The sequence below is a fragment of the Argiope bruennichi genome, chromosome 1, assembly GCF_947563725.1.
Source record: "Argiope bruennichi chromosome 1, qqArgBrue1.1, whole genome shotgun sequence".
NCBI lineage: Eukaryota > Metazoa > Arthropoda > Arachnida > Araneae > Araneidae > Argiope > Argiope bruennichi.
This window is the reverse complement of record NC_079151.1, coordinates 72,686,596-72,821,232: the sequence shown is the minus strand read 5'-3', so window position 1 is coordinate 72,821,232 and position 134,637 is coordinate 72,686,596. Positions and strand designations below refer to the sequence as shown.

At 27.6% G+C, this 134,637-nt stretch overlaps 4 protein-coding genes across 4 annotated transcripts; 1 reads left to right on the top strand and 3 right to left on the bottom strand.

Moving 5' to 3' along the window:
- Positions 1 to 15,525: 15,525 nt before the first annotated feature.
- On the top strand, positions 15,526 to 32,558 carry LOC129965024 (cleavage stimulation factor subunit 2-like). The gene is made up of 11 exons (XM_056079150.1): positions 15,526 to 15,754; positions 15,874 to 15,952; positions 17,582 to 17,739; positions 18,428 to 18,462; positions 18,806 to 18,910; positions 21,443 to 21,562; positions 24,030 to 24,104; positions 24,324 to 24,363; positions 25,560 to 26,230; positions 30,488 to 30,601; positions 31,549 to 32,558. Exons 1-11 carry the CDS (start codon positions 15,703 to 15,705, stop codon positions 31,669 to 31,671), a joined length of 1,572 nt encoding a protein of 523 aa, XP_055935125.1. The 5' UTR covers positions 15,526 to 15,702; the 3' UTR covers positions 31,672 to 32,558.
- A 1,249-nt stretch (positions 32,559 to 33,807) lies between these two features.
- Positions 33,808 to 49,189, bottom strand: LOC129967785 (inhibin alpha chain-like). The gene is made up of 3 exons (XM_056081911.1): positions 48,784 to 49,189; positions 38,155 to 38,451; positions 33,808 to 34,983 (listed from the first exon to the last, which is right to left on the bottom strand). Exons 1-3 carry the CDS (start codon positions 49,112 to 49,114, stop codon positions 34,544 to 34,546), a joined length of 1,068 nt encoding a protein of 355 aa, XP_055937886.1. The 5' UTR covers positions 49,115 to 49,189; the 3' UTR covers positions 33,808 to 34,543.
- Positions 49,190 to 73,914: 24,725 nt separating this feature from the next.
- On the bottom strand, positions 73,915 to 98,110 carry LOC129981549 (inhibin beta E chain-like). Its single transcript, XM_056092427.1, has 3 exons — positions 97,730 to 98,110; positions 85,200 to 85,493; positions 73,915 to 74,824 (listed from the first exon to the last, which is right to left on the bottom strand). Exons 1-3 carry the CDS (start codon positions 98,052 to 98,054, stop codon positions 74,370 to 74,372), a joined length of 1,074 nt encoding a protein of 357 aa, XP_055948402.1. The 5' UTR covers positions 98,055 to 98,110; the 3' UTR covers positions 73,915 to 74,369.
- Positions 98,111 to 105,510: 7,400 nt separating this feature from the next.
- Positions 105,511 to 116,795, bottom strand: LOC129972957 (uncharacterized). The gene is made up of 2 exons (XM_056087288.1): positions 116,662 to 116,795; positions 105,511 to 106,213 (listed from the first exon to the last, which is right to left on the bottom strand). Exons 1-2 carry the CDS (start codon positions 116,793 to 116,795, stop codon positions 105,511 to 105,513), a joined length of 837 nt encoding a protein of 278 aa, XP_055943263.1.
- Between the last annotated feature and the right edge of the window lie 17,842 nt (positions 116,796 to 134,637).

Here is a 134,637-nt window from a genome sequence, read left to right as displayed (position 1 = left end):
AATTATTTGTAACCTTATTTTGAGCTAAAATAAAAAAAAATTGTAAAAACTGTGGTAGTATATTATGATTCATGAGTAGCATCAATATAAAATACTTGCAAAGTGTATTCTTAAAAATATTCAATTAAATAACAATACTTAGAACAATCTAAAATCTTATTTGTTTGAGTATATATTCGGAACAAATAATTATACAAATAAAAAGTATATTCTAAACGAAATAAGCAACAACTATTAATTAAAAAATAATAACTAATAAGAATAAGATTAAATAGCTTATCTTTATAGTGATGTGTTAATGATATACTATCCAGCTTTAGTTATTCACCAATAAATTGCAACATGGAATTTAATAGTAACAACAAAAGAATTTTCTAATAAAAAAGGACATAATTGCTCTTATCTATACTTATACAAGCAGACCCGGCCACTCGTTGCTGTGGCTAAGGTTTTTGTTATATTACATAGTAGTAAACTATTCAAGGGAAACAGTAGGAGAACACGGTCATGGGAACCACCACGCTTTTTTACACAGATGCCATTTGTAAAAAAACATGGGGACCTACATGATTGATTTTCTACTACCGTTGATATTGAGCAAAAATCAATACAAAAAAAAAATCTAAATTTCTTTATTTTTTGTATTCAAGTTTGTAACAAATGAGTACATTACAAAGTTGTTAGTAAAAAACACGTACACTTAAACTTATAAATGAGGTAGGTAGGGCAGATAGTTTTAAATCTTTGACAATAATGTTTATTATTTTGAATTATAAATACTTTTAATTTCAATTTAATTTAGCACTAATCGATGCACAATATTTTTGGTTAACCTGTCTTTAGCTAACACAAATAGATTTGACGGTTTTCCTACACGTGAACATGCAACATATAGTTGCCCATGAGAAAAACATGGATTTTCCAAATCTAAATCACAAATGGACATTGTTTGGCCTTGAGACTTATTTATAGACATGGCAAAAGCTAAACGAATTGGAAACTGTAACCTTTTGAAGGGTATCGTAGATTCTGATGGTATCATCGGAATACGTGACAACAGGACCACTTCTCCTTTAAACTTTCCAGTTAAAATGGTAGCTTCAAGTATATTTCCGGTGATCTTTTTGATGACCAAACGCGTACCGTTGCATAATCGTGGTGGATTCAAATTACGCAGGAGAATAATAGGTGAACCAATCTTTAATCGAAGATTATGTGGTGGCATATCTAGTGAATTTAAAAATTCATTTGGAAAATTTACACTATTATTTTCATCAAAAACAGTATCGATTGATTTAAAAGACATCAGATGGCCTGGTAACAACTGTTGTATTTGGAAGTTCATTTCGTCAACATCAACATTTTTGGCTGCCAAAATAGCCCGATCACTGAATCAGTTATGATTGTATATCCGGAAAAATACTCTGAATCAATTCATTTTTTCCCTGAAGAACAGTGCAGAAATTGTCTGGCAGTTTAATGCATTGCGTATTTGGTTGCAGTTCTATTTTACCGTTCCCAATATCTAGTAATTGTTCAGAAAATATTTGTGCTGATGGATCATTTTGCAATTGTACGCGCATGTTTATGGCCAATCGAAGTGTTTCAACACTTCGCCATAAGAATGATTGTTTTAAGCATGCATTTTAATTAAAGCATGCATTTTAATTGTTGAACAATGAAGCACTAATAATTAAAAAGCAAGAAGAATTCCACTGTATTACTTTTACTATAATATGAATTCAATTTATACTTTAGTCTAAATAACACGTGGTCGGCTATGCTAATAACAAAAATTGAAAAAGTAAGAACAATTGAATTTCATTGTATTGCATTTACTACGAAATAAATTTAACTTATACTTTAGCCTCAGCAACACTTGGTAGTTATGCCATTAAATTGTAGCTTATGTGAAACGTTGGTACTTTTAACACAGCGCCATCTGTTAGAATACTTACTCAATCCAGTCAACAGATATCGCCATCTGTTAGAATCGCTTGGAGTTAACAGATAATTGTGACTGTCAAATAATGAACAAATAATTTGTTCCTTCTTAATACCTTCCTTCTTAGTTTTAACCCTTTATGATGTATAATAAATCCTCTAACTTCAGTGATACAGATTCTGGCTTCCTCAGCTTAAAGGAAAGAATTTTTTTTTAAAAAAAGTTCTATATTCCACACATGAAGTTGCCATGAGATTTATTCCGTCATTGATACATTTGTCTGTTGCAATAATTCAAAATTCATTTACAAAATGAAATCAGTTTCAGAAATATTTATTAAATAATGATAAGCATTGTAGCTGAAGTGAATGATAGCTGAGTTGATGATAGCTGACATAACTTGATACGTACATGCAGTTTATTAGTAAAGAAATGAAAAACTGAAACGATTATTGTAAACATTTTTTATTATCATATCTTCAATAATTTATATAAAAAAAGATTAAATTTCATTTGGCATACAAATGAGTTAATATTTTTTTATTATCCGATTAGAGGAACTTATTATTGGCTCGTTCACTTACCTTTTTTACGATATCCTTAACAAAAGAAATAAAATCATTTAATTGAAAATTCAATGAAGGTAACAAATGTTATTGCCGTGCAACATTTTTCTTAGTAAACAGTCAGATAAAGAATCGGAATTCATACAAAACGAAAAGTAATAATTATCCGTGTGCACCTCCAAGTATTTTTCCAAACTTCTTTATAATTAAAAAAAAGCAGAATTCTAGTATGTTATATTAATCAGTGATCCGTTAAAACGTTTGTAATTAATCATTTTCAAATAAAATATCTTATTTCTGAGAATTGCCACCTTGCACAGTAATACAAAATTCAAACATAAGATCGCGATACTTTATCCTTTGCAACGTATCAAATTTATTGTATGCATTAAAAAATAATTGTGGAAAATGATATCTTATTCCTGAGAAACGTTCTCAGATAGGATCATAAATAATTCGAACATTCGGATTCCAAACGTAACGCAAACGCGTGAGTTTTTCTACGCCAGTTGGGGTAACGCTATGTAGATTAGAAATTTTTAATTTCCTTTATTCTGTTTTATTTTAATTCAAAAGTACTTAAGAATGAATCTGAAAGATCGATTAATTAACAATGTTTAATTTTAAATGCATCAAACATTAAGAAAATAAATAGAATCGTCTCAAATAATCAGCCGAAAAATCTTAAGTCTAGCCTCATGATTGTTGGGGAAAAAAATGAAGCCGTACTCATTTGGCGATGGGAAAAATGAAAAGATTTTTTTGGCGGGAAAGTTAGTTTTTAATTAATAATTAAAATTCTAATTAAAAATTCAAAAAAATGGCTATCCTATCTTTTAAGTTAGATCAAACTGCACACGGTGTGCAAATTTGATTAAAATCGGTTAAGTAGTTTAGGAGTCCATTGCGGACAACCAACGTGACACGTAATTTATATATATTAAGATAAAGCTCAATGTGTGTGCGTGTGTGTGTATGTGTGTGTATTGGCACTCTACAGGCCAGACCGTTCGACCTACAGCTACCAAATTTGGCACATGCATACCTTGGAGGTCGGGAATGTGCACCTGGAGTCCCTTTTTTGAATTTTTAATTAGAATTTTAATTATTAATTAAAAACTAACTTTCACGCCAAAAAAATCTTCATTTCCCCACCGCCAAATGAGTAAGGCTTCAGTAGTTTTTTTTCCCACGCTAAAGAGGATAGGCTTAAGAAATTTTCGGCAGATTATTTCAAAGGATTCTGTTTATTTTCTTAATGTTTTATGCATTTAAAATTAAACATTGTTAATTAATCTATCTTTCAGATTCATTCTGAAGTACTTTTGAATTAAAATAAAACAGAATAAAGGAAATTAAAAATTTCTAATCTCCATAGCGTTACCCCAACTGGAGTAGAAAATTCACGCATTTGCATTACCATAATTGGCGTTGAAAATTCACGCATGCGCATTGTGTTCTGATTGTTGACAACGGATACGGACTTGGTTTTGAAGGTTTAATATGTTTTCGACAGACTATTTCAAACGATTCTGTTTATTTTTTTAGTGTTTGATGCATTTAAAATTAAACATTGTTAATTAATCGATCTGTTCATGACGAATCTCAGAAAATTTTGTTGAAAACTTCTTGAGATATTATATAAATTAAAAAAAAAAAAATCTTTAGTGCCCATAAGGTTTAAATACTCAGCGACTCTGTTTTCAGTACTCATATTTTTAAAAAAATGCTTTGTTTCAGTAAAAAAAATATTATATTTATTGCAGTTTAATCCTTTCCACTTTAATTTAAAGCATAACTTCTACGGGAGCTAACAGAGAATTAGAGAGATACATATTACGTTATGGCTGAAGGCCTTTATAATTTTATGAGTGAATTATATGACTATTAAAATTTGAAGTTTTAAAATATTTTAATGAAGAAGCAATTAAAACGGGAGTTCCATAAAATATTTAATTATTAAAATTTTAGCGTGCATTAAGATTGGCGAACCGGCTGGTCGCCAAAGGCGGCTAGTATTATATAAAAACATTTTAATTGAACAAAGACAAAATATTTTCGGTCAATGTACAAGCAGTGTGAATAATATTTACAAAATAGTGCGTTGTTCTATAATAGAATTTGAAACAATTTGTTGATTATATCTGCAATGGTTAATTGAACAATGTTTTGGGCAATTTGAAATGCGTGAAATATAAATATAGCATTAGTTATTGCCACACCTTTAACAGTTGATAAGAAATTCCGAGGCACATTATACAACTTCCACTTAGTGGACTGCATATTTGCTACAGAGGCTCTCACAGTTCTGCACATATTTTTGCACCCGTCGATCTAAAGTAATCTGACGATCAATGAAGTATAAAATATTTTAAACTAATTTACCAACAATGTGCTCAATACTTGCAAAACCAGTATTTTTGTTTGTGATAGAACTTGAAATCTTTTATTGACCAGATATTTTTTTGCATTTGCTGTCTTGGCCAACTCGATACAATTGAAATATGACTATTACATAAATTACTGTCACACCAATGACGGTTGGTACGAAATTCCGAGACCCACTGAAGAACTTCCAGGCAGTGAAGTGCACATTTGTTGCGTAGGCTGTCAGTGTTGCGATTTCACTTTGAAGAAAAGATTTGATATCTTTGCATCCACCAACCTGGGGTAATCTAGTTATCAAAGGGTCGAACTTCTTGGCTTCTTCGGTTATAAGAGAAGCTTGTACAGCTACAGATCCAAATGCTAAAAAATCGAAAAATATTTGACCAATTATGCAGATACCGACATACGGATCTAGATTTTTCCATTCGCTGCTAATATATATGTAAATATAAGTGCAAGTGCGAGCAAAACTTATGGTTAGGATAGTCAATACTTGTAACTAAAAAATGTCATCGATATCTTGTACTAAGGCTGAAACGTCCATGAAAAGCCAGGTAAGGTTTGAATTTTTCGACCAGCAATATGATCATCTTTATGTTTTGTAAAATCAATTTGTTTATTTCAGTTTGTGGTTCAGAATTTAAAAACTTTAATTGATCCTCACATGCCAACGAAAATATTCCTGTGGGTTTAAAAATTATTTGCTTTAAGTGATTATTTATCGATGCTTCATTATCTTGGCTACCAAGTACCTTGGAATTTTTCTGCGATTCGTTAGAACGGAGCTCCGAACTAATTAAAAACACCGAAAGATTCTTTTCTAATATTGATTTAAAGAGACGGAGTTGATGTTTCTTTCGTTTTCGAAATTTCTTTTTCTAAGTTAACAAATCATCATATTCTTTATCTTTCTTCTGCTTCATTTCTAAACTTTTCTGTATTTTTATTACTTTTTTGTTAATGGAAGAAAACATTAATTTCAAGGGCTTGCAAAAGTTACAATAGAACATAGCATGACTTGCTGTTGTCATCCAGTTGAATAAAGATATAGAAATTATATAAATAACAAATATTGTGGGTGATATAAGTATATAAAAATCTTCTAAATTTTCATGCACAAAAGTACTGAGTACAATTATTAATAATAGAAACCCTAGGCTAACAGCAAAGACAATTCCAAGCATAAATAACTTCCGGTCTTCCGAAGGTTTCGTTTTGTAACATTTCTTTTTGTAGCTTGTCGTAATTTTCTGTTGCAATTTAATCAACTTGTTTTGCTTACCTATCAAAGAATTGACAACAAATGCGCCAACTGCAACATCGATAAAGCAAAAGTGCTCCATTTCTAACTTGCCACATGTTATGCGATATGGATGGAAAGCCAAGCAAGCGTTGCATTTCATGATAATGGTTATTCTCCACAAGTACCAAATATTGAAAACGATCATACTTTGATTTGCATTGTATACAGGTAAACCACATAGCTTGTATATAAATTGCGATAGTCTGGTGAACATTTCTTCTTTTAATGCAATAATATCAGCTTCTTAGATTAACACAAAAGCTTTGCACCCCCCCAAGATATAGCTAATTATTCAATTTCATAATCCAAAGGCACATTATTCGAGTAACATTTTAAGCTAGCATTTAGTCTTGTTTTAAAATAGCTTCATTCTAAAGAAAATTTCTGATGTTCAAAGTCAAGCGGCATATATAACTTTTCTTTCCCCAGCTTATTTTCACGTCTTTTATTAAAAAAGCAGAAACATCCACACATTAAAAAAAAATTATATTATATCTTACTCAAAACTGACATTATTTATTTTACCCAGATAGTCCTTAATTGCACAAAATAATAACTATCTCAAATATTTAAGTTGAGTACTCATTGATGCTTAGAAAAATAACGTGGAAGTTTTTAGCGAAGCTAATAAATTTCTTAATTAATATGTACATCATTTTTTATGTACTGAATACCTTGGGATTAATTTCAAATATAATGTTAATTTTCAGTCTTACCCTTCTCGAGCGAAATGCACATCATCGTTATTTCATTGTTTAACAGGTTTATAAATAGCTGAAACTGAGAAAAAAATATTTGCAATTACCATTTTAAAATGTGACTGAAAATTTTCTTTTTAATACTGAGATTGCATCCTATTAGGTAATAGCAGTCTTAGATTAGATGAAATAGAATGAACGTACTTAACAAGAATTACTGAAAACAAAGCTTTTTTACTTTCTCGTATACGCGGTATAGAAGAAGTATAGTAATAGTCGAAAAATTCGTATTCGAGATTTTGACGAATCTCCCCGTTTTAGACTTCCTTGAATTCGAAAAATATATTTTTTATAAAATGTCCTTCTATCTGTCTGTGACAAATAAACCTCAAAAATGCTTTGAGCTAGATGGTTGAAATCTGGTATACGGTCTTTACATCCTATTTGCAGATTTCTGTCAAATTTGGTGCAAAATCTATGCGGAGGAAGCTCGTCTGTCAGCCTGTTCGAATATAAGTTTACACGATAATTACAAAACAAAGAGAGCTAGATAAATAAAATTCGATGCGCAGAATAACATCTATAGTGTAGACACCTGTCAAACCTTGAGCCAAATACAACTATAGGTTGATTGTCTGTTAGTCTGCACTTTCAGAAACATTCAAAGACAATTCAAAAACGTAATCACTTAAATTTATCTAATTAGGTGCGCGATTTTTTGACTACATAAATGACTACCATAAATTTGATTGGTTAAACATGTCTAAAACACAAATTCGATTTTCGGGTACTATTAACGGTATATAAGGATTAGTCGCCAAAAAACTCGCTAAGGATGACACGATAGATTCAGACAAAAAGGCTAAATTCACGCCAAAGATTAAAATTTCGTAATTATTGTACCCCAATGTCATTTGATGCGTTATCTGGCATGGTACCTTTATTAGATACTAGCCGCCTTTGGCGACCAGCCGGTTCGCCAATCTTAATGTTCGTTTAAATTTTAATAATTAAATAGCTTGAACCGGAGTTTAACCCCTTTCTTCACCAAGTTGCGATAACGCGCCAAAGCTGGCGATCTTTATTATGCACTATGATTAAACATCTGCTCCTTTGCTTTTGAACATTTCGCAAGGAGAACTTTTGCTTTTTGCTTTTGAACATTTAATTGTTGGCGATTTTTAAAAGCAGGGGGTTAAACTCCGGTCGTACCATTACATATTTTACGCAATTCCAACTTTAATAGATTCTTCAGCAAAATATTTTAAAACTTCAAATTTTGATAGTCATATAATTCACTCATAATATTATAAAGGCCTTCAGTCATAACGTGATATGTATCTCTCTAATTTTCTGTTACCCCTCGTAGAATTTATGCTTTAAATTAAAGTGAAAATGATTAATCTGCAATTAATATAATAATATTTTTTACTGAAACAAAGCATTTTTTTTTAATAATATGATTACTGATAATAGAGTCACTGAGCGTTTAAACTTTATGGGCACTAAAGAATATCTTTCTTAATTTATGTAATATCTCAAGAATTTGTCAACAAAATTTTCTCAGATTCATCATGAACAGATCTATTAATTAACAATGTTTAATTTTAAATGCATCAAGCACTAAGAAAATAAAATGAATCGTTTAAAATAATCGGTCGAAAACAGGTTTAAAAAAACTACTTAAAAAACGATGTACTTAAAACTATAAGCATATACAAAAAATATATAACTAACATAAATACAATTTACTTACAAAAGCATGCAACTAAATTAAAAATAATTTAAATCGTCCGTTGATAATGGTTGTCATGGCAACAATCAGAACACAAAGCGCATGCGTGAATTTTCTTCGCCACTTACGGTAACGCAAATGCGTGAATTTTTCTACTCCAGTTGGGGTAACGCTATGCAGATTAGACATTTTTAATTTCCTTTATTCTGTGTTATTTTAATTCAAAAGTACTTCAGAATGAATCTGAAACATGGATAAATTAACAATGTTTAATTTTAAATGCATAAAACATTAAGAAAATAAACAGAATCGTTTGAAATAATCCGCCGAAAAATGTTAACCCAAGCCTCATTACTGTTGGGAGAAAGAAACAAAATTGAAGCCTTACTCATTTGGTGGTGGGGAAAATGGAAGATTTTTTTTGGCGGAAATGTTGGCGGAGGGGAAAATGGAAGATTTTTTTGGCGGGAAAGTTAGTTTTTAATTAATAATTAAAATTCTAATTAAAATTTCAAAAAAAGGGACCCCAGGTGAACATTCCCGACCTCTAAGGTATACATGTACCAATTTGATAGCTGTATGTCAAATGACTTGGCCTGTAGAGCGCCAACACACACACACACACACACACACACACACACACACACACACACACACACACACACACACACACACACACACACACACACACACACACACACACACACACACGTTGAGCTTTATTATAAGTATAGATATAGATTACACGAGAAATTTTTCGGGAGAACTCACCCGCAGGTTTAAAAAGAAATCAATACCAATTATAGGATTCATAACTGTGGGGACTAAGAGTTGTGGGAACAAAGAATATCGGGACCAGCATTTCTCAACTTGTGGTACGCGTATCCCCAAAGATATATGGGGTAAAAAGAAATCAGGGGTCATGCCAAAAATAAGATGTAAAAATGGACACTGATTTAAGGATTAAACATCAGAAAAATGATTAAAAGCTGTTATTGTAATTATCACTATGTATCATTGCATATTTGATTAAAGTAAAAATAATCCTGTATAGTAATTTTATAATTGTAACAGCATATAAATGCTAACAACTTACATTATGTGGTGAATTGGGGTACATAAAGCAATGATGATAGGTCAAAATATATGAAAGTAAAAAAACGAAAAGAAAAAAGATAGAAGCGTCGATTAAAATCACTACAAAACAGACAGCCTTGCGACAAAAACCTTTCGTTTAGCCAAGCCTAATATTGGAAATCTGTGGAGCTGGCCCAAAAATTTTTTTTTAAAAATTCTTGGTATGAATAATAAACATAGATTCAGCATGAATGAAAACATGACATCATCATTCGCTACGGATGAATTATTTCTATCCAAAAAGGATTTTTTCAGCATATTTTGTATTTTAATTTTTTTAATTTTTCGGCTTATATCTGTGATTTTTTTTAAAAAAAAAATACAGATGGAAGGGATTAATTACGAACCTTATCAGGTCGGTTCTCTCCAGGTGGATTATTTCTTCTACTAATAAAGATAAATGTGTCTTGACAGACCAAACCGTTTGATCTACGACTACAAAATTTGGTATTTAGAAGGTGGAAATGTGTTCTTCGGAGCTATTATTTAAAAATTTAATTAATTGAAAATTAAGCTGAATTTCAGAGATTTCCCGTGATGACTTTAGAAAGTATAAAAGAAATGTATTGTTCACTGTTTCAAAATTTTTAAAAAAAATGCCTTTTTAATAACACTTGTTTAATAGTCGTGTTTGTGTTGGTGCTATACATACCAGACCATTTTGACCAACAGCTACCAAATTTGACACATGATATCTTGGAAGCTGAAAATTTGCATATCGGAGTGATTTTTTTAAAAAAAATATAATTAATTTCCCATTAAGCTAAATTTTGACGTTTTTGTGTAATAACTTTTGAAAATATTATAGCATAAAAATTAATTTTATCCATATCAGAATTTTTAAAAAAAATGTTTTTTTAATGATATTATTTTAATAGTCGTACAAAATTTTGCTAAACTTTGACCTTTAAAAAAAAAAATTTTTTTTGTTTAATTTACAACAATAGGTTACATTGTTGTCCATAAATTAAAACTGTTTTCATTATTTCTTCAAATTTTTAATCACGTGATTTTCTTCCATTCTTGAAAGCTAGAGAAGAATGATTCATTTAATATCTGTTTAGTTTACAGTACAAATAAAAAAAAAAGTGTGTTTAAAATACAGTGAAAGTTGGAAGAGAGATAAAATCAATATTTAAGTTTTAATAGCTCTATAATATTATCGCCATGAAAAAGGTTCATGTACACAATGAACAGAACATATGGAATTAAAATAAAATGGCCTTAACGCTCTGAATGAGTAATTTTTTTTGAACCACTATTTAGTTGCGATATTTGTAAATAAGTTCAAACATTTTTCAAACAAAGTGAACTGTTACTATATGTTACACAATAATAATATGATATAATAAAAATCTGTAAACGTAAAAATAAACATTCTAAACAGCGAAAAACGCGGGATGCAATAGAAAATGGACTGATTGCAACCCGTGAAAATCGCGGGAGAAGCAGCTAGAGAGTTAATGTTTGACAATTTCACGGAATCATGGATGTAAACTTATATCATAACGATTTAGCTGAAAAGTAAATATAACCATTGTCCCTAGAGTATCAGCTAGTTGCCAAAAGCGATTATTAGTTTATAATAATTTGATTTACAATATATTTTAATGCATTAAACATAAAAATTAGAGGGAAAAGCATCTATTTGAAACATGACGAATACATGGGAAGAACATCTATTTCGAAAGAAAGAGAAATTTTGCGGTTTCTCAAATCTTCAAGTCATTACAAATCATGGACTCAAATGTTCTTTTTTTTTTTTTTTTTTTTTTTAAGTTTTCACATTTTTATAGTTATTCTGGCTCAAATTTCAAACCTGACGGTGTGAACTAAGCAAATGCTTATTTTTTCGCAACACACCTACGCTGCGCGCGCGAGTTTCAATTCAAATTGAATTATTTTATATATTCATATAGTTTTGAGTTTGATATTGTTTAAGGAAAAGTCGTTAATATGGCTTTGCACTGCGTCTTTTAACCTTATCGGACAAAAAGTATAAAAAAAGACAATATTACAATTCAATATTACAATTATTCTGGCTCAAATTTCAAACCTGACGGTGTGAACTAAGCAAATGCTTATTTTTTCGCAACACACCTACGCTGCGCGCGCGAGTTTCAATTCAAATTGAATTATTTTATATACTCATATAGTTTTGAGTTTGATATTGTTTAAGGAAAAGTCGTTAATATGGCTTTGCACTGCGTCTTTTAACCTTATCGGACAAAAAGTATAAAAAAAGACAATATTACAACTGTTGAATAAATTCGATCTTGAGATTCTGATGAAATTTTCTCGCTCTAGACGTTCTAGAGTCCGAAAAAAATCTTTTTTTGGAATTAAGTCTGTCTACTCGCTAGTGTGCATGTTTATATATATATATATATATATATATATATATATATATATATATATATATATATATATATATATATATTTGTATCTATGTAGTTTGCAATCAAATAAAAATAGGATGTTACAATATCGTGAAATTTGTAAGATAGATAAACCAGATATTTATTTTTTTAATAGCCTTATGATGCTATAGGACTATCTCTAAAGTTCATGTACAAAATAAATATAATTAACGAAAAACAGAATTAAAATAACACGACTTTAATAGAGGAACTTCCCGGAGTTTTTGTTAATTTGGCTGTCTTCTAATTTGATGTCAGTCACATTATTTAAGAGTTTACTGTATTAAAAAATGTCAACTGCTATGACTTTAACACAAATATTTGAGAAGAAAAACACCTAAGGATATATTCCCGGTTATTTAAATTAGTAGTTATAATTGAACCATTCAAATGTGTAACAGATAATATCTTAATTTCAATTTAATTAAGAAAAAATAGTCTATATCCTTTCCACTGTAATTGAAAAAAAATCCAATAAATGCTTAATTTATATAATAAAATGTTGTTCTCCGCATTTGATTGAAAGAAAAAGATGATAATAAAATAAATTTTATTTATTTATTTATTATTATTATTATTATTTTAATTTACCATAATAATAAGTAGTAGTAAAGACCATATACTATATACTACATGGTATAGTAAAGACCATATAACATAATAATAAAAATGAAAATGTATATGTGTTGGTGTCTCACAAACCCGGCCGTTTGATTTACCAAATTTAGCACATACATACTTTAAGGGTGGAAAGCAGATGAATTTTTTAAAATTTTAATTAATTAAAAATTAAGTGAAATTTTAGTATTTTCCCGGTATAACTTCTGAAAATATTATTGTACAAAAAGGAATTTTACATCATTTCAAGATTTAAAAAGTGTCTTTCTGACTATGCCAATTTAAAAGTCTATCGATTTTTTTTTTATTTGGTAATTTTTAAATTACATTTTTTTCCTTGCTTTCCAACGAAAGGTTATCGTGTTGCTCTGAAAATTCAACCCTTTTTCATTGTTTGCTTAATTATTTAACTGAGTGATTTTCTTCCATTGTTGAAAGCTTAAGAAGAACGATTCTGTTTAATAATTGTGTAGTTTAGAAGATAAGTAGAAAAATAAAATTATAATATAACGAAATTTAGAAGACAGATGAATCGAATATATACATATCTAAAAGCACTATGATATTATGAAATTTTCTTTATTAGAGAAATTCATATACACAATAAATAAATCTTTATCTCTCTGTAGGTATTGATTTCAGACAATCTGCCAGAATCATAAACATGAAGTTACATCCAAACGATTTTTCTAAAATAAAATATAGCTAATATTCCTGTTGAACCAACTGACCTTTTGAAGCGAATAGTAATTAAATAAAAGTCAATTTAAAATAACGAATCTAAAAGGAAATCAGCATAGGCTATCCAATGTCACCATACACCCTTAATTTTTAATTGGATTTCAATTATATTCAATGGTGTATTTTCTGTTGTACCGTTTTTCTAAGTTGGTGACTTGCAACTGACTGGTACATTAGTTTTGAAGATCTTTATAGAGAAAAAAAAATCATAAATATTTTTGGAATGGAGATCATAAATATTTTTGGAAGAGAATAAGATTGGTGTATAATTCGTATTATGTATTCTAAATTCAAGTTAATATAAGAGCAAAAATGTGGAAATTTTAAAAGTTATTTTTCATCTGATGAAATATTTTCTATTATTATTTATCTAAATTTAACCATAAACATGTCTATAATGTCCTAAAAGGATTTGTAGTTTCAAAGCAAAGAATTAAACAAATATATAGTACTTAAAATAATCAGAATCGCGTAATTAAATAATTTTTCGGTTTTCAGCCTATTTCACGACGAAACGTCTATTTCTGAGTTCGAATGCTTTACTTATATACATACACACACACACACACATATATATATATATATATATATATACAATACAATATATATATATCACATACAATAATATATATATATATATATATATATATATATATTATTGTGTGTGAGAAAATATTATAACTTGAGATTGGATTTTATAACTCTGTATTGTATTCGAACTCAAAATTTTAACGAATCTCTTTTTAGAGCTCCGTGAGTGCGAAAAACAAATTTTTGGAAAATGTCTGTCTGCCTGTCTGCCTATGAGAGAAATAACTAAAAAGGCTTTGAACTAGACAAATGAAATTTAGAATAGGGTTTTCACGCTAAATTTGTAAATTTTTATAAAATTTTGTGCAAAATCTATTCAGAGGAAGTCTGTTTATGCGACTGTTCAAATATAAATTTACACGATAATTACAAAAAGAGGAGAACTAGATGAATAAAATATAGTACACCGATTTAATATCTACTGACGATGCCTGTCAAATTTTGAGCCAAATCCAGCAGTTTACCAGTCTGTATACCTTCAGAAGTATATAAATACGATAACTCAAATACTCTGTGACTTAAATATATAAAATTTGGTATGTTGTTATGTAATAAATTTTTGTTTGAATCAATTGGGAAAAATGTGCCTAGAGCACAAATTCGATTTTCGGATATTAACCTCATGCCAATTAACCACTGAAAAACTTGCCATGGATCACACGAATGATTCAATAAAAATGCCAACTTCATGCTAAAGGTTAATATTTCATAATATTATTAAAGGTTAATATTTCATAATATTATTAAAGGTTAATATTTCATAATATTTTTACAGAATATGAGAGAGTGTTTTGGGAGACCACTCCCACTAGTTTTAAATCACTTCTTAAAAAGAAATTTCAAATAAAAATTAAAATTTTGGTTCTATTGAAAAAATTTAGTTTTGAAACTGAAAATGTTCGTTCACGAGATGGTAAAAAAATAGTTTTTATCATTAAAACATTTTTTAAAGAATTTCTGTCAGCAAAGAAACTGATTACATATCAATCCACCTTAAAAATTAAAAAAAAAATATTGAAAATGATATTAAAACATAAAATGTAATAAATATGCAATTGAAATGTTATCTTATCAAATTTTTGTGTTAAAGAATATACGTCTTTTAAACGAGATGCATGCATTCGAAAGACATTCATTAACGCCTTCCATTTGAAATCCTCTTTGGAATGCATATTTATAGAAAATAATAAATGGCTTTCGAATTCTGAAAGATATTTTTTTTTTTTTTGCTAATTCCAAATGAAAAACATTACGTTATTTATTTATTTTTACCGAGCTAAAAGAATGACGCAAGTGTGTTACGATTATTCACTTTTCTCCACCTCTAATTTTCTATAATTAAGAGTTTCTACAGTTTCAGTTCTTTGTAATGAATCTTTTTCGAATGAGCAAAATATTTTGGTGCTCAATTTCCATTATCAGCTATGAATAGGCCTTTTGAAAATCAGCAAACGTTGTTCAGCTCAACTGTATTTTTAACTGAGAAGGAATGTAAACATCAACAAATGCCCGCATTTGAAAGGAATTTTCCATCTCCTTTAAATTATAGTTTGTGAAATAATGAATTCTGTAAACGATTCTGTTCAAGATCGGTCTCTGCGATCTATACTAAGTAATTAATCTGATTTTGTCATTTGAAATAGATTTGCTTCATGTTGCTTATTTATTTTACATAAAGAATAGTGTTAGAAGATTGCTAATTTTTATTTATTTTTTTATTTATAAATTTAGTTGGAAATGTACCGTCTGATGTCAGTGAAGATATAGTAAAGGAGTTATTAACTGAATATGGCGTCATTTTGAACTTTAGGTAAGAAAATTTTCATCTGTTAGATATTTAGAAATTTGTTTCTCGTAAATGCTCTGTAAACTCATAAATGTTCTGCTTCGTCTCTCAAAGAAGATGGGAGATTTCAAAATTTTATTTGTCAAGATTCAAAATGCTAAAGGCGTAGAATATTTAGCCTGTTAAATTAAAAAAATTATCAAGTACATTATTTTTGAATGATAAGGAAGTTTAAGTTTCCTTTTTAATTCATTTGTTTTAAATATTTGAAGGTATTAGTGGCATTTTTTTTAAAGAAATGTTTTCTTTTTATTTTGTGCTGCACATTTTGTTGAATTATTTAAAAGCAAACATTTCTTCTTTATATTTTACTAACATAGATACTATGTTCTTGTCATTAGCAGAGACCTGGAAATGTATAATTTTTCATGTAGTTATGAGAAAATATGACAGATTTTTCCTAAATTTAACTTTAATGCTCTAATTATTGTGAGATTATTAAAATGCAAATATCATCATTTAAATTCATTTGTAAATCTCAGAGAAAATATTTTTTGACCTGTTATTGTAAAAGAAAAATAGATCAATGTTTTTGCTAAATAGAATATTTCTCATCTGTTCTAAAAGAGAAACTTTCAAGTTACTAATTTGAAATAAATTTTTATTAATCATATATCATTTATAGTGAATTTGATTCTTCGCTGAGAGAATCAGTGGGGGAAAATTTAAACAGATTCAAACCTCCAGTCTAAAAAATTATAATATGGAATAAATAAAATTATAATATTTTAGAATTTATCTGTGTGTCTTCTTTATTTTACTTTTAAAATTTACTCTGAATTATATACACAAAAAATTTAATACATCATGTTAAATGTAGTAACTAAAAGAGTATGATTGTATTGAAAATATTTTTAAAATTCTATTGTGATAAGAAAAAAAATTGTAAGAAAATAAAATTTATATCATTGGAAGGCATGTTTTATAAATTTGAAAGTAGTGTAAAAATGGTTTTTGTGCAATAATATGCTCTGCAGGTATTGAGGAAGAATGCTAACATTTGGATTTAAAAAAAAAAAAAAACTCTTAAAAAAAACTTAAACTCTTAAAATTTAAACTGTTTATAAAATTTTTTCTTACTAAGCATCTACTATCTGTGAAGTAACAATGAGCTAAATTGCGGGTTCTGTGGTTTTCTTCCTAAATTCGCTTCTAAAATTCTGTGGAATATTTTCTTAAATTTGATACAAGCATAGTATTACTTGTGTGGTGGGCATTGAAAATGTAAAAATAGAAGAAACCAGGATAGTTTCATAATTTACACCCACAACAATTATTTTACTATGAATAATGTTTATAGTTTCATGTAACCTTTTATAAGAATAAATGGTTGAGAAAGCAATCTGGAATTAACACACCACTGAACTATGTATAAAACAATGGTCTACCTGGTACATCATTTTGAACTATTTTTTTATTTTCATCATACATGTCTCTTGTATACAATTTATAGACAACAATTACAATAGGCAACAATTACAATTTATAGACAACAATTACAATTTATAGACATTATGCCAATCTATAAATATGAACACATTCAAATCATATTAATGAATATAATTTTGTACAATAATATAATGCATTTTGTAGATGGTTTCGAGATATACCTCCTGGATATGCGTTTTGTGAATATGGAGAACCTGAAATGGCTATACAGGCAGTTCAGAATTTGAATGATTTTGAATTCAAAGGGAGAGTTTTGAAGGCTGATATTGCTGCAAGTGAGAAGAGTAAAGAGCAATTAGCCCGTAAGTATACATATCTATGCATAAAAAGAAATAGATATGCTCTATTATAATTAAACTGCATGATGATAAAAATTGGCTCATTACAAATTATATATATGGCATAATTTTGCCAGATGCATGATTGAAATTAAGAGACTTTTAAAATTTAACTTTGATTTATTTTTCCATGGAATTCATGATTTATACACAGGAACAAAAATGGAACATGTTTCTTTGTATCAGAAAACAAGAGCAAAAGTACCAGAAATGTTTCAAATTAATGATTTTACTATGAAATTCCTATAGGGATTTCGTTGACACATGTCGATTTAGGAAAGGGAATCTTAGGTATCTTTCAAAGGTAATGCACAGGTGTTAGGGATTTTTATCCCTTCATTAGTGGTATGGGAAACAAAAGAGTAAACAGTTTTGTAGAGTGTGTGATAAAAATAATAAAATAAAAAGTAGGATTTGGATCAGGGAATAAAAGAAAATTTTAGAATACTGTAGCATGGGCTAATTTAAGATGCTAATGTGGAAATGAATTATTATGAAATGAAGAATTAAGATCATTTTCATTGTATTACTTGCCTTACATTTATCTGCTTTTTAATATTTAATTTTAAAATGTGCAGTTTTCATTTAAAAGCAATTGCTTTATTTTTTGAAATACTTTTACAATTGTAATATTTTTTTATTTCTGTATAAGGTTTGCAAGAATTTAGCAATGGAGTTCATAGTGATGTAAGTATTTTTTAATTTTTGTGAATTGAATTTCTTCTTTAGAAAATGTGCAAATTTATTTTACACTCTTACCATATATTTAAAATTGTTATAAATTAACCTAATATATGGCTAAATGTATTGCAGAGTTAAGATTTAGTATAAAATAAAACTTTGAAAAATAATTTAATAATGAATAAGTGTCAATTCTGATCAGCATTTATTTCTCTATAATTTTAGAAGAAATGAATTTAAACTGCACCCTTTTAAGCATTTTTTAAAATAAATAAATATCCTAAAAATTAGGGAAAAGAATTGAAAAATGATATATTGATATCAATAATTATTATATGAACTATTATAGATTTTGCAAGCTGCTGATTCTTCTGAAAAAGCACCTGAAGAAATTTCTAAAGCAGTTGCCAGTCTTCCAGCTGAACAGATGTTTGAACTAATGAAGCAAATGAAAGTAAATGGAATTGTTACTTAATTAATGAATTTGTATTTTTTTGTTGTTTTTCTTTATATGTTGCCTCTTTATTTTCCTTTAATATAATATATTGCATAATATATTTTTTGCAAAAATTACTGTTATAGCTATGAATTTACAGATGGAATACTTTAGATAGTATCATTTATAAACTTAGGAACATATATATATAGAGAGAGATCAGAAACAAAATTTGTATTAACAGATAATGTTTAGCAATAGCATTGCTTCTGCAGTTAATAAATAAACTATGATCTTATTAATATTTATATTAGTTTGTGGTTTCTTGGTTATAATTAGATGGGATCTCCTCTTCCACCTTGACTTAGTATCCAAAGTGATCTGAATGATCATTTTTATGATACCAGGGGTGAGAACTGAAGTGAGAGTCTTGAAGTGAAGGTTCACAACTGAAATATCTATATTCGTTGAAATATCTATTAGTCTGGAATGGTAGATATTTCTGATAGAAATATCTACCATTCTTCTTCTTTTATAGATATTTCTGAAATATCTATAGAGTCTGGAATGGTCTCACTTTTTTCCATTCAGTTATTTTTATTTAAGGGATTCTTTGAGAAACCCTTTTTATCTGCTAATAAACTTATTTCATATTCATTATATATTATGTCACTTGAATCTATTGTTTCCTTTTCAAAATAGAATAAATATTGAAAGTATGTATCCGTGGAACAGTGCTATATATCTTTTTTTCACCGAAAATGTAAATATTTTATCTCAAATTTGAACACAAGTTTTGAAATACAGTATTAAAGACACTATATAATTTCTCTGTTTTAAAAATTTGTATTGCACAGCATTGATCAAACACTGCTGCTTTTATCTTAAATTTGTTTTCAATATTTTTTTCATATGAAGGATGGTTGAGGACTGATATTAAACAATGATTGAATGATCCTAAAAAATCCTATAATTGATGATTTTCACTTATATTTTTAGTAATGATATAAATGAACACCTCTCAGTAAAAAGCAAATTTTTGTAACTAATAAAGGCAGTTACCATTTTTTTTTATTTGTATTTGGGCATATTATACTATAAGGTTTTTCTATTTAACTTGTGTACTTTAAATAGGCTTTGTAAATTTTAAAATTATGATATATTTTCAAATGGCAAAATGTTCTTTCTTTTTCATTACTTCTTTTTTTTACTCTTCCATTGATATATCTGTAATATTAAAGCATTTTAAAATGATATCTTATTAGATACACTATTTGTTATATTAGTAGTTCGTTATCTTTTCATTAGTTAAATATTAGTCAAGATAAGAATTTTACATGAGGAAATTTGTAATCATTCTCAAAGTCTATTTAGGTTTAATAACCCAATTTCAGAATTAAGAATCCTTTCTAAAAGGGAAGTTTTTCGATAATTAGTTTTTTCTTTTAATTTTGATACATGCTTCTATATGTATGGCTCTTCCATGCTTTTATCATCTGGTGAACCAGTATCTATCAAAAAGTGCAAAGGATTTAATATTTTGCTGATATTATCTCTAATGTCTCAAATTTACATATTTGCATCTTTAATTTATCATTAGGAGCATATGGAAATAAAGTTTGCACCATTATTTGCTTGAGTTAAAGCAAATTCACAAGTATATATTTCAGTTACAAGTTTACCTTTAAAGAAAATAAGATTTCAGTATCTCAACAGTTTAATATTAACTCTCACCTGATGACAGAAAAGTTTTGACCAAATCTCTACTTGGGGATCCACTTTCTGTGAATTGAAGTAGAACTGGGACATTTCTTCATAATTCATTCTATCAATTTTAATGAAGGAATCTTTTGAATTTGAAAGTTTGAAATTGAATTTTTGAATTTGATAAATCAAGCTATTTATATGTTTTCAAAAAAAAAAAAAAAAAAAAAAAAAGCAGAACCAGTTTTGATTTTAGAAAGGCAAAAATTAGGTTTGTTTAAATTTATTATATTTTAAACAACTCGATTTCAATATCTATATTTAAAACTTGATCTGCTCTCATTTTTAGAGCACTAACTGATATTGATAATTTTTCGTTATCAACCGAACTATTTTAAATTTTGATCATTCTAATCACATGATTCTTTTTTTCCCCAAGCTCAATTCTTTCTTTCTTTCTTTTTTCTCACTAAGATCTTTGATTACCAGAATCCAATCATACTTATTTACCTGTACTGTCATAATTTTCATTTCTAATTATAATACAGATTTGGAAATAAATAATTGAAAATTTCTATAATCATGTTATTGAAGCTGACTACAAGCTCATATTAAAACTAGATAATTACTTTGCATTTTTTTGATAGAATATCTTCATAACTCTTATATTTATCGAAATTTTTAAACTGTCATTATTTATTGAAATAGAAATCTGAATTAATTAAAAGGATTGTTTTATTGTATTGCTTCTGCAGTCAATGAATAAAAATCTGTTATTGTTGATCTGTACAATTTTGTTTAAAAAAATTATGATTCATAAATATATATATATATGCTTCTTTATAGATGTGCATTGAAAATAATCCCCAAGAAGCTCGAAATTTACTACTTCAAAACCCACAACTTGCTTATGCGCTGTTACAAGCTCAAGTAATCATGCGTATTGTTGATCCAGAAGTTGCTGTGGTAAAAATTGCTAATTTTTCTATTAAGCTTTCAAAATATTATTGATTTAAATATAAGTTTTTGTGATAAAATTTTTACACTGTAAAACTTTGTTATAATTATTAGTTTTATTTTAAACTATTGAAGAATTGCATTTGTGTAGCTTTAAACTTCTTTTATGCTGATATATTATAATTAATACTTTCCTGATCTTGGTATTTACTATTTGTGAAACGTTTTATGTTCATTGTTTTCCTCTTGTTCAGATTACTTATAAAATTTTATATAATATTCTGTAGCAGTAATGCTAAAAACTTATTATACTTTGATTCTTTTTAGTACATTTGTAGTTTTAAAAGTCATTACAATGTTATCTGTGAAAATTTATTAAAATTTCTGCACCTAAATTATTTGTAATATAGGTTTTAAACTTTTGCCTTTAAATCTTTGTATTTTTTTTTCTCTTCAAAACTAATTCCTGAATTACTTTTAATTGTATAAAATGTTTGTTAAATAAATTCTTAATTATCAATGTGGCATGAAATTGCTCACAATCTACATTTTTCATTACTATTATGTTCTTGCTTCTAAGCAAAAATTAATAATGAAACAATAATAATGAAATGAAATAATTAATGAAACAGAGCAACTGCATGTGTTAAATGCATTACAATTCTTCAGTTTAAATAATATTTCCAAATGTAGGATAATATGTAGATTAAATTGTTTTTATTTAAGATTCAATGAATTTGTTACTTTTGTAAACTACATATGTAGTTTGTACTTCATTAATTTTTAGTAATATTACATATAGATACAGAACAATTAGAAGAATATTCATGTATCAATTAAATGAAAAAAAAATATATAAATTTTATTATGGAAATATGAAGAATGATCTCATAAAATTCTACTGTTATTTAAAAAAAAATTATCAGATATTTTTAATTTTTGAGGAATATTAGACTATGTGTTTCAGTAATTTTGCTCTGATATCTAAATGAAGCAACTTATTACTATAAGTATTATTTCAAATATACTTTCAAATATATTTAGAATCTCTTTTTCTCTCTATATATACTATATATATAATGCTAATGAAATCTAGCTGCAGAATGCTAGTGCACTGTTATTATTCTTATTGTCAATTATAAAATTGCAATAATTGCAATTGCAAGGCTAATTTATGGAGTTGCAAAATATTATTAGAAATGTTCTAGAGATGGTTCATCATGTTACTAAAAGTACATTCAATCAGAGGAAAGATCACATAAAAGAAAACAAGAAATATGCTTCACACAGAAAGTTTAATTAAGCACAAAATAGATTTAACTATTACCAGGTTTGTAATTGTTATGACTTGCCCATGGAAATTGATGTTCACATTGTCCAAAACAATTATCTTACAAAAAAAAGTCTCTGGATTATTTTAAGACACAGTTTTTATTTTTAATGCTATCAATTTCATTTCCATATAATTTTCCCCTTAATTTTAATAATATTTTTAATTCAATTTAATACACTAAGTGTAATGATTTTTTTTAAATGCTGTGATGGAATTCAGACTGATCCATCAAAAAATTCAATCACATGTTCTTGTTGGTCATTAACTCCATAGCAGGATTGTCACTTCAAGCCTTAATTTTGTAATATATACATATTTTAATTTTCTGTAAGCTGATTCAAAAGGATATATGTTTTTCAATCATATCAAATAACAAGGTAAAATATGCTTTAAAAAATGCATCCCATGAACAATTTAACAGCATAAAAAGTCAATATTCTGGGTGAACAAACTGGTCACCAAAGGAGACTAGTTATAAGTATTACAGAAGTATTGTATCTTTCCTGAAAGCAAATTCTTGAAGAATTTTCTTTTTAATTATGTAAATTTAAAATGAAATAAAATAATGATATTTTTTGCATGTTTTTGTATTAAATAAGCAATTTACAATAGTAATAAAATAATTGAAAATTGTTTGATTTATTTATTGCATTCATTGTTTATTATTAAGAGTAATGCTTGAATATCAGTTTACTGTTTACTTTGAGCTTTAAAACTTAATGATGTTTTTGTATGGAATTCATATGAATCTGTATTTATTTATTTTTTCTTATTCAAAATGTCTTAATATTCAAGTTAATCGTAAAATAATAAATGTTTAGAAGAATATTTAAATTTTGTAAGCCAATTTACCTCTAATAGATTTTAAAAAATGCCCATCTCTTTTCAGTGAGTAATATAAAAATGTATTTGAGAATTATCAGTACTATTTAAAACAGATAATAATGCAATGAATGAAGTTTATTAAATTATTTTAAACAAATATAATGACGGAAAGAAAAAAAAAAAGACGGAAAGAAACTACCAAATAAAAATTTAATTTCACTTTTAAAATTTGAATTAATTTTTTCATTAGTTTTTTTTGTTTGGTAGTTTCTTGAAATTTTGTTGTTTGGAAGTTATATTTGTGATCCATTCTTTCAGAAAATTCTCAATCGTCCTACTATTCCATTAGCAAGTGTAGAACCAGAAGTTGAAAGCATGGAGACTGTCGAACAGGTAATGCTAATTTTTTGTTATTCATTTTAGGTTTTTTTTTTTTTTTCATTCATAGTGCTTATTACTTAAAAAGATGTCTTACGAATCGATGTATATAAATGTTTTTTGGCAAAATCTTGAATTGAATACATGTTATATTTAATTATATTTAATATTCAATCATAATTTTTTTATTCCATATATATATATATATATAATAGTTAATGTTTTACTCCTTAGACTTTACCACCAGTTAATAATCCCATAGAAATATCCACTGGTAAGTTGATTTATTTTTTTATACAAAGGTGTGTTTTATTTTGTAATTATTCATAGTTAATATCATTGTGTTTTAAAAAATTACATATTATTCAAAATTTTGAAATATGTCACAGTTGGTTTATTTTATCAATGAACCACAGAGGAAAAAGCCTTCTTAATAAAAATTGATATGTAAAATGAATTTTTAAAAAAAGGAGAAGAAATTTTAATGTAATCCAGTGAACCTTACTCAACTGAATTCAACAAATTGCAAATTATTATGGTCAATCAATGTCCTTAGCAAATTATCAAATCAAGGGTAAACTGTAAATTGTCTTTTATTTTTAAAATTTTTTCTTTCATTCCCACGTTAAAATTTTCAGTGTTTTAATAGTATCTAATGAATAGGTTTTTAATACCTAGGCGATTTGACCTATTCTTGCTGGATTCAAGAATGCTCCCTTAATTCAAGAATTTACTTATTTTTCTCACTGTAACACTTCTTTTCCTAATATATATTTATAGTACTAGAATGAAGAAAATGTTTATATAATATGTTGTGAATAGGAAAATACACATATATTAAAGTCAGATGATTAAATAATATTTCTCAATGTGATTTTGGAATTGGTTACTTAATCCTGCTTAGAATTAGAATTGGCTGCTAATTCTGCTTAATTCTATTGGTTCTTAATTTTCAGTAACATAGATTTTTCTTATTTATATATATTTTTGATTATTTTAAATTTTGAATTACACAAACTCTAAATTTAATTACAGTTGCAATTTAATAGAATAACATAATTTTTTTTGAGATTGAAATTTTTCCGAAAACATTACAATGCAATGAAATTAAAATTACAGCTGATACAACATTACTGAAATTCTGGGATGAAATAAAACAAAAATTAAATGTTTAATTTCATTGAATTATTAAAATCTCGGTAAAGGAACATCAACGAATATAAGATAAACAAACAAACAAAATAGCTAGATTTTTTAAATGATTACTTAATTTGTACTTTCTCTGTAGTTCAATAGGTTAGATACCCATGTTAAATTCTAATTAGTGTATTGTTTGTAATGAACAACTATGGAATCAAAAAAATATATTTTTGATTTTTTTAAAAAAAATTCTTGTGCATGTATTTCAAGCATATATTTATATATACAGATGACTTATTTCTACAAAACTAATTTCCTTTATTTGTAAAGCTGGTGACCAAGATTTACGACAGCTTCCTCCATTGGACAGTGACATGAGAACTTTAAGTCTAGGTGCTACTGATAAAGATATGAGGCAAATGACTGGTGATACTGATTGGAGAACTTTAGGTGCTCCCTTAGGCTTACCAGACCCGAGGTTTCGCACAGTTAATCCCAGAGTTTCTCAATCCTGTGATCCTAGAGGAATTCAAGGACCTGATCCAAGACACGTACAAGGTCCTCTTGACCCTAGGAGTGTAATGATGCAAGGACCTGATCCAAGATTAATACAAAACTCAGACCCTAGAATGCTGCAGGGTACTGATCCACGGTCAGTACATAGTGATCCTAGATCAGTACCTGCAGGTGATCCAAGAGTGATGCAAGGAGGTGATTCTAGGGTGATGTCAGTAGATCCTAGAGTACCAGTTGCAGATCCACGAAGTGTTGATCCTAGAGTAGCATCCAATCTAAGAGGAATGCCTAGTGCTGATCCAAGAGCAATGCGTGGAGCAGATTCCAGGACTGCACCTGTCTCAGATTCTAGAATTATTACAGGTCCTGGATTTGGACCCAGACCTGGTATAAATGATCCTAGAAATGTTCCCGTTGCATCTCGTGTTGAGGATCCCAGAAAATTTCCCACTTCAGGTGTTCCAGTATCTGCCCAGATGTCTGCAGTAAGTATTTCCTTTTATGGAATTATTTCATATGTCATTTAGAATCTACATAAATTACACTTCCTTATATCAGAAATCTCTCTACATCTGCTTTCAAGTATCTTCGATTTTCAATCATAGGAAAGTTTCAAATAAAATTTTTCATATATCAAGATGGAAAGGAATATAAACAAAGGAAAAAAAACTATCTTACTGATTTTTATTGTCACAGAAATTTTTAGATAACTGGAATGTTATTTATGAAAAATTAATGCTCTTGATGCTTATATATTAATTCCTGTTTGAGAAACTCTTTTCTTAATTTGAATTAAGATTTTTATTTTAAATTTTTGTAAGTTATATGATTTCTAATCAGAAATATTTAAATATAATAGAGAAGTTTGCTTTAACCTTTAGCTTACGGGCGGTACAACAGTTGTACCAGATTTCTTTTTTACCTTTCCTTATGGATCGGTACAACTGCTATACCAGCAACGAATTTGGATTTCATTAACCCATTTAAACTATCCAGCTGAACCCTAATTGCCTCATAAAAAAAGTAACATTCCTACGAGATATGGAATGAATTTGCATAATTTCATTTGTGAGTAGAACTTGATTGAAAACTTCCTTTTTTTCCCCTCATTCCTTAATTTTTTAACTTTATGTATTCATTAATTTTTTAACTTAATAAAATGTTCTAATTTTATAATAATATGCATTTATAGTTGGGCCCATCAATTCGAATAATAAATATTTGAAATATATAATAAAAATTTGAACGTAATGAATGTAAGCGGCATCGTAGACAAATTGTAACTTTTTCACTCCCATTTGTTACAAATGATGTAGAAAAACTAAATGGAACCTGGAATTTTTTTTTTTTTTTGTCCTGTCATTATATTTTATATTCAAAAGTGACAAAACACTCTGTTTTGCCTCTTTTGCCCCCCCCCCCCTGACTAGAGCGTCTGGTATATATACTTCCAGTCACTAATGTATTAGTCTAATACAGTATTAAAGAATCAACGACTTGCAATTTTTTTCAGCTTTAAATTTTAATACTTAAACTGGATATATTCCCGCTAAAAATATATTTTGGTTTTGATTTTAAATATATTAATATTAAAACACTCAGAGATATTTTAATCTGCAAAATAGCAGAGGATTGTTTTCTGTGTTATACACAAAGAAATAGGAATATTATTAAAAAGAAAATATAACCAACTAGGATCTTTATGAATTACGTATAAATTGTTACATTTTATCAAAATTGATTAGTCAGAAGAATAACAAAATAAAATTAGCAATGATGTCTTCGAGCTTTATAAGAATTAAATTTACAGCTTCAGTAATGCTTGAGAAGATTATTTAATTACAAATATGATTGAATAAGTGACAACATTTTGTTTAATGTGCTAGATTAATATGGAGAAGTTATCCTATTTGCAATTTATTTAATATCATAACATTTAATTCAATATTTTCTCCTACAGAATTAGTAAACTAATATTTCAGAACAAAAACTAAAATAAAACTGTGTTAGATGTGGTAAAACCGCAAAAAAGCAACTTAGTTACAACGGAGAGGACAGATGACCAATTACCACTACGGGTGGTCAAAATCGAAGAGGTTACTTTCAACAATTGCCTTTAAACGAAGGGGAAAGCATCTTCTAGCTTTTCTCACTGAATGCCCGCATTCAAAGTAACTTTTTTGAGTTTGGGTTCCTGAAGCTTAAAGGTTAATATGAGATTTAGAAAGCTTGAAAAAAAATTTATAAAGAAATTATTATAAATATGACATAATATTATTTCTATATTTTTAAAATAATTTTCATTGATTTTTAAATATTTTGGGTCTACATTTGCTCTAAAAAAATTATGTATAATTGGTTTTAATAAAAAAAAGTGCTGAAAATGCAATATAAATTTCTTATTGTTGAAATTTCTTTATATCAAATGTTTTTACAGGGACCCTTAAAATCAATATATTGAAGTTCAACTTTTATTTTAAAGATGACTGAATTGTATTTAAATGATTTTTTTTTTAGATTTCTGAACGAAAATAAATTAAAATAAAGGAGATATATTTTAAGCAATTTTAAATACACAATAAGAAATCTATTCTTAAAAAATTACTATTCATGATTTAATAACTTATTTTTATACATTAGGATTAATTTAAGATTATTATTAAAATTATAAAGAAATGTTCTCCTTAAAATTGCTGCCCTATTAATCTAATTATATGTTTCTTCTTTTTAACATTCTCAGTATGGATATATTTTTAAAGCTATATAAAGAATAAAAGTATTAAAAATCTGTAACTGTGTTTTCAGTGTGAGTGTTATTTAGTAAATTTAATTGAAGAAGCAGGATGTATGTTTAATGATAAACATTCACAAAGTGCAATACAAAATGAATAAAAGAACAACAAAAAAAGCATTAAAGAAAATGCAGCTTTTATCTTTCTTGCACTTTTTATTTCTATAATTTGTGTTTTAATTTTTGTATTTTTGTTTTATATAATATAGAAATAGAGAGTGAAAAAGTCTTTCAAGGACTCTTGAGTGAGAGATTGCATACATATTGAAATGATATCAAAGACTTATATGCTTTTAATATTATTCTGTAGAGATTGTTTTATTCATAATCAAAAAAATTATTTTCTTTTTTTATATATAAAATTGTTTTAATTTTGTATTTAAATTGAAAAAAATCCACTGATTGGTTGAAATGAAATGAAAGATAGATAGAGAGAGAGAGAGAGAGAGAGAAAGAGAGGAGGGGAAAAAAACCAGTTTATTAGTGAATCGAGTAAAGAATAATTTTTTGATAGAGCTAAAAAAATTCTTCTTATTTTTATTCTTAAAATTCGTAATAATAATTATTGTTAAAAATTTGGAATGAAAATAAATTTATTGTAATATTAATATGAAGAAAAAAGCAAATTGTGTCTCTAATTTTTCACATCCTTGTTACTTTTACTTTCTTTTTTTACAAATTTTTAAATCACAAATAGAATATCTGAAATAGCTTATAAAATGCTTCCTTGTTGTATACATGATGACAGACAGGAACATTATTTTCCTGACCTGATATCAAGAAATATTTTAACTATGTATTTACTGGATGTCTCTACATTTCCAATACTTTCGAATTTAAGAAAATACAAAACAATGTGTAATATATCCAACTTACCTCAAGAATATATAATTGTTCATTTATAAATGATTGTTTAAATAAAATTTCGTCATTAGGTAAAATATTATCTTTAACTTAAAGTTATCATGCATATTAAGTCTAAGCTCTTTTACCATGCATATTACTTTTTTTTAATATTAAATTTTTTGTAGAGTATTTCAAAAATAGATCTTAAAGCTAGCCTGAAAAGATATCTCAGAACTCAAAAAATAATGTTTCTTACTAAAAAATAATATAGCAATTCTATTAGCTCATAATAAATTTTAAAGTGTCATGTTATTGTTTTAAAGAAAGGAGAAATTTTAGCCAATATGAATAAAATAAAGTTTCTTTTTTCTAGATTATAGGTTAAGTCAAAAGTATCAAATGAAGTGCTAATATGATTCATTTTCTAATAATGCTGCATAATAAAAGCATTATTATAAAATTCCTGTTAATGTAATCAATAAGAAAAATAATATGCAGTTGACTTCAGTAATGATTGTAATTTTTAATTATGTACTGAAAGTTGATATCAGCTTAAGAACATGTCCATTAATATGTTAGCATTTAATAGATAAAACAAGCTAGTGGATTCAGTATCACTTTTGAACATAAAGAATCAATGAATTATGGTTTTAATTCATCTGAAAAAAATCTATATAACTCAATAAAAGCTTCAGAAAAGAATAATAAATTAAATGACAAGCATACAGTGATAATCAAAAGATGTTATCTTGAACTAGAAGGAATCATAATTTTTTAAAAATCTGTTACTATGTATATTATTATTTTTTTTCAATATTAAAATTTGTGCAAAATATTTCAAAAATAGTTCTTTAAATTAGCCTGAAGAGATCTCTTAAAATTTAAAAAAAATTACAATGTTTCTTATTAAAAAATAATGTAGGAACTCTTAATTCTTAATAAATTTAAAAATGTCATAAAGTTATTTTTCTGTGATTTCAAAGAAAGCGGGAAAAGAAGGTTGAAGATATAAAGCTTATTTTTGTTGAATTCTATCAAATTTCTTTTAATTAAAATTCTATTTATTTTGAACAATTGGTTGATATTGTTAACATGTATTTTACAGAATACTAGGACACCTACTGTCAGCTCAGCACCTACTGGACTTATTCCAACCCCTCGGTTACCTGTTCCACCTGCAGCTGCAACTACTTCTAAAGTTCCAGAAGATCAAGAAAAAGTAAGATTTTTAAAACTATATAAAATAATTTTGTTAAAAAGTATTTCTACTGTATGTGAAATATTTCTACTATTTAATAAAATTTATGCGTTTGGTGTCAGTGATAGACATTCTTCAAATATTATTTTTCTCTTTATTTCTATTTCAAACTTATATTTTGTTTGTTTGTTTATTTTGCTCTAAGATAAATTTGCTAAGGCTTTTTGTTTTATGGTAAAATTTAAAATGTGCATACAACCTGCACAAAAGATATCATTTTTTAAATTATGGTTGTAATCTGTTTAATCAGTAAACAAAAGTTTTTAATTTGAGGTTACACAAATGAAATATTAGATTTAAAGTTGGAAACTGGCTAAAATAAGGAAATTTGTGAAAAGTATTTGTTTTGATGAAACAGCTTTTCTCTGCTTTTGAATTAGAAATTTCCTAGGCTTTGGTACTGATTATTTTTAGCAGATTAATTTACATATATGACTTGTTTGAAAGATATAAAGGATAAGTCAATAAAAGTACTAAGTTATGTAAAGTACAAGAAGGTTAAAAATTTTTTTAATTGTATCGCTGAATATTCTATTTGAAATTTTAAAGAAAATGTGTAAGATATTGAAGAATACTTGGATCTTGATGTCACATTTACACACTCTTTTTTACAGAAGGATTTTGAAATTAGTGAAACTGCATAAGTTTATGAAATCAGAAAATACTGAAATGATTTTGCAATAGAATATTTTCAATATTGAATTTTTTTTAAAAATATATGATATTTTAAAAGACTTTGAAAATTTTAATGCTCAGATCAGTATCCTATTAAAAGAAATTGAGTTTTATTTTATTTTTCCTATTTGATTCAGTTTAATCTTTTATAGTTTAACAACCTAATAAATTATTTTATTTTTCAGATATATTTTTAATTCATGCTAAACAAAAGTATTTCTTTGTTATTTTAGGCTGCATTAATTATGCAAGTATTACAATTGTCTGATGAACAAATTGCTATGTTGCCTCCAGAACAAAGACAAAGTATCATTGTACTCAAAGAACAGCTTGCTCGAAGTCAGCTAGCATTGTAATATTTGTCATACATTATCCTAATGGAAAAGTTTACAAAATATTACTAACAAAACATTTTTATTGTGACAAGGATTCAACTTTTTCTTTCAGACATTATTCATTGAATAGGTTTTTATAGTAATTATTTATTTTTTTATCCCTATGAAATATTTAGAGTATAAAATTAGTCTATTTGCTATGTGAACCGTAGCAATTATTCAAATTTGTTCAGATTCTATTCTTTTGGTTTCTGAACTTTTAACTGTCACACTCAAAAATAAAAGTTTTGATACCAAAAGAAATGATATCATATACATAGATTGTCCCAAAACAAAGACAAAGTATATTTTTATGTAATAAAGTCTTGTAATCTGATTAAGATGCATGCATATGATTCGGCTTATTAACTAACAATACACATAAATGATATAAAGATGACAAGCTTTTGAAAAAAGTGTAGAAACTTAACTAAATAAATTTATTTTCTGTATAAATTTGCAACATTGTTTCTTTATTGCTATTCAATATCATTACTTATGCTTTTTCTCAAATTACTGGTTTAAACTTGAGAAATACAGTTAACCATGCTTACTAAAAGACAAAAAGGTTTCTTAAATTCATTTGAAAGTATGCTTTTGAAGAAATATCTGGATGTGAGCATATTTTGGAAATTGATACAAATTTTTTTTTTAAATAACTGGAGTCATTGGAAATTTGGAATTTTATTACATAGAATTTTAAAAGAAAAAAAAAAGTGTAGTGTAAAAAGCAATATATGTTATATGCTGATCTTAGAATAGTGAATGAAATGCATTTTGTGCATTTCTTGTTTGCACAAGTTGATGTAAATGCTTACATTGTTGTTAATTCACTTAGTGATATTGTTCAGAAATTGAAGCAATTTTTCTGAGCATTTCTCTTTGCAATATGACAAAATTCTTTTCTTCATTTAATAAATATTTGAAAATGTCCAATTTGCTTGTAATTTGATAGAAAAGTCTTTGTTATATTTTTTAGTTAATTTATATCTGATATTCTTTGTATTATTATTTTGTTAAAATGCAATAGAATGTAATAGAAAGTAAGCATTATCACAATATGGTCTTAAATACTAAATTGTTTATATCTTTTTCTCATTATCATTTCCAATAGATATCAGAAAATATATATACTTTAGTTTCTTATTTTATAAATGTGAGTTATAATAAACATCATCACTGCAGAAATTAGCAGTGTTGTAAAAAAAAAAAAAAAAAAGTGTTTGTTAAGTGAAAAAAGATGAAGTACGTTTTAAATTAAACAATTCTATCTGTAAATGATCATAATTTTTAATTAGTTTTTTTCTTCTAAATTTTATTTCAGAAAATTTTCTTTAATTTTTAGAAAGCTTCTAAGAAACACATCTACAATAAACCAAATGTGTTTCTTTTGGAGCAACTGGAAAGTGAAACCAAAACCAAAAATTTGGAATGGAAAAAAGCAAAATCATGGGAGCAAAGTCACGACTTGAATAAAAAAGTGGGAGAGTATCAGTTGGCCAAATGCTAAACCAGATTTGCATAAATTTCAGCTCAATCCTTGCAAATCTCAAAAGGAGAAACTGTCACTTTTTGTCTTCAGCCATGCTTGGTACTTCCTAGAACTATTCATGCGTCATAGATTTCTCCTACTTGTTGATTCATTTTCTATCTTCTTTTTGATTATTATTCTCATTTTATGCTGTTATTAAACCATCATTGTGGTGCGGTAGGGATGACCAAATAGGATTAAAAAAACAACAAAAATACAAGTTTTTAAAATAAGATCAAGAAGTGCTATAGCCTTAATGGGAAAGCCAATGCTGATTAAATGTTCACAATTTTGGAGAAAAAAAAATGAGGATTGTCTATTAATTATTAAGATTTGAAGTTCTAACATTTTGAACCCAATTTTTTTTACATATGAATCAAAATTAAGATTTTTTTAAAATGTGCAGACTTTTTTTTTTCTCAATATTTTATAGTGCCAATAAAAAATTTTCAAAGTTGATAAATGATGACAGTGTTTCATAAACAATATAGCTCTTAATTGTATAGTTATAAAATTAAAAGCTTTGAATCCTTGATGGTAATAATACTTTATTTCTTTCTAAGAAGAGAACAATAAACCTTTTTTTTTTAATAAAGTACAAGGTTAAAACCGTAATACAGGTATAAATAAGACAAAATAAATAAGGAAAAACATAGGATTTTAGTTAAAAATTAAAACATTCTAAATCAAGGCTTCTTAAGCTTGTAGTCAGCTACAATTGGAATTGTCTGAAATAATATTAATTATAGAAATGTTTATAACTTTTTTTTTCTTTTGTGTTATTAAATATTAGAAACAATAATTGATAAAATCTCATCACATAAAAAAACTATTTCAATAAAATTTGCTTTCGAATTCTTTTTTTTTTTTTTTTTTCAAATTATTTTGACGGACATGGTAAATTTTTGTATATGAAAGTTTTATTACGAAAAAGGTTAGCCCAATATACAAATAGCTTAAGAAGCCCTATTCAAAATGAAATAATTTTAAAAATAGCACTGTTACACGTATAATACAAATCGTTGGTATCAGTGGATGAATTTTAAAATGCAGATTTCAGTATTATTATTTTAGAAATTTAAATGTGTAATTTTGCATAAAATAAATTGCAGTAATTCATATTTGCAAGTTTAATAATTTTTTTTGTTACATTTTATTTCAGATACTTTTTTTTCTAGTTGTTTAAATAGTAGTGTAAATGTAATATATGCAATAATTTCATAATGTTTATACTTATTGTTACTTAGATAACTTTTGTTTTATCATTTTGGATCACTATCAATAGTTATGAAATCTGCATTTCAACTTTAGTTATATATTTATTTACATGCATTTACAAGTTTTTATTATCATATCATTGATGTCTGCATTGTAGAGTGTTCCATCATTTCCTTGATAGATCATGGCTAGAGAAGAATATGTCTCAGCTTTACAACGAGGTCCCCAAAAATTACAAGTTGGTTTTGGAATTGTCTTGTTTATTTTGTAAAATGAATTAATAACTCTTGAGTAATTAATTGTAAAATAGTTTAAATTTTCAGTACATTGACCTCTGCACACCCTTATATTGAAGCTTTTGGGATAATGAACCCAATTACTCCATCCAATATCATCTAGAGTGATGTGGTAATTATCTGCACAGCAAGTGCAATTTTCGCTTAAAGAATCATCTTCAACTTCTCTCCTAGTTCGGTCCTTGACTTCAGTATGCTTTGTGATTACCAGAAAAGGACTTTCTTCTTCATTAACAGAAATGTCAGAACCTATTAATAAAAAAATTGCATTAAAAACTTTAATTAATACAATATGCTGCATTGAATGCAATGTTATTACACTTTTCACTTACAACAATTATTTTTTTTTTGTCTCATGAAATTTTCTAGTGTTTGTAATGTATTTAAATCCACAATTGTACATTTTGAAATCCCCTCCCCCCTGCTGTTTACCTCTTTCCAGATGGTTCGAGGAGGGGGGTAAGAAGAAGTAAATTGATGTATAATCCCCCATAATCATTTTCAATTATCATCTGTATATTTGGTGAAAGGATTCCAATAGTTATTATGAACTTGAAAGACACTTATAGGGCATAAAGAATGTGGGAGGCGAACAGAAATTTATTCTAGGGTACATATTTTTATGGGAAGCATTAATTATTTCAAACAAATGTTTGTTAATGCTATACAATATCTGCTATTAAAGTTTAAATGTTATATTGTAAAAAGAAACATTTATTATATGTATGAAAGATAATCAAATTACAACTACATAATACACAATATTTTAACTACACTTCTCATTGCCAATGAATAGGCAGAGAAGCATCAACAATTAATTTATAATGAGTGCTTATTTGAGATAAGGAATAAAAAAAACTTTATATTAATAATATGTATTTGTGAAACATTTTTTTTTTTTCCTGAGTAGGTTTATCAATTTAAGTAGTTCTCCTACTTTTTACACATTACGTATCTTGTCCTTAAGCTGGATAATATTATATTTCATTTTATTTATTCGGCTGAGATTGACCTGACTTTCGTCATATAACAGATTATATTTATAGTACTGTAATCAGTAAACTTGAGCACAATTTTTCCACATTGCCTTTTATTATTTTGTTAAAATTAATTGTACAAAATGGCAAAGACTGTTTATTGATGTGAAAATATTAATAATACCTCTTTGTATACAATATGTGATACCAAAATATCTTTGAACCGTTTATTCCCATATTTATTGATAGTTACTCCAAAAATAACATAAAATTTTCCTTTTATTGAAATACTAGCCGCCTTTGGCGACCAGCCGGTTCGCCAATCTTAATGTTCGTTAAAATTTTAATAATTAAATATTTTATGCAATTTCTACTTTAATAGCTTCTTCATCAAAATATTTTAAAACTTCAAATTTTGATTATCATATAATTCATTCATAATATTATAAAGGCCTTCAGTCATAACGTAATATGTATCTCTCTCATTTTCTGTTAGCACCCGTAGAATTTATGCTTTAAATTAAAGTGGAAAGAATTTATCTTCAATTAATATAATAATATTTTTTACTGAAACAAAGCATTTTTTTATAATCTGATTACTGAAAATAGAGTCACTCAGCGTTTAAACTTTATGGGCACTAAAGAATATCTTTTTAAATTTATGAAATATCTCAAGAGTTGGTCAACAAAATTTTCTTAGATTCATTATGAGCAGATAGATTAATTAACAATGTTTAAATTTAAATGCATCAAACACTAAGAAAATAAAACGAATCGTTTAAAATAAACGGTTGAAAACGGTAGAATTTATGCTTTAAATTAAAGTGGAAAGAATTTATCTTCAATTAATATAATAATATTTTTTACTGAAACAAAGCATTTTTTTATAATCTGATTACTGAAAATAGAGTCACTCAGCGTTTAAACTTTATGGGCACTAAAGAATATCTTTTTTAATTTATGTAATATCTCAAGAGTTGGTCAACAAAATTTTCTTAGATTCATTATGAGCAGATCGATTAATTAACAATGTTTAAATTTAAATGCATCAAACACTAAGAAAATAAAACGAATCGTTTAAAATGAACGGTTGAAAACAGGTTTTAAAAAAACTACTTAAAAAACGATGTACTTAAAACTATAAGCATATACAAAAAATATATAACTAACATAAATACAATTTACTTACAAAAGCATGCAACTAACCCAAAAATAATTTAAATCATGCATTGATAACGTTGTCATGGCAACAATCAGAACAGAATGCGCATGCGTGAATTTTCTTCGCCGGTTACGTAATGCAAATACGTGATTTTTTCTACGCCAGTTGGAGTAACGCTATGCAGATTAGAAATTTTTAATTTCCTTTATTCTGTTTCATTTTAATTCAAAAGTACTTCAGAATGAATCTGAAAGATTGATTCATTAACAATGTTTAATTTTAAATGCATCAAACATTAAGAAAATAAACAGAACCGATTGAAATAATCCGCCGAAAAATTTTAACCCTAGCCTCATTACTGTTGGGAGAAAAAAAAAACTGAAGCCTTTCTCGTTTGGCGCTGGGGATAATGGAAGATTTTTTTGGCGGTGGGGAAAATGGAAGATTTTTTTGGCGGGAAAGTTAGTTTTTAATTAATAATTAAAATTCTAATTAAAAATTCGAAAAAAGAAACCCCAGGTGCACATTCCCAACCTCCAAGGTATACATGTACCAAATTTGGTAGCTGTATGTCAAACGGTCTGGCCTGTAGAGCGCCAACACACACACACACACACATTGAGCTTTATTATAAGTATAGATGTTAAGCAAATTGTGGGTTATAGAACGTTTCATTTGAGTTTCCAGCATGTTACATCTGAGCTAGGTACATATGGCCAAAGTGGGGTTACATTATATGTAAAAAAAAAAAAAAAAAAGTATGATATAGTTACATATCAACGATATTACTATACCCAAGGTTTTTTTAATTTACATATAAAACAAGTGACATATTTTAATAAAAACGGAATGTGACATAGTATAAATCGGCTGAAGATCTTATCTATAGACACTTTATACCTCACTATAAGCTTTGTATCTGTTGGAAAAAAAGAGACATTGACAACATATATAAAATGTAACATTTATTTATTTTTATGAAAACAATTATCACTACAAATATGTATTCGGAGATTACTTTCCAGTTCAACTGCATTAATTTCCGAATTTTAATTTTAGCTTGATCTTTATAATTAAGGATACATTGAAGAAATAAATGCCATTGAAAATATCCAATTATTTATAGGGTAAAATGGCAAGAATTGCTATCTTTAAATTATTGTAATTTTCTTTTTTTAAGTAACATTTATGCGTCATTTAAAATGCAAATTAATTTCATTGATTATGATTTCATTTTTTTTATTTGCAAGCAACTGTTATAAAAAAAACTTTGTTACTTACCTTCAATTTCAACTGAGCATATTAGATGATTGTCTTCAGCTTCGAGTGCCAATTTCTTTGGCAGTTCGAAAGAGATCCATTCGGGATTTGTTTTGGCTCTTGCAGGATCTTCCCTAAGCTTGACCAGAGGATCATCTTCAAGAGAATCTGGATCATAAACCGACAGAGTAAGTCTTTCGTTTAATTGCATCTTGTGGAAATAAGCGTGAAGCGAGATTATCGATTCTAGATCCGAAGTTATGTTGAAGTCGAATTTTCGACAAAATGTTCCATTTCCTCTCTGACACGAAAAATCATCTGAAAAAAAAATGATTTAGCTGAAAAATTAAATTAAGAACTATTAAGTATAATTATAGCTGTTTTTTATTTTAAAAGAAAATGAAATGATTCAACTGAGATATTATATAATTGAAATATCACAAGCGATCTGCAACTCGGAGCTCTCAAAGCTAAGATATTAATTATTTTGCTAATTTTTTCTAAGTGTATTTCAATTTAGAAATAAGATTAATAACGCCGAGTGTATTGCCTAATTATCGGAAATGCTAACATCCGGATTGCTTTGAAGAGAAGAAAGAAATCCCTTGACAAAATCTCCTCGTTTGAAAACAGATCACGAAGCTATCGATTCTCACTGATAAATTCAAGAAGTTTAATACAGTATTTAAACTTGCAAAATATAAAGTTTTTAGTTATTATTAAATTAATATACTGTAAGCAAATCATTTTCTACCCCTCTCGAAGGAAAATATTCCTTTCAACAATATTTTGATCAGGTCTTGCCCAATTAATCTGATTAATTAGAATTCTTGTTATGAACATTATGATCATATTATTTCCAATTACTTAATTGGATGCAGTTTTCCAAAACATTGAAAATAAAATTTATAATGTTGCATTTTATTGCATTATTAGTAATCTAATGGCGCCAAGTTGTATAGCAAACTCTGACATTTTGATACAAATTGCAACATTAAATTTGACTTTCATGAAGTAATGGTTGATATCCAATTATACAAATGTGTTCAATTAGCTAATAATTATCTATAATTATCTTACACAGTTTTTATCATACTCCCGCACAAATCAAAACAACTAACTGTCACCATGACTCAATTTACAGAGCATCTCATTTCTGATTGGTTGGTCCATGGTTCGAATCCCAACCTCGATGTTTTATCCAAAGACTGAAATTCTTTTATATAAAATTTAATCTGCTGTTTATCTAAGATCTGGAAGGTTCTGGATCTTTCTAAATTTTCAAATTGGATTGTTCTATGCATAAAAGCTGAGCCCCATGAGTGATGAGTAAGCTCTCAGTCTTCGTTCTAATAAATCCAATTGTTTGTTTAAACGGCATAGTTCTTTATATCTTCGATAACAATATTAATAATGCATTTTTTCCTCTACGAGGTTTTAAATTTCTAAAAACATTTTTTTTTCCTGAAGGTATTTTTAAAAAATCGAAAAAGTAAAAGGGGGAAAAAACTTATCATTTATTTTGTTGAAGAATTTATGGAATTTTGTATTGGACGATAAGTGAAAAATTTATTCACTCATTCTTCAAAATATTTATTAAATATAGAAATCTGATTTTACATTTTCAGTTTTTATCGAAATGGTAATGCATTTGTAAAGGATAAAAGTGACGATCATATATTCCATGCCTTCAATTTCTTTATATGTTGGAAAGTTTTTAATTCATCCGAGAAGATAGTATGACCATCTTTGCAGAATACTGTATAATAAATAATGTCTTACATTTTTCTATCTATACCGCATGCCAAGAATTGGTATGTAATTTTTTTAAAGATACTTCCAGTTGAATCTAGTTCAGTGTAAGAGAACTAGTGTCTATCAGTATGTCGATATATTTTATAAACAAATTTCTTAAGTGTCCTCTATCTTAAGTGCTGTAGTATCTGTGTGTACTCTATCTGCATAATGCCCCTGCGATATTGCCCTGAAATACGAACATAGAGAACTACAAAGCTTCTTGAAACTGTAAAATGCGGATGACTTTGGCAGTAACACTTGGTATAACCCGGTATGTGTTTCGCAGATTGTAGATTCACTTAAAAACGAAACGGTACGAAGAAAAAAAGAGCAGATTCGTCAATCTGCCACAAAAAACGCTAGCAAAAAATGAATACTATTCTACCCTAATGGCAAGATGGAAGATGCATATCAATGCAATAAAGCTTTTGCGAGTTTTGTTTTCCATTGAATAACTAATATGCATCCAGACTATACGAAATCGGCTCAATCGACCAAAAATATTCAAACCATATTTAATAATAATAAAATGCTACTTTTTATTTTCATTTCGTAGTGTCTACTAAATTTGTATGAGCAAATAAAATGAGTGCAAACGAAAAGTCATTATTTTTATCATTTTATCTTGCTGTTGAAAAGTTATTTGTTGCTGTGTGTTACTAACTACATTTGTTATTTCAAAAATGTGATTAATTGTAAAATTATGATAAGTAATTTGTTTTCTTTGCGTATAATTTCATAAGTGAAAGAGGTACGTTTAAATTGAAATCGCAGATTGCAGAAACGGCAAATTAATAATATTAAAATGCTGGTAGCTTTATAAACTCAGATTTATTTTTAATCGTTTAATGAATTTTTTTCTTGTTGAATTTTTATGCTTATGAGTGTAATACAACCTTTCATCTATTTTACATGAAAATAATCTGGAGGTTTTGCAATGTAAAAGCAAATAAAAAATATTTCTGAAAAAGGGAGGGGGGAGATAAGATCTAACTGGAATGGTTCTCCCGAAACTTTTTCGCATTCTCTCCAATAAAGGTCCTACCCCCCTTCCTTTTCTCATAAAATTGGGTATCATCGGTAAGGCGGCGAACAGTTTGCATGCCATTGATGAACAATAATTACAGTATATAGATCTTTGGCGTGAATGTACCATTTTTAGCGAATCCAATGCGCGAATATGTATTTTTGGCTCTTCTTGTCGCCCAATTGACACCAAAATTTGACACAAAACTGCTCTTATAATTACAAGAAGATGACACCACGAATTTAAATTGATTTAATTCATTGCATTTCTGAGTTATTGCATTTAGATTTATGCGGAAGTGCAAACTGATGGATGATCAGTCATTTGACCAATTTGGTTCAAAATTTGATAAGTATCTATATTTTGGATGCTAAACCTCTGAATTAAATTTTGTGTACTTTACTCTTTGGGTTTTGTAGTTTACTTGTACTTAAATAGACAGATTTCCTCAGTATGGATTTCATATAAAATTTAATAGAAATCTATACAGTTAGTAGTAATTCCTAATACCAAATTAGATACGTGTTTCAGGATAACTCAAAACGTTTTTGAGTTAACATGTTCACAGACTCATAATTACAGAAAAGTGCTTTTCGAACGTAGAGACGTCTAAAACATGAAAATTCGTCAAAATCTGGAGTTTGATTATTATTTTTTTTTTTTTTGACAATTGCAATATTTTTTCTAGACTTTATATACGATAAATTAAAATGATTTATCTTCAAATACTACAATTTTTAGAGAATGTTTTTAGATAGCTAAAGCTAAATTTTGAATTATTCCTACTTCAAAATTTAGTTACGGTAATCCGGAAACTGTCGAGTCGTTCGAAAACTTAAGTCGTCCAAAAAATTACTGGCGCCTTGTGACAAATTGTGACTTTTAAATTCGGATTCTGCTCTATCAAATTTTTGCATCAAACGCAAGTAAATGTTAAAGTTTTTGTGAACATTTCACTTTTCTCTTTGGTGTTGATTGATTGTCATATTAGCGTAATTTTTTGAAGCTTCGTAATTTTGAAATATTGTAAAATGTTAATCGTGGCATATAAGCGTATACTTAATCCTTCTAATGCCTTTCATTTTTTGTATTGAATGTATTTTTTATCATACAGTTACTGCGTATAGGATGGATTTGCAGAAAAATCGAGAAATGAAATTATGATCTAGAATTTTATGCAATGATCCGTGTCTATATAAAAGTTGAATTAGTGGAAAGTGAATTTAAAATAACCCAGTGGAATTTCTGGAAAAGTTACATAACAGCAATTTTATACTTTTTTACTTTTTCTTGGCAAAAGTTACATAACAGCTATTTTATTAGCTTAAGTTGTTGAGCTGATTAACCAAAATAGCTCTCTAGATTTTAACCCTGATACGTTATCGGATAAAAGAGCGGAAGTTTTAACACCGTTTTTTCCCACCGTTTAAATAAAAGTTATTTTATCGAGAGGAAACGTTTAAAGAAAGAAGTTGAAGGTATCAAAAAGATATGCAACATGGTCATAACATATAACGTAGATTAAAAAAGTGGAAAAAAAATATTTTTATTATTTGATTAAACATTTTGGTATTTCACTTAGGTGCGTTTTGTATAAAAAAGAATAACTGGTAAAATTTTCAGATCAATATCTAATTTTTTTTTTGAAAAATTCGATTTTATTGCGGAAAACGAATAGGAACAAAACAACAATAAAAAAATACAAGATCGGTGAAAAGATGCCTATAAATACTTTTCTATACCTCAGAATTCAAGATTCGAAAAAAAAAAAAATTATATTAAAAATGTTATTCTACGATTTCAAATTGTATCATAATAGTCAATTTTTTTAATGGTCAAAATTAAATTTCATATTAACATTTTGCTCTTCTTTAAAGCCTGTATTTATTATCCGATTATTGTTGCTTTCACAATTACTATTTTGAAACGTTTTTTGAGAATTAATTGTACAAAAATTTAATTTTCACCGCTTTTTTTTTTTGAAAACCGGATTTTATATATTATTTGAAATCATAGAATAACAGATTTAAAATAAAATTTTTTGCCGTTTCGCGAATTCTCATTGACAGAAAAGTATTTAAATGCATTTTAAATGCGGATTTTATGATATCATTTGAAATCATAGAATAACAGATTTAAAATGAAATTTTTTGCAGTTTCGCGAATTCTCATTGCAGAAAAGTACTTAAATTCATTTTTCTATGATTCTGGCTTGTTTTCCTAGCAAAGTCGAATTCTTCAAAAAAAGAAAAAAAAAGTAATATTGATAATGATTTGAAAATTTTATCAGCAGTATTTAAAAAGCATTCCAAACGTTCATCCAAATAAAAAATATTTTACCAAGTTTTTACGTTTTAAAAATCTACTTCTGACCTAATTTTGCTATTATTATGTTCTATAGCTCTCATTTTATATATCTTTTTAATACCTACAACTTTAAATTATATTTCCTTGTCATGTTAATAGTTTTTTTGTTTTTGTTTTTAATTAAACAGCGTTAAAGCTTCTTCCATATCTTCACCTCTTTCCCAGTAACCTGTTCGAGTGCAAATTTAGAGACATGTTTCGAATAGTCAACTCAACAAATTAAGTCTATAAAATTGCTATTGAGGTCCCCCACCACCACCAAATTTTGCTACTTTTAATGATAATTCGTCCAGACTAAAATGAAATCTCGTTGTCTGACAATTACTGAAGTTTTTAAATGCATCTCCAGATAACCCTTTGCGCAGATTTAAAATGTGAATTATTCCAATGAATCATTTTAAAAAATGAAATGAAATCTTTCAATTAATTTTTTTGCACCTCGTTTAGGATTGATTTATATAGTTGTAAGACTAAATATAATTTTTATTTTGTATGGAGAGGTAAAAGTATTTTTGCCTCAAATATTCATAAACATGCAAGAAAAAAAAAGCGTATGAAATCATTTTTTAAAAGTTATTTTAATTCTATAAAGCTATTTAAAGAAGAATAGTTATAGTGCACAAGAAAGTTTTATGCGTTGAATATGATTTTAATGTAATAAAGTTTTTTTTTTTTTTTTTTTTTTTTTTTTATGTAAAAAGAAAAAATATATATAAAAATAGAGTCTGAAAAATATTTAAAATATTAGAAATGTACAATTCAAATTCAAAACATTTATTTTATAATATACAATTTATTCCTGATCTTAGGATTTTATGTAAAAAACATGCATTTTATGAAGAAATCGGAAAAGTTCGGAAATTATTTGAGTTTTAATTTCTATGTGTTTTTGCAGCAACAGTATTCTTTCGAATACTTCGCTTATATCTAATTTGATTGACCCCCTTTCTGCTATCTCGTGATTGCAATAAAGAAAGGGTTATCTAATTAGATAATAGGTGGGAATCACGCGACAGCCAACGTGCTAATTTATATGAAAGTGGGTTATATTAACTGATAAATTGATCTTGATATTATATTGATGACTTGATTTAGGGGGTATAAGTAAAACTTTTCATCTAGAAAGATTTTACAAGCGATCCGTCTTCAAGATCAAGGCTTAGAAAATGAGCAGTGCATAATAAAATGCAAGCTGCATCTCGTAGAAGAATTTTATTTTGTATGAATTTAAAAAAAAAAAATCGAAATTTGTATACACATTTATATTAGCTATTGATTGAAACATATTTTCGTAAAGAAAGTGTTACTCCTTCAACATAAATTAATAACAATTTGTCATTGAAAGGTCAAAATTATTTAGATTGATACTTTACACGCTGCAATATTTCTCCGAATTGCTTATCTAGATTGTTAAGAATTTCGATAACTTTCAAACTTGAAAGGTATCAGAATTCATGATTTTCTGGCAAACAACATTTCAGAGCACTACGAAATGTGTGAATAAATTAAAATTTTGTTTTTCTGTCCATTTTTCAAACGCGTGTTTTTTTCATGACAATAGTTTTATAAGTTTTAAAATTAAAAAATATGTATATTTTTTGCTATTATTTTCTTGAAAAAACTATTAGTTACAAAACGTGATAATTGATTAAACGAAAACTTGAAATTTAAATTAATTGTAAATGTTTTTGTAATTAATATTTTAGTGAGTAACTAACTTTTTTTTTTTGCTTAAATTATAAATTTATTGAAACATCTTGGATATCTTGGTCTCATACTACTGCATATATCGATCAATTCTCAAAAAAATATTATGGAAATGGAAAATATGTTGCTGAAACGTAGTTTTTTCCTGACCTTTAAATATACATATTTTTAAACATATATACAATCAATCAATAATTTTTTCCATGTTGTACATTTTCAAAACTAAAGAACGAGCATTTCCGTGACTTGGTGTCTTTGATCTATGAATACAGATATAGTGTTAAAAAAAAGAATTTAATGAATTATGGAAGCAAAGAATCTTCTTTCCCAATTACAACCATGTTTTTCGTTTTTTTTGCTTGGAGATGGAATCAACATTTTTTGGCTGTAAATATTGCACAGATCGCGCTAGTGATTACACACGCACACGCACACACACACGCACACACACACACACACACACACACACACACACACACACACACACACACACACACACACACACACACACACACACACACATATATATATATAACCCAGCTTAGATTGAATTTACAATTGTGAATTTTGATTGAATGCATTGCTACGATAATGGAATATCAGTAAGTATTCCCCTGCCGCTAATTAAGAATTTATTATTTAAGTAATTATGATCCTAAAAACTATAATGCCATTAAATACCAAATACACTGTCGTATGATAGACAATATCTTATAGAAAATAGAAATACAATGGAGAAAAATAAATGCTTTAATGTTTTGATTAAAAGCCTCATTATGTATGATCAAATTAGTGAAATATAAAGTTTAAATTGTTAAAAAAAATCCGGCCTGCAAAGATAACCTTCGAGCAGGGATCCAAACCAGGTTAATATAGCTGGCTTATTATAACTAGCTATAAAAATGTATTATAGGCTAGCTATAATAGATTTAAAGTTAAAAAAATTAAATTATTAAACTGAAATATTATCTTTTATAAATGTTTTATCTGAATATGAATCATAGACAATTTACCGGGCATTTACATGTGGAATTTGAATTTTTATATAGGAAAACAGTTCATCGGTTGATCAAAATTTGCGGCTAACCAGTGATGTAGCATGGATAAATCTTACCAAAATGCAAAAATATTTTATTTTACTCCTTCTTTATATTTGCTTAGCTTAGATGATGGGTACTTAAAATTTTATTCTCATCCGATTCCTTTTCTAAAAGTTAAAAAAATTAATTATTGAAAGTAAAAAAGGAAAATCACAATTACATTTTTTTTTTTTTATCTTGCAAGTCTTGCTACTCCTCCATGACTTAAAACCCGGCAAGATTGCTAGCTCCAAACTTTCTTGCAAATTCTCTAATAAATGTTTTATCCCTCTCTTCTGCATAAAATTGTGGATCTTGGGTTAGTCTATGAATGATTTGAATGACATACGTAATTACGAAATGTTGAGCATTGGCGTGAATTTAGTATTTTCCCTGTATCTATCTTCGGACCCTTGTTGATTTTTTTTGGCTATAAATCCCTAGCATTTAGTAATAGATACGCAAAAACCAAATTTGGGTTTCAGACGCGTTATTTACATCAAATTGAAAACAAAATTTAAATCAAAACTACAATTAGAATCACAAAATCACGTACCAAATATTGAAGTCATTGAATTTTTGAATTATCGAATTTATATACTTGTGAAAGAACAAATTGATAGATGGTTAAAAATTTGATAAATATCTGCATTTTAAATGTTAAATCTTTGCACCAAATTTTATCTATCTAACTCTCTTCATTTTGTGTTGACTTATGTTCGGACAGCCAGTCAAAAAGACTTTCTATGCTCAAAACTTAACCTACACATTTGGTATAAAGACCATGTGCCAAATTTCATCAGTTCAGCTCGAAATGTTTTTGGTTATTTTTGTCACGGACAGAGAGACATAGATCTGAAAATATGACGTGTCGAATTTTGGGAGGTCTAAATATCGATTTTGAACTTTTTGGCAATTACAATACTTTTTCTGTATTTCGTGCGCGGGGAAGGAGTAAATGATGAAATAATGCATTGCAATAAAATACAAAAAAATTAAAATAGAAATTCAAGAAGTTCTATTAAACTACTTGATGAGATAAAAAGATTTCAAATAATATAGTTGAGAAATATCTAAAAATTATGAATGAAAAGTGTTTAAATATATGGAGGAAATTCCATTTATTCTAAAAACTAACATTTTAAAAAGCATTGAATTAATAAACTATTCTTAAAAATAATATTTACGATGAGAAGATTTTATTTGACAAAGTTGCGATCTATAATTTTTTTTAATACTTTCTATATATGTGTAGTTAAATTATATTTATTTCGCTTTTCGACTCTTATTATTAAAGCATTTAGTATCACAGGTAGTGTCTCAAATGCTTTGTATTTTTGTGTATGCAGTTTGAAAAAATGTCACGCATAGAATAGTTTACCTTTAGATGTCGAAAACGAAAATTTAAATTCCTATCATTTATGATTAGTAGTTTTCATAAATCAAAATTTTTTTTATTTTATAACCGTTTATAAGAAAATACTTTCATATAATGTTTTAAAATTAGCTTAAATGAAAGTCAATAAAGGAGAAAAAAGTGAAAATAATTTTAAAAAAAATTTATGATTAGAAACATATGCATGTTATTTCTAATCAAACTTTCAGAAGATTTAAAGATTTTTTTTAGTATTAATGGCACATGTAATTTAACCCTTTAAAGGGCCATTTTTTTCTAGTCGTATTATGTTAAAATATTTTTAGGCTTGAAATTAGAATAAGAAAAGAAATTCATTTAACTTATTAGATAAATTTAATTTGATTAATTAATAATTAAGTAACAAATCAAGACACATCATTTTGTGAGAGATAAAGAACTAAAGCATCTAAGTTTCTGTCTTTCTAAAAAAATTTGTCAGAACTTATACCAACCTACATAAATTCATACAAAGATTGATAAATTTGGTGGGAAGCATACTTCCCACGGCCCTAGAAAGGGTTAATATTAGATATGATTTTTGTTTTAGCTTTTTGTTAAACATCTAATTAATGAAAAGCTATTAAAACTATGTGATCATAAATATTTTTAATTATTGAAAAGTTCAAGTCCTAAGCATCTAATTATTGAAAAGCTATTAAAACTATGTAATCATAAATATAATTTTTAATTATTGAAAAGTTCAAGTCCATCGGTTTTTAATCTTTAATATTCCGTACTTCCCTTATAGAATTCTTATACATACTATTCAATGTTAACGGCCATTTATAGATTTGCTGTATTAACTCTACATATAATGATTGATTAATTTTATTTACAAAAGCAAAATACTATTATATATTTTTTAGAATTCCTTCGCATTTAATTTCTTCAGTGTATTTAAATGGGCCAATTTATATGCACTTACTGTAGAGGAAAATAAAAATATTAATTCTAATAAAACTAATTCTAATTATATTTTATGGTAGAAAATTTTAATACACGTCTTTTGAACTTTCAAGGACTTAACATGTAAAAGATAACTTCGTATTTTGACGTTAGAACACTTCAGTTTCTTCTCTTTGTATATACTATTGGCATTACACTTACGTGATAATGTTATAAAATTGTTTAAGTAAATTGATAACTATGATCAAGGCCAAGATTGTTATGAATTTCAAAAAGAAAATCTCAAGCAAATTAATAGGATACGCTCACCAAGGAAAACACTATTTAAGAGTAACTTTTAAGTTACTTACTGTTGCTCGGATGCACGATCACATTTTGCTTTGGTTCCGTTCGGGCTATCTCTTTCTCCTCTTCTTGCAACAACTCAATCATTTTGCTGGACAGAAAGTGATTCGTAAAGTTTCTGGTCGGGGGTTGAGGCATTTTCAAACTTCTCAGCACTTTTGACTTGAAATTCTCGATCACTTTTTGTCGAATGTCAGAAAGTTCGTTTTCCTCACTCTCTGTTGACGAATTCTGTGGAGAAAACAGTTTCAGAGATCCCTCAGGGCGACTTCTGACCCTGTAGAATAAAAACAAAAGGACGCATGCAATGAATACTGCTCTTGCCTGACTGGCCATTGCGTGGAGGTAGATGGGAAAAAGAGACCCTTTTCTTACTCCTGGGATCGTTTTATAGTCTCTTAGAAAACGAAAATACGTAGATAGATTGTTTACGTAGATAGTAGCGATTCCCACCCATTTCTCCTTTTTTCACATTTTGATGAATCGTATGACTAAGGTCGATGATAATGATTAAACGGAGACGGACTTCAAACTTTTCTTCACTATAACGTTACAGGAGTGACCTTCAGCAGTGAAGTTTTTCTCTCAGTTTTTTTTCTTTCCCCTTTTTTTTATTTTTAAAATTTTATCCACTCAGCTAAGGACCGAGTTAAGTTCGCTTGCGAATTTTCAACTTTGTGTTAATTAGACACTTGAGAATGTTTAGTGGAAAAGAATGGATTGTTTCTATCCAACAGTAGCTTGTGATTATAGCTTATCGTACATGATAAATAATCAAAAATGGTCATTTGGGTTTTAAAGTCACTTTGCATTTCAAAAGTGTTATTAAATTTAAGTTGTCATAGGAGATGTTTTCGTTTTTTTTAAGGTTTTCCTAAAACTGCTTATTTGGTTGCTTTGTTTTGGAGGTCTTCCATAGAGAATTTGTCTAATAATATGAACACTGTTGTTATTTTAGTGGTTAAGAAAAGCAAAAGCAAAAATTCTCCACAGATATTGATTATATGCATTTATAAGAATGGATTCATGTTTACTTGGCATGAGAAAAAAAAATGGATTTAAATTAAAGTTTTGTAAAAGTTTCAAATCGAATTTAATTAAAATTTCTCTTAGGCCCATTAAAAGCTTCTGTTTAAATGACCTCCCAGAATTCTCTCTCTCACTCTCGCTTTTCACTTTCTCTTATGCGAAGAGAAAATAACCTAATGTATTTTGATGACTTTTGTATTGTGGTGACTATCCATATTTTAAACCTTCCTGAGTTAAAAAGAAATTATTTCTGGAATTTTACTTATATCCGTTAGTAAAAAAAAATAAATATAAATGCAACAAGCTAGTATGTGTAATTTTGTATGAACATAAAAACTATAAAATTTTGTGAAATCTTAGGCTAATTCCGTTTACAAGACTTATATATTTTCTTTCGTTCTTGTGTATGAAACTCAAAAATGAAGCGATCTGGTTATATAAAGTTTGACATAAAGGCTAATTACTATAATCGTAGATTTTTACGATTTTACTAAGTTTTGATTATATATGTTTGTTAATAGACTATTTGTTTTTGTGTTCATATAAACTTGAGAACTCCAACAAGTAAGATAGATGTTATTTGTCATATTCTCATAACATTAAAATTGTAGATTTTCATCAACGAAAAAAAATCCAAATGATACTATATTATTTTTAATTTCCTTTATTCTGTTTTATTTTAATTCTAAAGTACTTCAGAATGAATCTGGAAGATCGATTAATTAACAATGTTTAATTTTTAATGCATCAAACACTAAAAAAATAAACAGAATCGTTTGAAATAATCGGCCGAAAATAAGTTAAGCCTATCCTCGTTAGCGTGGGGGGAAAACTGAAGCCTTACTCATTTGGCGGTGGGGAAACAAAAAGATTTTTTTGGCGGAAAAGTTAGTATTTAATTAATAATTAAAATTATAATTTAAAGTACAAAAAAAGGGACAACAGGTGCACATTGCCAACCTCCAAGATATGCATGATCCAAATCTGGTAACTGTAGGTCGAACGATCTGGCCTGTAGAGCGCCAACACACACACACACACACACACACGCATGAACACACATACACACACATGGAGCTTTGTATAAGCATAGATAAATAAATAGTCTGACATCTAATTAACGAATCCTAGATATCAAAATTTTAAACATCAATTTAGGGAATCTCTGTTGGAACTATTAAATCAAGAAATAAAAATTCGATATTTAATTTTATATTCTGCGTTAAGTCTTATTTAATGTGATAATACTGGTTACCAAATAATTCATTAATTTTTTTCAATCAGAGTTTTGGTTATTCCATTCATTCTTATATAAATAAATGGGAAAATTGTATTATTCGTAATTATTTGATCAATAGTTCTCTATTTCAAATATTAATTATCATTGATCTGTTTAAATAAAACTAAAAAAAACTTTTTTTTTCGGATTAAAAAAATTATCTAATAATTGTTATCGAGGTTGTAATGTTAATTTTAAAACATGATTATTATGTGTAAACGTCACATTAATTGCACCTTCTAAAAAAGTTAATAAATTATTTTATTTATTTAGAGCACATACATACAGTAGCTCAAAAAATTGAGAGTACACCTTACTTTTACTTGACAAATCCGACTTTCAAAGTAAATAACTTATTACCGGGAAGTGCAAACATAATTATTTTTACACATAACACATGGTTTAATTTAGAGTAAAAATAAAGAAAAATCAATGAAAAACATCTAAATTGAAAAGTTTCAGAAGCATTTTAAATAAACATACGTAGAATTTTGCCTCAAAAAATTGAGAATACACCAATGAAATTTTTGCAATATCACGCATAGAAACAAAGTGTCACTATTAAGTTACATGTCTTTTGACTCTTAAAATGGCCTCTGAACGTTATGGTACCGATTCGACCCATTTTTGGTGGTATCTGAAGATATTTTACCCCATTCTTCTTGCAACACTTATTTTAAATGGGTTTTGTTTCTAATTTTGTGTTCTTGGACCACTGCTTCGAGTGTGGTTCACAGATATTCAATGGTATCGATGTCGGGGTATTGTGGTGGTGTGTGTAACTGCTGTTTACAATGAAAAAGACATCATATTTTGACGTTACGTGCATTCTGTTTGGGGTCGTTGTCCTGCTGGGAAAAGGAATTTTCATCTAAGCCCAAATTTTTAGCACTTTCCTTTAGATTGCTGCCAAGTATATTCAAGAAACCATATCGTTTATAATGTCATCTATAAAAATGAAATTTTCTACCCCGGATGAAGCCATGCAACCTCAAATCATGATGGAGTCACCATCATGTTTAACTGTAGGACGTAAATTTTTTGGATCCAAAGCAGTATTTGTCTTTCTCCATACAATACGATGGCTATCACTGCCAAAAATGTTGAGCTTTCTTTCATTACTAAATAGAGCTTTCTTCCAAAGGTTATTAGTCTTCAATTGATGAGTTTTTGCAAACTTCAAATGCTTTTTCTGAATTTGCAAGCTGATGAACGGTTTCTCTCTAACAATGCGACTTTTATACACAGCTTGTCTATGGTATTTCGCACAGTTTCAGCATTTACACTTCTGCCTATGATTTGAAAAGTTTCTGCAGTAAGTTGGATGAACAATATGGTCGCAGCAGTCTAAAGGAAAGTGTTAAAAATTTGGATTTAGATGGAAATTTCATTTTCCAGCAGGACAACGACCCCAAACAGAAAGCACGTACCTTCAAAATATGTTGTCTTTTTCACTGTAAACAGCAGTTACACACACCACCACAGTACCCCGACATCAATACCATTGAAAATCTGTGGACCACACTCGAAGCAGTGATCCAAAAACATAAAATTAGAAACAAAACCCATTTAAAACAAGTGGTGCAAGAAGAATGGGGTAAAATATCTTCAGATACCACCAAAAATGGGTCGAATCGGTACCATGACGTTTAGAGGCCATTATAAGAGCCAAAAGACATGCATTTAGAAGTTTTTCGTTGATTTTTTCTTATTTTTACTCTAAATAAAAACATGTTTGCACTATCGGGTAATGTGTTATTTATATTGAAAGTCAGATTTATCAAGTAAAAGTAAGGTGTACTCTCAATTTTTTGAGCCACTGTATATACTAGTTATACTTTTTAAATCAAACCTATCTCTTATCCTTTTGATGCAAAAATGCAGTGGAAATGTGATTTATTTGATGCAAAATATGAATTTGAAAAGTAAGTTCTTAATTTATATTACAGAAATGAATTTCGATTTTTTTTTTTTTTTTTTTTTTTTTTTTTGAGTATTTCAAATGCCTTTTTTGTTAATCCGTTGGTATTTATAAGGAGGGCATATAAGTAAGATAAATTCATATTTTTATTAAAAACATATATGCTATGCAATAAAAGATTTTAGATTATTTTCTAAATATAATAAAAAATATAAAAAAGGATATTGAAATATTTTAAACTAAATTATTGTAATTACAAAATCGTGTATAATATAAGATCATGATAACTGACTAAGAGCGACGCAAAAGAATCTTTCTTTGTTTTCTTTCTCCGATCATGAGTTTGGAATCCTTGAATAAAAAGTAAAATTGAAATTATTTCCAGATAAAAGTTCAATGTTATTCAAACGAACACCTTCAGGCGCGTCGTGTAGTCGCCTTTCTGTTTCTTCAAAGTTGATTTGATTTTCGAGTAATCTGGAATGTGTTTCTTTTTCTTTTTTTTTTCCATTAATCTTTTGCAAGTTAAGTTTCTTGTTTCATGAATTTGCTGTTGTAATGTTTTTCATGCAAAGAATAGTTAATATTTCTCCCGTTTCTTGTGAAAATTTGAATTTTTATTGTGCTTTTTAATCAAATATTTGCCACACGATTTTTTTTTTATTTTTTTTACCATTTATCAGAAAATGGTATTTTATTTCAAATGGGGAAAGTGTTGCCAATTTCCACAGCATACTGAATGACATTTAAAATCTGTAGAATATTATTTCAGTTTTCTTTAAAAGTTTTGTTGAAAACATTAATATCTTTTTTTCCCTCCAAATTATAAATTCTAGTGAAAGATTTATTAATTTTTAGAATTTATAATTTAGTCTTTTTATTGGTTATTTAATTTTTAGATTTATTAATTAATTAGAATTTTAGAACGTAAAGTAAAGTGTGCATTGAAGTAACATTAATTTTGCATAGAAGAAAAATAATTACGTGCAATGGAATTAATATATATTTATTTTAATGACATCTTAATTGTGCTGCCACAAGAACAAAATGTTCTGCCTATAATAAGAAAAAACGTGACAAAAAAGGGAATCCCTTTTAGCATTAAAACTATATCACTACAGCAAAAAAGATAGCGGAAACATTGCTAAATTGAAAATTTCACAAATTTCACTCGCCTGTAAGTTTAATAAATGTCATTTTTCATGAAATAATTTTTCTCAGAGCACTTTTTTGTCTTAAAAGATAGCATTGATTTATATAAAATAATCTTTAAAAAAAACCTAAAAAGTATTAAATTTATTTAAATCGCAAAGAATTTTACCATAAACATTAATATCAAGCCTTAAATTACGAATAATTTTTCTGATTTATCATTTGCCAACTGCAGCTATGTCTAAAATATTCGTGTTTTTACTGCTGTGTTTATATACAAAAAAAAAAAAAAAGTATTTATCAATTTATATAGTTCAATATTTTTTCCGATAGAAGTATTTATTTTATTTACCATTGTTTCTTATCTTAATCTAATAAAAAAAAAGAATATCATTGTTTGTTAAATGGATATCGTTTGCTTCCCTATTTTGCTGCTTTATTAATCTTTTATATGGCAGCAGCTGTTTTTTGCCATACGAATGTTTTTAGTAATTCTTATTCTTTTTAAACTTTTATTTCTCGTTTGTAGATTTTAAGAAAATTTATTTAAATTATTTGATTTATCACTTTTATATGAATAAGTAAGAAGAACAAGCATAGATGAGGGTCTTAAATAATTTTTTCATGTACGACTTATATCTCTCCAAAATCTTCTTTATTGTAATTTTCTAATAATGATCTTTAAAGCAAGAAGAATAATTAGATAAGTACCCTTTTATTTAACACTTTTTAGAACTGATAAGCAGATTCAGATTTATTGAAAATATTTGTAATTATTTTTACTACAATTTTTTTGTATTTAATACTCTCACTTTTAATTTACTAGAATTTATCATGAAATCTATGCATATCATTTATCATTTAGCATCACTTTTAACTTATAAATATTTGTATAGTAGTTTTGAGATATTTTTATACTATTTATTATTATTTTTATTTAACATTTACCCAACTTGCAGTCTGTGTCTAAGTTTTATGTTTGCGTTGTATTTATTTACAGAAGAATATGATATGGTATTTACAAACAGATATTTACAATGGTATTTACAAACAGAAGAATAATTGTATTTTTGTTTTTATGTATTATTTAAGATTAGTATGGTAGTGTTTTATTTTTATCGAGAAAAATATTTAAAGAAAATTTGAGCCTCTAGTTTAAAACATCGTATAATTGGAATGCTTTAAGCTAGATTTGTGTGCCTTTATATTATTTTTAAAAGTTACTCTTTAATTCAGTCACGATAAAGTGTGTACAAAAAGTATATTTTAAACCGTCGCAATGTGCGCAAATATAAATCTGTAATTTCAATAACTAAAACAATACAAATTATTGGTATAAAATATGTTTTAAATATTTTTTTTAAATTTATTGAAATTGCAGGGAAAAACTCTAAATAATCATGATATCGCAAAGAAGCTGTTTTTTTTTTTTTTTCTTTTTTGAAAAATTGAAATAGCATAATTTTTTTTCTATAATATTTTCCGAAGTTATTTAGAGAAAAAATATTAAGATTTAAGTAAATTTTTTATAAAAACTTTAAAAAATTAAATAAAATTTTGAAAATTTTTCTCTTAGTGATTATCCATCATTCAAGTAGTAACTAAGTTCTAAATTTGGGTAATTCCATAACTACCGGTATGTTTAATAGGAATATTTTTAAGTAATTTTTGTATTATGCATATACATATTATCACGTAGTTTGTAGACAGATGCAGCCTACAATCATTATCATGTTAAAAAAACTTCGCATTATTTTTTTTCCTATTGTGTTTATTAATTAAATGCGATGAATTCAAATGGTTTTGAAACAATGTTTCTCATTTTCATAAATTTGATTGAATAGGTAACATTTTTATGCAGTATGGTTTTAGAGTAATCCTTAGACAACTTTGAGGATAGGCAAAGTAGACAGAATTTCATCTTTATATGAGAGCATTGGTCGCAAACACTACTTGCAACTTCAAAAAAAGTCGCTGTAACAATAAAGTAATGGTTGTAATTGTAACGATTATAGATCTTGGGTTCATTTCCCTCCAAGAGACGGTATGCTAGACGCATAGAAAGTAGTATCTGTGAAAGTAACAAAACCAATGCACAACAAAGCATCTTGTTGCATAACAACAGTACGATATCGTCATTTGGATTGATATTCTATTTTTCGATTATTGCCCAGCATATTTTCTAATGCAAACTAGGTCAACGAGAAAATTTGTCGAAAACTCTTGTCACGAATGTTTCCCAAGTTAATCTTATGGTAGTTGTTTACCGTAACATTGTATTTTGTTGTGTTCGTTTTCCAGCGTCACAGTGTTGTATTCATATTCTTTCGTCACAGCGATTCTTCTAGGGATCATAACTGCTTTTGAGACCATATGTTTCTTTATAAAAGTGACTAATCTGTGTATGCCTTCTCTATCTTAAAGGTAATCCAAGAACCTTTGAATCACCTCGTAAAATAACTTTTCCTTTTACTTTTTTTATCCATTTCTCAGTCATAGAATTTGTTATGTGTTAAGCAATTACTAATTTGCAAAAAAAAAAAAAAAAAAAAAAAAAAAAAAAGCCTGATACAGTTCTAGGGCTAATAAATCTTTTTTGTTCGATGGTGAAAGGGAGGGAGGCGTGATATGTGCTTAGTTTCACAAATTCTTTAATTAAAAAAAATATTCTTTTGAAAAATATTCAAACACAGATATTTTGTTAAAGTTCATTCCGTATTGTAAAATACACTGTCAAAGAATAACAACGGGAATTTCGTTTCCAAAACAGATTTCCAAACATAGCTGTATATAATGGAAAAACATTATTTTAACTGATTTAATGCTTTTAATAACATATTTCTGTATTAAAAAGTATTTCTTACCGTATTCTGCTTCATATGCTTACAAATTGCAAATTTATGAAAAAAATATTTATAAGCTTTAAAGGAAGTCAGAAATCAAAATTTTATCTTTTTAATTGATGCTCTTCTGTTGATGTGATGTGGAAATTTTGAGAAAGGAGATGCCAGTTAATATTGCAATGAAATAAATTTAATTCAATTAAAATTTCATTTAGAATGAAACAATCTAAAGTTTTGAAAAGTATTTACAAGCATAAGACTAAAATGCTCTGAAATCACAAAACAGCTTAAATTCTTCAGAATTACAAGAAGCGTAATAATGAATTTATGTAAATACATGCTGTACTATTTTGAACAAAAACATTTCAGATATTTATCTGATTAATAAATAGTAAAAGGGAAATCTGCCATTATTTTCCAGAAATCAAGAATCCACTGGCAGTATATATATATGCACAAATATCCTAACATTTACTATATGCTGTTAGGAGATAAATTAATATTTTGTATCCATTAGGACACAGTAAAGTTCATTTATTTTAACCACCTATAATATAAAAGGGACAAAAATATTAAAAACATTTTTTTTTTCATTGAAGCGCTTTTTTTTTCTGTTTATCATCATTATACATTATAGCATCATCTGATCTGTTTCTAAGAAATCAGATTTAGATTCATCAAAAATGCTGATTTTAATGCCCTGCTAGTAAATAATTTCCAGAAACTGCTTTCCGTTCGCAATTTTTTTCTCCTTTTTTGTATCTATTGACATCTAAAATATTAATAATCAGGAAATTTTTCAAATTTTACTCTCATCCAATTTAATCGATTTCTAAAAACGATAAAAAATTACTACTTGGTATCACAAAGTTGCCTTCTAACATGAAAAAGTTGTTACGACATTAACTAACATCAGAATGAGATCATGTTAATTAATAATAAGGAAATAAAACTGGTATAACCGAGAAGCTTTTTTATTTTTAATTTTTAAAGTAGTATGAAAATAATTTTTGTATAATTGCATGCTACGAAATTATTAAGAAAATATTTAATCATGCCAACTTTTAATTAAAATTTTGAAAATCTTTATTTTTTTAATTGAGCTCATACTTCTCGAGAAGAAATTATGAGTCAAATTCGCTAGCTCTAAGTCTAAGTAAGTAAAGAGTTTCAAATGATAGTTTCGTTATTAAAAATGCTTCATGTTAAAGTCGTGCAAAACATTCTACAACGGAGACTGTTGAACCTAAAGCTATCAAATTATGTATTTGGTTACTTCATTCTTTTGGTTACACCTAATGGTAAGATCTCGGCTTCGGGATTGAAGGGTTGCAAGTTCAATAACTGATTCCGCCGACAAACCGCCGCATAATCATGTCTGGTGCGCTTAAATCCATCGAGGCCAAATGTTACCACTCTGTTAAAAGTTTGGAGGAGGGAATGCCTGCTAGGACGACGTCTAAATTCAAATTATGATTTCCATTCCAAAATAACCCTTGTGTTGTTTTAAAATAGGTCATTAATATATAGCAACAAGGTTCTTACAGAACAGAACGCCGTCTCATACCCCCGTATCCGTGACCATTCTGGTTAAGGGTTTTTCAAAATTTGTTATATTTTTAATGAAAAATTACTCAAAATGTTAACGTTTTCCTCTCGATAAATTCATAACATATTAATGAACAAAATCCATCCTTACATTGATTAAACAAAGGTAGCTTTGGTAAAAATGTTTTAACTTTGTACAAGTTTTTACCAAATGTTAATAAAGTTTTAAAAATATTTTTAATATATTTTACAACAATGCTTTTAATTGCTTTAGTTACGGTATTTATATTCCCTTGCCTTGCAACAATATTAAACATTTTTTTAGTCTGCACGTAATCGCTATAATTATGGGTAAATTTAAAAATAAAGATAAACGAATAAAACTTAAAACATTATCAAGATGCGATGTATCGAGCTATGGATTCAAAACTTCTTTACATTGTTTTTCTACAATTTTAATAAATTTTTTTAACTAATTTAATTTTTAAAAATTCAAATTTAATTGCGTTTTAGATAAGGAATTCCAATAATTTTATACATTAAATGGATAGTCCATTTTGAACTATAGAAAATTGCTTCTCTTCTCGATTTCCATGAAATTCAAAATCGACTACCTGATATATTAAGTTACTGCCATGTCTGTAAATTATTAGGGATAAACACAAAATATTAATTTCTGTGCTGAAAAGTAAATTTGAGTGACCGAAAGAAACTGACATTATTGTCAGGTATGGACGTTTTAGTAAATTTCAATGAGTCTCCTTTCGCTTTTTGTTAGAATTAGTATTACTTCTTTGAGACAAAAGAGAAATTTCACTCTGAAATCCCCTAATTTTATTCTTTCACAATACAATATATCTATAATGAGATTAATTTTTAGGTTAATATTTGATGAAAAATATTTCAATTTATAAAAATTATGCATAAAATTAATAGTGTGAAGGAAATATTACTTGAAAGACAATAGTTCCTTTAAATAATAACAATTTTAAAACTTTCCGTTCCTTATTGAAAATGATAATATTATAACTATTTTGCACAAAGTATAGTCAATTTAAAAGATTTTAAAGCATTTACAATTCTCAAATTAAAATTTATGAACTTTATCAAAATCTGTGTGCATGCAAAATATCTTGACATAGTGACAAGTTATGTGAAAATTTAACAGTATTTTAAAATTAGCTTTAGAATTTCAGAAAGCATTCACTATATTTTTCCAATAATACAGGGAAAAAAATCTGGTTTTATTACATAGCAGAAGAAAGGAACAATACAGAAATTTTAAAAAATGTTGAAATAAAATTATTTAATAGATTGATAGCACCACTTGAAAATTTTCGAAGCAAAATCCAATATTGCAGATTCCAGCTAAGAGAATTTTCGATGACTTTTTAAGATATAAGAATATCAATCACAAGGATTTTAAAAACGGTGAGCAATAATAAAGGTATGAAATTTGACCTATCATTCTAGGAATCTTATCAAAATTAAACTTGCTACTTTTTCTTAATAGATTTAAATAAATAAGAGAAGTTAAGCAATTGAGTCATTTTTGTTCAGTTTTCATTAATAACTTCTAAAATAGTTATTATACATTTTATATATTATCTTAAAGTGCAAACAGTTATCTTTTTATCAAATATATCTAATTAATTACTTACAACTTTTTGTTTTGCATTTATAAATTTTTCAGAATGTATTTTAAATACAATTTGTGCGCCAATTATATTATTGCATCAAATTTCTCATTCGCATTTCTATTTCACTTTTAAAGTTATGATAAAAATATCGCTTTCTTTGAACTGGACTTGAATTCCAGGGCAGAGTTTTCCTTCCGCTTTTGTTTCATAGCATGCATTCCTTTGCTCGTTTGGCAATCTAGTGATATTAATCTTATTATTATGCGATGATTCTTTGAATTTTTATAAATTTTTAACTCATTCTAATTAATGTGTAAAGTTATTCAAGATGCTAAAACTAAAAGAGAATTTGCTGAGGAAAGTCATGTATGCAAACACCAAAGAAAAAGAATGACACTTCGACCCATTGCAATGAAATCATTATATGAATAAATTTCTGTTATCATTGAATTAATGATTGGAAAGAAAAAATGAATCCCAAGAATTTCTGAAATTATGCTAAATGGTTCAAAAACATGAAGACAAAAAGAACAGAGAGATTTTGCTACCTGCAGAGGAGTCAAACGATGCGGCAGGGGGTTTATGAAAAGTAGTGAAAGAAGCTACAGTAAAAGGCTGTTTTATGAGGTTTAAAGTGTTTTAAAAATATAGACTTGAAAAGATATTTATGCCGAATAACGACATATGTCAACTAATGGTCTAATATAAATTAAATAGCTACTGAAAATCAATTTTTTTCCATGTACAGAAGTATTAAACTTACAATTCTATAACTGCCTAAAATCTGAATCAATAAAAAAAAAATCACTGGAGAATTGTTTGTAATGGAAGAATCGAATGCTCATTTTCCATGCCATTTAATATTAAGAATATCCTTAAAATTAATACATGACACATCTATGTACATAATATTTACATGCTGATGAACTGAAAATAGGGCGTAAGTAAGTTAAATATTGGTCATGCTTCTATTTTTAGATCGCAACCAACTATTTATAATGGATGTTAATGTAATTTTTAATTTGAAGGTAATTGAAGAGAATCAAATTAAATCCTACATCATGCCTATTTTTGAATATTTAAAATATTTAGCTGATTTAGTTATTTTTATAAAAACAGTCAACAGCTGAGATATTTTAAAAATATTTATAAATATACTTTATTTAAAATCTATTAAACATTTCATGAATTATTTATTTTTTCTAAACTTTTCTCTTATAAAAATAGAGCATTGAAGATTTTATTTTTCTTTTAAACTAAAAGTGTGGAAAATTAAGTTTCGGGATATAATGGTTATAACTCGGAACTTAATTTATATAGGTTTCTCATCCAAAACTGTCGAATATAGATTAATACTGTCGAAGTACCTTTCTAAATTTTCGACTGACCACTACATTAGTATTGCAGTTTTACACTTGGTGCATTAAAAAGATTGTTATATTTGCAATAAAATCGAATCTTGTGAACTTAAGCTTCAAAATGAATTGCTATTATTTTATAGATAGTTGTCATTTTCCAAATATGACTTGAAGTTATTAACTTTGCTAAAGTTGTATTACTATTTTAATTTAATATTGAAATCATTAATTGTTTACTTTCATGAAAGCCATATTTCATTCATTTATCATAGTTTTATTTTCTATTTTTGATGATTTTATCAAACTTTTTCTATTATTTAATTAAGAATAGTCGTATCACTTGAAAAATAAGCTGTTTTAAAATGTGACTTGTTAATATATTTTTAGATGAAAACTACTGATTATGGTGATCATGAACTTTCTTGCATCTAAGTATCCGATAACATCCTTGAAAAGATCAAAAAGCTATTTTTCTTCAAAAAATATTTTTTGCTCACGCAATAACCTAATCTGTTTGTTTCTAAGGTCATCTTTTAGTTATGAATGATTAATAGAAAATTACGCAATAGTTCATTAACTTTTATTGATAAAGAAAAGTGGAAATTGGTAACGATAAAATTAAGTTGTTATTTTACGCAAATGTCAACGATCTAAGGAGTTATCTATGAACAAATCTGAGGTTAAATTTAAGTTTTTCATAAAATAAAATATCTGGAATACGGCAACTTTTAATGCATAATTTTTAATTATCTTTAACTACATAATTATAATTTTAATCATTCTTCTATTTGAAATAACTCAGAGTGTTCTATTTATACAGAAAAATGAACATTTTTGAGAAAATATATTTGAGTAAAATAATGATATCTTATAAGTTTAATAAACTGAAAGTCTAGTATTACTAAGTTTTTCATAGAAAGATAATATTTTCGGATATAATATATTCTTGAAATTCTGCACTATATTTCAGAAATATTAGATTAAGAAACTATATATAATAAAAATTATGAGGCTAACAAATAATTTAAATAAACGTATCGATTCCATTGTATAATCTCAATAAGGGTAGTGCTGAGAATTGAATCCTCAAACGATATCTATTTTCACCTCGACAAAATTTAAATAAAGAAAATGGTTTTGAAGAAAAACTATTGTTTAATGAAAAAAAAAAATAGATTGCTAAAAGATGAGAATTTTTAATTCTTCTAGTTTTGTTATTCTTAATTTATATGAACCCATAATTAAAAAAAAACGGGGTGTAGTTAAGAGAAAATGTACACAAAGATAGAATTATCAAATCTGCTTGATATTTCACAGATAAAATGTTTATGCTAAGCGACATCAGTTGCGTCTGCAAATTGGACACGTGCGCCATAAACGCTGCAAAAGAAATCATTAATATTCTTCTAATTATAAATGTTTAGCGAATGAAAGAAATTAATATTGCAGGATTAAAATTCTAAACGCGTGTCACTGCAAATCAAGAGGTTATTTTATGAACAACTAGTATTCATTAGATAACTTAATATACTTTATAAAGTTAGTGTTATTAAATCTTTGTCTTGCACATCGAAATGCCGTCGTGATTAATAATAAATAATTAACACACTTTCAGAATACGTTTCTATATATTAACGTAGAATTACCTCTTGAAGTTTAGAGCACTTAATACATTCAATATTGAAAAGTCCTTATTCATTTTTTGACAAATGCACTTTAAATAACATGTATAGTACTGATTTCTTAATGATATTTTACCACTGATAACCTTTATCTATTCGTCTAAAAGGATTAAAGTTGTATCAAAGTATAAAAATCTCTCATGGTATATGCAGTGGCAAAAAAATCTTTCGGAATCTTTTTTTCAATATTAATACAATAATTGGGAATTAATTGAATTAATTTCTCACTTAGGTACTCTATTCCAAAGGAATGGTATAGCTAAATGAGAAATGGTAATGGTTTAAATTATCTATAAATATTTACTACACCATTATAGAAGAACGATGTAGTTTAAATTTATAGATCGGCATCTATAAATGATATTTTTGTTGATTTTATATCTGAGATTGCGAAAGATCTGCGAAGTGCAAACAGACAGCACTGAAAAATCGATTGAGAGTAAATCATTTCTATGAAAAATCTGCATTTCTTACACAAACAACATGGTGTTTGGATATTACTCTCATATTTGGGATTGGTGACATATTTTCTAACGACGCCTTCTGAAAATCATAAATACTGTATTTAGTCAATTATTAGATTAGATTTTATAGCTCAAATATATGTAACGGTTAACAAAACATTTTTTCCATTAAAAAAATTTTACTATTACATTTTTAAGATTATTATTATTATTTTTAAAAAATCATTTTTTATTTTTAAACATTTTTATTCTAATTATAATTTTTATTCTATTGTTGCCATTCGCTGACTACATAAAATTAACAAGACAAAGATTATATATAATTTGTAGTGATTACACTATTCCCTTCCAAGAAACAAATTGCTATACAAGGAGGAAAACAATTTTTAATATTACTATGAATTGCAATAAACATTGCAATAAAATACATAAATATTACTTATAAAATATTTACAATTATTGAATTAAAAAAAAGTGATGTATAACATTAAATGTTCACGTTATCTTGATAACGTGCTGGAAAAAATAATTCTCCTCCCACTAAGTGCTGTTTTAATTTTTGAATCCTCCATTTTTTTCATTTCAATTCCCGTTCAATGAAGTGTCTTGTTTTTCATTATTCCTTAAGCTTCGAGAATTATCTTCACTTGAAGCTAACATAAAAGCTTGTTTCATTCTATCGATGGAATCATTGAAGTCCTTTCTTCCAATTCTCATTGTATGATACTTGCCATTTCTAATAATAACAGGAAAAATCCTTTATAAGCGGATTCTATTGTTTTTTTTTTTTTTTTTTGACACGGTGTGTTTTGAGAAACACACGTGAGCACAAATATAAATGCATATAGGAAAATAACTTGGATTCATTTTTTAGATTGGATTTTAATTGATTTCAACTTTTCCATTTGTTTTTGCGGTTTTCTAATGGTGATTCCTGGTTCTAATTTAGTTTTCAGTTTTTTTAAGAGTTCTCCATGTAATTTTAGTCATTTACCATAAACGATTTTTGTAATTGAGTACTTGATATCATCATGTTAAGATGCGTGTATATCAAAGAGTATAGTCTGGTGAAGTTTTAGTCCACTTGACTGAATTATGAGATCCCTAATGGCCAATGTTCTGTGTTGTCTTTAATTTTTTTTCCCTTTCTTTGTGGTTGGTCTGAAGTTGTTATTTGCATTTTAATTTCACAAATAATACCAAAATTTCTGAAAAGTTCTTATCTTATTTCCTCTATCTGCATGTGGTAAACACACTTAAAGTACCTCGAAATGACCGATTCAGTTTGCAACAAATTCTTTTGTAATTATTTCTTTGGTAATATTCTCTATCAGTATAACTTCCATCCGTCAAGTAAAACGACCGATGCATGTTAAGCAATATTTATTCTCATTTTATGGTGGGTATGGTTCAATTTTATTGATATGGATTAATGCTAAACCTTTCATCCGGATTTTCAGATGAGTTGAATTTAGAATATGGTGGTGAACAATTTTATTTTTCTGACAACTTCTGCAAATTTTAGCCCATTCTCTAACACCTTTTTTTATATTCTTCCAAATGAACTTGATGTTACTTGTTTATTACTATTGTATTTTTTACTGACCCCAATGCCATGTAAAATGTTCTCTGGCATGAAAAATTTCTTAGAGTATGCGAAAAAGCTTTGGAGATACCACTCCAACTATTAAATATATTTGACATGATTATTTAAATAAGTTTATAACGGCTTTATTGTTTTAGTTACCAAATTTCTACGCATGTTCATTTTGATTATAACAAATACTTTTTGTAGACACGTTATTGATGCTATATGTAATTAAAACCACATTTTAAAAATAAAATAAAATAAAGATAGAAGAATCAAACCGAAAATATTAGCATATTACGAAGTTTCAAATTCAACATTTGAATCTTCTTAATTCTACATCGTTCTCGAGTTTGAAGATAATGTGAATGAATCTGAATTTTGTACGCATGCGGTTGTATATGCTTTTCTAATTAAATCCTCTTGTTACATAATACGCTGATTAATACACTGTTTTCACAAAGTTCCGATATGCCTCTGAGACCATAATGCGTAACCTAATAAACGGAACATAAAATCCTTTGAAGATTTTCGAATTTCTGATTTTAAGCCCAGAGTGAAACAGATATTTTTTTTTACAAAAAACAAAGAGAAACGCTATTTCCATGTTGAGACCATCGTTGAAAAATTAGAAAGAAAAAAAAAGACAAATTGGAACTCCTTTTAGGGCAAGTATTGAAAATATTGTACAAAATCGAATGGATATGTGCTGTTATTGTTTGATTTCAAACTATATTGATAAAGAAAAATTATAAAAGGGAGCATTCATGAATATCTTTTATTTTAAATAAATATAAATAAAATATTTTAATTATGAGAAGGAAAATATATTTCATAAAAATAAATAAATAAGATTATGGTCTAAGTCGAGTGTTGATTTCTCTCCTGTAAAAATAGCTTGCTATAGATATAGCTTCTTATTTTCTGAAAACTTGTGAAAGTTTTGAATATTTGAGGAGATCCTTATTTAAATAAAATCTGATGGAGTTAAAAATAATTTATTTTTATTGTTAATTATACTAACAAACACGCAATTGTTTTGCTTTTTATGCATTATTAATTTCATTAAGAAATATATTTCTATTATTTTTTAATTATTTATTGCTGTCACTCGGACGAAACGAGGAAGAAAATAATGAAGTAAAACACTGTCACTAGATAGCGCTTCAATACCAGTTTGATAAGGCATTTCCTTCGATGTGCATTATTTACGTAAGTAATTTATTTCTAATCCATCTATACTTTTTCATTTATTCTTTTTTTTTTTTTTGTGAGTAGTTGAACATGTATGTAGAAATGAGCTAAGAGCAAATTTATCACACATACATATATATGTTTAAAAAATTCCAGAATGTCAATAATAAATAAACTAATTTATTTTTTAGTGTGAAATAAAACTGTGCGTAAAATGTTAGATAAAAATTAAATTCAAAATTGGGAACAAGTAATTTTAATTTTATTATTTTTGTTATAAATTTTAATATCCATGATATTACTGTCATACTAAGATATGTTGAGTTATTATTTCCTTTTTACTTTCTCATATGTGAAATATAGAAAAAGTATTGTAATCATCGAAAAATTCGAACTCGAGATTTTGAAGAATCTCCACGTTTTAGACCCCTGAATTCAAAGACATTCTCTCCCTAATTCAAAGGGATAACACTTTTATTTGAGAGTATGTGAAAAAGTTCTGGGGAGAACACTCCTCCTAGTTTAATGATAAAATTTGCATGGTTTAGGAATAAAAAAAATATATTATTTGATTTTTATACAAATATTGCTTTCCAAATATTTCCGATTTTCTATTTTTCCCCCATAAGAATATAAAAGCGTAATTACATGATCTAAAAGTATACCCCAGTAAGAATAATGTCGTCTATAAAATTACATTTCTCATTTAGTATGAAGAATGAACAGATTTTAATCACTCTTATTAAATAAGTAAATAATTTACTAACATATTATAGTTTTGATATTATTTTTCTGCTAAAACAAAAGATAACTTAAATTTCAGTCTTTACTTTGATATTTGATATATACATTGCCAAATATAATTTGTATGTTTGAAACATAAACCTTAAAACTTAGTATGATTTAATTTTTAAGGGGAAAACATTATTTTAAGTTAATGAAACGTGCTCTTATTTTGTTTTATTACTTTTGATTATTCACTTTGAATATATAGATTTATAAATTATTTCTGAATTTTCAGAAAAAAAAAAAAAAGGAAATAATAACTCAAAACTTTCTTTTTTATGCAATAATTCTTAATACCAGTAATGTTTTTATACATGGTATTTTCATGTTCTGTATTTACTTATAATTTTCTATGTAATTATTTGTTACTCAGTAAACCATGTAAATATAAAAGCGATCTGATAAAAACTGACCGAAATTATTCAGAATTCTTATCATAAGACAAAATTTTTCTAATTTATAACAATATGTTGAAATTAGAAATTCATTTCCATATCTTTTAAGGAAAAACAAATTTTTAGTAATCCAAATAGTCTTAAATATGCAAGCCCGTAACTCTTTCAACCCCGTTCCTTACTGTGTTCGTGCACGGTGTTGGGGTGGAGTGCCGTAACGAATGTGCTACCCGTTTATCCTTTGTTCATCTATGTAGATTTTTATCTCTGCTTGGTGCAATTTTTCAAACTTCGAACTAATAGATTCCTTGGTATTTAAACATTTTAATACGGAAAAAATAACTAAAATATAAAATTAGAATATTTATTCTTTAACGAGGAAAATAAAATTTTAATTTCAGAAGCGAATGAATCGCTTATTTTGAATTTGTTAATTTTTTATTCTTTAAATTTTTAATGATCATTATTTCACTATCGTAGGATCTATAGTCATTCAATTTATCGGGTCTGTTGAAATGTATGCAAATACGCACGAGATTTGCATACCAATATTTAACACGCTTAAAAACAGTTTTGAACATACATTTGAATTTTTATTGCCCAGATCAATAATTTTAAAAAACCTTTCGATTTTTATCTCACGACTTTGCTTGTTTTTTAAATTATTATTACACAAGAAGGATTTATTTCACCTTTTTTATTTTATTTTATCGTGGCGTAGGGAAAATTAGACTGCACAAAAAAAATTTGCTTTCACTTGCATCAGCTAGTAGCGTTTATTTTGAAAGATTCTCAGTAATGAAAAGGTTATGTTAAAATATATATTTAAATAGTTGAACATTTTTTTTTTAGTTATCAATATTCACTTCTCGAATTTCTTAAATACTTGCTCATATAGGTATCACTAATAATTCATTATCAAAGAGGATTAATTATAGTCGTATATGTTCTTTTTCTATTAAGAGATCTCTAAAAGTATCCGAAATAATTTTTTCTACCAATAAATTGTAGTTTTTGTAAAAGGTTTCTCGAAAATAATAAGAGAAATACTAGGAAGCAAACGATTTTAAAAGAAAATTTGGATAGAAATCTAATAATTGCAATCATGATGAAAATATAAATTAACTAGCCGCCTTTGGCGACCAGCCGGTTCGCCAATCTTAATGTTCGTTAAAATTTTAATAATTAAATATTTTATGCAATTTCTACTTTAATAGCTTCTTCATCAAAATATTTTAAAACTTCAAATTTTGATTATCATATAATTCATTCATAATATTATAAAGGCCTTCAGTCATAACGTAATATGTATCTCTCTCATTTTCTGTTAGCACCCGTAGAATTTATGCTTTAAATTAAAGTGGAAAGAATTAATCTTCAATTAATATAATAATATTTTTTACTGAAACAAAGCATTTTTTTATAATCTGATTACTGAAAATAGAGTCACTCAGCGTTTAAACTTTATGGGCACTAAAGAATATCTTTTTTAATTTATGTAATATGTCAAGAGTTGGTCAACAAAATTTTCTTAGATTCATTATGAGCAGATCGATTCATTAACAATGTTTAAATTTAAATGCATCAAACACTAAGAAAATAAAACGAATCGTTTAAAATAAACGGTTGAAAACAGGTTTTAAAAAAACTACTTAAAAAACGATGTACTTAAAACTATCAGCATATACAAAAAATATATAACTAACATAAATACAATTTACTTACAAAAGCATGCAACTAACCTAAAAATAATTTAAATCATCCATTGATAACGTTGTCATGGCAACAATCAGAACAGAATGCGCATGCGTGAATTTTCTTCGCCGGTTACGTAACGCAAATACGGGATTTTTTCTACGCCAGTTGGGGTAACGCTATGCGGATTAGAAATTTTTAATTTCCTTTATTCTGTTTTATTTTAATTCAAAAGTACTTCAGAATGAATCTGAAAGATCGATTCATTAACAATGTTTAATTTTAAATGCATCAAACATTAAGAAAATAAACAGAACCGATTGAAATAATCCGCCGAAAAATTTTAACCCTAGCCTCATTACTGTTGGGAGAAAAAAAAAACTGAAGCCTTTCTCGTTTGGCGGTGGAGAAAATGGAAGATGTTTTTGGCGGAAAAGTTGGCGGTGGGGAAAATGGAAGATTTTTTTGGCGGGAAAGTTAGTTTTTAATTAATAATTAAAATTGTAATTAAAAATTCGAAAAAAGGAACCCCAGGTGCACATTCCCAACCTCCAAGGTATACATGTACCAAATTTGGTAGCTGTATGTCAAACGGTCTGGCCTGTAGAGCGCCAACACACACACACACACACATTGAGCTTTATTATAAGTATAGATTAATTAACATTTCTATCGCATGCATTATCAATACATATAAATAAATGATATAGCTGAAAACAAATGTATTATTTTTCTTGAATATTTGAAGCAATGTACGGAAAAAATACTAATTGTGTAAAATTCCGAAATATTTCATTCGAGCATATTAGTGTTCATTTCAGCAGAAGTCTTACAAGGGGAGTGAATGCACGGAGTTGAAATCTGAGATCAGGATGATATTTAGTATAATGATAGTATACATTTAGAATGTTCATTCATCAAAATATTAAAACGAAATGGTCAGTCAATTTCAAATTCTTGGATTTTAATAATAATAAGTTATCAATTCTAGCTCAACGAAGCTGTATTTATATCAAATTTGAAATGAGCAGCTGATATTTGTTAAATACGTAAGCAAATATCCCCAACTGCAGTAATCAAAAGAAATTGTAGAGAACAGGTGTTAATTTATTGAATGCGTAAGTAGATGGTTCAAAGCGTATTAAGCGTATACAAAATTCTTATTTAATCGAACATGATCCAGAAATAAATTCTTGCGAAGATAGTGTAATAATTAAATCAATTGTACACCATCAATTGTCATCACCAATATTTAATAAGATGATAAGGTATGCATGGTAAGCTGCCCAACTTTCTGGTGAAAGAGAGATATTTTTAAATCCAAATGAAGTTTGTTTTCTTGTAGACATCATTTAACAGGTGTGCAAGATATTGAAATATACTTTGTTTCCATTGTTTTTACTATAGTTACCATTCTTGTTCTTGTGTATAATCGAAAGTAAATGTATATAGGATATTTTTTTTTAAATATTGAATAATTTTTTTTTGCGATGTGAGCATTTATAATTAATAATTATCACTATTTATGTTATATTTATTACTATTTTTTAAACATTAAATTACAATTTAAGTATTGAAATAATAAACATTTATCCTTGCATAAAAATAAGTAGCATATTAATTACAACTCTCTGTAAATAGTTAATTAAATTCAAATAATTTTATTTTGTTTAAAAAAAGCATCTGTATTTATAATTGTTTTCTTATAAAATTTTAATTTTATTATTATGTATTTTGATAATAAATATTTATTTTGGACGAAAAAATTAAAAACATAGTAATTAAGAGTATTTGTAATTTTTTAAATGAATGAAAGTTATTAAAAAAGAAAAAAATTATAGTCAGGTTTGAACTCTGACCTCCCGCATTCGAGACGGTTACCTAGACAACCATGCCATCGGGATCATCGGGGCGGCAGTCAAGTTATCAGTATATAAGCTTTACCAAAAGTTTGAGGACCATTTTCTCGAAATTGACTGCCATTGCGTTTTAATATTTTCATGAATGAACATTCTAAATGTATACTATCATTATACTCATCCTGGTCTCAGATTTCAACCCTCCCCTTGTTAGTAAATATGGGCGTTTTTTTAGTTGTTTCATATTTCAAAAAAAAAAAATCAAGTTTTTTTTTTTTTTTTTTTTTTTTGAAAAAATGTTTTTTTTCCTTTGACGGTATCTAAAATTTGCTTGAAATTTAAAAATCTTGAGCAAGAATAGTGTAAGACCCGCTCCTGCGCTCCCAACGACGAAGCTTGCAAAACCAGTCAGGAGGGGAAAGGTCACGTGGTATCCGAGGGGGTGAAAACCAGGAGAGACGAACAGGAAGTGGACTAGACAGATAAGGACGAGGGAGGACGAGCGAAAGTGGCGTGGTTCGCCATGAACGAGATGCTTGATTCACTTTTATGTTTTATATTTTAAACCGTTACTGTAAATAATATAATAATCTAGAATATGATGGGTTCCTGTATTTATTTCTATTCAATCAACATGATTGAACCGGGCGATTATTAAGATTGAACTGGATTTAAAATAATCACTCAAGCCTAGACGTTAAGTAGGCGCCAGCCGTCGTTGGAACAGCCACAAGAAATACACGTAGGATGTGTGAGGAAACCTTACTAATAGCATGCCAAATTTTTTGCCTTATTTTCTTCAGCGTTCTTTAAATTATCATATTCGCGCTCACGTGGACATAAACACATATAAAATTTCACAAAATTTTTTTATCGGACTCATAGAGGTTTTAAGAAGTGAAAATTGATCAAAGCCATGCAGTTGATATTTTTGATGTTTACAATACTTCATCTATGTCTTGTTTTTTTAGATGGGGGGGGGGTAGAAAGCATTTGTAAAAGAAATCTCGTAAAAGACTTGAAAGAATTAATGTAACATTTATACAAAAGTCTGGTTTATTACTTAATATCGCATTAACATTCGCCAGTCTGAAATTGTTACTTATATGAGGATAATAAGATAAAAAGAGTTTTTAAAATTAAAATATCAATAATATATTTTTAAAGTAAAAATTATATTAATAATTATTATGCAAGGAAATAAGAGAAAAATTATACAGTTTGGAATACAGTTCGGTCAATGCTATTTAAAAATGATGGCTAGGAAAATGGATTGGAAGGCAAAACTTTGGTAAATATTGTTTTAATAAGTTCCTCGTGATTCTTTATAGTAATATTAAGCATCTTTAAAAAATGTAAAAGCACATATTAGGCTCGAACCGAATCCAGTCTTTTTGTTCTTGGTTCCGTAAAATACGGATTCACTCACTGCAGTGCATTTTAGGAAGCCAACATTATTATGGGGAGGTTATTTTTACTTTTTTGTTGTGCACTGAGATTGTAAAAATTATGTTTCATTCTACAAAGTAAATATTTTCATAAAATATATTTAAATATTATACTAGTAGGCTCGTAAATTAGTTGCTCGTCCCCATATTATTTATATTAATTTATCCATGTCAAATAATTTTGATCAATATTTAACCATATCAAATAATTTTAACGCATACATTTTATCACAAAAATTAAAACACTATTTGAAATAATTTATGTTATGTTAAAATTACTTACACAATAAACTAAATGCATTCTGTTTAATTAGATACACTTTCAAAGTGGAAAAATTAATTGATTAATAAAACTAGTGAAATCAGTTCATTTGTTAAGATTGGGTGCTCTAACAAGGTTTCAATATTTGTCGAAAGTGAAAGAGATTATGAGCAGTCAAACGTTGATGATGTATTTAAAGGATACGATCTTTCATGTAAAATAAAAATTGGCGGAATCGGACGTTATTAAACTAGGAAGACTTGCTATTTAGATTTGTCAATTATTTTAAACTTGTAAATAACTGAAAAATTCTATTTTTAAAATTTTCTAACATTTTAAAATAAATTATGAATATCTTTACGTAATAATATACTTATATTTTTTTTATAAATATGCTTAAATGCCACATATTTTATTATAGATATATTTATATATTTATTTTAAGTTTGTTGATACAATATTTAATTGACCCTCAATATTAAGTCAATTTTGGAACTTCATTTTGAAAAGTTTTTGACAAAACTTGCAAGTATAAAATTAGTAATGTAAAATTAGTAATAAGAAAATTAGTAATATAAAATAGAGCATTAGTTTTAGAGTAAATTCATACTTTCAATTCCCAGAATAAATTCGTAAGAACAGAAATCGATATGTGACATCATCTGTTTCTTATATTATTTGAATTAATCACAAAATTATTATATTACAAGAACAACGATGTGAAGCATATATTAGTAAAAAAGACGCTTTATCAACAGCAGTTTTCCTTCACTTTCAGATGATTCATCCGAAATATGAAATCAGATTTCGAATGAAAGAATTTTTTTTTATTTTAAAAAAAAACATGGCTATATTTTATTTTTGCATCAAATCCTGCTTTAAATCTTGCAAATGCATAATATTCTTAGTATTACATAGCATAAATATATGCTTTTCATCTAGAATCTTTTAAATTGTGAATTTGAGTTAATCATTGAACAAAAAGACTTTTGGTGAAAAACAACACTTTTATTTGTGAACAAAAACTCTTGCAGTATACACTTCCGGAAAAAAACAAATAGGAATTAAATAAATATGAAGAACAAATGATATTTAGCATGCAGGTGTTTTAATTTACAGATGTAATTATAATATTACAAGTTATGGAAAGTGATAAAAAAGCATGTTCAAACATCAAACAATGACATTTCCTTAACAAAACAGTTTTTTTTCCGGATGTGTATAAGAAAGAAAATTAACGTATCTACTATTTACAACTTATTTCACTAGTATATGAAATCACAGCTTAGTTAAGCTTTTATTTTTCATAAAAATTATTTTTTCAATCGTATAGTACTTTTTGACAAAAATTATCTGATGCTGAATAAAGGGCAAACCTTTATTCTGACCTTTTCATCTGACCAGTTTTAAAAAATTTGAATACTATTGTCTTATTTCTTTCATGGAATTCACCAACATCCACATGATTCTGTTATCATATCAGGTATTTTATGATAAATGACAGAGGTTGAAGTATTGGTGCTTGTGTTATTACTAGCTATATAAATCATATCCAGAGGTTTCAACTTTGTAGGACTGCAGCACGGAGTCCACAAATCCTCTTTATTTTCAAGTGAAGTAGTTTTATTGTTTAATATTGTACTTAAAATTCTGTGATAGTGGCTAGGATAAGAATTAAGTTGGTAATTACATTTTCCATAGCACATATTTGCATTAAATCCTAAAGGAGCTACTACCCAAGGCCAATCCAGTTCTTTAAATGAGACATAGAAATCTACGAGACAACATGTGCAATTTTTGTTGGCATCGTTAACAGTGCTTCTCCTTTTTCTCTCCGAGGCAGCAGGATTCAAATTTGCAACAATAAATGGTTTTTGATCTCCACGTATTTCAGTAATTGAACCTAAAAAAAAGAAAATCCCATATTAAAAAGATTGTTGTGCATCGAATATTTTATTAAAATATTTATTTTAATTATCAGACTTTAATTACAAAAATATTTTCTTGTATTGATTGTTATGTAATTTTCACTTAATGTATTTGTCAGAATTAATTTATAAAATTTGAAATCTAAAATTATGGTTTCATTATAAAATTGTGAGAATAATTATAAATCAAAATAGTAATCATTATTATGAGAACTAAATCTAAAAACATATCGAGTATAGATTATGTATTTCAGTTGTGAAAATTTATGTGGTTAAATAAAAATTATTATAAGTTGCTACTTGATCAAATTATGAGCGGAACAGTTTTTGCAAAATAGAAAAATAATATTTTTACAAATATTTGTAGTTCTATAGTTAAAAGTGTCTAGAATGTCACCTTTGCCGATAATTTTAGAAGATGTTAAAATATATTATGAAAAAATAATAGTTCTTACTTTAAATAAAAAAAATAAATGACTTCTTTTAAACATTTGCTAAACAGCTCCGATATCATGCGAGAGAAGGTCGAACTGCCTTTCAAACAATATAGTAATACTTATTAATTTCCACAAAACTTAGTCTTATAGAAAATTTTCAGTATAATTTGAGGAAGAATTCAGACTGCGAGAATGCTTTTGTAAAATAATCATGGCAACTTATTTTTTATTTTATGTAAACAAAATACTTAAAAAAAATGTATTTAATTCTATTGTAGCTAAATTCAAATTTCTATGATTCAGAAGTGCATTAATAAGCCACAATATGAAATAACTGATCGACAATTATTGTGCTATTAAATTTTTTTCCAAAAATTAAAACTTTTATTATTTTGCTATTTGAAATTAGAAAGTCAATAGCAGAAAAGTACTAATTTTTTCAATATGTGAATTTGATTATTTTTTTAAAAAAATGATAGAGACAAGAGGAATGAAGTCTTGTAATCGTAAAATTTCATAAAATGAAGTAAGAAAGATGTTCTAATCATCCTTTTTCGAAGAGAGATTGTGCAAAGCGAAGAACTTTATGAAAAACGCAATATCCACAACAGAAAGTTCCCTTAATATTTTGATACAAAATTTTAAAAATCCAGCTTGTAATTCATGATTAATCTGCGTCACACCAGTGGAATGATGGCTTTCCAAAATCTATCGTTAAAGAGAAAAACAAGTAAGAATAGTCTTGGCGTGGATTGGATAAAGCACTCTTATATTTTGCCAGCTCATTTCTGTCATGCCATTTGCATTACATTATCGATTAATGCAGATGGGGAGGAAGAGTCTTATGGCTTACATTATCAAAATGCTCACTGAGGAAACTAGACTGAAGCTGGTACGAAATTTTCCTGATTGACCGGTCTGAAATGAATGGGGTAAAAAACTGTAATGGGTTGGAGTATCACATCACATTAGCTTAACATGTGATGATTTTGAGTGAATAGTTTTATGACACAGTGCATAACCATATTTTTAAGTAAATATTTTTTTTAGTACATAAACAAATGATTTTTTAAATTAAAGGGATTTACTACGTTTATAAAATCATTATGGAAGTTTAAGATTAGTATAAAATATATAGATTTAAGAATAATTTTCATTTGATAACAACAGATCTGTCTTGAGTTCAGCAAGCTTTCTATGCGAAAATTTTGTATGTTGTTAAGTATGACTTTTCTATATTATATTTGCAGATAAAATGTTAGCAATATCCCGAAATAAGTAATAATCATTTTTAGTTGTATTGTCGATTTTTAAAATAACATTTTTGTTTAATAAAAATTTAATCTCAAAATATTCATAACGACAGTTTCGCAATGTACAACTACGAAATGGATAAAAACACATACATTTTTTTAAACTTTAGATATAAATAATTATCATTTCACGTCAAAATAAAATTTGACCTGCTTTTTACATAACAAAATAAACAAATAATATTTAATAAATACAAATAACTCAAGAATTTTCATGACATAAGTCTCGCAGTTGTTCAAAAATATTCTCACATTTGAATGAGATATAATCATTTTCTTAGTAATATGGATGATTACATTATGTACTATATAATACTTTCTTATGGAGTTCTAGGACTTGAATTCTGTTGTTAATTTCACATTCAAATATAAATAGTTTTTTGATTATTTTAAATATAATTAAAAATAAATTTATTTTCATAGTTAGTTTTTTTTTTATTCATATTTTCGAATTTTTCCCTTTTTAAACTTTATTTTGTTGATTTTATCTTAGAACGTGTTTAGATTCTTTTAAAGTTTTTTTTTCTATCTAAATTTCTTTTGAACCCAACTAGACAATGATAGCAATTTTGAAGGTTTATTTTCAGTAATTGTGAATTATCTTAATTCCTCATTGGATTTATTCATCAGCTTTAGTGTTATTGAGAAATGTTTGTATTTATCATTTAAATTAAAATAACTGATGCTCTTGCAATCATGGAAGAAGGTCGTTTATAATTTTCGAAGATTCTATAAACTTGTTTGCGCACTGATGTTCATGCTCTTATCAGCAAGGAATATAAATAATCTAATATGTCCTTCTAAAACAGAGCCAATGGCTCTGATAAAGTGTTAAAAAAACTTCCGAAAGTATTTAGCGACCGTATCTAAGTTATGTTTACAAGAATTGAAACTGTCCTTCTTTTCTCTGTAGTCAATAGCGAGAATTTTAGCATTTTAACAAAAACTGGAACAAAATTTGTTAAAACTAATGAAACATTGTATAGAGTAAAAAGGAAAGTAACTGAGTCATTTTTTAGTAATTTCTACATTAATTACGTATTTACGAGAAATACAATTCGTGTTGTGCAATCACAAATTTTTTATTAGTTATTGAGTTTGAAAATAATGATGCTTTTCCGGTCCAGGGTTTCTCATGGCATTATAATTTATGTTTAAATTTTTCGCATTATATTTAATTATTCCTTCAAATAAATTTTGAACCTTTAAACAATTAATTTCAAAAGTGTTTTTGTATCACGTATATAGCATTAAAGAGTGGCATTTTAACAAAATACTTTTTTAAAAAATGTATAATACTTAATTTTTTATGTCTTTTTATTCATGCTTTCACGATATCCTTTTCTGTTTTTGTTTCTCACCTAGAGAGTTTGCCGAACAGACTGAAAATCGCAATTTTCAGAAATGATAATTTTTAAATAGTTATAATATTTGATATATAGTGGGCCCCAAAATATTAAGTATACACTTAGAAAGTTGAAATATTTTATGACTAAAAAGCTAAACTTTACTTTTAGTATTTTAGTAATAATCGAATTTTCCAGAATTGTCCTGTCTCTCCTGCTATGTGAATAAAAAATTAGTTTCTTCTTTACTTTTATAAATAAAAGTAATGGGTATGAAACTTTGCCTTAAAACAATGTCACAGAATTGATTATATACATAATGAATTTGTAAGTTTCTTACCACTTTTTTTTAAAAAGAAATTTTTTAAAGTATTATTACAATGGTGAATGAAGAATGTAAATTTAATAAGTTTTTCATGCATATAATTATTGTTTTTGAATCTTAAAATCTCATAAAATGAGCTGTAGGAGGAATAAAGGGAGTTGTAGGAGAACCATATGATATTCCAGAGTGTGATGTATGCAATCTGAATTTTATTTATTTATTTATTTTTATATAAAAAGTGAGGTATGTTTCATTTTGTTTTAAATAAGAACCATATAAACAAAACATAAATTTTGTTTTTGGATTCTATTCGTTGGGTTCGTTGTGAACCAATCATAATTATTTGGTTCAAATCTTGTTTTGTTTTTCCTATTAGCATACCTCTTACGTATGCTAATAGGATTCGTTAAATCTTTGTCTGAACTTTCCTATTTAACGGTAGACTACATTGTAGGCTTATCATGGAAGAGATTTTAAGAGTATTTCAATTTTTCTTTCTAGGTAGTCATTTTTGAATTCTAATGAATCTGAATCTGAACAGTATGGGTTCATATCAGTTTCCTTGATACTGCAAACTCGGGTCAATTTCTGCAACGACTATCCAAACACGAAATTGTAGATTGCCTACTAAATTTTCTATCCTACTAATCTCCGTATTAAAATTTTGTCTTCTCCTTACCATGGACAGAAAATATCTTCTGCAAAATGTCAGAAGATTAATATCATATTTTTTTTTGTATCGTCAAATATGATTAAAGTATCTCGGAAATGATCCAAAGTTCTACCATTCTACCATTAGCTGATGATGATGTTCGTCTACCATTAGCTGATGTTATAGTGATAAAACTTTTATTACTTTAATATAAGCAATCTCTTACCTTTACATGAAAGGCGTATAATTTCCTATAATTCTCTATAATTTCCTGTCTTCCATCAGTAATGTATGCACATTAAATTATCTTTTTCTCAATATGTGTCTTTCAAAAAGCATCTAATATCTTTTTTAGCAAAATGTACGTGACTCGATTCTACTATATTCGATTCTACAAATCCCATGAAGGTGAAACCTTAAAGTCGGTATCTGTGACTGTGTAGTACACGAGTTAAGGTTTAAGGTATAAAATTGCATATCTTCAGTATTTTTCTCCGTGAAACAAATAAGATAATTAGTTTTAATGAATCTTAGATTTCCGCACTTGTAACAGGTGATTGATGTCTGCTTTTGGCTTTCAGAGTTTTCATTTTTACATTAAATTAGTTATGAGCTTCAAATTTTGAAATCTGAAGTTTATCGAGTCTTCCATTTTTGAAATGTCCCTTTTTATTTACCCATTTGATGGATTTTTTTTTTCTATTTTTACTTATATCATCTTCATAAGCATCTAGCATGTCTTGTAACTCGTTCATGAAAACCCAGTTTTGCCAACAATCAAGAAAATTTACTTCATACAATCAGGAGGTATTCTTTTCTAGATTTGATTCATAATTATTCAGTTTGATAACTGTTTGAAACACTGTAATTTATCTCAATTCAAAATAAAAATATCTCAGTTCAAAAGAAAATTCATTTCAGGTATTATATGTTTCTATCCGATGTTGCGAAATAGTTTTTGTCCTTCTACGTTCTTCTTAAGTCGTTTTAAGAGTAAATCTTTAATATAATCATGAGCCTCTTCATTTATTTTTTAACAATTAATTTCGCAATATCACTTGAGAAGAAATTTATAAATTTATCAAATTTATAACTCATTCTGGTCTTTTAAAAAACTTAACTGACGTCCAAATAGATTGAAATGTAAATTAATATCATCCTCGACTGGATCAAAGTAAGGATGAATTCTTCAGTGTTTCTAAAGAAAATCAGACTTAGCATTCACTAAACTAACTTCATTTACATTGTCATTCTTCTAAATCTTAGCTATAAAAAATCATAGTTCATTATAATTTTGGTTTCTTCACTCGAACGCCTCTTTCCTTCTATCTTTCGTCTGAAACTCTCCTTTTTCATTGGAAATTTTTCTCTTTTCCTTAATTACAGCATTTTTTTTCTTTTTTCAGCAATCTTTTCTTTTCTTTCTATCATTAAATATAACCGTAAATAATTCTGTTGAAAACAAATTGTCACCAAAAGAATACTTCGTAATTATATCCTTTAATAGTATAATTTTAAAATTGGCATCTTCAATCGTGCTTAATTTTCTAGGTGAGACAATTTTGTTTTCCCTTAGCAAGATAATGCCATTTTGGATTACACTAAAAATATGATTCAAATATTTATTTTTGAGTACACATTGACGCATATATGAATATACATATATGAACAATTTAGTATACTCATATAGATGCCTTGCAAAATAATAATAAGGATTCTAATGTCAGGATTTGTACTTTGGTTATGATTGACTTTCTTTTCAGTTTAGCAATGATTTACTACCCATTGGTTGAATCTGAATGCATTTATTGTATTAAAACGCAGAAGTTTTCATACTTCAAAGTTCTGTTAAGTTGATAATTTCCTCGGCTGCAGATAATCCGTTTTTAAGATCCAATCTTTTTACAAACTTCAAATAAATAAAAGTCTTATCATCGTAACTTGATGAAAGTAAGTTAACCCCAAATACTGTATCAAGCCTCGAGTTCATTGCCAATTTTTTTCAGCCTTTACAAACAAAAAAAAAGTTTAATACTTACGCAAGCCATTTTAAAATCAGCCTCATTTTGTTCCATTTGGATATATTCTATTTATTTTTCAAAGATAAATTGCCATACGAATATTTTAAAAATATAATGATTAAACAGCATTTCAGTTTGTGCAAGCGAGATGTTCTCATCATACTGAATAGCGCTTCTAATTTCCAAATTTTCGTTTTCGTTAGTTACAACAATGAATTTTCCCCAATATTTTCATTTATTTTTTTAAATAAAACTTAGATTTCATTCTAATTTGTTTTTATAGTTGTTGAAATTTTCTTTCATAATGCTGAATTATTTTCTGCTCATATTTTCTGTGTGATGGTTTTAGGCCTTATTTACATATTTACATCAAATCATTTAATTCCATAAAATACTATAAAGTTACTTTTCACATTTTACTCTCTTTTCTTCTGAGGAAAGCTATAATATGTTGATTATTAGTCGCCTCAGGCGAGTAGCTTGTTCATCGAGAATATTGGTTACATCTGATTTCAAATAATTTTTTTTTTATAACTTCATGTTCATCATTCCATCAAACTGTCTGACATTAAAGTCGTGTTACTTTAATTGTCTTAATTGTGTTAGTTTTGTACATACACCTTTCTAACAGAAAAAGTACTACTATATCATAACACAATTCTCCGATTCATGTATCTTCTAAATTCAGCAATATCGTAACTTCAATTTTTTATTTATCTCTTAAACTGTACAAATATTAAACAGAAACCTTCTTTTTTTAACTGTCAACAATTGAAGAAAATCACGCGATTAAGTATTTAATGAAAAAGTAAAAATTATTTAAAATTCAAGGCAATAATACAATCGATTGATGAAAATTAGGCAAAAAACTATTTTTTAAAAAATTACCAACATTCAGCAAAAACTTTCACGACTACTTAAATTAGTATAATTAAAACGACAATTTTTTTAAATTTTGAAAGACTGTAAAACTTATTTTTGTGCAATAATATTTTCATAAGGTACCATGGAAAAGCGCCAACTAATTTTTAATGAATTAAAACTCTAACTAAAATTTCAAAAAAAAAAAAAAAAATCTCCGAATGAAAAATCCTTCTGAAAAAAAATACTTCCAAAATGTATTTGTGCCAAATTTAGTTGTTATAAATCAAACAGTCTGGGCTGTACGACACGAAAACACACACACACACACACACACACAGTATACGAAATTTGGAAGAAATGTGTACTAAACAGTTCTTTAATTAATGCATATTAGAAATTTTCTTAAATTCAAGGCAAATATGATTTTTAACAAAAATAAGTGCACTTTTAATAAAGTACTCCATTCTTGGAGAAAATAGTATATCACAGTTTCTTGCAGAAAATTGTAGCAAAAATATTACAAAAATGGGCTCTAATAAGGAATGCGCCCACCCCTAGCTGCAAAGTATTCGCGGCATCGAGTTTCCGTACTGAGAATTCAGTTGTCGGACACCGAATTGGGAAGTGAAATTGTATAATATATCTCTAAATTTCCTCATTTTGTTGATTGCTCTATTAGTAACAACCATTTTTGTCTTTAGATGTTCTCAATGTATCTCTCAGATCAAAATCTATTCTATGATATGTTACTCCGGTTTTGATAATTTTTTTCTTCATTAGTTAAGAATGAAAATGAATAAATAAGATAAGTTCAAACTGTAGAGCAATTAAAGTAGAACAAAACAACAGGAAATTAATCTAATTTGACATGTAGGTCTACAAGATATTTTGAGTAAAAGAGGTTTTATCATCTGTTTCTTCTGTATCAACCGACCGGTACTAAATGGGGGAAAAGCATTAAATATTACCTTAATTCATTTTAGATAAATAATATTTATCATTCTGTATTCAGACAAAACAAGTGTATGACAAAAGTCAGCAGTCAAATTTAGCCAAACGTTGAAGATAATATAAAATATTCAGTTTATTGCGTGAACCTTTTGGAATTTCAATTCGAGTTAATAAAATATTTTTAAAAAAAATCTTTTCACTAGCATAGTATCGTGCCTAGTGCCCTATGATTAAATTCGAAAAAATATATCAGTCGGAAAAGATGTTTTTGATACAATTTTTGAACAGAATAATGATAAGTGAAGGAGACATGATATGAATAATGTTGTTAAATGAAATTTTCCTCAAAACTAAATACACTTCTTTTTCTTTGGTACAATACCCCGAAAGCTAATGTTAGATTTAAAATTATTCTTTATAATATTCTTGATTGTTTTTACTATATTTTATTTTTTCATCATTAAAATTTAGTTAAGGATATTTTTGTGAAAATAAGAATTTAGGATTTACGAATAGTATTATATTTTATACTAGCTGTACCCTGCCACGCATTGCTGTGACTCGATCTGATTAAATGGAAAAGAAATAAAATAAAAAGAGCACATTTCTAATATATTTAATTTCACAATGCTTATGGTTATACAATATTTGTGTTGCCTTATTATCTGTTTAGACAACAATGACAACAATGTGTGACCTGTTTAGTGATTGCCTAGTATGCATATTCTAGAACATACAACATATATTTGTCCATGTGAGAAGCATTCCTTGTTTAGATCTAAGCGCACAATTCTTAAGATCATGTGGCGTTGTTGATGATTTCTGTTCTGAAATTCCATTTTAATACTTGAATTTATCTTGTTTATTTGAGGAAAAATATCTTTATGCATGTATGATCTATGTTTTTCCCCTAACTCTGTAGAAGGTAAAGGAGAGCAAATGGTATGATTACAAACAATGTATAAATTTTAATTGGATGTGACATATTGTACATATTACTGCATACATTTCAGACTCGGTCGTTTTTCAATAAATGCAGAGCTGAACATGCACTACAGAAATTGACATGCGTAACGCCATTGTCGATTCTCAATTGCTGGAAAGACGTATCGTTGGAATGGACGCATTTACAAACAACATGCGAAAAAAGAAACATTCATCTTGATTGAGATGTAAGATGTACAGTTTGCCTACCGTAGTTTTCTATGAATATGCTAAGTTGTTCGTCAACTCGTTTTCCTCATTTGCGCCGTTTAAATTATTTTGTTCTTATATTCCCTGTGTAATCAGTAGACATTTCAGAATGCAACTCATTTTCAAACGTCTTATTTTGGGATAACGTGGAAAAAGCAATTAGCGTTATAGCCAATTCAGACTATTTGTCGTACATTTGCAGTTGTGAAATAAATACGTTGTCCACTTTCAAGATGCACTGCTAAGTGAACAACAGCTCAACTCCGTTCTTGTACGGGAGATGAAAGAATTTGCCATACAGCTTCATAGCCGCTTATGTATATTCCAACCTAATACAGTGCGATTTCATCAGTATGTGTGACCATATTCCTATCATTTCTTTTGGTTGTAAGTCAAACACTGCCATTATCTCCCTTATTACAAATGCTTTCGATCGATTTAAGGCTTTGTATGTTTTTGATAACAAAGGCTAATATGAAATAACTCATTGACTATCCACTTCGATGCCACCATTTCGCCTTTATATAAATTCTAATGCATTGCTATCTTTTATTGATCTTTTTCTGTATAAAATATATTCATGGTTTCCTGTAAATGTGTTGGATACTAATGCTCGAGGATATCGCTTAGAGCATTTCCCATTTACCATTCTTCGCCAATTTTAATTCAGTTGCCCAAGGTCTTTGTATCATATTTTTCGTCACAACTTCATGCAAATCAATCCTTATTGACGTCGGAATGAAGTATTTCAGCGTATCGACGATTTCGTTTGAAGTGATTTTGTTATAGATTCGGATTATTATATGTGCATGTAGCAGTCCTTTTTTTTTTTCCTCACTCCGCTGAGTGCATGAAATGAAAACTATGATAAAACATACAACTCAATTTCAATGTCACACGAAATAATTAAATCAAAAGGAAAATAAGTAGAAATTTATGAAAATTAAATTTAATAAAGTAATCAGAAATATTGAAATGGAATCATAAAATATTTAGTTAGCGTGAAAGAATGTTTTCACTTGTTACAGATGTGACACTTATGTGATATGTATACAAAAATACGCATGTATTTGAATACAATATTGTGTCTAAATTTTCAGATATGTGATTCGGAGATACGTGATTTAATAATAGAACATTTACATTTTTATTTGTATATATATAAAACAATTGTTTTGCTAACATTTTTTTTTAAATTTTTAAAATGAAATTTAATGCTACGTAATCAAAAGAAAAATTATTCTCACCAGATATCTCTACCGTGCAAAATAAGGATTCACTTTTGGGCTCCATGAAAAACTTGTAGGGAAGTTCAAATATAGACCATCCTTTTTCGGTCTTCACTTCGATGAGTTTTTCCTGGTATTCGCATTCTTGCTCTTCTTCCGCCGGTGAAGTAAAAAGGCAAACCGTCACTTCTATGGGCATGGATTTTTCCTTCTTTTGAATCCAAAGATGCATCGATGACATAGGTTTGCTATCCGGTGACAATTTAAACTCGTATTTTGCACAAGATGTTTCATTTCGGCAAGTGGTATTATCTGAAAATACATTACAAAAATTATGTTACATAACGCATCTCAAACCCCCATATCCGTGATCATTCTGGTCATTGAACGGTTTGGTGGCATGTTACGGAATTTTATTTAAGTACCAAAATATTTACAGTAAAAAAATAATAAAATTTACAGAATTTACGAGCATATAAGAAATGATATTGGGATGAAACTGTATACAAGGATTTTCAACTTAGAAAAATTATTTGAAATAATAACATGCTGAGAGATAAAAGGTGTAAAAATATACATATGTTCTGTGTTCACTTATTCTTATGACATAGTAGATGAAGATGCAGTTATAAAAATCAGATGGAAAATTATTTGGTTACAAAAGATTATGTTAATTAAGTATACGTATGTGAAATGAATTTCCACTTATACTATACAGATATGGAACTTTTTGTATTTGAATGACGAAATCTCAGAAGTGTAATGATGTCTGTTAGTAAAATCTGTATAAAGCATCGGAATTTCGAGAAAGAGAATAATATTTGATTAATTTAAGTTATTAGAAAATTGAGGATTACGATAAAAATGCACCCTTTTTTTATAAATATTACAATTTTTAAAAAGTTCTGGTTCTTTTTAACCTTATGACTTCCAACATTAGTCAAAACTTAGTAGTTACGGCCGGATTGAATGGGGTTAGTAGCAAAAATATTAAATGTAAATTGATTATAGGCATTTAAAACTTCTCGTCATGGGGAAGGATAAGTTGTGAATTCTCCATCACGATAAAGCACTTGTTCACACATCTCTCCTTATGCCGAAATACCTGTTAAACATTCCCTTTCATCCACAACCCATCCCGTCTGGCATTTTTCTTGAATGAAATATTTTATTAAGAGACAGCAATTTTCAGATTTCAAAGAATTACGTAGAAATTTTCGAAGAATTATTTAGAAAAGCGATGAGAATTGCAACAAAAGGCGTTTTGCAATACGTTTTAGTACACTTGTGTATGAACAATGATAAGAATATATAACTGCGTAGGATAATCAGTTCGAAAGAATTATTAAATAAGCAGGCTCTATTTATATTCATTATTCTGTAGTAAAATAAGATTTAGAACTTTTTGATCATATTAGAATATGAAAGAATTATCCATTAATAGAATACAATTTTGCAAAAAAAAAAAAATCTTTTTAATCTTTTAATGTCTACAGAATACTTCATTTTTATGATAAGTGTTTCTTTGATATATTCAAGAATATCTAAGCACATTAGACGCTCCGTCTTTACAGAATGTTAGAAGTTAATGACAGTTTACATGATGCAAAAATCATTTGATAAATAGTACTGATCCAGCTAATTTCTTATTATCTGGCATATGCTATTCCATCTCTTTTTTTCTTCTCTAACTGAATTTTAAATAACAGATTTGATATGTGTTTCGTGACATCATAGATAAGCGCCATTTTTTGGTTTTGTGAATGCAATTTCAAGTTCTCAAATCCAGATAATAATATTAAAACAATATAATACTTATTCCAAAAAAAAAATAACATCAAAATAGAAAAATTGGAATAATAACTTAGATACACTTATACCTAGTCACCTCAGGTAACCGGCCTGATTATATTTGATTTTAGATAAAAGATTATATTTGATTTTAGATAAAAATTTGATCGTATAGTATCAGACCATGACCATGATTCCGTCGAATTTTCTGACATTAAAGTCAAGCAGTTTTAATTGTCTTAGACAATTCTGTTTATTATGAACATGAATCTCTCTAATCGAGACCAGTCTCAAAATCTTGGTCTTCCTTAAGAGACTGTCTTAAGATAGTCAATAAAACTATTAAAAACGTAAATGTCCGGTTCATCTAACTTCTGATTTTACCAATACAGAAGCTTAACAGTTTTATTCGTCTTGTTAAATATACAGATATTAAATGGAAGCGTTTTTCTCTAGTTTTCAACAAAAGACACGCGAGAAAAATCAGGAGATTAAATATTTGATGATACATGTAATCTATTGGTGGAAATCAAACAAAAAATATTTTTTAAATGTAATTAAAATTCTGTAACAATTCGTAAAATAATTAAACTGGTATCGATAAAAAGACAATTTTCTTTTAATTTTGAAATGGTACGAAATTTTTTTTTTTTTGTTGAATAATATTTCATCGCAGAAAATCTCCAAAATTCAGTTTAATTTTTAATTAATTATGCTTCAAATAAAAATTTAAAAAAACATTCCGATATGCACATTTTTATCCTACAAGATAAATCCGTGCAAAGTATGGTAACTCTAAATCAAACAGTTCTTTCTGTAGAATGCGAATTTTTGAATACATTCACTTTAATCTTTATTATTAATAGAGATGTTTTAAATTACTTAATATGCGGCATTTTTAAACTAAAATGCCTAATGTAAAATAGCTGAAATCACAATGAAAAAACTTAACAAAAAAAGAGGTTTCTCTAGAATGAGATTAGTTTCTGATATCATTATTTAATCAACTTATTCACATGCATATATGTATGTAAAGCAATGATTCAATGATTTTTCACACTTAACTAATTACTTAATTACATAATTTAGTTTTAATGATTAATGATTTAAAAAATAAATCATCACACATATTTTCATTTTATCAATGTTTTCTATTTTTTGCAAGTAGATATTGTTTAATTTTTTTAAAGATATTTCAAAATTTTCAATTCTAAAATCAAGGATTTTAGTATTTAAAAAATGTAACATTATTGGATATTGTGCAATAATTATTTTATAGCCCTGTGCAATTTTTTATTTCTTCTAAAATTTTAAAAATTGTTTGTAAATTTGTTCGAATTTGTGTATAATTTTTATTAAGATTAAAAGTGCCTTAAATGTAACTGCAATTGGCTGTAAATTACAAACGAACTCATCTACAAAGCAGTACATTTATTCTTACCAAAACTTGATGCTGCGTATTTTCTCAGCGGCTCTACATTTGCCATCTCAAAATATTCTCTTTATTTTACTGAACATAAATATTATATCTAAGCCTTTTGCGATTAGCTGTAATACTGGAACTAATTACCTAGGATATTAGTTGTGTTTAAATTCAATTAAATCTCTAATTTTATATTCATGATATGATGTTGTAGAAACTAAAGTCATATTATTTTAATAGCCTTACACTTGTTCTGTTTATTGCGTGAATGAATCTTCTTAATGGAATCAAATTCCATGGTATCATATTTGATTAAAATCGTTATTCTGTAGGTAATTTTATCATGTAATTGCTCGTTGTCGTTTGAGATATTGTAACTTAAATTTGATGCTATTCTAACGTAACTTTATGTAAACTATGCAAATATTTAAATACGATCTTTCATAGTTTTCAGTAATCAAAGAAATTCATACGATTAAAATATTTGATGGAACAATGAAAACTGTTTATATTTCATTGCAACTGTATAATTTTTATTGAGAATTATGCAAAATATATTTCTAAAAAGCTGTCAAAATTTAGAAAAAAACTTTATATGACAAATCATGGAAATGTTAATTTTTAGAATTTAAAAATGGACTGAAACTAATTTTAGAACAATATTATTTTTGTATGTTATCGAAAAATTATCCAAAATCTCTCTTAATTTTTATTTAGTAAAATTCTAATAAATTGTTTTTAATTGTTTTCAGGTACCCTTTTCTACTTAACGAAGTTTATTTATGCCGAATTTGTAAATTTTAAATCAAAGAGCTGTAGATAGTGAACAGATACACATAAAAGCATTCACATTACCCTCTATTATTAGGAAAATATTTTATCTCATTATGCGGTATAAAATAAATTTCCTATTCCATAACTTTGTCAAAGTGTATGACTTAATGAAGCGTACGAGGTTAAATCGTGTATGCGAGATTAGTATACATTAATTTCCAAATCATCGCCTTTCCCAAACATTTCAATCAACCTCTCCATCCATCGGTAGAGAAGGAGCGAATAGTCAGCTGATTTTGAGGTCAAGTACTTAATACTCCTCGTTAATTGATTCTTCATTTATTATTTGTTAAATTCATGCGTCAGTGAATGGCGTTTCTTAGATACTATTAATAGATTGTATTCTAGCAAATTAGAAGAGCACTTACCATGGTTACTATCAGAATTTGGCAGTGTGAAATCGAAAAGAAATTAATACGTTCCTTGCGTATTTAAAATATAATTTTTTAATATGAAACAATTATTAACATTTTGAAATGTAATTGCTTTAATATTATACACAAATACATGATTTAAATAATTAATTTTTTTCTCGTTTGTACATGCTTTTTTCAATTGACATTGAATTGAAAGAAGTAGTAAAATAAACGTAATTTTAATTGATTGGATTAAAATTATGTTTATTTTGAAGCTTTTAATTTTTTTTTGTTTTTCAAGAACTTAAAATTGACTTAAAACTACCATAACTTTTAATTTAACTATTAAAAATTATATCATTGTTTTTTACCGATAAGTAAATTTTATCCAATATGAAGCAAATATTTTTCGTTCTTTGAGGATAAATGAAAGATTGTGCTTTTTAACATACGGGTAACCATAAATTAAAATTAAGGTGAAAAGCAACGTTAACAAAATTATTTCATTTTTTTATAATCAGGGAAAATTAGGATGGCGTGATGGAATTTAACGATATAATTTTAGTAGTCATCGGTAAGGTAAAATTTTTTAATAAGAGAATTAATTTAAAAATTGATTTCTGAAAGCACCTTTAATTCATAATTAAGTTTTAAAATGTTAGATAAGAAGAAAAGACTTAAGAAAGATAGTGCTACCTTTAATAGAAATTCATAGCTTTAATTTGCCAAATATTTCTGTTGTGATGCAAATTAATTAAAGATACTCTTCGTGCAATCTTTGAACATAATTTATCCAAATTAACATAAGAACACTTATTATTTTTATTTTGTTTTTTATCTCTGTTTTAAAAATTTCAACGCTCTTCAACGGCAGACTCAATTTTCATAACACTTGACTGCTATATCTTGGAATATATCAGCTTGTTCACAGCGATTATCAACTATATTTAGACAGTTAAGACATTTCCGATGATTAAATGTAATCAAATTTTTATGTAAAACTTGCATCTGAAAGATTATCAATTCTAAACATTCTTTTAAGTATGATCAAACTTCCTCAAGTCTTTGTCATTAAAATCAGATAATTGATAAGATTGTTTTTTGCTTCATAAAAACTTAATTCTAAAAGCATTCCGGCCATTCTCGATAAAGTACAGACGGTTTTATAGATTAGTTAAAAACAATGTCAGTGGGTTATTATGTTGATAAATATTTTCAAAAGCATTTCATAAGTATGAATTGACTTCATTGAAAAAATCAATATTGTAGTCAATCACAGGACTAAATAGAATCAATTCGTGCTCACAATGCAGGCATAAAATACAATGTATAAATTTCGTTTAGGAACTAATAACATTTTGCAGCATCAAAAGAAAATGTTATATTTCAAACTAAAATAGCATACAGTTCAATATTATTAAATATTTTTATTTACTTTTCTTAGTTGTTATTTTTGTCGAGTGATTGTGACGTCAAGAGAATTAAATCCGTTCAAGATAAGTTTCAAAATGCCTTTAAATTATTTAAAAGCATTGTAATGATCAATTCATCTTTTATAAGGAATTTATATTAGTTATTACATTTGAGTTATACTTTATATATTGTATTGATATCATACTTTTAAAAATGGAAAATTTTGTCAACTGCTTATGCTAATATTGAGGATTTAACGCACAGAATTTCAGCATATATTTAAAAAAAAATTAAATTATAACTTCGTTTTACAATTATGTAATTATTATCGAATTAATCATATTCGAATCTTATGATAAGATTTGAATGATGATAGATGTAATTTCAATAATGGAAGAATTAAGAAATAATTTTAAATTTTAAAAGCTGTAACCTTAACTAAATATTCTTAAAGATAGAAAACTTTCTAACACTAATTCGAATAATGTTTATTTAAGTGTATTTTTAAATAATTTTTTTCCGATAGCGTTAGATTATAACAAAAAAGGTCAACCTATTCTTGCTACAAAAGTATCATCTTTTTAATTGATGGAATAATTTTAATAACAGCTTTCACCAATTTTTGATAAAACGAAAGATTGACTTCATTTTATTGAAGTAATTTTTTTATAAATGACATCTATCTTCAGATCTAAATTGTCTTCATATTTCTTCTGGAAACTATTGTGAATTCACAGATTTGTTTACAACTTAACAGGATGGAGATACTTACTACAGAGAAGTAGATTTTGTTTTAACTATGCGTCTTACCTTCTGAAAGAGTAAACGTTTTAAAATTTCATAGAAGTATAATCATGATAATTCATATAAGGTTAATAGTATAAAAGAACAGCCATATTAAGAGTATTTCAAAATATTTTCTGTTTTAATGTTATATGAGGGCACAACTGCATAATTTTGAACCATTATGTAGATCTGAACAGACACGATTCTGTCAAATTTAATCGTTAAAAGTTTTTGGATCTCTGAGAGAATTAACATGCACAGGGCCCTTATTTACGTTCGAATATTGCAATCGAATATTGGAGCCGATTAGCAGTAATGTTAGGATATGAACTTTGATGATCATAATTTAAAATCTAAAACAAAATTCAAATTGTCACCCTTAACAAAGGATTATCTTATGTGCAACTATCCGATAGATCAATTTAAAAGCGATTATAAACATTCGAAGTGCCCGTTTAGAATAAATTATACATTAGTTATATAATTTATCTAACACTTCCTCCTTGAAACTGAACAATATGAACCAAACATCTATGTTAGTCATCCATCCAATTTAAATTTTGAAATTTTCATATAGTGAAAAAATTTTATTTCATCTTCTGTAGAAGTTAGTTCACACTGCATCGTGGATGATGCTCAAAGAAATATCTTAACTTGAAATGCCATGTATTTTTAACATAAGATTTTTATAGATTGGCATATTATCTATAAATCTTGTCATGCATAATTAAAAATTCTATTCTGCTCTATTGGGCATATCACTGAACCTAGAATTAATAATTTTGTCATACAGTTATTTCTTGCTTAGCTGGGGCATATTAAGACAAAATTTTCTAAAATTTTAAATAGATTTTTTTAATTAATCAAAATTACTAGAATGCCTTACCTCAATAATTTCCTAATAAATTATTGCTAAAAATAATTTTATTTTCTAAATTTTTTTCTCTAATTTTTATATATTTAATAATATTTAAAAAATAATTAATAATTAACTTATAATTAAAATTAATTAAACTTATAATTAAAATTAATTAAACTTATAATTAAAATTAATTTAAGTTTATTTTAAGCCTTCAAAAAATTTAGGAAAAATGTATTCTCTTAGAATCTAATCCACGAATCTTATAAGTAAATGTCCCGTAATTCACCGAAATATTTTCAGAATGAACTTAAATCTGTAAATAAAATTGAAAAAGTAAGTAAAGAAGTAACAATGAGAAACATGATATTACCAGAGACATCTAAATCATTTATTTAAAAACATTAAATAACTATAAAAAAACAACCCACAAATGATATTTTAGTTCGAGAATAAAAAATAAAATATGAAGAAAAAGGTGGAGGTTTATTTAACTTCAATTAAAATTCTATAAATTCGAATTATTATAAAAAATGCTCATTGAAAAACACTGTTTATTCTCTAAATTATTATTGTTCTTAATTTACTGATCAATTTTCTTTGTCAGTATGTCCGACAAAAGTCGTATTAAGTTATGTAAGGAAATGGAAGTTATTAAATTAAGAACCCCCTCTCGTCTTTTCTAAAGGCCAAATATCTGATTCATCGTTTATCAGTCAAAAACACATAAAAAGAACTTTATCTAGATACGAACACGGTTTAAATGAAACATCCGCTTTGATATGTAAACCTCAAATCCATACATTTCACAACAAATTATGTATTCAAACTGATTAAAGATTAGATAAGTAAAATGAAACTCCAAACAAGGAAGAAATCTAAATTTTCTTCTAATTGTTTTAAAGGCTTCCAAGTGTTTATGAAAACACTTGGATGAGTATTTAAAATGCAGTAATTCATGATTTATCTTTCGGTTGCACTACGATAATTGTATTATTATGCCACCGTTACATCATATCTGATTGTGCACTCATGACGTTATCAGTATCAGAATATATTGGATGAAAGTAAAGAAGTGCTAAACAGCTTGTATAAGCTGTATTAACCGAATTTTAAATTCATACCGGTGCTTGTTTAAGTAATCGTAAAAAAGGCGAGTATTTTGTCTTCAATATCTCATAGATTTTAAAATTAGGATATCATTTTTATTATAATAAGTTGATTCACCCAACATTGTTCGAAATGGAAGCATTTTAATTGTGGAAAATAGTTTATATAAATATTATTATATTAAAAATTTTCTTATCAACTACAATCTTATTTATAGCTAAAAAGAAAATTTCATTGACCCAAATAGATTTTGAATCCTAAAAAAATTGCAGGATATACCAAACGATTTTCAAAACTAATTGAAAACTATTTTTTTTTATTAACTAGAAATAATGTTTAAAGAACGATACAAAATTCTTCAAACATTGCGAATAGAAATTTAGAGACAAATAAATAAAATGATTTGAAATATCTTTATTTTCATTCAAAAAAGCTGGAAAAACTAAAGGCAATTTTTAAAAAATGGGAAATATAGTTTTATTATTACAAAGTAATTCATCAAATTAATTGTCTCGAACTTTCTTTAAAAGATTTCTTATTCTATGTGGTATTTGTAAGTACAATTTGTAAAAAATCTAACAAATAATTTGGATTTCTATAGAATATAAATTATTTATGAAATTCACTTTTATTTATGTGGATTTGACGCTAAGAGAAAAAGAGATTTCGCTAGATGTCTTCCAAAGATACGTTTGGCAAAGATAAGATTTCCCCAAAAATATTCACAATTAAAGTTTGTTGCTTTTTTTATTGTTGTAATTTTATTTTTGTCTAATGATAACTTCATCTAGTTCTATCTAGTTTTTAATCCATATGAAAATTCAAAATATATATTTATTTATGTTCATTCATTCACCATTTATTCTTTCAATAAATATTTTAAAAGTTTATTTTTAATTTATAGCCATATTGGCTTTCACTTTGATTTAATATTTTTACAGGAAAACAAACGATTTTGGTAAATTAAGATGCATTTTCTCTCAATGTGTTGAGGTGGTCTTCTTATTTAAGTGATGACGAAAAGATCTTGGTTTCGGAAGTAATCAAATATCTTTTATTATCACCGTGTTCGATGTCCAATTTTTTTCAACAGATCTAGAGTGGTTGTGAGCCTGTAGAACGTTAAATTTGAAAGCGAGAGTAAAACGACTTCCAACTTGGATAGAAGATTCCTTCCATAATATTGTCCTCGTTATCTGATCACGTCCTAAAATTACGGAGAATGCCTTAAAATAACCTTGGAATTGCTTCAAAATAGAAACGTCAACTAATTAACCAACCATATAAAAACATTAGCCACTTTAGGTAAAATATTAATCCAAAAATATTTTGCATTCCTTAAATTAAAAAAATTGCATTCGTATAGTTAAATGCAAGAATTATTTACTTTTACTGTAATTATATTTTAAAATATTTTCTTGTAGAAGAGGGAAAAAACCTTACTGGACACACAAAAAGCAATAATACGATGTATTGATCTCCTATAAAAATTATGTAATGGCTTAAATACAAAATCGGAATGTTTTTGGATTTTCTGTTTTAAAAAGCAATTATTCATAACAACAAAGACAGTCTCCAAATATAATATTCCATTTAAACCATTAATTCAAAAGTTTCTCTAATAATGTAACTAAAGGTCTGAAAAGTCAACTCTTAAAATCATTTTGAGAAAATACTTTAAAAAATATTTTGCTATTTTAAAATTTTATTTTATTCTGCTTTCAAAACCGTTTTTGCGAATAAATCTTTGCAATTTTGATTAAAATAATTTCTGAAGATAAGTAATGGCACCAAAAAAAATCTTGTCATATTATTATTTAACTTAACATCGGTTATGGAAGAAAAATTAGTTATTTGTTTGTTTGTTTATTTTTAAATAGATTTATGTGTGTCTGTTTATCTATCCCTTGATGTTCTTTAAGGCAATTCAGTTACCAAATTTCGTACGGATTCCCAGAGTGAAATTGAGCATCTTGTTGCTAGTGTGGTAGTGACGGAGGTGCAAAGAGAATATGGCTTCACTAGGCATCAGTCTTAAAGATGTATTAGGTATTCAAAACATTAGTGCGTATTAGTTAGATATCACCAGAATTGAAAGAATTGCAGCAAATATCATTTACTTTTGTTAAGTCACTGATAATGACGGAAGGAGTAAAATCATAATATACCCGGATATCACTATACCATTACTCTTAATGGTTTTTAAAGTTTAGTTAGAACTATAATTAAGTAAAATTCAAAAGTATTGTGATTTTCCATGGTAACTATCAAAGTATTTTTGTACAAAAATACTTTGTACAAAAATTATTTTGACAGAGTTTTAAAAATCAAGACATTATATTTTTAATGATAGTAATATATGAATACTAATATAAAACTTATGTGGATACAAAATCAGGTCGAATTCGTTAATCACCATTTGCAAACAGTGTTTGTTCTGTTTACATGCTTGTAGTAATTTAGTAGATTTACAATTTTTTCATACTTTTAATAATTTTATAAATATATTTTTAGATGAGATTTACAAGTTGATTTTTCAACAATTTTCAATAAAAATTATACCGATATTATTGTTTCAATAAAATTATACCAATTTCAATTGCTTCAACAAACTTTTAAATTATGTTTTCCTTAGATTAAAAGTGATATAAAAATGAAGATAAAAAATCTTGAATTTTTCTTACTAATTTAAAAAACTGGAATTTATCTTTTTAATGAAATGGTAATATTTTCTTTGCTTTAATGATTTTTTTAAAAAATTAATTCTTAAATTTGATTTCTAGCATTATCTTTTTTTAACTCTGAAATTAATTTAATTTCAACTGCTCTGTCAAGTTTTAATCTAAATGTGTATGTTTGCAATATTTTAAATTTAAGAATGCTTAAATCTTTTGTTGATTAAATTATTTTTATATCCGAAGATTCATTCTATAGGTTATATTACCTTAAATCTATCTTTGTTACTTGCTAAAAACTGATATTTATCTCGCTCTATGAGAATTATTTATTTGCGTGTTGTCTGAATTTCGTACTTTCTGGAATAGTTTGTGGTAGCAGTTGATATTAATATGCCACTTCATGTATAAATATAAGGAAATATTAAATATCTTGGCTAAATATTAAGTATCAAAGCTTGGTTGCTTTCCTATAAAAATTAATCCCTCGCACTAAAAACTCATTTCTTAAAAAAAATTAGTAGGAACTCTATTTATATATATATATATATATCCATTTTTTTTAAATATATATATACAGAACACAAACAAATGCAGGTGGGCTACAAATATAGCACCATAAACTAATACTCTTCATTCTATTTAACTTTTTTAAAGTTGCATACAAGAGTCTAAATTATTAGATGCGAGACTTTCAATACAATTTTATTTTGGTTAAGCATCAAATTTTGACATACATCCTATATCTTTTTTATTTATTTATTTAATTTTCTACTTTCTTGATAGTTTTTTTAGTTATAAAGATTTTCCGTTCAACAAAAATTAAATAAGAAAATACTTTATAGGTTTGAGTAATATTATTAATATAATGAAAAAATTAAGCGATCGGCAGAAGAGATTAATTTTAAAAATTATGCAAGGTCTACATTAAACAATACCGTCTTCATTTTCCAAGAAGATGCTTGAAACTAATATTTCTAATTTCTAATTTGTTTCAGTATAGTGGAGCTCAGCTATTGATTTTGCAAAATAATTTTATTAATATAAGAATTTCTAAAATATGTGACAGATTTTGACAATAGTTTAACTTTAAATATAAATTTCTGGATTTTATCTCACCTCAATTAAGCATTTTATTCATATAGATTTTTTAACTCTAGTATAATGAAATAAAATAAGTGATCAAAAATTCTAACTCATTGAGATAACTAAATGGAGAGAATAAAACTTCAATTTTTTTAAAGTTGAAATCTTACCTAAATTAATTTTTATTACACGAAAATGTGCAGATCTCTACTCACCATTAAATGGATATGCTATTAAATTTTCTCCTTCGCCAAGAGTGAATTCTTTTACTTCATTCTCAATGAGGAGATTCAATAAGTGCTGAGGAATGTGCACTGGTTCCGTAATGACAGGAGGTTCCAGAAGATTTACTTCGCTCAGTATCCTCGATTTGATGACTTCTGTTTTGAATTCCTTCATCTTACGCGTGATGGCTGGATTTGGGACCACAGATCGGTCTGGGGTATCATGCTTGCTTCCCGCCTGCGGCCGTGAGCTTACTTCGCTGGACAGCAGTAGTAGCCACGCAAAAAGAAACAATAGGGGGAAAGGAGTGTTCATCTCGTCAAGCTATTGATGTGTAAGACGGGTGGGTTCTAACGCTTTTTCAGACGCAAGAGGCGTTTATAGCGCGGAAGCTGAAATCAGATTGCTTATGCAGATAAGGCTGGGCATCTTTTTTTTTTCCACTCCCTCTTCGATCACATTATTTCAAATGATTAAGGCTTCGATAATAATGACTTGGACTTCAAACCGTTTTCTTGTTTCTTTTAGAAAGAGAAATGTTCAATTTCTTGAATTATTTTAAGATTCTTCTGGAGTTTCTTGCACTCCTCTATCAAAGGAATTTATTGCATAATTAGAAAATTATTGCATATTTGCACTTTTCCTCAAAATTTTAGAATAGATTAATTTTTAACCTTCCTGTAAATGGAATGTCTGAACGAAATTCGTACTATTTACGGTTGCTAATTAACTTATATGAAAACCACATTCATGAATACAAACTCAGAGTTTTGACGTTCACATATACTAAAATACAGATTGTGTTTGCGGAATTTTATACTGTCTGACGTTTATACCTCATCAAGCAATTAAAGAGGTGGCAAAATCTAAATTATCACGATAATTTTTAGAATTTCAAAGATTCAAGAACGCATAAGAAATAAGAAATTCAAATAAAAATTGTTTGAATTACAAATTTTGGAGGAAAATTCATTGCATTTTGCATCTGTAATAAATGTTTGTTAATATTATTGTATTATCTCAATATCCGACAACTTATTTCATAATTTTTTTTAAAACGTATAACTTTTAATACTCGCTTTTATAACTTAAATTTTTCCATTCAGATAAACATTTTTTTTTATTTGAAAATGAAAAACCCATGTTACAATTTGCCCATCTCCTCTCTTCACCTTATACGATCTGATATCCAGAAACAAACATGCATTCTATTTTAGATGGTCAATTGAATAATTCAAACGAACAAAATTATTGCTATATATTTTTTCCATTTGTAATGAGGTTCAAAACACGAAGAAAATCTTTTCAGTATTTTAAATTTCAATAATATCACAAACTATTTTTGAATAATCAATTTTATTTATATATATTTTTCAATTACTTGTTTTAATTTACTCTTTTTAAAATTAAATGCATATATTTCAAGTATAAAAGAAAATATTTATATAAAAATTGTACATTTTTCTAATATCTTTTCTTTGTATGTATGCGTGTGCGAAATCGATACAAATAGTAACAGATTTACAGTTTTAATCACAATTCAGTATATGCGCATTCAAAACATTAGATTATATCTTGAAATGAAAAAATGTTTGTCCATTATAAATATTTTTTTTATTGTGTATCTTGTTTACAGTTTGAAATTTTTTTTTGAGAGAAAGCTTACAGAGAATTTTTTTCTACTAACAAACTCAGATATATATATTGAACTGGAAGACAATTTTTTTCAAAAGATTATTTCGATATAAACCTTTTAATCCTAACAATCCATCTTCGTCGTAATTTTCAGGATAATTTATTTATGTATTTATTCACTTGCGAACATCTTTTGCGAAGTGGCGAACATCTTTTTTATCTGATGCAGCAGCGGGAAAAAACTATCTGATAAAAAAGTTGAAAGAAGAAGGAAAATTTAAGTACTAATGTCTTATTTATCTGAGTAATTTTCAGAAATTTGGACCAATTATAGCAAAAAATAAAAAGCAAATAACTGTAAATTGTAGTTAAGTAATTAGTAGTTAATTGCAGTAAGCAGCAACGCAAATAAGCTTATTCTTTTATTTTATTAATTACTAATCTATTTTATGACTTTTTAGATTGATCTTTTAAAATAATTTGTGAAGTAATAATCTGAAAATAATTATATATATATATATATATATATATATATATATACACTCAAAAATAGAATGAGCTAAATAAATGTATTTACTTAGCTCTATCAAATTTTGGATCGAAGAAAGTACTGGCTGCTTACAGATTCGCCCGAGTGTATATGAAAAATGCAGTGAAATATATGTAGGAAATTTAAACTTCGGTTCAGTCATCAGAATCATAACCAAATTTATACTAAATTTGTGATTAAATATGTCAATGATTTGATTATATGCGAGCGCAATTAGCTAAAAAATGCATCAGCAACAGAAATCTGTTTGAAACGTGGTCTTGATGCCAAAATTGTAAATCTGTACAAAATCTTGATCTAAGTCGGTAACTAGAGGAAATAGCTACTCCTATACTCTCTAATAAATTTAATGTGTATTATTAAACTGTTTACTATTAGCGAATAATAGTTACAAAAGAGCCTATTGGAGTGAAATCTTTGATGGGCTTTTTTGGCAATTAATCGTTGGGATACAGTTAAAACAAAAGAACCAAAATCAAATGTTCATTTTAGGTACTTTTTCTCGACAGATCAAGACCAAAATTTGGTTCAAAATTATAATTGCAGTCACAAAATCGCAAACAAAATTTCATACATTTAAAACATTGCGCTTTTGAGTATTTATGTTTATAAGATTATGAAAGTAGAGAACGACAAACTGTCAACCCTTTGACGGATTTGATTCCAAATTTGATTCAGATCTATCTACACTTTAGATATTAAATCTGTATACCAAATTTTATCCATTGAATTCTCTTAATTTTTGAAGTTATCGTATGAACTTATATTAAGACAGTTGGATTGACAGATTTCCCCTGTATCGATTTTGTTCAAAGTTTGGTAGGAATCTACAAATTTGGAATATATATTATATATCAAATTTCATTCATCTAGCACAAAACAGTTTTGAGTTATCGTGTTCATAGACAGTTAACATAAATGTGGTTTTCGGAAATAAAACTTCTACTTTTCTTTTATTTCCATATTTGAAATAATATAAATGCACTGGTAGTAAGGATTAAAAGTTTGAATAAAATTAATCAGATAAAAATAAAGTTGTAAAAAGATTTAACGGCAACATTATGTAAAAACGACCAGCTTAAAATTTTTCAGAATTTGAGTTTAATGGCCTTTTGGTTTGATGTTAACCGCATTAATGAAAATATACTATATTAAGAAATACTGTAATAATAAAAGACAACCATTATGGCTTTAAGCCAAGTATTTGCACTTTTATTAACCGACTAAAAGTGATTAATTTTTTTAAAAAAAGATCTACAAAGTTATCATGTATCAAAACTATTTAATTTATAACTATTAATTTGGGTAAAATGAAATATATCATCAATTTTTCGAAAATATTCTTGGGCATTTGGGCATTAACTGCATACAATTCGCGAACAAACCAACAGGATAGCTATCACGATCTTTTTTGACGATTAATGGTATTATCCTCTTGTTTGTCTTTTATAATGGTCTATGAATCTATAACTGTTTATTTTTTTAAATCAGTACTTTTAAACCAGTATATTATTAAGAATGTGGGAGACACCAAACCAAAGGATAGCCAAATTAACGAAATCTGCTGAATAACGAGGTTTATTTTTTAAAAATGCATTTAAATAACAAAACTTACGTTTATTTCACAAAATATGCATAATTATATAGAAAATTTAGTAAATTGATTGATCGCTATATTAGTCAACTTTACAAAAAGTATTTTCTTTGGATAGCAAAATATGAATTGAATCTTTCCGACAGTATTTAATTACATTTAAATAAGAAATCTACTGCTCAAGATATAAGCACCTGACAAATGTCAAGCTTTTTTGTAATGGTTAAGGAGGTTCTAGTATAATCAGTGAGTGTGCCATTGATATTTCGTTATTATGAATATTGTCACGAAGAACATACAATTTTAGAAAATAATTTTTTTTATTGTAAAAGTAGAAATAGTAGCACAGAAGAATCGAGTACATGCCGGCGTATGGTGCCAAATTGTAATTTTTTTTTTAACGACAAGTCGCCAGATGAGTTTGTCTTTTTTTCTAATTTCTCATTATATTAGTTGGTTTGAAGAGTTTTGATAGCTTAAACCAAAATTTTTCCCTCTTTAGCGGAAAACTGATTCCTCTTCTTTACCCGAGAAATAAAATAAACACACTTACAACCTCGCTTTCAAAATAAAGATTACAATAAAATATATACAAAAGGACTAAAATATGCGAAGCTTCAGTGAATCTTCAAACTTATCATTTTTATATAATATTGCAGTTTAATTTTTCTTCTCTTTTATTTTTATTTAATTAAACTTATTCAAATTCTTAATCATTAATCCACGTGCTTGTAAACAATTTCAAAATATGGAAATAAAACAAAACGAAAAGTTTTATTTTATTATTTTTTTTCAAAACTGATAACATAAATTGTTGACATCAAAATAAATCAAAGTTAGGGATTGAAATTCACTTTTTAGCCCATAACTTCTAGCAATTGTAGCTATGGGAAAAAGTTAAATACATGTGCATCTTAATGAGATGCTAATTCCATTAACTTGATTTATTTTTATCTTCAATCTTAAAGAAGTTATTGGGAAATGAAAATTTCAACATCTGTCCATTTCCACTTTTTTTTTTTTTTTTTTTTAGCTAGATGGCTCATCTATATAATTTGAACGAAGGGTGATTTTGTGTTCTAGGGATCATGACTGGTGAAAATCTGCAGAAATGTTACCAAAGTCATGTCATGACAACCATTGTAATAGATTTCGTATGACTAATCTACCTAAATAACTGCAAACAATTTATAAAACAATAAATCCTCGTAACTAATGTAATTTTTTATAAAATTTATTTATTTTGATGTTTGAGTCCCAGGGCAGATTAAATTGTGATCGCCGATCTGATCTGTGTTTCATCGTTAACACTTAACAACAATTGAATAATTTTGAAAAATTTTATAAGTTTTCTTTATTACTTAATAAATCAGCTACTGTTCATACAAATAGATATATTTTAATTAAGATAAACTGTACAAAATCATAGTAATTGTGTGCATAATCTTTAGCAAATGAATAACTCTAATTATATCGCATATTTTCAACTCCAATTCTGTGACTTTAAAGAAAAAAATGTTATCTGTGTAGAATCTTATTTGAAATAATTATCATTTGTTCCAAGTCAAACCAAGCGGTGGCAATAAGAATCAGATTTAAAAAAATTAAATTTAAATAAAAATCAAATAAATGTCAATGCGTTTCAGTCTTCGAAAATTTCATAGCGACTTCCACATTTTACTAAGTTTTCTTTTAAATACCTATAATATAAAAATATAAGTAATAGTTGGCAACCGGTAAAATTTATATTTTCAATAGCTGATTACATTGAATTCAGAATTGGGTGCATTTTGAAACGAGAAATCATGCATGGCGACAATATTTTGTTCAAAATGAAAATCTTCAAAGGCAATTGAAAAAATGCCCATTTGAAAATTCTTTTATACTAGCCTCGCTCCAAAGATACCTTTTTTTTTTTTTTTTCATTTATGTCAAAATCAAAAATTTAATATATATAGAGATTTTTGTAAAATCTTTCGTGAGATTGTAACTGGTGGAGATTAATTGTGTTAAAGAAAGATACTAAATGAAAAGGAAAAATTTATTTATATAAATAATACAAAAAGAACGTTGCAGACTTCCCAAAATACTTCAAAAATATTAAAATGAATAAGAAACGAATAAACTGCGTCATAAGAGAAATTGTTTATTCATAATTATAACATTTTTCCAGAGGATGATTCCAAAATTATTTTTAACACAAAATTAACAATCATCAGCAATCAAATAAATTAACATTTTTCGCCAATTTCTTTTATTCTCGGCATCACATAAGCAAACTCTGCAGTAATGTTTTTAAATATCTGTTAGTAACTTCATGAAAAATTCGAGACTTCAATGTAACTCAATATATAAATAATATTATACTACAGAATATGAATACATGCTAATGAAGGCGACACTAAGGTCTAATAAGAGAAATTTCACAAAAGGTGCCGAGTTAGTATTCAACATTCAAGAATTAATTTATGTATATCACCTTCATGATCACTTTTCGTACTGTATTGGACGTGTTCCAAACTTAGAAAGGGCCAAAATTGTCATTATTATTTAAAATGTGGGAATACTTCAGAAACAATTCTTCTCTTCAAATTGAAAATTCAGATTTCAAGTTTCTCTAATGAGTGTATTCTATTTCAGCCAATTTAAATGCTTTATCAATAAATATATTTGGAGATAAAGGCCTACAAATTTTACAGATTATAATTACATTTCCTGTCTTCTGATAAATGTCCAAACGCAATTTGATCCTAGTTTCAGATTTCTAAATTACTTAAATCAAAAGAACTTTCTGATATATAAAAACAGTTAAGTTTGTTTACCAACATTCTAAATAGTTTCTGTTTTCCGACCCATTTATCTACTATAAGCAATAATGTTAAATTGCGTGCTAAATTGGGCCAATCACGTCGGGTAATTTATATTGTTGCTTTATGCAAAATAAAACTTGATGATTCATTAAAAATATTATTCTTTCATCAAAGCCACTTAAAGTTAAGATAAACAACTAGTTAATAAAAAACAACTTTTCAGTACGTCACCCGAAAAGATGATTAACATTTACATTAATAACAACTTTATCGTTTCACTTATTTGCTCTCGAAGTTATCAGAAGAGTTAATGAACTATTAAGTAATGCCTTGAGATGGACATCACTCATGTCATAATTTGTAAATGACCTTCTGACAGTGGTGGAAGCAATTTTCCGTGAGAAAATTACTTTTACACCTTTATCACAGATTTCATTAACTTCTAATTATTTTTTCTATTAAAAGTAATTGATAACCTTGGTATAAGTGCTCCTCATTTTTTTAACTATTCTGATTATTTTTTCCCCAGTTTTTAGTAATCTGTTTTGAAAATTTTAATCAATTCATCAGCGTTCATAAAGAAGAAATATTTTATAGAGATAAATGAAAAATTTATGAGATCAATTGATTGACAACATCTATTAGATCAGCTAGTTTCAGTAAAAATAGATAATTTATTAAGTATAAGCTTTAAAATTAAGATATCCATAACTAGAAACTAATGTTATCAAATGTAAAAAATTACATTACATAATAAGGTTTGGTGATGTTCATGTAGAGTGTTGTATAAAGCATTTCATTGCTATTAGAAAAATGAACTCTTCATTACACTAACAACTATCGGAACATCACTGCTTAGCGCACGTATACACAGAACAGGGATTCCCCGGGAGAAGTATTAACATAGATTGTATTAGGGAAAGTAGATAGGTAGCGCTTTAGAATGACATGAATAAAAGATGGCGCTACGATCATTACATGAGTATCCCCCTAGTGAGCAAGGAGAACGACAAATGTGATAATACAAGATAATTATACGCGCATAAAAATAAAACATCACATAACACAATAAGTATAATATAGAATAATGGTTTCAAATGATAAATAGAAATTGAAGTAAATAGATGCAATAATATATGAAATACATAAAATTACAGTTACAATATATAGATACACGACAATTTATATCTCAGTAATTAACCTCGTTGGAAAATGGACATGACGTCCACTACGAGTGGTAGTTGGTTTTGTCGGTAATTGTTCATTTTTAGAAAAAAGTTCACCTTCAGTTTTATGAATAGTTGCAGATACAGAAGGTAACGAGTCATCAGATCCTGTCAACACATAAGCAGGTTTGACACGGTCAATGGAAACTGTGACATTTTTATTATTAACTTTTAATACAAAAGTTTTATCTTTCCTGCTGATTACAAGGTGTGGACCAGTGTAAGGAGGTGAAAGGGGAGGTTTAACACTGTCCACTCTCAAAAATAAATGAGAGCAAGTACTTAAGGATGGATGAATATAAATAGGCTTAACCGAGTGTCTAGACGTAGGGATAGGATTTATAGATTGCATTAATGCTTTGAATTTTGATACATAAGTATCTGTTGGTATTGATAGATCTACTTTTGAGGTTAAAATGTCAGAAGGCAATCTGAGGGTTGTACCAAAGACTAATTCAGCACATGTGGCATTTATGTCTGGTTTAATTGCAGATCGAATTCCGAGTAAAACTATGGGAATAGTTTCAGTCCAGTTTGGTTGACAATGGGCTATAATAGAACTCTTAAGATCCCTGTGGAAACGTTCTACAAGTCCATTGGATTGGGGATGGTAGGACGTTGTGCGGATTCGATTTGTATCCAAAATATTATTCAAATGTCTAAATAGATGTGAATCAAAATTTTTACCTTGATCTGTAGTTATAGTTACTGGACAACCGAAACGAGATATCCAGTTATGAATTAGAGCTTTACATGTTGTTTCAGCAGTTATATCTGAAGTAGGAATAGCTTCCGGCCATCTGATAAATCGTCAACTATTGTCATACAATATTTATAACCCTCAGAGAGTGGGAGTGGTCCTATGAAATCGATATTTATATGAGCAAATCGAGCATCTGGCAAAGCGAAAGTGCCTATAGGAGATTTTGTATGTTTTTGAATTTTAGAACTTAGGCAATTATGACAAGATTGAACAGAATTTTTAATAAATGAATTCATGTTTGGCCAAAAATAACGTTTAGTAATCAGCTTTCTTGTTGCTCGAATGCCAGGATGAGAAAGATTGTGAATATTTTCAAACACTATTGAACGAAAAGAATTTGGAATGTACGGACGAGGTGAATTAGTAGATAAGTCACAATACAAGGTTACATCCTCTAAGGGAAAATATTGCTTTTCTATTTTACAATTTGAAGACTTCAGATATTCTTTAAGTTCAGAATCATTTAACTGTGCAAGTGAGATGTCATTAAAATTTAAATTCTTTTTTGAAATTGAATCGATTTCAATGCGAGACAATGCATCTGCAACAATGTTCTCTGTACCCTTGACATAACGAATATCGGTAGAAAATTGGGATATGAAGTCTAAATGTCTCAGTTGAAGAGGTGAGCATTTATCCGGCTTTTGTTTAAAGGCTTCATTAAGGGGTCTTTGATCAGTGTAGATTGAAAATTTCCTACCTTCAAGCATGTGTCAAAATTTTTTTATGGAAGCATAAATAGCAAGAAATTTTCTGTCGTATGTTGACCAATTAGTTTGACTTTTAGAAAGTTTCATTGAGAAGAATGCAATGGGTTCCCAAATTCCATTTGAAACTTGATTTAAAGAGCTTCCAATTTGATGAAAAGCTTTTACTAAATCAATATGAGAAAAAATTGTGGTTCCATGTTGTTCGCTAGTAAAATCCAAAACACTGGGAATCGGATATTTGTCCTTTTTGGTCTGAGCATTAAAAGCTCTAAAATCCCCAACAGGACGCCAATCGTCACTTCCCTTTTTCGGAACCATATGTAGAAGAGAGGCCTAATTAATTTATATTAAATGAATGTGATATTTATTTGGACAGTTTTTGTAAAAAATGTTTGACTATGTAAGATTGTAAAAATATCTATTGTAAGTTAATCATATTGGACAGGAAATTTATAAATTCATTTTTTATGAAAATGACTTTTTTTTAATGAATTAGCGTTATTTTCTTTAAAAATTTTCTATCGATATTTTGTAAATTAAAATCTTTTAATAAATTTAAGGAGTTCTAAAAATTACAGCAATTAATATTAAAATTATTATATGGCACACAATAATCGTAAGAATTGAAATAGAACCAGATATTAATTCGAAATTTTCTGCATTTGTTTTCCTTGCTTTTTGGGAAATACTTTCAAACATATTCATACACGTATACACAGTAAGATATAAAATTGTTTTAATTCAAATATTTTCTCAAGTTTTTTTTTGTTGCTAATAAAATGTAATGCTTTAACTAAATAATACGAAATTCGCAAAATATGTAACAAAGTAATATTAAAGTATAGACTGTTGATTTTTTTAAAAAAATTAAATGAGTTCTCTTATGAAATCTCATTTGCAATTTTTGAAATTTTTCTTTGACTGCTTTTAAAATATCAATTTCAATAGAAGGACCGAAAAAAAATATTTTAACAGCGGCATCTTCTTAAAAAAAAAGACATTATCTGATTTGTATTGACAATTAGCAAATAACAATTATCATTTTTTTTATTATCTATTGAAAAATATCCATGCAATCATCAAGACAATGTATGCGATTAAAAAATATTTGTATTCTTTACCCATTTTTAGCCATATTGAATAACCATGTAGAATATGCTTATGAGGATATTTTGCTGGTATATATATATATATATATATATATATATATATATATATATATATATATATATATATATATACCAGCAGCAGTGTGTGAATATATTTTAGCATTTGTGTGCTTGAACAGAAGAAGAAACTTTTCGATTTATTTCACCACGGATGCATAATTTACGTACAAAGAAAAAGCAGTAAGAAATACGTCAATCTATATCGCGACACAAGAGCAGAAGAGCAAAATAGATCGAGATTTTCCCTTCAGTGGCTTTTACTATGAGATTCTGACAGGGATTTCTTTGACACGTGTATTCTTAGGAAAGGGAAATTAGGTATCTTTAAAAGAATGTTGCCAATATTATGGATTTTTATTCCTTCACTTGGAACGTGGGAACCTGTTAAATTCAGCAGTTTTACAGAGCACGTATAAAATTAATTAAATAAAAAAAAGTAGGAATTGGATCAGGAAATGAGAACATTTTAGAATGAAGTTAATATGGGCTAGATTAAGATAAAAAATTAAGAAATTACTTAGAATTTAAATTAGATTAAGAGATATCATTACAGTTTAAATTGTAATGGTATGTAGAAATTCTTTTAAAAAAAACTTTTCTTGTTGCTAATGGTGTCAAATGATACATTTAAATATTATAATTAAAAATTCTTATCTCAAATAATTTTTTTTCAGACGACGACATGACGTTCCTTATATTGGTTATAAAATTTACTTAACGCTATGTTTGCAACTCCATCTGAATCCAAAATATGGTTCAAATTTTTATCATTGAAGTATCTTTTGGCGCATTAAACGTTTTTATAGTAATAGCTAATTTTATATCATTTTACACATAAATATTAAAAAAAAGATGGTAACACTATTTCATTTCTAATTCACATTTCCATATGACTTTGCCACTTCGAAAACATAAAAGAATACACTTTCGTAACTTTCGAATTTGATTAGTGAGAAAAAATCTTATTTTATCGTCCAAAAAAGTATAGTGATCTTCAAACCAGAATACCTTGCATCTGCTTTATAATTATATATTTTATTAAATTTGTTTATATCGAAATTTGTAATATTATGCTACCAGTAACTGTTAACGAATACAACCACAGATTTGGGGCATGCTAGTTAAGAAATTTTATTCAAAAAATTATAATTTGTAAGAATTTTTTAGATTTAATTACTAGCCGATATTGGCGGCCAGCTGGTTCGCCGAAATTAACAGTCGCTAAATTTTTTAGTTAACTATTTTATGTTACTTTGTCTGAATACCTTCTTCATCAAAATATTTTTAAGCTTCAATATTCTTATAGCAAAATATTTTTAAACTTTATTTCAATTACCGCCGTTCTGCTCATTTTACTATATATTTTTCTTATTTTATTTGAACTTCTCTAAAATTCGTAAGAAATGGATATACTCTGCTATTTTTAGCCTTTTAACAATGAATTTTAATTTCTAATCTGAAATAATTTATAAAATTTGGTATTTTTCTTCATATTAATAGTACGTTAAATAGAAATGTAAATCTCTTACCGATTCTTCTCATAATCAAATAAATATATCACTTTCTTTTCTGAAATCTACTTTGCCATAAATGATCTGTGTTGATAGAAGTTCAATTTCAATATTTTGCATGTTTCATTATTTGTTATATTAATATTAATAATAATTTGAATTGTAAAAAAAAAAAAAAAAAAAAAATTGAAACTTTAAAAGTGACTTTTATAAATAATTTTGATGCTCTTACAAATTTTTTTTTTTGTATAATCGTTTATGATATGTTTATATGTTATATATATTCATTCAGAATTCTTACTTATTCTTGTAGAAAATTATACTTAAAGTAATTTTTTTAATTTGCTTAAATATTAAAAGACATTTTTTTATACAGCAAAAATTGTTATCATTGAAAAGATAAGTTTTTGAATTTTAAGATAATCTAAAAGTCATTTTTGTATTGCAATATTTTCGAAACACAGCGGGAAAATATCAAAATTTTGCTTACTTTTTAATTAAAATTTCAAAAAAAAATCGACCTGCTGTGCACATTTCCACGCTCTAAAGTACTAAGTTTTATATCTCTAGTTCAAACGATGTAGCCTGTGCATCATCAATACATAGGCACACATATGACATTCAAACTCAGACATAAACACTATTCATCTTCAGTATGAATAAATATAAATTATAACGATAATTTTTAAAATTAATTATATAAATGGAAAACTTCTATATAAAAATAATGGAAAGAGAATAGGATATAAAATATTGTTGAGTTAAAAGTGCAAGTAAAGTTTATTAGTAATGCGTTTTAATTTTGTTTAGTGAAAGAATGCATTGTATTTCGTAATTTTACATCACTATCAGAAACGCACTCCGAATCGACACTCCGCTTTTCAAAGTGTCCATAATACCTGAATTGTTATTCTTACATATAAAAATATGCTAGCATTACAGTTTCACGCAGAAAATACTTAATTGAGTGTTTTGTTTATATAAAATTGTAGTGTAAAATTACAGAATATATTTCACAAACAATGCTAAAATGATCATTATTGATTACGATACCTTAATTTTTATTTATTAATTTGGAATTTGTTTCTATCATTAATACTAAATGTTTATATATTTTTCTGAATATCAAATAAACGTAAAGAATAAAAAATATTTTTAAGAGTTTATTCATAGTTAATTCCATCGAAAAAAAAAAGATTTCAAATGTGTGTTTTTTTATATCATGCTTACTTACATTACATTAAAAGTTTTTATGTTTACTTAATGTTTAAAATGTGTAGCTAAAAGAAGCTCATTCAGATATATGAGAAATTTATTTGTATATTTGATGACAAAAACATCGGTAATGAAAGTCAGTTTCTGCTCATTGTTGCCTGTAATCAAATTGGTAAATTAGTATATTCATAATCGGCCTTCACTACAAATCAATCAGAGAAATTGCATTAGCAACTAGATTTTCTGAAAAGATAAAAGTTTATTTTGTAAACAGAATGAAGTTAACTACGATTAGCATGCACATGATAAAGGAATTAACAACATGAACATGATAAAGCAATTAACAGCATGAACATGATAAAGCAATTAGCAGCATGAACATGATAAAGCAAATCTGCAATTTTCTCATCAGTTATAGTATACACGCTGATCATGAAAAAAAAAAGTAGTGTAACGTGGGCAATTTGTCTTGAATCATTATCTCACCATTTTGTACATGCTGCCATCTTTTAGCGAACTGTAATTCTATTGAATGTAATACTCACTAATACCCAGTAGAAACATACAGTTGTTTACAATTCAAATCTTATTTATAAACATCTATGATTTTTTTTCTCTCCTAAATGCAAAGAAACATTTTTGAGGAATTAATTATCTTTATTAATAAACTTAAAGAAATCTTTAAGGATCTTCTCTATATATCAGTTTGTACAATATAATTTAGTAAGTAAAACTACACTGTTTGTAAATTCTATCATAATTTGTTAAAATTCCCTCGCATTAGTGCTATAAACTGTCATATCTTGCACCACGGTTCACTGATTCAAGCTAATTATCGTGACTTTTTTTTCAGATTTTAATAGCATTGTACAGAGAAAGACGAGGAAAAGTATGGATCCTGAAGTAAAGAATGCAAATGAAATTGTGTGTGTTGAAAGAGAAAAGAAAATTTCAATTAAGGATTCTGTAAGTTGTGTAATTTACAACAAATTCAGTATTTTATGACTTTATAGAAATTTATAGAAAAAAAAAGATTCAAGTATGATTTCAATACGAAAACTCTTCTGAAAAAGAACAGCTCTATTTAGTAGAGTATGTAAATAAATAGGCAGAGATAAATTGCGTATTGACGAAAAGGAAAATTCGTTTTTGGCTTATAAATGTGTGATGGCCAATAAAAAAAGCCTATAATACCAAATAGAACGAAGAAAAAACAGCTAAAGAGCAATGGTTGAAACTGTTTAAAAACAGGCACGTTCAGTTTGACAATATGATTCCATAGGAACTCAATTATTTTGAAATAGTTCCTGAGTAAATTCTATCAATAGCATAAACTAAACTATTTTGATTTTTAATGTTACCTTCAAGCTTAATTTCTAATATTCATTATATAGTCTGAATACAGTTCCTATATTGGTATATAAAACATCAATAGTTTTATTTTCCCTGATTTGAAAAAAATATATACTTTATAAGCCGAAGCAGTTTATATAGACGAACGTGGGGTTAGTTGTAACCAGGGCAAGTTTTAACATGCATTTAACACAGATGTATCGGAATAAATGCAGATTAATAAGAAATTGTAGCATCGTATGTTAAGGAGTATCATATTAATAAGTGTCTCATTTTCGTCAAATTTTGTGGCTAAGGTAAAACCATGTTTTTAGACAATTTTCTTGCAAAAAAGCATTTATTGTAAATAATAAATTACATTACTATTAATTTGTTTGGGCATTTTTGTTGAGAATGGAACGCATTATCATATCTTACATTAGTCTTCTGGGAAATAAATAAATAATAAAAAGGTTTCACTTAACGAGTGTTTCGCATGACGAGTAAAATTCGAGAACAAATTTTGCTCGTTAAACGAGGTTCTGCTGTATTTTAAATCATACGACTTACCTAATAAACATTGAGTATACTAAATTATTCCTATTTTTAAAAAGAGGCAGCATTAATAGTTGAATAAAACTGGCTAAATCGGTTCATTTGTTACGAGTGATAAGTTCGGTTATGGGTTTTTTTCCCCAACATTTTTCGAAATTGGATGGGATTCTCTATAGAGAATATACAGTGAAATATTCTTTTTTCATTTTTTTTTCAAAAATGGAGACTGAAAAATACCATGGCCATTGATAACATATTTAGAGGTCCTGAGATTTCATGTGAAACAGGAATTTGTGAAATCTGACCACTAGCAGATGCTAGAAGATTGGCTATTTTATTTTATTTTATTATTTTAAATATACCTATTGTTGATTTAATAATATCATTTTTATTTTACTTTTTTCGCAGTTTTATATCTTAAAAACTTTCTGAATATCGCGGCTTTTGAAATTATTTATTGATCTGATATTTCCAACGCATTTCCGTGAGCACTCATTTCCTTCAACCCTTCAATTGGCTTATTTTATGTATTAATTTTCTTTCTTTTTAAATAAAAAATAAAGGAAGGAATTCTTTGAGCAGATTTGTAATGTAGAAAATCTGCCGCCGTATTATTGTTTCGAATTTTCTTTAAAGTCGTGTAGCTTTTGAGGTCCCTCTAGTCTCGAGACATGATGTAATTGCCTCCAATGCCTATGCGATAAATCACCACGGAGCATGCTGCAAATTTTCATTAAAAAACAGAAAAAACAAATTAAGGCAAACACCTTTCAACTTTACCAATATTAAAGTCTTTAAAAAATTTTAAAAACCACAGTTCAGAAAAGGTCATTTTCTTTTTCATAGCACCTGGAATCAATAAAAAAACAGGAACGGCAACATTACGATTCGAAGGATAAGTACACAGGTTGTCACAGAAAAACTCGGACAAACAATTTTTAATATAACTTAATTAAAAATAAATAAATAAACAAAGTATAAAAATTTTTAAAAAAATGCATAATAATAATAATAATTAAATCTATGATCGCCAAATTCAAGTTATCATGTGAGAACATTATTAATTTTTAAGTCATTATTTGTCTTAATTAATTAAATTAATTAAGTTTAAACCGGTTTGAAACAATCACGAGACTTCTCTATCGGTCTCTATCCCTCCATCTCTCCCTCTCTCTCTTTCTATATATATATATATATATATATATATATGTTACCGTTAAAATATATAATGCAGTTATTTCATAGAATACCTAGTTATTCCATGAAATAACTGATCGTGTCCGTGAAAGTGTGTAATATGTTATTAATTTGACACTTTAACTAGTTATTCTACGAAATAACTAGGTATTCTATAAATTAACTAATGAGAGACAGTTAAAGTGTAAAATAAACAATTTATCTAAAATGAAATTAAAATTATGATAGACAATTAAAATGAAAAAGAAGCAATTTATCTAATTTATGCAGCGTATAAATGGTATTTATGGAAACGTACCATAAAATCATTTGTTACAACAAGAATTACTAAAATGAAACTTGGAATTACAAAGAACATTATTTCTAAAACAAAAACATTTTTTGTTGACACACTGGGTTTTACACGAACATTTTTTAAATCCCTGACCAGTACCTAAACTTTGAGCTGTAGCAACCGACCGGAGCGATATTTCTACATCCGGTACTTCTTCGATTTTAATTAATTTTTGTTCGCAGACACTGAACTGGGATCGGGAATATAATTGTTTTATGCGGCCGTTTCTTGTGCCCAATTGGAAAAATCCTTCTTCGGTTATTTTTATGATGATAGCTAAAATAGATTTGGCATCACCTTTTCCTCTGTCAACTTCAGGCACTGGGATACGGACGGTAAACCCCACAGAGGCTTCAGAATGAGATTTATCCGACATTAATTTCATCTTTTTCGCTTGAATTTCTAAACATTTTTTAGACTTTTCTCTTTCTCTTTGAACATTAAGTTCATTAAAACACAATTTGCAGATTTTCTGCTCAACTTCATCTTCTGAAACATAATCTTCAGAACATGATATATGGACAGGCTTCATACATTTGAAGCAAACTATATCTTCGCTGCATTCTTTTAAACAGATTATTTTATACTTTAACGGGCTGCAGATCGTTATTCTATGAAATAACTAGTTAAACCATGAAATACAAGAGAGTTTTACACTTTAACGGACACGATCAGTTATTTCATGGAATAACTAGGTATTCTATAAAATAACGGATTTCATACTTTAACGGTAACATATATATATAATATATAATTTTTTTAAACTTTCAATTTCAATTTTTCTAGCTGGCAAACAAAGTTTTGGAGCTGCGTAATCTGATAGTCTCGTTATTGTTTCAAACTGGTTAATGACTTAATTGACAATTCGTAAGAATTCAGAGAATGAATATATTGGTAATCAAGCTGTAACTTTAGTTGGCGATAAATCGCCAAATGTGACAACCTTCTGTGTGAAATGTGATAACCTTCTTCCAAATGTGATAACCCTAATAGCAAAAAATTGATGCCTCAAAGGCGATAAATCGCCAATTTGTTATCACATTTCTATCAAACATCACATTTTCTATTTATTTCATTTCATACAATCACGTGCTGTAAATTTCATTTTTCTAGATTTAATTTGCAGCAGTAATTAACTTATTTTTTAAATCAGAGCTTCTATAAATGTGATGGCAACAAGTTAATAAAAGCTAATTTTTTGGGATGCTCGTGCAGATTAAATTTTATTTCTATTTTGGGCGAAATTAATTGTTTAAAAATATGATTTAATTATATTTTTAAAAATTCATTAAAAATAGAAATTTAATTTATAGATTAAAAACGATAGATAGATTGAAACGATTATTTTTTGAACTTCTGAACTAATGTAAAAATCAATTTTGTGCGGTAATAATTACGCCAATAAATAAATCGCCAATTTGTTGATTACGCATTTCGAGGCTTCAAAAACCTCAAGCCAAAACAACATCATGTTCACAAATGATAAAAATAATAATAAAAGTAGACTTTTACTAATAGATAAATTTAATTTATTTGACATTGGCCGTCTTTTGCAACGATGTAAAGACGCAAACGCTTATTGAAATTTTCAGCAGTGGGCCCAAGTCTTCTACCTTAAATCTATCCCATTCCCGTCGAAGCTATTGATTTAAAGAGTCCAAACTTTTTTGTGGTTTAGTGCAACCCCTAGACTCCAAAATGGACCATATACTGTAATCCATGAGATTGAAATTGGGCGAGTATTTTACCCAATCTGCAGATGATAGTACGTCTGAAAAATAAACTTTGCACCATTCTTGTGTCTTTTTGCCTTGTGAGCTGGTGCGGAATCTGGTGAAAAATCCAGTTTGCATTGTCGAAGCATTTTTTTGCTCACTGAAGTACGATAGCTTTTAGTATGCCCCACTGGAAAACTTATTGACTTATTTAAAGTTCTCATCCACAAAAACCAGAGATGTTTTGCCGCTTACGCAAATTTCGTCCTAGACCATGATGTTTAACCATTGCCGAGGTGCTTGGAGCGTCTATATACCAGATCCCATATTTCCAGGAGTTATGAGCTTATTGGAGGGTAAAGAGCTTTTCATTAGTGAAAAGAAATCTTTCCCAGCGCTGACTTGCGGTCCTCTTAAAAGTATTCGGCATCTTTGTAGCTATACGTTTCTTTTTTTCAGTGAGAAGCTGAACTGTTTGGAACTTGTAAGGCTTTAATTTCAGCTCTATTTTTGCCATTCACCGCACTGATTAGTCACTATCAGTCACTTATTCCCATTTCCAGAGCGATCTTCCTCATGGAAACCCTCGGATTTCATTGAACTTGCTTTTTGGTGGTCTTATGATTATTGTAAGTGTTCACCATACGTTTTCGTCCACTTCCTGGACATGGACCATCACTGCAAAACTCTTTGAAACGATAGACTGCATGAGATACTGTTTGTCGAGGCACATTAAGCATTCGCGCTGTCGTTTCCTTTGCTTAAACAACACTAAAATTGCAGATCTTTTTCTTGACATTGTAAAAAAAGCCCAAAAAAACAGTACGTAAACTAAGAGATAGATATCATAAAATGTTTTATAATTGAAATCGTAGACAAAAAGAAATGAACACAAATTAAAAAGAAATTAGTTGTCTTTTATTCTATGATGTAATAACTTTGCCCGAACTTTTTTTGCAGCACTCTACATTTAAATATGCGAGAGATAAGTGAAATTCATAGGCGCGATTTAAGGTAAGAAAACATTATTGTACTATGAATAATTTTTTTGAAATTATAAATTTTCTGTTTTTTAATTAGACATCTTCTTTATCTTGCTTTTGGAGGCTTTATAATGCTTTATTTTGTTATAATAAAAATTAATATAAAATAATAAAAATAAAAATATTTTTTTATATTAAAATTCGCGGTTAATACTACCAAAAATCGAAGTTGTGTTTTAGACGAGTTTGTTCTTATCAGTTGATACTAAAATTGGATATGGAATTATATCTGTAGTAAAAAAAAAATCACATACGAAATTTTATATATTTAAGTCATTGCATTTTATCGTGTTTACATGCTTATGAAAGACAAACTGACAGACGGTCAACCCCGTGAGGGATTTGGTTCCAAATTTGATAGGTGTCTGCAATTTAGATATCAAATTTTATCCATCTAGTTCTCTTTATTTTGTAATTATCATGTTAACTTATATTCGGATAGTCAGACAGACAGACTTCTTCTCAATATTTGACAGAAATCTTAAAATTTGATATAAAGACTGCCTACCGAATTTCATTCGTCTAGATCAAATCATTTTGAGTTATCTTGTTCACGGATAAAGCCAAAGATATGTTTTTCAAACTCAGAGAAGTCTGAAACGTTGAGATTTGTCAAAGTCTAGAATTCGAAATATTTGACGATTGCAAAGCTTTCTTCGTACACAAGAAATTAAAAATATTATACAGACAGGCTTGTTACAAAGTATATAATATTGAAAAGCTTTGAAATGTTTAAGCTATTGCAAAAAGGTTGTATCAGTCGATAAGCAACAAAAGTTTATCTTTTATATTTAATTTTTTATTAACATATTTGAAAAATTAACTATCGATTTTCATTTATTCTTCTTTTAATTAAATGCAACAAATAAAGGTTTATAATACAAATTAAGAACTTATGATTTTCAACTGATTGATTCTTCAATTTTATTAGAGAGACTATCATCTTTAAAATGTAATAAATAATGGAATTAAGATCTTATCTATTGCATATTTGCGTATTTCTGTTATAATTATTAATTGGAATAAATGGGAATATATAATTTAAAAAAAATTCTTCAGTACTTGTGTATTAACTGTATATTATTGCTAAAATTAAGGCTTGATTATATATCAGTGACAAACATAGTAAATAGACTAGCACGATGTCCTTGATGAATTTTTTGGCAATTTATCGCTTTATGCAGTAAAAAAAGTACCCATACTGGCGTTAAAGCTATAAAGGATGACCTTTCTTTTTAAATTCAATATATTATCAATAATTTAGCAGACATCAAACCAAAAGATCACTAAATTAACAAACACTCCATAACAAAGAGGTTTCTTTAAAAAATACATATAATAATAAATGTATGTTTATTGCACAATATGTAAAATTATTAGAAAATTATTCTACATATAATGAACATTGAAAAAAATTATTATTTGAAATTTTAATTGTATCCTATTTTACGCTCTGACAATGTAGTTGACATGCAGTTAGAAAACTGGTGGATAATTATAAAAGATAGTTTTATTATATTTTCTTTGGAAGAAAAATATAAACTAAATCTTTCCGATTGTATTAAATCACATTTAAAGACAACTTGTTTAATAACCAAAAAAATCAAACACCTATGAGGTTAATGAGGACATAAGTTATATTTCGCTTTTATATATATATATAGTCACAAAGAAAATACAATTTTAGGAAATAATTTGGTTTATATTAAAAGGTTATTAAATGAAACAAACACATTCATACCATCGCTTCCAATATAAAGATTAATACAGACATACGTACAAATAATAATAAATAACGAACTGAAACTCGCAGCTTCTGGGATTTTTGATCATTTTTACATAATAATTAAGTGATTGCTCAGTGATTTAGTTGATATTTTTTTACATAATATTGCCACTAAATCTTTACATCCTATATTTTTACTTAATTAAAGTGGATATTTTTCAATATCCCGAATTCGAATTACGATTACAATACGTTATCTTCATTTTATATAGGAGAATATAAAAATAATATACAGTCAGATTTGCATCTAATAATAAATAAAAATAAATTATGCACATGAATTTTGATTTCCGAAAATTTAAGGTTCTCAATTTTTCAAAATTACATCTAATTATAGAAATCTAGTCTACCCAATTTTCCTTCATTGTTGTTGCGACAAAGAATCTTTTAATGTTATATCCATCTCGGGCGGCTATTTTAGGATTATTAGGCTATTTTAATTTTAAATTTTGTTCCGATAACAAGGAATGCAATGAACAATCAGCATTTTATAACCTAAAATTCCTTGCTATATTAATATTAAAAATTCTTACTAAAATTTTGATTTTTTAAAAAACATACAAGTTTTCAAATTAATTTCAGTTTTGCTGGATGTATCAAGGAAAATTAAAATTTCGTAAACCAATTTTCTCACAATAAAAAGTGAATATATATATATCAATCTTCAAGTTGCGATTATGATAAAAAAAAAATTGAGGCCTGTTTTCCATGAACTATGAATAAGCGTTATAGTTGAGGGTCATGTTTTATTTTAAGAACCGCCATTCATTCATTGACTCAACAGATTTCGCTAAATGTTTTATTCAATAGTAACTATAGAACTTTTAAAAAAATATCTTGGGAACCACGTTTCAAACTTAACTTTCTCATATATCTCATATATATCTAATATATGCTTACACACTTGAAATATATTCAATATTTGAGACTTATAATTTATGCATTTCTGTTTATAAAAATTTCTATGTAATTTACAAATAAGTATAATTTGTTAGTTATATTATATAAATTTTTAATTTTTCATGAAAATTTCAAAGAAATTGAAGGAACAAACCTATGTGGTAAATAACAGCCAACTGCCAATTTTTACACCAAATTTTCAAACCCCTAAATAAAAATTATTTTCTTTTGTGAGAACATCTGTACAATTTGTTAGATTCCATTAACTATCTAACATAATTTTACTTTCAATGTTTTCAATCTTCAAGACAAATACAGGGGAAAATGAACGTCTGTCTTGGTAGAAAGAAAAAAATTCTCAAATTGTGACTTTTTAACTCAGTTCTTATTTCTTGCAGCAACGCATGCGCAGTAATAAAGTTCTTCTATTTTTACTACACGCTTTATGTAGAGAATAATGATGCCTGAAAAATATCAGAAGAATAAAATTTGAAAATAATATTTTAAATGATTGATAATTAATGATGAATTAAAAGTAATTAAAACATACAATATTATAAAAATTTTGGAAATAAATTATGAAAATAAAATCTTTACATGTGAATTTATTTTAACCTTATACTTTCATACTTTTTAAATGATCAATTGCAGTTGCATATACTTTTATAAATAAGGGCAAAAACTATAAGAAAACAGAGAAAATTTATTTTGAATTTCAATTTAAATTACTTATTGCTTAGTTATAATTTTTATTTGAATCTATTTATATTAAATAAAAATATGATTTTCATATTTTATTTAATAATAATTAAATAATCCAAATTAATTTTTAAATGACAAAAATTAAATTATGTAATATTGTATCACAGAGCAAGTAATATAACTCACATTGCTTAATAAATATTATAACTTCATAATATTTATCTTTATGATTATTATCTATGATATTAAATTTCACGTTATAATGAACTCCATCTTTTTTAATCTAGAAATTATTTTCTTCGGATTTTTGCTTTCATTATACAGATTTTTAGTTGAATTTGTTATAGAGTGACAAAGAAAATTTTTTTATATATTTTATAAAAGCTGTCCTACAATGTTGCTACAGATTTTTTTTGACTATTTGATATAATTTAATTCTATTGATAAATAAATTAAATAAATACAATATTAAAAAAATTCAAAATATATATTTATTTATATGCGCTTTGGCCAAGGCTCAGAGAATTATTCACTAATTTAATTATTTATTTTATTAAAATTGATAATTGTAGGAATTCAGTTTTAGTAACAGTTGATATTAAAATGTTTTATTATTACATTTAAATGTTTTATTGTTACAATCCTCTTACTGAATTCATCCCATTATTTCCATGTTTAAGGCCGATTTTTTGTGATCCATCAAATCACTGATGGCCTCTCAGTTACAGAAAAAAAAACTGTTGTTGTTACGCAATTCCTCTGTCCTTCAAACCATCAAAAGTTTATCTTACAAATCACTGAGAATTTTAGATAGAATAACTAAAAAAAAAATTAATTAGAGCGAAACTAAACCAAAAGATTGAATGGTTTAGACTCCAGGAAAGGTTTATTTCTTGGAATGAAAAAGGCGTATACTCTCATATAATCGGTCACGAAATCCAACCGGTACTTTCAAAGGGTCACAGTTCGTGGTATTACCACAGCAGAAATTCAAGTTTCAAAATACAAAATATGTATCAAACTTATCAAAAAGCTCCAGGGAATATTCTTTCCACTTTATTCTTTTCTCTAATGCTTAAAAACAAAAATAGAGGACGTAATGAAAATAAGTGTGTAATTACCGGACTCTGGATGTACTAAATAAAAATGGACTTGTAACAAACTTTATTGTCTCTCTTACAACCAAGAAAAGTACAATTGACTATATTCTTTTAAAATATTCAACTCATAGAAAAACCTATGGAACAATCATAATCCTAATTGCAAATTAATATTATCTGTCAAAAATTTTCTGTAGAAAATAGTTTTTAAAAAGCTCCATCCACAAATTTTTCATCGGTTATTGAAATTTTTTAACATTTGATGAGAGCATTTGAAACATTTTAGAGCATTTAAGCATTTGAAGAGATAATTCGATGCTTGTAAGTAGCAAAGGCATGTCGAATATAGTTAGATTAATATAGTTAGCCATTATTCAAATCTTAGAACTAAATAATGGACTGAAGAAGAGAAAGAAATAGAAGGATTTACGTAACATATTTCTATTATTACTCCTCCAATTATATTCAAGAAACAACAAGCTACAATTACAAAAGAAAGTGGAAGTAAGCTTGTAATGATGAAAGGTTATAACATGCAGTTTCGTCAGTAAACATTAAATAGAATGTTCAGTCTTATCGTGGCCCAATAACAAATTTATAAACTACTAAAGATATGTAGGTACTTCCATCGGAAAAATGCTTTAATTGACGCAAAGAATTATGTTTTATGATGCTTTAGTCAATAAAGGGGCTACTGAGAGAAACCCGAGGTTTATATTTTTTGTAATACCCAAATTCTATCAATAATATTTAGTAAAATACTCTTAACATACTAACATTTTAAAGAAAAAGTTCTATTCTTCTGCAGTTAAAACTGACAGAGTAATAAAGCTTTGAATTTCATTAATTTCATTTGATCAGTGGCCTTTGTTAACAAGAACCTCTAATTGACTTTCGGATCTTGCAAGAGGATATTGTACTGATTTGAAAATAAAATTAGAGATAATCAAAGCTTCTTAATTCGTGTCAGTTTCAGCCTTAAAAAATATGAACATTTTTGTTAAAAACATGAGTGTGTCAAGAACATTTTATATATTATGGCAAATAAGACAGGGAATTGTAAAAAAGCTTGTATTTCATAATTTTTCTCACTGTTGGAGTAGGCGTTTTGGACATATATTTAAATACACTGCCTCCAAGCAATGAGAAAATAAATGTAAATTAATTTAAGAAGAAATCGAAATTACCAAATCGCCAAGCGCGACAATGAACACTCGCTCAAATATTCGCAAAGATCCTTTAAATTTTTAAATTTTAATCTCAAAACAAAAGTAAAAGACCAGAGTAAATTTATGCGAGACTTTATATTTACTAACTTTAACAAGTGTGTGCCTATTTATAAAAACAGACTTACTCAATTGGGAAAAGTATTTCAAAGCTTAAGAGAGCAAGAATGTAATTATCGTATTTGTATATAATGTTTGATTCACAAATCAGGACTTCATTTATTCATAAATTCCATTAAAAATTGCCGATCTGGACATAAGCAACTCAAACGCAAGGTAGTCAGACCTGATTACCGCCGTATGTTAAAAAAAAATGTCTTGTCAAGGCCAACCTTTCTCGTGCTAGCCTAAAAATTAAATCTCGAAAGTCGAATAGTTAGCAAAAAGATTAAATGAAAAATCATCGGATCAAATTTCATTTCAAAATTTAAAACAATTTTTAACGATTATTTTATCGTATTAAAAGTAAAAAAACTAATGACGCACATGTTATCATTTCTTCCTTGATCTAAAATTCCGCTTGATATTTTTCAAACATCCATTATACTCTATCTCAAACAGAAGGGAGATTTCATTTTATCACAAGAAATTCTAAATTATTTTTTCCAAGAAAAGTGTATTTATTTCCTATTTTAATTCTGTGTATACAATATTAATCATTATGTTAAAATTTCATTAAAAGCTATTCAATGAGTGAAAGACGGAAAATTCACGTTAATCTATTTCATCATTGTAATTTGTTTGCGCGCGCCTGACCTCGATCTTTCAATGTTATAGTAACAATCGCATTCAAAATGTTTACGTAACATCTGATGTAAACCTTAATTTTAAATCTTTGAAAAAAAATGGTATGGTAATTGGAAGTTTTCTATCAACAGGAACATCACATACGTTTGCTCCTGACCTACAATTTTCGATTAATTTTCAATTGCATAATTTGATCTGATATCACAAGTTCGCGTGATAATTAAAAATTGATTAATGCGTTCATTATCTCCCCAAAAGAACATACGAGAAAATAAGAGTACAAAGTGTCATTTATGCGTCATGGGGAAAAAATGCGTTTTCTATGCCATAATTGAGTGTGTGTCAATAACTAAGGAAATGAAATAAAGCATAGAGAGATTCAGTTTTTCAATTACATTTTATGATTTTCACTGTGTTTTTTAATTTCTAATTTCAGATCTTACATTCTTTTTTAAAACTTTTCTAATAAGTGGATTTTATTCTTGAAATTATTTGCGCCCAATCACAACTTGGAAAATGATTTCTCTCTAAGATTCACCAAATAAGAAACTAAAAATTATCCAATACATATTAAGTGATAAATAAATAAATCAGTATTTACCTTAAGATTTCCAAGAATCCAAGTTTAAATGCAAAATATTTTTTTAACGAAGATTGCATTTTTAAAAGGTCAATCATCTTCATTGCAAAAGAGCATTGCTATGGCTAATCACATCTTCATTATCACTTTTCTTATCCTTCTCGATCCAGAGTGAATGTTCTAGCGAAAAATATCTCCTTTGTTATTTTAGAGGTATTAAATTACAGTTTAAGCTACTTTTATTATTTTAAGGATATTAAATTACACTTTTCCATTCAAAAACAGATTATATTTCTTTGAGATGTAATAGATATATATAAATTTGTTTAGTCTGACTTTTTCTGATAAATTATAATTTTTTTTTCACTTAGGGTCATCATTCCGCTTCCTTAATTCCCTTGTTTCTTCCGATCGCGAAATATGTGAAATACCGCAGTGCAAAAGAAAAAAAAAAATCTATATTCTTTTCGCACTGTTTGCTATTATTGACTGATAAGCCAAAGTCAAGGTCTCACACTTCCGATGAAAGTGAACGCAGACTAAACACAATCATATCGATGGGAAACTGGTCTCATAATATGTTGACATCCGTTTTAATGACCATCTGTTTTCAATTCACGGTGTACGCTCCTCATCCATCGTTCTATTTATTTAAAGAAGGATTCACATCTGCAATAAAATGTACATAACTTATATCTTTTTTTTTTTTTTTTGTAATACTGAGTATGACAAAACGCTTTGAATGTACGACTTCATCCATTGATATACGCTGAAAGATATCGGAAATATTCTTCGAAATTTAAATTTCCTAAAAAGTATTAAAAGCATACTGAAAATTTAATAATATATAATAACAAAGGAAAGCCGCTCATTTTGAATAGTTTATTTCATACATAACACAATTTAACTATTTGAAAACACTTGTTCTAAGAAAATGATAAATGCGTTAAAAGAACTAGTTAGAAATCTCTAACCAGAGTCGCTTTAGAAGCCGACAATCCGGACGTTTGGACTTGAACACCAAAATTTGCTAACGGCATTTTGTTGAGAGTATGAGAAAAATATTGATACGTTAAATATCCAATTAAGAGAAATGTATTCATATCTATTTTTCTTTCTCTAACAATTTACAATTCTTATTCATATTGAATATGTCTAAAAGCTAAAAAATATTTACACTCCTTTATTCTAAAGAAAAAAAATCCATAAAAACCAGCTGGAGTGATCGCCCCAAAACTTTCTCGCATACTGCATAATATACTTGTCAGATCAGAGAACGCCTTACATGGTATTGGTGTAAAATATTTATGAAATATTAATTTTTGGCCCTTGGCGAATTTATTGAAAATTAATACCTAACATGCCGTTAATAGTATCCGAAAATCGGATTTGTGTTTTAGACTCGTTTCCTCAACCAATTGAAACAAAGATTTGACACAAAGCTGCACTTGTAGTCACAAAATTCCATACCAAATTTGGTATATTAAGCCATTGCGTTTTTGAATGATCGCGTATACATGTTTTTGAAAATACAGACCATCCAATAAACCATTGATGGATTTCGCTCCAAATTTGTCAAGTCACTACATTGTAGATGTTAAATTTGTGTACCGAATTTTATCTATCTAGCTCTCTTATCGTGTTAAATTATATTCAGCCAGATGGACAGACGGACTTCCTCAAACCAGGTTTTACTCAAAATTTGATAAAAAAAATCTGCAAATTTCGTGTAAAGATCGTACATCAAATTTCAACTATCTATTTCGAAGCGTTTTTTTAGTTGTCTTTGTCACAGGCAGACATTTTCCAAGAATGAGTTTTGTGAACTCGGTGAGTCTCAAGCGTTGCGATTCGTCAAAATATCGAGTTCGAATTTTCTTGACGATTACTATACTTTCTTTATACTACGTATACGAGAAAGTAAAAAGCGATATGTTTAATTAAATAACCAAACGTTATACCTATGATATACATTTCACAGGAGAATTAAAAATCTCATTATCCATTTTGAGAAAGAGTAATACCGCAATATATCAAGATCCCAGGGATATATTGGATTGAAAGGTGATTTTTTTAATAATTTTTTACAGTATATATTATATATATATATATATATATATATATATATATATATATTGCTGTGAATTGTAAACAAGATATTTTTAGGGGATCCTCGAGGTATGTATACAAGCATCCCCAGAGGAGAAATATGCACATAAGTAAGTTTATAAGTATGGAAAGTGAAAAATCTTTAATTTTAAGCGATTGTTTTACAAACAAATCTATTTTATTTATTTAAATGTAGACATTATAAACAATATAAATTTTATTATATTAATTTACATAAATATAGCAATTTTTTATTAATTTAAAAAAACAGTATAAATTAATAATTTATTTAATTTAATTCTAATAATTAAATCCAACCTGAAAAATGTAAGATTCACACTGTGGAGAATAGCACGCAGACAGGACAATGTTTGAACTTTGATAAAAGTGGAATAAGACAGAATATTATGCATATATTTGTTAATTACCTTTAATTATAAAAGAGCAGTTTGATTACAAAATAATCTTATTCTTGGTATTATGCCGATGTCAATAACAAATGCAAGTTCATATTATGTATAATATTTAACAATTTTAACTCAGTGTGATTTATTATTTTTTTAAGTGTAGGTTTCTGACATTAAGATGCTTAGTTGATGCATATCATTTTATCGTAAAGTGTTTGCCGAATCTAATCAATAAGAGCTTTTTTAAATTAAATATTAATAAAAAAATTCTCCAGTTAAGGCTGTTAAAAGATTAATTAATGCGAAATAAGCCATTGGCACTGCTTCTAAGAATTGTAACAATCACTAAAATGCTTTGTAAAAGTTGACTGGTTTTTTTTCAAAATATAAGTGGCAATTTGATTGAGTATAATTTCCTGAAAATAATTGAATTATTATCTGAATTTGATCCTATTATGGAAGGGAGGAAAAAAATATACAAACATCATGTTGCATCAAAGTGTGAAATCTCATATTGTAGATGACATAAAGAAAAAATCCAAACTTTTTTCCAAAATTACACTTTTGATATTAATAAGACAATTAGAGAGATAAATAGTGAGATTGCGATAAAACAAATAACTCTTTTAACCAGATATATTTTAATCGATAAATTTGATACCGATGAATTTAAAACAAAAAAATCAATGAAAGCTTTTTGATTTTCATCCTAGTTGAAAGTTCTAATCATATAAAACAAATGACTCTTTTAACCAGATATATATTAATCAAATTTGATACCAATAAATTTGAAACAAAAATCAATGAAAACTCTTTGGTCTTCATACTAGTTGAAAGATCTACTAAGAAATAAATGTCTGAAATTCTAATTAAAGAACTTAATAATTACATGGTTTTAAAATTTCAGAATACCAAAGTTTAAATATAATTATAATTAAGTATAACTAAATTATAATTAAATAACTCAATAATTACATTGTTTTAAAATTCCAGGATATCAAAGATTAAGGATATGACAGATCTAACATGAAGTGGTGATAAGCTAGGATACAAGCTAGAATTAAACAAGTATAATCTAGAATTAATTATACTTGTTTAATTCTAGCTTGTATCCTAGCTTAATGCATTCTTTGTTCCGCGTAAAAGTCGCTTTCTCAATCTAATTATGAATGACACGACAAACACATCTTTGGGAGCTGCTAATTTTTTCAATACAGTCTGATTTTTTTTCCATCTGTTTTCGGATGGGCAATGCTTTTAAAGCATGCTCAAAGATTAATTTAGAAAATCACTGAGTGGCATTAGAAAACTTTTAAGATTCTATTTGGGAGATGGAAAAGACGTCTTGCCAAGGAATTAATGAAAGTAAAGAAATTGATCATTTAATGACGAGGCCCCTGATTTTTTAAATTCGACTAAACTATTTAAATTATTGTGTTCTGTAGTCATTTGGTTTAAAGTAATAAATTGTACTAATCCAATAAGCATGTTGATGGAAACAATTTGATTTAACGTCTGCGTTTGATCGTTCACAGAACTGTAAAATGTTCTTTAAGAAGTTTCGATCGGAAAAGTCCTTCAATGAAAATATTATTGATGCAAAAAAGCAACAAAAAAAGTTGGTTATTGTAATTGACGTTGAGGCTAATTTTCAATTTACAATAACATGATACTGCATAAGAAGAAGAAAAACTTTCTTAAACGAAAAAACGCGAGATCAACTGATCAAAGATCCGAAAGAAAAATATTTTTTTTTCATCATTTAATATTAAATGCTCTATTATGCTATTATTAATGCTAAATATTAAATACTAGGTTTGAACAACTTAGTAACAATAGTAACTATATTGAATTCCTATTAAGTATATACATTAAGCTGCTAAAATACTAAAAATTAACAATGTATTTTAACTGGTTTGTGGTTCTATTGACATAAATTAGCAGAGGAAATTTAAACAGTATCTACGCTTTTGAGCAAACAAAAAAGCCAAAACAATATACTTAAAAAAAACATTACATTTTGGCACAAACTTTAGTATTGCCTTAAGAATAATGCCAACTATAGAAATAATTACAATAAATGGTGAAAGGTGCTGCTTCAAGTTAAAATTAATTCAGAACTTTTTACATTTTTCGTGAGATTGTCTTAATGGTTTGTCCATTTTGGGGAATTAGTATTTTTTTCTTCTTTTTATATACTTAAAACATGTTATAAAAATGTTTGCAGGATTAAAAGTGAGAAGAAAAAGTTTCTTGTGATTTTAGTGTAGTTTATGTTACTTTTGTTTGATTGTGAAGTAATACATTTCTTTTTAATAGCACTGAAAAGGGAAAAAAATGTAATTAATAGCTTATGGCTAAGTATAAATTATTTCTTAATCATTTTATACTGCTTTGAATTAAATTATGTCACATATTTCTTTCTAAATATATATGTTTATTATAATTTAAGACGATCTGACTTTAAATAAAAAAAAAGTATCATATATTTAAATAAAAAAAATCTATCTTAAAATAAAAAAGTATCATACATTTTTTTTTAAATATATGTTTACGGAGCGGCAATTTGCTTTTTTATCCGGGCAAGAGTAACGGGTAAAGCGGGCGCTGCTCTAGCCATTTGAACTTTAAAATAATTATTTATTATTTTATTTATTTATTTGTTTATTTATTTTTGCTTTGTATTGCTACGCGTTTATCATTATAATTTCGTTATCAATAAATTTATTCACATTAATAAAAGTGAAGAGTGCGTAGATTTAATAATCCTGAAATTTTTAGAAAGGAATATATTCAGCTTTGAAAACTGTAAATTTCTTAACTGAAACAATAGTGTTGTACGGTGAAATTTCCGCAAATGAATTTTTTCAATTTATTTTCTTTGGAAACTGTATTACATACGGTCATAACAAAAGTGAAACCTTTGGCTATTTTCTTAAATACTCGTGACTGAGACGTGAAATTAATTTCAAGAAACCCTCTGGTGAAAGAGTCAACACTTGTGATTCTAAAAGTTCTTCACGGTCTATTGTCTAAGAACAACAGTCTCGGCTTAAGCCCTTGATCTTGTCCATGATCGTGTCATCCATGGCAACTCGCCATGGATGACACGATAGATTAGTAAAAATGCTGAATTCACGCCAAAGTTTATACAGGGTGTTTCAGTGAACCGTTTCAGAACTTTTAAGAGGGGTAGGGTACATCCTGACAACTCGAAATCATAGAGCAATGTGGGGTCGGAAATGCTTTCCTGAAGCGGTGTTGTACACAGAAGCACCATAAAGAAAAGAGACTGTAAATGAGAAATCGTCTTAATAATACATGAAAAGAAGCAAAAGGTACATGGATTAAAGTAAGTGTTCGAAATTTCTTCCACGGGCTACAATGCACGCCTCACATGTCCGACGCATGGACATCCGAACATTCTGGAATACTCCAGGTATATCTCGAATCTCTCCGGCAGCTACTGCGATTCTTGCAACGAGCTCCTCAGCAGTGTCAACAGGGGTGTCATAAACTAGCGATTTCATATGACCCCAGAAATAAAAATCAAGACATGAGAAGTCGGGTGACCGAGCAGGCCAACGCACTGGACCCCCACGTCCGATCCACCGTTGAACAAATGTGACATCCAGGTAATTACGAACATCTCCTCTATAATGTGGTTCCATCGTGTTGGAACCACATTGTCTGTTGCGTCGATGCAGAAATCTGTTCATATCTCAAAAGTTGTGGCAATACTTGCTGCAGAAAGAGCAAGTACGTAGGTCCGGTTAGACGACCCGGTAACAGGTAAGGTCCGATGAGGTGATCTCCACAATACCGGCCCCTACATTGACCGAAAATCGATTCTGTGCTGCACGACGTCGTATTGCATGCGGGTTCTCGACCGCCCAGATATGTTCGTTATGTGTGTTGAAAATTCCTTCCCTTGTGAAAGTTGCCACATCGGAAAACAACACTTCAGCAGGAAAAAGGGGATTTGTAGCACATTTTCCCAGGTACCACTGTTCGAAAGCAATACGAGGTACATAATACTCCGGTTTCTGTGTCTGGACACGCTGCACGTGAAACGAATGCATGTCTTCTGCTCGGAGAATCCTCCAAACGCTGCAATGGGAAACCCAGACTGCGTTTGCTACACTTCGTGCACTCGTTCTTGGATTCCCCTGTACATGCTGCAGCACATTCTGTTCGGCATCTGCAGTCCGTGTGGTTCTTACCCTGTCCCTGTGAGCTCTTTCTAATGAACCTGTCTCAGCTAATCTCTGATGCAGTCTTGCAAAGAAATTATGACTGGGAATCGCCTCGTCGGATATCGTTCCGCGTACGAACGCTGTGCGGCTGGCCCACTACAATTTGTAGCCCCGTACGCCAAATGCATATCGGCTAACTCTGCGATCGTGTAATCATCCATCCTACTAACTTGGCGTTCTTGTGCGAAATGAAGATTCCCTGCACGAAAGCTCGGACTTTTCGCACAACACCATCTACCGCGTCAGGAAAGCATTTCTGACTGCCCATGGGTATATGATTTTGGTTCGTCAGGATGTACCCTACCCCTCTTAGAAGTTCTGAAACGGTTCACTGAAACACCCTGTATTTAGTAACGTTTGATGTAAGGCATTCTCTGGCATGACAGGTTTATTAGAGAGTATGCGAGAACGTTTTGGGGAGACCACTCCCACTGGTTTAAATTCTAGCTTCGAATGAAAATGTTTTTTTCCAATAACACAAAGGTGGAAATTAATCGTCGAGGGCAAGAAAAATCAGTTTTAAATATTGTATGTGAGATATGTGGTAGAACTGCACAAATTATTGTTTTTGTTTTTGCTTATCCCCCTTGGATTGAACACCAATTCAAACCAAGTTCAAAAGATTGGGGAAAGAGGGGTACAGTAGCTTCTAAGGGTAAACAGCGAGGGCAGAAATTTCACTTTTAGCTCATATGAAGATGACTTTATACACTCGCTTGCACAACCTCTTTTTACAGGGAAGGGGGGGGGTCTTTCACAAGACTCACAGATAGAACACAGGGTAAGAAGCAACCATGCCCGAACCGGGACGCCCAGATCATGGGGAAGACGTGCTACTCCTAGGCCAGGACGCCGGAACAGATATTGTAAAAGGCAATTACGAATCAATACGAATATGGAAGTTTCGGTTAGATAAAGTTCAGTGACTCATCTAATGATGAATGAAGGAAATGAATTGTTAATTTATACAGCAGTCTATTTGGCCATTTTTATGCTACTTCCAACTGTTTTCAATTCAAAACAAAAAAAAATCTCTACTCGCAAATAGGAAATACAAAGATAGATCTAAATTAATATTTTCCATTCCTTTCGATCTTTAAACAAAAACAATTAAATATGAGATATTGAAGCAACCACACATAATGATTTTACTGCCATCGCATAATTCAGTATTTATTGCAAAATGAATAATATTGTGATAACAAATGTCATAAACAACGGGAGTGGTCATCCTAAAACATTCTTGATCAACGGGAGAGGTCGCTAATAAAAGTATTATTCCTTTCCCCTGCATAAAATTGTGAACGTTGTATAAGGCCGTGAATCCTTTTCGTGGCATTGGAGAACAGTATTTGCCAATTTTTGTGCGAAGTTAATATTTTTATTGAATCTTACGTGTGATCCTTGGCGAGAATCTTCAGTTTAGTGTAAAAACTGTATACCAATTTTTTTTCTTTTAATTCAAAGTGTTTTTGAGTATCATGTTCGTAGACAGATATAATACCAAAAATAAGTTTTTCGAATCCAAGGAGATCTGAAATGGGAATATTCATCAAAATCTGGAATGCGATTTTATTCTTTTTACAATATTTTCTTTACATTTCGTTCTTTCAATATTTTCTTTACATTACAGACGAGAAAGTGAAATTAATTTACAGGAAAGCTTGTTACAAAGTGTATATTAATGAAAAGTTTCGAAATGTTTAATAATTGCGAAATGACTGTATCAGTCAGCAAGCAGTAAAAGTTTATCTTTTGCATTTTAACCAAATTTGAAAAATTAATTATCGCTTTCATTTTTTTTCAATTAAATGCAAAGAATAGCTTTTTTTGATACAAATTAAAAAGTTATAATTTTCAACTTATTGAATTTTTTCAATTTTATTGGAGGGAGAATCGTCTTTTAATCGTAAAAAATAATGGAATTATTTATACGATTGTTTTTTGCATTTTACTGTTATCTATTGCATATTAATTATATATTGCATTTTTACGTATTTCTACTATAACTATTAATTGGAATAAAAGGGAATACAATCCTAATACCAATTATTAGAATTACGCCTTTCAACTATTTTTAGGTATCTAGACAATCATTTCCGTTTGTCCATTACCAGATAGATGATAAAGTGTCATGAAAATGTTGCGTATTCCGTTGTTAGAAAGAAAACTGCTGAATAATTGCAAAGTAAACTGGCTACCATTGCCGGACACCAATGAATCTGATTTACCGTGAGATGTAAATATTTCTCTCGTGATCTTTATAATAGCATCGGAAGTAGTTAATTCAAATGTTTCACTTCTAGCCATTTTGAAAATGAGTCTATAAACAAGAAAAAATTCCTCTCAGCAAGCTGGATGGCAAGGATAGATTCTTCATAGTTTTGAGATTCCTATATGATATTTTGAAACTGCCATAGATAATGATTTTATTGCTGTAGTCAATCTTTACTGCAAAATAAATATTATAAAAATAATTTATACTGTAGCTCAAACAAGTGAGAGTACACTTTACTTTTACTTGATAAATCCGACTTTCATTATAAATAACATATTACCAAGAAATGCAAATATCTTTTTATTTTTACACATAATAGTAATGTAAATATAGGCTTGTTACGAAGTTGATCTTATCGGAAAGCTTTGAATTTTTTAAGCAAATAGCAGAGGTTTGTATCAATTGGCAAGAACTGAAAGTTTATCGCTGCATTTTAAACACATTTGAAGAAATTAGCAATCATTTGCAATTATTCATCTTTCAATCAAATATGGAAAATATGATTTTACGATAGAAAGAAAGAATTTATCGTTTGATTTTTCAATTTTGTTAATGGGAAAAATCACCTGCTGTCCTTAATTAATGTTGAAATTAAGATCTTATTCTTTGAGTTTCTAAATATTTAAATTGTAACTATTCATTAGAGTAAAAGAGAATAATATATTGTCAGGTTTTTCATAAACATATTTCAGTGCCTGTGAATTAACTGCATTTCCGTTGGAAAACTTAACCGCATGTGATTGGTAAACATTGCAATTAGACTAACATAATACTTTTGGCGTTCTTAGTGATTAATCCGTTTTGTATAGTTAATACAAGTACCGATACAAGGATAAAAGCTATAATGATAGTTTTTTTATGCAATATACTCTCAGTAACGCAGCTGACATCAAACCATAATAAAACTTATGTTTATCTCACAAGTTTTATTATTTAAATGCGTTGGTAGATTTTCTTTAAATTATCATAGTGTTCCTCTAATGAATAAGTGAAAATTATTATGTCATCAAAATAGTGACTTGCAAATTTTGAAAATTTATGATTATTTAAAATTCTACGAATAGTTCTATTGAAAATTGCAGATGCAGTTTTAAAGCCGAAAAGTAGTACTTGAAATTCGAATAAGCCTACAGTAGTTACAAAAGCCAATTTGTGTTTATCTTATTCATATAGAAGTAGGTGCCAACAGCCAGATGCAATGTCCAAATTTGAAAAAAAAAACTTTACCAGTATTTAATTTGTCTAATAGGGTAGGCAGGGGCTCTGTGTCAGATTTACAAAGAATTTTTTTTTTAATTTTTAATTTAATTAAGAAAGGCTTTTACGATAATAAATACAAAGACGGCGTTTACTATTTTTATTTCTTTGATTCGCTAAATTCAAAGGGGAAGAATAATTACTAGTAAGTTCTTTTATTAAATCTTCAGCCATCATTTTTTTTATCTGCG

Excerpts from the sequence above, each read along its gene's own strand:
- LOC129965024 (XM_056079150.1), top strand. The coding sequence starts at position 15,703 with ATGAATTCTGTAAACGATTCTGTTCAAGATCGGTCTCTGCGATCTATA. Across the intron at positions 18,463-18,805 it reads GCAATGGAGTTCATAGTGAT|ATTTTGCAAGCTGCTGATTC; the intron begins GTAAGTATTTTT and ends GAACTATTATAG. Across the intron at positions 21,563-24,029 it reads TTGATCCAGAAGTTGCTGTG|AAAATTCTCAATCGTCCTAC; the intron begins GTAAAAATTGCT and ends CCATTCTTTCAG.
- LOC129967785 (XM_056081911.1), bottom strand. The coding sequence starts at position 49,114 with ATGGCCAGTCAGGCAAGAGCAGTATTCATTGCATGCGTCCTTTTGTTT. Across the intron at positions 38,452-48,783 it reads GATCGTGCATCCGAGCAACA|ATGATTTTTCGTGTCAGAGA; the intron begins GTAAGTAACTTA and ends TTTTTTTTTCAG. Across the intron at positions 34,984-38,154 it reads ATGCTCAGTTGAAATTGAAG|GTTCTGACATTTCTGTTAAT; the intron begins GTAAGTAACAAA and ends TTTTATTAATAG.
- LOC129981549 (XM_056092427.1), bottom strand. The coding sequence starts at position 98,054 with ATGAACACTCCTTTCCCCCTATTGTTTCTTTTTGCGTGGCTACTACTG. Across the intron at positions 85,494-97,729 it reads AATAGCATATCCATTTAATG|ATAATACCACTTGCCGAAAT; the intron begins GTGAGTAGAGAT and ends ATGTATTTTCAG. Across the intron at positions 74,825-85,199 it reads TTGCACGGTAGAGATATCTG|GTTCAATTACTGAAATACGT; the intron begins GTGAGAATAATT and ends TCTTTTTTTTAG.
- LOC129972957 (XM_056087288.1), bottom strand. The coding sequence starts at position 116,795 with ATGCTTAATGTGCCTCGACAAACAGTATCTCATGCAGTCTATCGTTTC. Across the intron at positions 106,214-116,661 it reads AATCATAAGACCACCAAAAA|ACATTTGAATAATATTTTGG; the intron begins GCAAGTTCAATG and ends ACATCTATTTAG.